This window comes from Buteo buteo, chromosome Z (assembly GCF_964188355.1).
Source record: "Buteo buteo chromosome Z, bButBut1.hap1.1, whole genome shotgun sequence".
In the NCBI taxonomy this organism is placed as follows: Eukaryota; Metazoa; Chordata; class Aves; order Accipitriformes; family Accipitridae; genus Buteo; species Buteo buteo.
The window spans coordinates 67,473,257-67,604,210 of record NC_134204.1 but is presented as its reverse complement, the minus strand read 5'-3'; the positions used below and the strand labels follow the sequence as shown (position 1 = coordinate 67,604,210).

At 39.8% G+C, this 130,954-nt stretch overlaps 1 protein-coding gene across 4 annotated transcripts; it reads left to right on the top strand.

Moving 5' to 3' along the window:
• Nucleotides 1–32,435: 32,435 nt before the first annotated feature.
• SNCAIP (synuclein alpha interacting protein) lies at nucleotides 32,436–124,652 on the top strand. 4 transcript variants are annotated; one of them, XM_075020305.1, is made up of 12 exons: nucleotides 32,436–33,032; nucleotides 69,882–69,984; nucleotides 79,305–79,377; nucleotides 91,473–92,335; nucleotides 94,005–94,184; nucleotides 97,275–97,388; nucleotides 102,710–102,835; nucleotides 106,817–106,986; nucleotides 114,038–114,130; nucleotides 116,624–117,686; nucleotides 119,472–119,542; nucleotides 124,098–124,652. In XM_075020305.1, the coding sequence occupies exons 2-12, from the start codon at nucleotides 69,928–69,930 to the stop codon at nucleotides 124,180–124,182; spliced, it is 2,895 nt and encodes a 964-aa protein (XP_074876406.1). In that variant the 5' UTR covers nucleotides 32,436–33,032; nucleotides 69,882–69,927; the 3' UTR covers nucleotides 124,183–124,652. The 4 variants fall into 4 exon arrangements, with proteins under 4 accessions (XP_074876406.1, XP_074876405.1, XP_074876404.1 ...); XM_075020304.1 differs by lacking the exon at nucleotides 32,436–33,032 and adding an exon at nucleotides 33,173–33,304; XM_075020303.1 differs by lacking the exons at nucleotides 32,436–33,032; nucleotides 69,882–69,984 and having other exon boundaries at nucleotides 79,098–79,377.
• Nucleotides 124,653–130,954: the final 6,302 nt, after the last annotated feature.

The following is a 130,954-nucleotide window of genomic DNA, read 5'->3' as shown; positions in this document are numbered from 1 at the left end:
AAGATAGTGAGAACCTGCATAGATCTGTGAATTCTCTCTGCATGGCATAGACCTGGATATATAGCACCATATAGAAATGATGTTTTCAGCACTGCCTCCTGACCACTGACAATTCGTATGCTTAAGCTCTAGTTCAGGATTTGTAAACATGAAATTTGATTCTCTACCCACAAAACCAAGTCCCACACTACCATATGGGTACAGGATGGAGCCAGAAAAGCTAAGGGATTGATCAGATGTTGACACGTATGTGCCTTAATCAAATTAGTTCCTGGAAGTTTTTGTGATGGCACACAAGCTTTCATGACCTATGTTTGTTTAACAATAGAATTTCCTAATTGAGAATTAAGTTTGGTTTTATTACCCAGTTCAGGGAGCTAGTGTATGCAGAAGGAATTCTAGAGAGGTTCTTGTCTGAGTCAGTATTTTCTTTGGGGCTCCTGTCTGCCCAGGTGGTTAGTTTTGCTTCACTGTCAGTGGGATAGGCTTTCCTGAATTCTGTATTTCTGAACTGTGTCAACCAAAGTGGGTTCAAGTGAGTTTGCTGTATCTGGAGACATGCCACACTCAGCAGGACAGTGGGATCATGCAAAAGCAGGATTCAACAAGGCTATGAGGTCCACTAGGAAACAAAACCTACAAGCCTGGAAAGCCCTCCAAGAAGTTGCCTGAGGGACTGTCTACATTCTTGCATGCTATTACTCTCTTGCTCCTCAGCCAATATCATAACTGACATACACGGACCATTATTGACTCTAGGGCACACAAGGGTTAGGAACTGATCCTAAATCTATATTTCTTAGAAAACTTCTGGTATTTGCAGTTCAAAAAAAATTGTTATGATCTGCATAGGGCTGAGAAGAGAGACTTGACTATAGAACTGGAAAATCTACCTGACAAGTGAGATTCCAGGAGCTCAGACTATTTAACTTTTCAAAAAAAGATACGAAGTGCCTCACTGATGGCCTGTACATACCCAGATTACAGAGCCTTCTTTCCAGAAGAAAAGATTTAACAATCTCCAAGGCAGGAATTTGATGCTAGACAAACTCACAAATAAGAAACTCAGAACTTTCAAACAGTGGAGCAGCTTACTGAGATTTGCAGTGGATTGTCTATGGCAGGATTTTTGCAAATGTGCTGGTTTGGGCTGCGATAGAGTTAATTTTCTTCATAGTAGCTAGTATGGGGCTATGTTTTGGATTTGTGTTGGAAACAGTGTTGGTAACCCAGGGCTGTTGTCGTTACTGCTGAGCAGTGCTCACACAGAGTCCAGGCCTTTTCTGCTTCTCCCCCCACCCCACCAGCGAGCAGGCTGGGGGGGCACAAGAAATTGGGAGGGGACATGGCCAGGACAGCTGACCCCAACTGACCACAGGGATATTCCACACCATGTGATGTCATGCTGGGGGAAGAAGGAGGAAAGGGGGGACATTTGGAGTGATGGTGTTTGTCTTCCCAAGTCACTGTTACGTGTGATGGACCCCTGCTTTCCCGGAGATAGCTGAACAGCTGCCTGCTGATGGGAAGTGGTGAATGAATTCCATGTTTTGCTTTGCTTGTGTGTGTGGATTTTGCTGTAGCTATTAAACAGTCTCCATCTCAACCCATGAGTTTTCTCACTTTTACCTTTCTGATTCTCTCCCCCATCCCACCTGAGGGGGAGTGAGCGAGCAGCTGTGTGGGGATTAGCTGCTGACTGGGTTTAAACTATGACAACAAACCAAACACGAACTTTAAAAAAAAAAAATTATGCATAGGTCTAATATGAATAAATTCAAGCCAGCCTTGTGTTATAATGTGGAACATTGGACTAGAAGGCTCTTTCAGATTATAATGAAATATAATAATTGACATACAATTTTCAGGACAAAAAGAGTTTGCAAAAGTCTAAGAAATATATTACAAGTAGCCAATGGTATCTCTGAACTAGGTAGTTAGACTTCAAAGGTAGCAATTAAAAAGTAGAAGCTGAAAGATGCATGTCTTTTAAAAGTCTTTGCATCTTCAGTAGCCCTATCTCTCCAAGAATGTAGACCCATCTAACATGCAAATAACAAGATAAAAGTGCTTCTGAAGGCAAGAGCAGTTGACCTGGGGTAGGATTTGTACCTGGATTTGGAAACTGAATCAGACTGCAAAGTCAGATTGGGATAAGAAGGTTCAGAGCAGCAGTGAGAGAGATCTCTGGACACAAAATTTTGAGATACAGTCTCAAATGGAAGATAAGCTGCCAGTCTGGTCAGAAAGAGGAGACTGATTTCAAAACAACTAAGCGCTGTGCCTTATTTGCTTTCTCTGGCACCTTAAGGGGAGAAAGATTTAGCTAGGTTAGCTCACAGGACTTGTAAATCTAAATGGTTAGGAAACTGGCTCTTTCAGGTTAGTTTCACACTAACGTTTTTGTAATACATCCAATTCAAAACAAGTTATACTTACTGTCTGTTTATACCAGGTTTGAAGGCTGGAAAGATGTAAGAAAAGGGTACCACCAGATGCAGCTTGTGATAAAAGCAGATTTCCAAGACTTCCTTCTCCAGTCTACTCCAGTCTCCTTCCAAGCTCCTTCTCCAGTCTACTCCCTCTTTGCTCAAGTGCTGGGTTTGTTGGCATCTAGGAGGCACTCAAGATATTTCAGGAGCAAGATCAGAGCACAGGCTATGGTGCCAGACCTTGGTAGTGATGCAGTCCATTAGGCAATGGGTAGTTTACTTATAAAAGAGAACCCCATGGGCCCCATGCAGCCCAGACTCAGCTGAGTATAAAAAATGCCATAAAAAAGCCACCATAGCCTTCCCTGTAGTTGTCTTCCTCTCTGCAACCCCTCCTCCACCGTTTAGCCTTATTTGATGCATTTGGACAGAGGTATCTTCTCCAAATACTTCTTGGAGAAGTTGCATTTCGCAGTATATTGCCATGAGGTTGCAAAATAGGTGCAGCATGGAAGAAGCAGGAGTCAGAAACACGGATCACACTGCACACTCCATGTCATGAAGTGGTAAGCTGGATGCACTGAAATAATATAGCAGAGCCAGACAGAGGGGTTTTAATCCCTTAATATGTAATTTTTACATTATATCACTGGGAAAATAAGATTTAAAAAGAACACACAGCTTGAAAAACACAGTCGTGGCTGTGAGAATAAAGAGGGTCAGTCTGTTCAGCTTATCGAAGGGAAGACAGAAAGGCTGTTTGATCTGTCATGCATGCCATATTTCAGCTCTGAACTGTTAAAAAACAAACCAAGTTCAAGGGTAGAAATGAGCACTTAAAATTGCAGAATTCCAGTTCTGCATACTTAACCTTGACATGCCCAGGATCCTGTGCATGTTTTACAAACTCATCTCACTTAGGTAACACAGCTGACTAGATACCAGATTCCTCACTGATGTGGCACTAAAAATACCCTGTACAATTTTCAGAATACCTGGTTTAGGAAAACTTATACTTCTGAAAAGACAAGGGAGGACACCCAAGCCAGCTTAGCTCAGCCTTTGTGAAACAGCCAATGGAAAGTGTCTGCAGGTCCTCTGGTGGTTTCCATAACTTATGGTCTGTGAAACTGACCTGAATGCCGGGGAGACTAGCCCAGCCAGTTGGTAAAAATGTGACTATGGTATGAAGTGGTCTGGACAGGCAATTTCTTTCAAGGGAGGTAAGAGGCCTTTCTACTTCACCTGTGAGTCTGTGGTCAAAGGAGATAGGTGCTTATATACCTCAAGATATCCACCTGTGTTTAAATAGAGAACTGTAAGCTGCCTAAATGATGGAGTGAGCTGTTAGCTTGTGCAAAGGTTTATCACATGTTAGGAAGGACCTGAAGATGGTCTGTGGACTTGATTATGAATAAGTAACAAGTATAATGTTAGGCAGCATAGTATTTCTAAGAGTGAAAAATGAAGGGAACTCCTATTGAGTAGAGTTCACAGCAAGGATATATATATTGTGGATGTCTTGAAGTTTCTTATTAGAACTAAGAAAATGTTTCTGGAGTTGTATCAGAGCTATAGGTTGATTTCTTCCTGACTGTGACCCTCTCAGATTTTGGTAGACTCTGCTATTCTAAGGAAAACCTGTGTGCACAAAAGAGGAGGTAGTAGCATATGTCCCGAGGCCCCTGGTCAGTTACTCCAGACCAGGAATGCTAGTGCTACCTTCCATGTCCAGGGGGCATGCTGAACGTCAGTGCATTCCAGGCAAGCCTAGGGGTTTCACAGTACTCCAAAAAGCTCAAGGAGAAGGACTCTCACCCTTAATAGCTGGCATTTCTTTATAACACTGTTCCAGCAATCCAGGCTGAGGTACAGGGAAAGATCAACTCATAGTTATCTGAAGCCAAAGTTTAACACAACACAGCACTTAGTCTGTTTTCTCTGCTTCTTGAGAGCTTCCTTAGTCCAGTTTATAGCATCCATCTGTCTGTATCATCCACCATTTGAGTCCTGCAGTTGTTTTCATGCCCAAAACCTGATTACAACACCTCTCTTCACAGATGGTTGTTTTGCTGGTGACTTGGTTGGCTCACTTAAGGGATAGACTTCCATATTTTCTTTTCAAATTTACTTTTCAGCATGTATTTTCATTCCTTTAAATAAAATTGCATAGAAAATTCTCCACAGTACAATTATACTGATACAGCTAATTAGTTTAAAACAACCATATGAAATAGCTATTTCTTGGCATCCAACAGCTCCAGTACTATACCAGTAAAATGAACCAGCCCTTGGAGAACCATTTAGAGATATTTTTTATTGACAAAATCAGCATGAAGGTGCATCAAAGCTTTGCTCCCCTCATTAGTGAAAACTACCAGGAAAACCCGGCTTAGCTGGCATTGGGAGTGGCAATCTCCAATGCAAGATGTTTGTCATGAATAAAGAGTACAGCAGGAGAAGGATGACAGTTGTTGAGAGCAGAGTTCCAGTACATACCCACTGCTTTTCCACACTGTGGTTATATAGATGTTTCTGATCAGTTCCGCTTGGGCCAATGAGGAGGTTTAGGACTTTCTGAGAGGAAAAGCTGTAGCTGCAGCTGACCAATAACATGGCTATGCTACAGTCTGCAGCATTGCATTCAAATGTCCAGCTAATTTCAATTTAGCAAGATCTGACCTTGAAAACAGCGTAATGATGATGGTCCAAATAGGCTAATATATTCTGTTTGCAGGCAGATTTTGCAGCATGTGTGAAGTTCCTTGCTGTTAAGGTCAAGTTCTGAACTGCACCTGCCTGAACTCCTTAAAATTCCCCAGATATTTCCACTCATGTTGTATATCTCGGTGTGCATCACCTTAAGTCTAGGAGCAATAGCATGCTAGGACCCTTTGGAGAATGCCAAACATATATGTAAAATATTTTTTTCAATTATATGTTTTCCCAGAAAAACTTGGTTAAACATTTGTAAATCCTCTGACCTGTGGGGGTGGGAGAAACAAAACGATTACACAAATGAAAACTGAACATTTTTAGGCTTGGAACTTTTGCTAGGTTTAGGAAGTTGTTTGTTTGTCCCTGTTCAATAGCATAATGGTGAAGGGAGCAAAATCAGTTTAGGATAAAAAATAGAGGATGGAACCATTTCTACAACTTTGGTTTTGAGTTTCAAAAATATCTTTTCCCACCTGATGTTTTCTTTCCTCCAAAGAATTTTCAGATTCAAAAATTCCCCAAATATATTGTCTCCTTAGATTTAATTTCATTTGTTTCCTAAAAGCTGTTTTTGTGGAAGAAGGAATATTATTACAGAACATATGACACTTTAATGTCAAAGTCCCATATGTAGCAGTTTTCTACTAGTCTGTACTCTCATGATTTTTCTAAATCTAAAGAGAGAAAAGGTGTTTGGAGAACACTTTGTTTGCTGCAAACTTATCACCAATTTTGGCCATCACTTACATCTACACCGAGTTTGCTGCATCATCTTGTAGATGAGCTGCATTGCATAAAACAATACTAAATTATAACTGCATTGACACAGTTGATTAGAGTTTGAAACTGATATAATCCCACAGTAGCATGCATAGCACTCTACAATATTTGTATAACCGCAGAGGTGACCAAAATATTCAGGATAGAGGAGGTGTAAATTATTCTAGAAAAAAGATTCCAGTACTTGCTGTTACTCTGTCTTCCTAGTATTAGATACTGCACTGTAGCAAGAACATCCCACTATTCAGCATGTCAAATATATTTTGTCTCTTCTTGTAAAAAGATACTTTCACATGTGCTAACAGTTGCCAAACATGCACCTTAAAAATGGATTTACTTACATTTTAACAAAAAACAGTTTGAAAAATTAATAACTTTTATGAAAAGGAGTTGATGTTTGGGGATTAGCCCAAGTATAAAATAGTGAGAAGTAGTCTGCTGGAGCCACTAACACTGATGGGTTTGGGTTTTCTTCTGTGACTCTGTCTGTACATTTAACTTTATATGATTGACTACTCTGTATCTGCAAGAGGCATTTGAAAAACAACGCACATTGGCGTCAGACCTTGTTGATCTGTCTTGTTTGCTTGTGAATCAACAAAGCCCAGCAGGTGGCAATATAAGCACTTCTCGTAATTTGAAATCATTAAACTCTTGTCGTCCAATAGCATTATTATGATGTAGTCATTTATAGCTCTAACTTGCATGGAAAATAAGCCTCAATACTGAAGGTGATTTTATTCACTAAAATAATGCAAATTCCATGTGTGAGAGTCTGGCATTCTTTCCATCTTTGGATCCTTCTTGTGTCTTTGGGATTTACCAAGTACTATTACATTCATTTCAGGTTGAACAGCGTGTCTTGCAGTTGCTGAGAGCAGATTACATCTAGAAACACACCTCAGACATTTTCTTTATTTCTGTAAGTTGACAGAGTGAGCTCTGATCAGAGATTTCTCCTGAAATGCTGTTCTAAGCGAGTTTTACACATGAGTCACATGAAGTAAATATTCTCATCTGGTTAAAGTTTCAAAAGGTTTGCTCTATCTGCGATTAATCAGCTTCCTTCAAAAGCTCAGTATGACTTCAAGGTCAAGTCTCCTAATAGTTAACTGGTTGCCAGTTACCTTTGTACATGAATGTATACTGTTTAGAGATGAGTGAAAATACTTGAGATCAGAGTAGAATGTTTTACTTCTAAACAGACTCAAACAAAGAGCTCATGGAAAAAGGCATGTGTAGGTTACAAAGGATACACTTAAAGAAGGTGTTTCTAGCTATGAACTGCTTTCATAAAGTGACCTGAATTTCTGTATATGCTTAGAGAAATATGTCAAGAAAGTGAGCCTAGTGGACATCAAGTTTTCTTCCGGGCTTCTGGGTACTGAAGTAACTGGAGAGTCCCCAAGGGTGAAATTAAGAACCAAAAGTGCTGGAGAGCCTCTGGGAACACTGCAAGGACTGCAAAGAGATCTGACAGACTCTAATAACTGTAATACTTTGCACTCCCATTGCACCTTCCATTCAGAGCTCTGCAAGTACTTTAAAACCAGCCATTAGTTAAGGATTACAGCCTTTGCCAGGCAAGGCTCATTAATGCCATTTTAAAGTTGTGGAACAGTTTGCTGGAGTGCAATGTTACAAATCAGTCCTGTTTTCCTCTGCTCACCCTGACCTCCAAGAAATTGACCCTGACTAAGCTGTTTGCTAGGAACTTGAGGTTTGCCAGAAGCCTGATCTTCTGAACTATACCAGGCAATCTAGAAATTAAAATTTTTTATTTAATATTGTAAGACCAGTTCTAGACTAAGTCAGATGCAGATAAACCAATCTGTCTAGGTAAAATCTTTGCATTTTCTGTAATGTTGAGGAAAAACAGGTCTCTGCAAATGAGGTCCCAGACAGGGATTATGGAGAATAGAACTGGTTGTTTCTGCTCACAGTGGTACAGTTGCTTGAGAAATGTGTGGAGTAACCTGTTCCATGACCGGTCTTTTATTCCTGTTATACTCACGTAATACCTACTACTCACACTTATGTCATGCATCTGGAGTGAAAGATGCCTTCACCGCAGACAAACCATGTGTGAATGAGACACTAGTTCACTCCAAGCACTCCTCTTGACTCCCAGATGCCCTTACATCTCAAGAAGGAATCCTTCAATAATTTCTCAACCCACCATGTGCCAGGGAAGCCAGGAGCTATCCTTACGCTATATGAGAACAATTCAGAGTATGCTATAAATACCTACATCTGACACGCTGCACAGCAATTTTCTTAACATTTTGCCCTCAGCTTTCTCTTTTGCTTCTAATTATGGGAAATTTTTTTCTTTCCTATTTTGCTCTTTCCTTTTCAAAAAAAAAAAAAAAGAAAGAAAGAAAGAAAAAAAGAAAACCAAACCAAAATCAAAACAACAATAAAACCCAACCAAAACCCAAACACTGCTGTCTCAGGCCCAGGCTCAGTCCTAGTCGCACATGAAGTCCAGAGGAGATCATTGTCTGCCTTCTGGCCAGGCTACGCCAGGAGAGGGCTCATGGTTTGAGAGTTAACAGGTCTTCTCAGAGGCAGCACCAGGAACTGAGCAGGTTGCTTCTGCTGGCTACAACAAGAGCTGAGGCCCTGTCAGTGAAAGAGATGAAGACCTTTGTTTTTCTAAGTCAAACTGTCTGACAACCCCTCATGTGAAGAGACCACAGTCTGACAAGCCAAAGTCTCCTGCCAGCACTGCGTCACCATGCTACTCATGGTCTGTGACTCCCTGGCCTTGAGGCCTGGCCTTCAGATGCATGGAAGAAAAGCACCAGAATTCTGGCCCACCATCACCATCTGGGTTTGATGAAAACAACTCAGAGGCGAGGCCACCCAGTAAGAGCTGGGCACGGACACCTCCCTTTCTCCAGCTATCCAACGTTACGTGGATCCTTGGCCACCAGGCAGGAGCCCCACCACATCGGTGAGGATGCAGCTTGGCTAACACGTGTTTCAACCTGGGGAAAGAAGAGGTGGGAGGTGGGTGGGAGAAGAAACACATTTGGGGGGTGCTGTGTGGAGTATGGGAACTATCAGCAGCTTCCAGCGCTTTCCCACATCACTCCTCCCTGCTGTGTACCACCCACAGCCTGCACAGAGGAGCTTGCTGGCTTAGTGGCAGCTTCCCATGGCCAGAACTGCCACTACTGCATTGCTGCTTGCCTCCCCCGAGCCCCGAGTGATGCACACAGTGACAGCGACGATTTCCATTGTACGCATGTCTCCCTGACAGCCCTTACAGGCGTCCACAGCCTGCCACAGACCTGGCACTGATCCCACACAGGAGACTGCACAGTGAGCAGTCGCAAGGGATAGGATGAATGTCTCTAAGAGAGATTCGGCTTCCTGAGTTTTGAAATATATCACAGGATCACAAAGTCCACCGTTTACTCTTCTAAGAAGGGGAAATCCAAGTCATGCTCATTGGAGTAGTGTCATAGGGCTCAAATTTCTCATGCTCAACCTACATTTGTTTAAAAACCTGGGTGTCTATTGAAAAAAAAGGCATACTAGTAATGCAGGCAAGGACATGAGCCTTTTGGGTTCTAGCACGTATTGATTTTATCTTCTCACTACATTCTTTGAGCCCTTTCTGCTTCATCTCTTCTTTCCTCCCTTCTATTTTCATTTATTATCTATCTATCTGACCATGTCTATGTGAGCTTGCTTTAAGTTTCAGCAGACATACTTTAAACGTTGCCAAATCTTGATGGGGAGAGTTTCATTGTGTACACTTTACCACAGACTTAGAATTTTTGTGGATCAGAAACGTGGTGGAATATCATATTTGCAAAAGGAAAAAAAAAAAGAAAGAGAGAGACTGAAGCCTGAACCTTGGTCTTGTTTACATCAGAGAATACAGTGAAATTATTTTTTATTTCTGTGTGTGTAACTGAGATCAGGCTTTGGCTGTAGCCATGTATTCTGTCGAAGGCAGGAGACCACAGTCACCTTTAGGATAATGGTCAATTATAACCAACAGGCTGCCTTTCCTGTGCAGGTGGTGCAATGTCATATCACGTGTTTATTCTCCCCAAGTACCTAACTTACTAGATCTGCAAACTTTCCAGTCTCTATGAGCTGTTCTGTAATGAGGAAGAAACTAATGGTCAAAATCAGTGATAAGCCACAGAGTTCAAGTCCAGTCTGGACCGTTGTAAGAGCTGGGGCTGGGAAGGAAGGTTTGGTTATAAGGTTTCAGCTCATCTAATTAATGTGGAGCAGAAATGGATTGGGGGAAGATGTCTGGCACCTGCAAATATCTGCAGGTGCTCAGCACCGATTTAGGTTTGGCCCAGTGTGAGTATTCACAAGTGTAAAAAGAAATTGGACTATTCCCCACACATGCATGCAGGATTACAGAGAGCAGCAGGAATAGCATTTACAGTATCCTCCTGACCCTGAATTCACCTCATCCTTTTTCAGTACATAAACTACTGTAAATATCAGATGTGACATACTGCAGTTTGATGCAAGCCAGTACAAAATTGCACTTGGTTCATTTAAAGAAATACATCCTCTTTTAGCAATTGGATAGAATCAAAGATGATCACATTTCCACTGCTTCCTGTATGCACCTGACATTTGCTTCTACAAGTTCTTAGTTACTACTAGAAACACAGTACATCTTGTGCACTAATGCCAAGGAGATGAAAATGTTTGCGTTGTACTGAAGCATAAAGATGGTTTGTTTTTATCCTGGCAAGGCAATTGATCTCTTAATACCTGCAGCAAACCCTAAGCTGAGCATTATTTTAGGGGGTGGTGAGAGATACATTTAAAGTTAAAAGGCAGCCTTCACAATCTCTGCCCCATTTCATTACTGAGGACAGGAATGGAGGATGTCATTCCTGTGATGTGTTAGAAGACAGGGAGGGCCAGTGCAGGTCCCCACAGACTCTGCTTGCAGGAATATAGACACAAACTTCTAAAAAATCTGAGCATGTACAGTGAGAACCCTTGAACCTGGCTTTGGAGAAGAAGAACATGCTGGATACTGGATTAGTATATAGCTAGAAGAAGCAACTGTTAGATACTGGATTAGTGGTGATTCCCAACAGTCCTCCTTCCTCTACAGTGTCTCAGGATGCCAGGAAGAGCAGCTGCAGCTGTAGGAGACAGGCGTGCGTTAACCAACTTCACTTCTGAAAGCTGTCACCAGTTTTCAGTGGGGAGAATGGCTGGCCTCTGTTTCCATGCCAGAGTCTTCTCTAGGGAGATTACATTTTTCTTACTCACCAGGTGTCCAAAGAACTAATACCCTCCTCGATCTGCTGTGTCAACCTTGTCCTGATGCTAAAGCCAGTATGTCAGTTTCAGCTGGTTTTTTTTTTCTCATCACACACATCAGCCAGGCTCTGTCTCCAACAGTCAGATGCTCTCCACGTGCTCTTGTGATGACCCAGCACTGGAACAGACCCTTGAGGTCAGGTTTCTAACTTGGAGACAAAAGAAAGGGCTATAAAATTTGAAAGTAATTCCGAAAAAGAACTAATAAACATTTTAAAATAAAATGCATCCTCTTCCTCAACAAGAGTGTTGTCTATACGTGGCTTAACCAGTAAAAAATACATTTGAGAACAAAACCTATCCTCTAATGTGGAGACGAATACTTCTAACTCCATCATTAGGGTTCCTGAAGAAAGAACATGTCCATAAATATAATGGGCAATGTTAGGGTTTTACAAGTGATAATCAGTTAAATATTTTGCAAAGGATCAACTGAGAAGGAGACCAGAAATTAAGAATACTGAATTACCAGTTAGATTTTGCCAAATGCTTGCCTTTTATCTTTGTCCGTATCACAAGCTTTGAATTCCAGTCTCTGTATCTGTGAAATGTTCTAGGAATAATAGTACTTAACAAAGTGCAGGTACTATGCAGCATTAATGTATTTAATATCTGCAGGTTATATGGAAAACTTCACATGAAACACTTTTGAATACACAAAAGTATTATTTCCTGTTCTCTAACTCATGCCTAAGAAACATTTTTTTCTTCACAGTCATAGAAATTTTTCCCTAAAGTGTATATTTTTATTATTCAATCATTACTAAACACCAGTAAATATCTAAAGGGAAAATCACCCAACTTCCAGATTTAATAAATACACCCCTATAAATAAGCTAATCCACAACAGTAGTGTATACCTCTGTGTCTTTGTGTAGGTGTGTCTATTAGGCAAAGAAGAGGAGGAACTAAAGATTACTTCAGAAATTAACAACGGAGATGAAATATGTATGGTAGGATTTTGTTTCAGCATCTCCAAGGTTGTTTATTGTATAGTTAATTTACTACATTTTCACAAAGTATGAAATGTGCTCACAATTATGGGTGCAACGCAAATGTGTCATTCTTTAAAAGTTGATATATAGTATCAGGAAACACCACAAGAATGGATTTTATCAACAACAATGACTGGGTGAACCTGGCAAGTTGCAAGGTATCAGTAGCCAAAAGATTATCGTTCCCTAGTGGATTAATTTTTACAATACCAACTCCATTTTATTTTTGCTCTGTTGGAACATGAGCTATATGCTGTTGCTGGGAAGGGGTACTGTAGTTTGACAACAAGGACAAAAGCTCCATGGCAAGCAAAAGACTATTTGCTAAGACTGAGTTTTGGTTGTTTGGAGCACTCCATAAGGGTCTGATCTCAGCTCTGTCACTAGTGTGCCATGTAACTTTACAGAAATGTAGTGCTTCAGTTTCCAAGTCAGATACTGCTACTTAGCCTTCCCAGTGATGTTATTCCACTGTCTCAGGCATGTATGTTAATGAACGGAATTGCAGAAGTTCAGTTTACAGTGCTGCTGTTGTTAGTCACGAAGCATAACAAATTAAAGTCCAACTGCTTTCTAGTGCCACTGAAATGACCTTTTCCATTCTTTAGGGCCTTGAATTTTATCTTTGTATCTGTTGTGCCTTTGTGTAAATCAGTCTTTGTAGCCAACAAAATGTAAAGCTAAAATCCTGACCCTAGAAGCCAATAAAAACATTGTCATTGATTTTGGAGCCAAAAGATTCTGGGGCATTTACCTGACATATAATTAAGTTGTACTGTATTAGCTGATTATTCTGTGAACATTAAAATAATCTGTGTTTCTAGCAAAGAAGTAGCCATCATTTTCTTCTGTGGCATGGAGTTGCAAAATAGTCTTAGCTCATTACACAAAAAGGTTATGATCTGTTAGCAATAAACGCTTAAGTGAAGCAATTCTCTAGATCTCCAAAACAATGCCCATAATTTCGGTATTTTTGAAGGCTCAAATTCTTTTTTCTGTAGGTCCAGATTTCTTGCCATATCATTTCAACCAGCCTTTTAAAAATTGCTGTAATTATCTTACCTCTAAAAGACAATTTATTTAGCTTGATGGATGGCTTGATGTAAAATTTTTTGCCTAAGTGAATACTTTGTTCCTGTAAGCCACAAATTCAAATCCTTACAGCATCAATTCACCTACTCTTTTCAAATCAAATCAGAATTTCATGCCCTTTTATTTGTTAGAAGATGATGAGTTATATTAATTCTTCTCTGGCATTTTATGCAAGAGATTTTTCAGTACTTTTGATCAATTTTCCTTTCTTCTCTTTATTGCCTAACATATTTCTTGTGCATTAGTTTTCTCTCCTTCATGGCAGAGGAAAAAAACAACTAACTGGTGATGCTGCACAGCTATAATCCCTAAAGTGCTTTGTAATAAAACACAAACAGAAGAGTCACTGCTATGTGAAATAAATGTAAAATACTGGTCTGTATTAAAATGGTTTTGTGGCACAATAAGAAGCTTCAAAAAGAACATTTTTAAAAGGCAAAACAAGAAAAGGGGTGGTAAAAGATTATCTCAGCATTCTCCCAATGCACTAGTGCCCTGTATGACTCATGCCAGCCTGTAAAATACAGTTCTGATTTCATCCTTTTTATTAGGCTTTTTTATATTCCTAATTTACCAGTGCGTATAGGAATTGTATTCATTAAAGGCTTGGAGAAGAATAAGACTTGTTTTCCTTTTATGCTTACACAGTGTTTATGCTGTCTTGGAATGTTTATCCAAAGCATACTTGTTTCCAAAGTATAATGGCACTTGGTCCTTCCTTCAGTGAAGTGGGCAAACCAAACAGCATCATTTTTCAAGGAAGCAGCATCAACAAAAATAAAAACATTCTGTGGGAAGTACCTGATTTCACTGTTCAGTCATTCTGACTAAATATTCCTTTCTTCTGATTTGAATTTATGCCCACTAACACCTCAGTTCTGCAGTGCTCTGTGTTCAGACACCAACCCACAAGCAAATGTTAGCACAGCAGAAGTCACGGCATCCCTTTTCTCTGTATGCAGTATTGTGCACCTACATTAGTCTGTCATATTTGAAACAGTCCATTTACAGTATATGAATAAGAAGTTTTGTAACTGTGAATAATGTCTGCATTTTGCAAACTTTCGACAACAATTATATGGAAAATAATTCACAATAAGAAATTACTTTTTTGTTGTCGTTGATTTGGAAACAATTTCCAAGATTGCTAGATGAGAATTTATATTATTGCCATGACCCTCATTTTAGCTATAAGGCATATGCAGTTACCTTTACTCCAGCTAGTGTCTTCTCCTTGAGTGGCGATGGCATTTTGTATGAACAGAATTGGACTTACTGTATAAGACAGTAGGACAGGACAGTAAAACCTGTCTTGCAGCTCCTTTCTGCCAAAGTACTAACACAAAATAGCTCTAAAGCTGCTGTAGGTTATGACAGAAGCCCAGCCTCTGGTAGTTCAGAATGATAGTCAAGATTTGATATCATCATAGCCTGAATAGACCTAAAATAGATGAACCAAAAAAAGACAAATATATTTTGAGTTTTCTTGCAACGCGCCCCCCCCCCCCCCCATCATACTTGGTATTTAATATTTCAGGGTGTGTTTTGTGGTTAAAAACCCACAAGCCAAACCAAAACCCACACTTGTCAGAAACAATGGATTTCCATTTTGGAGCACTTTAAAAAATAGTAAACAGGAAAAGATATGACAGGCTGGGCTGGCTGACAGCATCATTTTTTAATGGTAGCTCAATGCTGGAAAAGGGTTTGTGAACAGTCTTATTCTGAAGTCTTCCATTTCGCATAAAGCACAAAATAGTTGTTGGAAGACAAAAGTTCTTCCCCCAAGAGAATGTCAAAGGCATCCATCAACACAAACAGCACCTGCGTCCTCCTTCACAAAGGAAGTATTTCATACAACGTGAATGGTCTCTCCTAGGAGGAGACGAACTTTCTCATTTGGCTAACCCTTTCTGAGCTGAACCTGAACTCAAATCTATTTGCTGCCTCAACACTGTCAAGCTGAACTCATCAACAATTTCAGGATGAGCTATATCATATTTGAGGGAAAAGGACGGTACTACTCACTTAGTGTCACACAGTTTAAATTGTGACACTGCAGCCACTGACCAAATCTCCAGAATTTGTCCTATTAGCCAGTAACATCAGCAGCCAGTCTGCCTGTGCGTACAGGATGCTGGAAAGGCACAATGAACCTTGGAAACAGGGAGCAAACAAAGGATAGAAAAGTACTTCACTTTTTGTTTTTCCTTCTGATTTTGCATGACCTCAAACGTAGTTGAAAACCTATGATTTTTCTTTTTTATTATTATATTATTACATATCCAGTGCATGGATAAAGTGGATGTTTAAAATATCAAGGTCCATCTTTTCTTTCATTTCCTGTGTTCAGGGCTTCAGTAAGTCTCTAACATAAGAGCCAGAACAACGGCTTAGTGCTTCTTTCTCTCAAAACAAAGGAAACTAATGAAGGTCTTGAGTAAGCCCTGCCTGCCAGCCCGCAGAGCCTGTGCCTATGCCCACAGGTAGGGGGAAGCCCAGCTGGGAGGCTGCCTCACGCAGGAATAGGTGGGCAGCTGCAGACCTGGGCAACACACACACAGCACTGACACGGGGCAGGAGAGCAGCCAGGGTGTCAGGCGCAGCTGCGCTGAGGATCCTGAGCCCTCATCAAGCTGGTGGGCATAATGAGCACCTTCCACCCTTCCCTCCCCACCAGCAGCAGCAGCATCTGACAGAGCCAGAGAAGCCCAGAACAAGTCCTCCTTGTGGCCTCCAATACCCGGTTTTAGGAGGTAAGGGAGCTCAGGGCAAAGGAAAGTCTCAGTTTACCAGCAGGAAGTTGTTGCTGTTGCTGCATGCTTCCCATACCATCCACCTCCTCTTCTCCCGCTATCACCCTTTCCACCTCGATCTATGGGTCTGTCCCTGTGTTGGCTGCACAGTCAGATTTCTGGTCTGCTGGGTCAGAGGCACCAAAACACGGCAAATAACAACAATACAATCATGTAGTGAGAAACACAAAAAGGAAGTAAAAGCTACTTCAACTTGCCCTGATATAACCAGGCACTGTAGATATTCCACGTGCAAGTACCATAATGATTGGCATTAAAAGTATCTCAGGGTGTCATTTTATATAGTGTATATACTGAAATAGCCAGCCAGACCAGGGTGAATTAAGGATCTCATTTTGCCTTTTTATGTTTAAAAGAGACAATTAACTTTAATTGATGTAGTTTTTCCTTACTTTTGAACATAGCATCTACAGTAAAAAAAACCCCAAATCTTATTGTCCTTGTACAACTTCCAAAATCCAAAAGGTTCAGTTATATCCGTAGGAAGCAAAGCCCCTGCTATTGACACCATATCCTGCCTGCAGCTTCTTTGGATCTGATACATCTGTGGAGCCATTAGCAGTGCGTGCCTTTTATGAGACATTGCCTCTGATATTATTATCAGACTCTCCAGACATGGTATCATGAGAGTGCTGTCAGTGTGGTGCTGTGATACAGTATGTCACTGACTTTTTCCATAATGTAGCTGAAACTGTCACAAGAAATAGCTTAGTATGGGTGGTATGTGAGTGCACACAGCTTGTGTAATGGGGGAGTTGTTTAAAGTAGTGAAAAGCATCATTTCATAGTAATAACTAAGGGACATAGTCTGCATTTCTTTTATTGTTGCCAATGCCAGCTTCCTTTATCCAAAGAGATTAAAATATGCTTTTAAGTGCTTGCAAAGCCCTGGAATGTGTGGTTTACAACAGTATTAAGAACTGACCTATAATTACAAATAGACATGGCACTAGTAATTTATTTGGTAAGCTTCTGAAATGCTGACTGTTTCATTCCTTCTTATAGATTCAATTTAGGTTGTACAAAAGCAGGCAAAGCAGAAGGTCATGGTTTCTCCCCTGCCTCCCCTTCCCCTAGGAATTCAAACAAAGTGTGTTATTTCTGGATGCAGTCTGGATCTGAATGTTTCGTTTCCTTCAGAATGCACGGTACCAAAGCATCCCTGGCTGTCTAACCCAAGCCAATGCTGGTCCATTGTTTTTTATTTTATACTCTTATTGGCAGGGCTCATCCACTTTATAACAATGATGTCTGCAGACAAAGCAAGAGGTCAACAAGGTAACTTTAAAAAGATTCGGAATTCCTTATAGCCACTGCCTTGCTGGATAAGTCCTCTCTTGGTAGAAAGCCTTGCCACTTTGCAAAGCATCAGAAAAGTCTAGACACTGATTGCTTTCCCTGCACCATGTGAAAAGACTTTAGCAGAGACTAGCCAGGAGAGAATGGAGGCCTTTGTCTTTACAGTTCATTTGATGTACTTGCTCAGCCACCCATGTGAGACTGAAATGTACCCATCACCTACAACCAGAGGACTAGCCCTCAAAACAGGGCTTAAATAGTTAAACTGGGAATACTGCCTTACATGAATAAACTGGCAACTGATTTTGTTGCTATTGTTATAAGATTTACAAGTCAGCTCAAGTCAGTTTTTTAAAGTAATCACATTTTCAGTAGTATATCAAACATTAAGAAGTGAAATCCACTTGGGCTTCTTTTAAATCAAGGTTCATGCAAAACCCATGCAAATTTGTTGTGACAAAAGCAACTTGTAATTTTTCATCAGATTGTTGTTATACAAATGGCATTGATTCTTGTACTTAATCAAGCTGTGTAAAGAAAAGGAGTCAGGGGGGTTGGCCAACTGTGTTTTCTTGAAATAACTTGGAAAATGTTCTTTTCATTGCATATGTTGACCCACTGATTTCATCAATGACATATTCAGAAGTGGAATCCCTGAGATTAGGTATTATGGCAATGGCAGAAAATTACCTGAAAAGGCAACCCTGTGTCAAGAAAGCATAATTTGAAAATTTCAGGTTCAAAAGTTACATCAGAATTCTTAAAGTCAGTCCTAAATATTGAAAGACATGTTTTCAGGATTGCCATTTTGGAAAGAAGTAGGTACTAGCTGGATCTGTTGCTATTACGCTTTTTCACCACTTTCTTCATCATGGTCCTTAAAATTCATGAAATTACATTAGTCAAAACTCTGACTCCTTCAATTTTTTTTTCCTTTAAGCATGAGAATTTGTCTTTACCAAATATTATGACAAGAAAAATGGTAATAAAATTGCATGATCTGTTTTAATTAGTGTTTACAATAAGGTTAAAGTGTCATGATGTGGTATGCTAAAAGTAGCAGGTGGAAATGGAAGGTGCTCATAATGCTTATTATAGAAAGGAAGCTAGAAGTGTGTCTTCTTATGCAGGTGCAAACCCCACTGCCTGTGCCCCAAGCTAGATAGTGATGGGTCTGTTCCAATCTGGAAGTGATTTTAGTAGTGGTAGTCAAGTGCTCCAACTAATTCAGCAGGGCCAGCTGAGTTTTGCTGAAAGGCAAACATATTATCTCAGGCCCACTGCCATGCTAAAGCACCATATAGCTTCAGCTATCCATAGTAACCAGAGAAAGTATTGGTCTCCTTGCAACCTCTCATACAGGCATGCTCTCAGAGTCAAATTCAGAAATTTAGTCCTAATTTTACCATTCATTTGGTATTTTTAGCTTCAAGAAATTGCAACTATTCCATCACAGATTTTCCCAGGAGTAAGAAAGGACAGAAGCCAATTGAATATTGGAAAGGGTTTACAGAGAATAATTTAGGTTGGAAGTGAGTTCTGGAGGTGGACACGAGGATATTTTTAGGCTTGCAAACTCTTAAGAAAATGCTGCTTTAAGTTGGACATACAGACAGATAGGTATATATATCCCTATTTTAAGGAGAAGAAGCAGCAGCAAGAGGAGAAAGTTTCAGTGAAGCAACTATGTGCTAACCTACACAGGAATAGGAAAAGAGTTTACCCCAGCCTCTGGCCAGAGGCATGGTACTGAAAAGATGAATCAAGAGACACATGAATTGGTGAGTACTTCACTCAAAAATGACCAAACATCTTCAGAACAGGGTACCCATTTTCATGAATGCGACAAGAGAAACGTTAATTTACTTTTTTTCTCTCTGTATTTTTTTAAATCTTGTTTTCAGTGATTCTTGGCTTTCCGTCTCTCTCGTTGAGAAGCAGAAAGGTGCTTTTGATTCTGGTAACCACATCATCAGGCAGCATATAGTACACCTGCAGAAAAGGAAAAGAAAAAGCATGTTGTATTCTTTCTGGTACTTCCTTACCTCTGTTTTGTCTCACTTAAATATTCTAGCCCTCTCTGTGAATACAAAAGAATGGACTGGTCGTGTAACTCAAACACCCGACTGTGACTGTCAAATGCTTATAGCAGTCTTTTAGAGGACAATTCACAGGTAAGCTGTTGGCTTTAGTATATCCCCACAAATCATTTTACATTAGTTACTGCCTGAATAATGGGCATATTCACATAGGGTTTTAATGGTAAATTCACATCAACAAAAAAAGAGCTGAATTTGATGGTTATTTGCTATAAATAAATAATGGAGACTGTCCAGCAGTAGCAGAGGAAAGACAAACTTCATCATCTTTTCTTCTTGGATATAAGGGAGGTAGCATGACAACCTTTACAGAAGAAAAAAAAAATAGATTACTTTAACTTTGCAGTTGTAAATGGGGAAGTAACAGAAGAGATTTAAGTTAGAAAGAAAACACGTTCTCAAAGACTTCTAGAAGAAAAGAGCTTTAAGTTCTGAAATATGGAAGAGCGTTACTTGTTCCAGTTACAGGCATGAAGAAAAGCTGGGTGATATGAACAGAGAATAAACCTCCATGCCTCAATCTAGACTTATTCCACGTGCCAAAGGGTAGTACACAAATAGCAATCTGCATATTTTTATCTCCATACTGTCCAACCTTGGTCTGAGTTCTTCTATAATGCATTTCTTATTTGATATCTTTTCCTTCATTTTACTGTCTATTTTGCTTGTGGCCTGCCTACTTTGGCTGGTTATCCCTTTAGTATTATCTGCTGTCCTATGAACAGAGAGCCCTTCATCTCTAGTCTATAATAAGCTAGTTGTGACTGTGTACTTCATGGATGCTGCTTTGAATCAAATTTCATGGAGGATATAGTGAAAGATATGAGTGACTTTTGGGGTAATGTGACTGGATATTTTATACTTTCAGAAAAGGTGATCACAAAGGACAGGTCAAATTTCCATAGTTGTACTTTTCTTTTTCAAAGGCATACCAATTTGCTGTGGTTGTTACAGTTGACCAGAAAGTATGTAAATTCTGCTGTGCTTGCAACACCTTAATACACTCAGAGGTATCAGCATTTTGGGAGGGGAGCTGGGGGAGGAAGTAGTTTTGTTCAGGTTTTTTTCATTTCCCATCACCCCCAATAACAATACATGCAACGCACCCAACCATTAGGGTCTTCAAATATTTCAGCTTATCATAGAGTACAAGTACTTGAGTTTGCTCTTCTTACATACAAGCAAAATTCATTGCAGCAAAAGAAAAGATTGGTCTGATGTTCTGTCCTTTATTTACCACAAAATTTTCTTTTTAAAACAAATGAATTTACTCGCATGCTCAAACATGAGCTGATAGATCTAAGTTCTGCCCTACTTTTGAGTCTGTGCTAGTCTCCTTGAGTGAAAATCTTATATGATAAACTTTTCATGAATTGGACTTCCAGGATTATAACTGAGAAAAACACTGACTTATAAAGGTGTTCTTTCATGCGTAAGGAGAAAGGTTTATCCAGCTTGATCCTATTATAGACTCTGTTAGCACAGCTTATATTATTACCATGGCAGTGCTCCCAAATACTTCTGTAGCAAATCTGTCAGCAATTTTCCAACACTTATCTCTTTGAACAACACCCACCTATTCTTTTATCTCTTTTAAACTTCATGAAGATATGTGTTTTAAACAATTTGCTCTGGCTAAACAAGGTACATAGATATTTATCACTGTAGTTGTGTGAGATTGTAGGCTGCGTTATGTACATTGAAAATGTGCAGTAACATCAAAAGCATGTGAACAAAAAAATAGAGTGGTGATGAACTTATTCCTTGGTTTTAAGAATGACAGCTTAGTGGAATAAATAAGTGTCAATTTCCAACAACTATCTTCATTTTTGTCTTACCACATGATGTTCTCCCTAAATCTGAAAGAAGAAACAAGAGCCTAGGCTTATTCCACCCTGAAATAAAGCATTGCTTTCAAAACTGTTTGTTTAGCAGAACTGAGGGATCCGATACTTCAGGACTAATCTGCAATCTAACCCCATTCCTACAAACCTGGACGTATTTTGTTATTTTAAGCAGTGACAACAGTTTAATTTCAGAAGTATAGAATTACATCGAATAAAAGATTTCCTATTTTAGCAGTTGTTGCACTCTCTGAATCCCTCAGAAAGATTTGAACTTTATGGGTCTGCCTCACAGGATATACAAAAAGCAAACGTAGGTTAAGTGGCAAATGAGTTGACATTTGCAATATGGAAACACGGCATCTTTCAAGTAAAATCCTGGCCCCAGTGAAGCCAGTGGAAATTTTATGGTTTTCCTTTCAGGAGAGCCAGAATTACACTCTGCATGGGAGCTTGCAACACTTTGACAACCCACTATGAACCCTGTACATCTTTCAAAAAAAAAGAGAGAAGCACACTGAAAAGGATCATTTTAACTTTTTAACTTAGTTGACCCACTTCTCTTCACCATGGGTTTAGTGATGGTGTGCAATTTACTCTGAACAGCTGTGTCAAAACAGCAAAGCAAACAACTAACAACATAAAATTAATAATAGGTAGTTCTTGAGAGGCTGAATTTGTCCACACATTATTGAAGATGGAGTTATGTTACTATATGTTTCATCCACCAAAAAAAGGAAAAAAGAAAAAAAAAAGTCTTCCATTACCTTCAGGCATAAAAATATGCAGAAATGGGGAACTAAAATTCACCAAATGCAGATGAAGAAAACTCAAAGAAACTTTATATTATTTTCGTAAACTTACATTTTCCTTGAAATCTTAAAAATAATGAGGTTTCTGCAGCTAGCCATAACTCTGACCTTCAACCTTCATCCACTTACCTAATGGGATAGTTTTTCAGTGTATCATCATGTTCACAATAGATGTAAACTTTCTGTGTTCCTGACTACTTATATTGGAAATCTGGTTTGGCTCTAACTCGGAGAGAAATGGTGATGATGGACAGTGCTTGCCAATGGACATGAGTATCTGAAAATGTGGCGAATTTGCCTTGTCTGCTGTTGATGGGATAGTTGATGGAATAGTTGAAGCAGGTTAGAAATTAAATTAATTCCACTGCAGCATGTTCACCAAACATTCTCTGCATCCCTAGCACATTTACCTTAAGCCATTCTGCAGTCAGAATGAAGTAGACATTCAGCTCTAAGTGGCATGTGTACTTTGTCATTACTTGTCATAGTGCCATGATGCTGACCATGTGGGAAAATTCAGGATAGATATGGAGTGAAAGTATGGAAATGCAGGTTTCCACAACTGATATATCAAAATGCAAGGAGCTAAAGTAGGAGAAGGAGAGAGAAGATGAGCGATGAATACATCATGTCCACCCCAGGGAAATTAGATGTGGCAAGTAAATTTTCATTTCATTTCGACAACAATTACCTATGTGGTTATATACAGGATTTTGGATCAGATGAGGTTATTTTGTTTGTTTGCTTTTCCCTGATGATACTTTTGTTGAGGTTCTCTTCTTGTGCTTTATCCCTGGTTAGTGTTACATACGGAAGAATGACATGAACTGAAAAAAGAAGCAAATAGAGCAAACAAAAGGGACACGTCAAGTCAAGGATGTTAAATCTGAAATAGCAGCTGACTGAGAAAATGTTTGGCAAGGGGAAGACCAATGCCAGAGATATACATCTCGGTGCTGGGTTGGGATTACTTCATATTCAACTGCATGAAATGTTTTACTATTTCCTTAAAGTCAATAAGTCATTGAGAAGCCATCCAGCAGTCCAGGGACACGTGCTACTTCTATGCAATGCCAGAATAGATGGTTAACAAAGTGGTGACGCTGGCAACAACATTGGATTTTCGTGTAAAAAGACAAACAAAAAGAAAACATGGAAGAATTCCTCTACCTTGTAAATGTCAGTTGGGCACCTATGTGGGCACTACTCTCTGTTCTCACCAGCAAAAGAACAACACATTTTATAATTGATCCATATAGTCTGAAATTCCTTGAAGGTATTTCTCTTGCAGTTAACACCGCTCTGACGTATTTTCTTTCTGGATCTGCTGATGGTACTCACACCCTTCTTACATGCCATAATCAAGTTCTCAGCCACTCACTCTAGACCCAGTATAATCCCTCTCCTGAATGTTTCCTATTTTTCTCTATTCATTGTGACTTCCTTTTCTGCTGTCAGGATTCTCTCCACTTTCATGTTCCAACCTATGTTTGGAAAAATTTTGTGAAGTCAGAGTGTTTAACCTTGACAGGTGCTGAGACTGCAAATTCCCCTACTTTCCTTAAATGGGGTGGCTTCAAAGGGAGAAGCAGGGTTCTGGTACCTATCAATGTCAGATCACAATTACTCTTGTTTATTTTATCCTTAAAATTCACAAATCCTTCTTAGTTAATTCACAGTTATCTCCATGATCTCCAATGCTTGAACTTTCACTTACATTTTACTTTTGCTGATATCAGCCTTAAGTGAAAGAACTGACCTCAGACTCTTAGGTCTGGTTCTGAACTTGGCCTTCTCATGCTCCACCGTTACTAGGTACCCTAAAAGCAATAGCTGGCAAAAGTATCTTGGCTTTTGTGGCTTGCCAGGAGACAGCCTTTTTTAGCAGATGGAGATTTGGCTAGGATGACCAATGAGCTTGTGAGCCTTCAGGCTTTTTTATTGCAGTGTACCATATCTGGCCCAGAATAATTTCCCACAGGGTGAAGGGCATAACAGCCTATCACTGTACAAATTCTGATAGTACAGATACAGAATCTGATCCAGTACGTTTCTGGGTTAAACTCCTAATTCTTGATGCAAATTCTCTGAGGCATTCAATTTGGATTTGGCAATCACATAAAGGGGTGGTGGGGGGTAGGAGGGCTGAATAGCTTTATCCTTATGTTGGTCCAATGCCAGCTCCCAAACAGTTTAAAGCAACCAAAAGGCATTTCTAAACTACACCAGCTGCTAGCAGCTCCAGAAGAACCATCTGCCAGGTTAGCACATCCCAGTGCAGTCATGCCTTGATTGTGCTGCTTCCAGTTCTTGCACTGGGAGGACAAACTGTATGTAAGAAACCAGCTAGATGTTAACATAAGACTTCCTTGGAAATTAGGAAATTCTCTTCTGGCAGCTGACAAGTTTCAAGCCCCTTTGTAATCCTCTCATACGGCAAAGAGACTAGAAGAAGGAGAGAAGATACAATTTCACATCTTCATTTTCCAAGCTCTCAACAGGCTAAGTATTCTGGAGTTGTCCTCATTATGCAGGCACACCACAATAACAACAAATATCTAGAACAATGGAGTTGTCACTAAGCGCAGAGGCTGGTACTTCCATGGTGGCCCATGGGTGGGGAACATGCTGCCAAGAGAGATTCAAATAAATCTGTTTTCTTCTGGAGAAAAAAAATTGGAACCTGTTTCTTTGCCAGTTCAAATAACAATAATATCTCAAGGGAAAAAAAACACAAAAGAAGGAGGAGGAGAAAAGGAAACGTCTGGAGAAAAGAGAAAAATAACTTTAGTGTAATACACAATACTAAGAGGACAAATACAAAGAAAATATGAATACTACGCAAGATGTGTTATCATTGGCTACTATTATGATCCTTATTGACATATTGGAAGGAAAAAAATGAAAGATCAGAGCTGGAATCTCCACGGGTGTAAATCAGCATCATTCTTCCTTGACTGCAAAAAGCTATGACAATTTAGAACAGCTGTTATTTGGCCTGTATTGTTTTTTAAGGGTTTTTTTTCTGGTTTTATTTTTGTAAATCACAGTAATGATCATGGGACAGAGGATGGATTGACAATATGAGCTGTGAATCCCATGGGACATGTCTGCTGTTTCGAGTTTTCGAAATCTTTTGAATGCTTAATGCAATGCTATTTGAATAACTAACAAAGTTTTCTTTGGCAAAAACCCTATTTGGTATCAGAACAACTAAATGATGACTTCAAATGATAATTACAAATTTGTGTTATTGCTGGTTCATAATTGCATGTTTGAGTGTTGGGAGAGGGAGAAATTAAATTCTGTATCATTGACCATGTCAAGAGAACTGGTATTCTGAGTTCAGAGGGAGTTAGTTTAGACTTCAGTTCAGCTTTTGCTTTGAAAATATGCTTTCTTCTTTGTGGAGAACAACATGTTGTTTCTTAATTAGGTTTTGGTCTGTTTTGCCCACAGTCCTTATCTGCTTGTCAAGGATATTTACAAAGAGTACCACAATCCAATACGCCTTTATAATTGTGATTCTTTTACAAATTATTTATTGCAGACAAATAGGAGTAAGTATTACTTAGTAGCAATGGCAGAGTTGTAGAAAAAAGAACATAAATTGTTTCTTCTTTAGTTCACGGTACTTTAAATAGCTGTGTGCTAGACATCAGAGATGGCAAATAGATAAATACACACAACAGTAAAAGAAAACAACACTGAAATATAACATAGTACAGCCAAAGGAAAATGCTGTCTGAAATAAACTTGTTTGTAACTGCCTCTGTACAAGGGTAAGAAAAACAAGTTTCCCTATACAGTCATCAAGCAGTCAGGTTAAGTCAGTTTGAAGATTCACCAAACAATTCACTTTATCCATGAGGAATGTATTATACTGCATAAAAATCTTTAGTTCAAAATGTTAATTATAGTAAATGAAAGCACAATTCTCCTGGGCTTTTCTTTGTTCACATTACTATTTCAGATCTTATACACAGAAGTTCAGGCAGGGAGATGGTTTTAGTAAACTCTGGTGAACACAGATTTGGTCAATAAGAAGTCATATGACTCAATTTTTTTTCTTAATGTGAATTCTAATGTTTAGAAGAAGCATCTTGTCAGCCACTGAGGAGGTGAAAACACTCAACACCTCAACGCACAAAAATGAGACTCCCTTTTCTCTGATGCCACAGGTAAACTGGCTGTTTTCCAGGACAAAGCAGCACCTTTAGTGAACATGGCCGTAGCCTCCCGGTGACACTGATCCATGAAATGCCTGTCCTCAACTTCTATGCAACTGCCATGGTAATTTCCTATCATCTGTCTCAATATACTGAAACTCTGTTATTATTTTTACCCAAAGTAGTGCCTTTGATCTTACAGGGGTATTTTGACAGGTTGTTTAAGAAGGCATCACAATGACAGTGGTCTGTAAGTGTGTAGTGTGGCCACTGTTAGCACCCTTACTTTTATAAGGAGCAAAGCAGACCGCTGTATACTCTCATTTGTTGAGCTAATACAACAGATGAAACCTGTCTTCTAAGTGATTCACAGAGAATTAAGAGGGATAAAGCATTGGTGTTTGCTTCCAAGGAGTGATTTTCAGGCCTAGTTTCAGCTGTCACTGTGACAAGTTCCTTTCATACAGATAGATATGCAGATAGATGTGTGTGTCTGTGTGCATCTGTGTGTCTGCATGTGTTGTTTGAGATCCAACAGGACAAGAAAACAGAAAACAGCCACCTGTCTAACTGCTTAGAAACTCCTCATCTTGTCTCTGTGGCCTCCAAGTTGCTTCCACCAAGAATTATTGCAGAATTCTTCATTTCAGCAGAGAAGTACCAGGCCCCAATATAGGCATTTGGTCAACTCCCAAAGTTGAAGCTTTTCCACCCTAACTTTTTAATGAGAAATAGTCCTCCCTTCTCATTTAAAGGGAGTTACAAAGTAGCCTAGAAGTCTTACTCTGCCTTCCTTTCAGGCCTTTATTAGACAGTCAGCTGGTTTCTAGAGATTTCACCAGACTGTTTTTTTCGATATCATTATTTTAGCAATTAAAGATTGTTTGAAATGTCTTGCTTTGACCTAATTCAAAAGATGGAGCCTTCTGCCGAGAGATTGACAGTAAGCATGGATTAAAAATTTCTCAGAATAATGTTATTAATGGGGGCATCTTCAAAACAGTTGAATTAGTAGTGATATATCGGCTATAGCTGTAAAGATTTTCCATTAATTCATAGGGTTGCTGTGATTAGAATTCATTTCTAGGTCTCACAATAAGTTTATGGTGGTACACATTTTGCTTAAGGCTCAAGTGAAACATAATATTTGGTCTTAATCTAATTTAATGTGTTGTCCAGTCAGGATTTCCTCTAATGACTCATTCATACTCCTACTGAATTGAAAAGGATATGTGTAAATTGACATTGAACTTAAACTCCAAGACTTTTGACTTTTTATCTTATCTCTAAATTGGCACCTTACAACATCTTTATATTCTAATGATATGAAAAAACAACCTTTCCTTTTTACCCTGTTTTTCTTGTCTAATGAGGTCACATCAAAGAATGCAGGTCACACATACAGGATAGGACATAAGCAGAGTGTAATTCTGGACAGCCAACTACACGTGTATTCCCAGTATAAAACAGTAGCTGAGTAAACCCACAAGCAAGCTATAATGCTGTAAGCTAATGCAGGAGCCAGTGGGGTTCAGCTACTTCATGGAATCTGCTTCTATTCACACTTCTATTCACACTAACCTTCCAATGAGTGCAAGCTTACTTGGCCCTTAACAAGAGCACATGCCCTTAGCAAGTGATCAGACTTCAGCACAGGAGAGAGAAGACACTAGACCAGGGCAGTTATGAAGCAGAGGATGTAATCCACTACTTCAAAGTCCATCTTACCTTGTGGTAGCCTGTTTATGTGGCTATATCCAAAGGTGGTCGTTGTACATATAGCAGAGGAATAACAGAAAAAAAAAAAAGTATTACCAGCTGTAATTTGTTTTAAGGACCACACTTAAAAGCTTTCCAACTTGCCAACATTAATTTTCAGATTTTAAATTTGTGATATCAAATATTCATGAAGTCAAAGTTGTAGGCTTGTATTATTGTCAACATCTCAGGGAATTTCAATAAATCCTTTATAATCTATCCAAAAAAGTTTTGAAAGGAAGCTTGAAAATATACTGGAAATGCATGGGTGGTAAGAAAATCTATGAAAATGGACAGCTTCTTATTTACAGCAGGCAAAGGAAAAACTAAAGCCAGTGTCTGAATTTCTAAACTCAAATAGCTGAATGAGGAGCTGGACCAAGCATACATAATTTAACAGTGAAGCTAATTATCTGTTACAACAATGTTGTTAGGAGTGTAGTGATAAGAATTAGATCACTTTCTGAAAAACATTCTTTCTTTCAACCAGGGCTTTATGCCAGAAGCTAGGGTAGCTGATTATGGTAATTGTCCCCGACCTTTTGATCCAGTAATGCCATGTAGTAGTTTTCCAACCATACATATTATGTTCAGTTCTTCTGCACAGTTCTGCTGCATGTGTGAGCAGGACATTGGATGCCACACAGTGAAATTTTCTGTGTGATCCACCCAACAGAATAGATCAAATCAATAAGCATTTAATAAAGCCCAGGCTTGAGAACCCTCTCCCCTCATGCTAGTCGACACCTAACTGGCCTCTTAAGATTGCAGAAAATGCCTTCTTGCACTATTCCAGAAACAAACCTGTATGCACTGAAAGATGTTTTCAAACTAACTATTAAAGTTTTCATAATCCCATCTCTTATGGATGAGGATCTGACCTGCATTCTTTGCAAGGCAACCTCTTGCTTTCTGAAATTTATTGACCGCAGGTTGCCCCATTGTAGGCTAACAGATCTGGTTCAGACATTATAAACACAAAAACAGTACAAAAACACAGCAGAAAACCAATTCATTTTTAATGCAGTTCCAGGTACACAGTCTCACAGTGCCTTCAGATGTAGCAATTTCATGAATCTAATATGGTAGACTTATTCATCAGCATGCGTGTGGTATCGTTTGTCATGATCAAAGTGAAACAGTAAGTCAGTACTTCTAACAGCCTATGCAATGTTGTCATTCTCTTAGTCTGAGAGAATTATGCCTATACTTATATTTGCTATATTTTTACATGCTTTTCCGAATGAAAACGTTTTTTCCAAACAGAGTAAAATATTTGATATATTGTAGGGCAAACTGAAGGTAGGAAAAAATATGAACAAAGTTTTTTGAAAGTTAGATGCAAGGTTAAATTGATCTGTGTCCCATTTATCTCCACTAAGAATCTGAAGGTAAAGGTAGGAACAATGCACCTGGTTTGGGCTCACTCTTGAAGGGACTACACAAATTCTGTCGTGCTCTAAAAATGGTAGTTATTCTTACTGGTCCTCAAAGCTGAATGGGATTTTTTTTTTTTTTTTTAAGAGAACATCTAAGTGCCCTGATGACTGCTTTGAATCACTGTGAGTCATCATGGATCATCATATGATGAAGTTAAAGCTTGCTCTTTGTTAATTCAGGAGATACACGTATTCTGTAATTGCTAGGTTTTGCTCAATGTGATACTGTTGGTGATGTTACTTGGTGGAGATATCACACATCAACAGTCCAAGGTCACCATCTGGAAGTCCACAGGCTGCCTTTATATATGAAGTACTTAAAAAACCCTACAGTTTTACCGACTGTTTAAGTTACCTGCACAGCAGAACACTGATTCCCAACCTTGCTGCTCTGAAAAAATTGGCAACATACTGTACCTTACTGGACTCATCTCTTCCAGTCTTCTGCTGCCTCCTTTCTATTTCTGCCCACATTTTCCATTGCAGGACTGCTGCACATTTCCAGGAAAAAATGAAGAGGCATCAGAGTTGCTTCTCTACAGGAATAGAAAAGCTCCTGCAGGACATATCTCCATGGGCTTCATGCCTTAACTAAAACATGGTCATGTCTTCATGAGCGGTATTATCAAGCACCACACTTTTAAATCTGTCTCAAGGTCATCTCTTAGGGGAGTTTCAAAAGTAATGGAGGGTTTTCTCTCATATTCATTAACATTGATGGATGTGATCACTGATGGATGCTGCTGACCACCACGGGCCCTTGATGGGGGCCACAGAATTCAGTTTTGCAAGTGCTGCTAGTCCACAGAGGATCTGTCTTTTCCCATGTGCATCCAACCATACACTGTGCAGTTCTGATGCAGATACCAGCCTTGGCTTCATCAGGTAGGAATACTGAGATTCAACAAACCATTAAATGATCCTGGAGAAAGGTTCTAGAAAAACAATGTGCAAGATGTTTCCGAACCACTTTACTCCATTGGGAATAGGATTACCAATGAGGAGTTGTTTCTATTTCAGCAAAATTTTGTATCTAGTCACACAGTAAGAAGAGAGCTAGTGTTCTGTGATTTTATTTTAGACAAAAAACAATGATGGTGCCATGTAACAGGCAGTAAAAATTAATCCTGAAATTCTTACAAGAACTGAAGTTGTATATCATAATTTAGTTTTTGTACAGCCATGTAGCCTAATCAGCATTTCTTATTCAAACAATATTTCCAGCAATGAGTTCAGAAGTAGATATATAAACAGGGTTATCAGCTCTAATTGAGATACTATCATACATAACACATACAAAGACACTTGGCAGGCTTTTATCTTACAAGCTGTATTTGCATATGGATGGTATTTATAGCCTCTAAATTAAAATAAGATTTTTTTGGTTTTGGTTTTTCATCAACGCTGTTCGTCAAGCAGGCCATACTCCTATATGACATTGTGTTCTGGAGCTGACCTGCATTCCTTTCAAACCATTTAATCACACACAGCTGACCAACATTCCTGTATAAAACCACCTAATCAAATGCGTTGCAAATACCCCAAATGGTTAGTTAATCTCCATATATGTTCAAGTGTGAAATGTGCAGTGTCCAAATATGCCCTTTCATAAAAGCAAATTACATAAAAGCAAAAGACGTTTCCAAAGTAAACCTCCCTCACCCACCCCACCCCACCCCGCCCCAATCAGCACAGATGTTTTTAAGGTGGTTAAGATAGTATTGCTCCACGTAGTTGGTCTTGCATTTGAAGATTAGAATTCCCTGTAATTAGTATTCAAGCTTGTTTTCTACACATCTTAAAAATGTAATTTAAGAAGAAAGAAATATAACAGCTTTCCACTACTGGGCAAGTATGTCAAATGAACTGCAAAATATCCGGAAATGCATGACGCTGCAGCACCTAGATAGCTCAAGGAACACACCCCAGAGGACTGACTATATGTCCTTTCATCTCCAAGTCACTGGGTTCAGATGAAAAGCTTCTGAAGGTTGTTACTGTCTGATGACCATGTCTCAGGATTAAGTGGAATGAGTTATACTTTTATGTCCAGTAGCCACACTTTGATTAGCACTTTCACTGGAAATCTCTATAGGGAGGACACAATGAGCTGGAAACTGAACTGTTTTCCCTGTTTCCAGAGATACCCGTCCAGAGCAGTGCTACGTGCTGACTGATGTGGGCACACTTGCGGTACTGCTGAGTGTGCTCTATGTGTTGCGCAGGCAATAGCTTTCCAAAATGCCAAAGAAGCACAAGTTCACTTTAATTTCCTACATGCATCTTTTGGGCTTTTGCAGTCTTTGCTCACGAGATCAAATGAAATCTATAAAGTTCTGTGTTTGAAATGCAAAAGCACACAGAAGCAGGGGGAGATGGAAAGGTATATAAAGGGATACATTTAAGAGGCAGGATGGAAAATGTGCCCATGAACAGTGTGGGGGGGGGGGAAATTCCCTGTTAATGCTGTGAAAGCACGGCCCAGGACAGGCTAAATCATGAAGAAGAAAACCAGCCAAAGGTTCGCTTCTCTGCTCTTCTGTTGCCATCAGATGCCCCAGCAGCAGGGTGCTCCTCGGGCCGCAGCCCCCAGGGAGAGCCTGCGGGTTTCTGGCAGGCTTGCCAAGCGCTCAGAGCGGCGGGGTGCAAGAGCACCCTTCGCAGCTCTGCCGACCCGCAGCACTCCGAGAGAGAACACAGGTTTCTGGCCAGGGCAGGTGAGACCCGCTCAGTGGGAAGGAGGTCGAGGGTGCCACCGGCTCCGTCCGTGTGAACCAGAGGGAAGTAGCAACGCTTTCCAGGTCTTAGAGCAGACCAAGGGAAAAAAAACCCCAAAACAAAAACAAAAAAAACAAACAAAAAACCAAACCAAAAAAACAACAAAAAAAAACCCAACCAAAAAAACCCCAACCAACAACAAAAAAAGCCTCAAACACCAACCCCAAACCCACCAAGCTTTTATTTTAAGCAGATGTGAGCGGGTCGAACCGAGCACTTTCAGGTATTTTCGGTGCGGCGCAGTGCCACGCGCTTGGCGTTTGGCACGGCGGCGCGGCAATTCCCGATGCCGCGGGCACCGCTTCACACGCGCGCAAAACCCGCGCGGGGCGCTGCCAGCAAGCCGCGGGCCGGGCGGCGGCACCCACCGCCGGCCGCGGGGCTCCCGGCGGGGCAGGGCCGGCGCGGCGGGGAGCGGCGCCCCGGACACCCCGCGCCGCCAACCGCGGCCCCCGTCGCCTCCGCGGGGGCCTCTTCTTCCCCCGCCCGGAGGGTGGGGGGGGGGTGGAGGGAAGAGGGGGGCGCCGCCGGTACCGTCCGCCCGCCGCCGGTCACGTGGCAGCGCCCTCCGCGCCCCGAGACCGCGGAGCGCGGCGCGGGCGCGGCGGCATTGTGACGCAGCAGGCCTCCGCCGCGGCGGCGGGAGGAGGCGCGGGCGCGCGCGCGGGCGCGGCGGGTGAGTGCCGCCGCCGGGAGCGCGCCGCCGGGCGGCCGGGGAGCCGAGTGCGCGGCGGGGCCGCCCCCCGCCCTGCCTCCCGGCCGCGGGCCGGTGGAAGGGCAGGGGCGGAGGGCGGGGCCGCGGGAGCCGGGCCGCTGCCTGAGCCCTGCCTGCACCGGCGGGGAGTGGCGGGGGGCGGCAGCCGAGAGGCGGCACCTGGGTCCTTCCCCGTCTCCATCACCCCGCGGCTGCCGTGAAACGGCCGCGGCCGAGCGGAGCGGAGGGGTGAGGTGAGGCGAGGGTAGCGGAGCGGAGGGGAGGGGAGCGGAGCGGAGCGGAAGGGACCGGACCGGACCGGACCGGACCGGACGGGGGGCTTTGTTGCCGCCGCCGTCCCCCGGGGCGGCGGGAGGGGGGGCGCGGAGCCGGGCCCGGGGTCCCCCGCGGGGGGGCGCGGGGGGCGCGGGTAGCGCTGGAAACGCCCGGCGTGGCTGCGGGCTTTCCCCCGCCGGGCCATCCCCGGGGAGCGCGGGAGCGGGGGGTGCCCGGGCGGCGGGAGAGGCGGCTGGGGGGCGGGGGGCGGCGAGCCCCGGCCCCCGCCTGCCCGCCCCCGCCCCGGGGAAGTGCTTTCCGCATGAAATCAGGGCTGAACGCGGGGGGTTTTATTGGGGCTGAGCACATACGTGATGTCAGCTCTGCGAAGTGCCGCTGCAAAACCCCTTGTAGCGCGGTGCAACGCGCTGACACCCGAAGCCGGCGCAAATCTGCTTCTGCTCCGCTCGGAGCCGGGCGTCCCCGGCGGGCGGGCAGCCCTCAGCACCCTCCTGTCCCGGAGGGGTATGCCGAAATCTGGAAGAAAATCAAGTAGGAGCTGCATGTTTGTAACTGTGGGGAAGAAAACGCGAAGTTGCCTGGTAAAAAAACTGCGCCTTGGCTTGTACTTGGGTCAGTCCAAGATCGTGTTTTTGCAGCACCGGGAATCAAACCTTCTTCATACCCGTATCAGTGAGCGGTTTTATGCGATCAAATGCAATTTATGTGAAGAAGAGCTCGAGGATCAGGTCCTGATCATACTGGATACAAACCAGCTCCTAAACAGTCTCAGTCTTCATTGTCAGTGTTATCACCTCATGGCACTTTCAATGGTTGGCTTAAAGCCACAGCTCTGAGAGGGATAATAATCAGTCACAACTGCTTCTCAAAAAGCCCCCCTAAAACCTACCAAAACACTGATAGTGCCTGTGGTTCCATAGAAAATCTCAGAAGCGTGGCCTCGTACGCCTCAGCCATCCAACTGCAAAAGGTAACTAAAAAAGTTTTTAAAAAAATTACTCTGAAGCAAATCACTTGATAGTTGGACCCTTTGGTGATACTTAAATGGCTGAAGAAAGGGGATACAAAGGTAGCATAGGAAAATCAAAATTACTTTGTATGTTGTTCAAATAGCTCTGATCCTGCAGCCAGGAATTATGCTGAATGATGTGCATGTGTTTAAGCATTGGGCAACATGCTGTAGCAGACTTTCACAATGTCCAGCCCTTACTGAATTTAGTAGCTCTATCTACTGCGTGTACTCCCAATGAGCCATAAATAATATGATCCGTTGCCTTACTACCACCCATAAACAGGAGCTTCTTCACCCTAAAGTCCTCTGCAACTAGCTCATGGGCTACCTGGTGAGCCTCTTCTCTCTTCATACAGCTAAGCCTGCGAGTATGCCTGGTGCTGTATTGGAGCCATATTTTGGAGATTTTGTACCTAAACTGGAAACCTGGTCTTGAGGTCAGGCATAAGGCATTGTTCAAGAGGGAGTTCAAACACAGTGAGAAGGGCTTTTCATGTGAATAAAAACAATTAGAATGTGACCTGTCCAGTTGTCAAGAAGAAACTTGCCTTGCCGCTATAGTTATAGTTACAAAATTGTATGGTAACCTTTCCTTTAGGTATTCCTTCAGTTAATGCAGAGGCATAGCGCCCATGGCTGGTGTGAAAAGGCTCCCTTTGTAAGATGTGGTATGTTTCATTTCTGTGTGTTTTTGTGTGTCAAAGACTGACTTATGCAAACTGACTGTTCCACTTCACCCAGTCACTAATGGTATCTTAAACCGGCAGTTCAGTCATCTTTCAGATCTTTGTGATTTCTGGTCTGTGTCATTGACTCAGTGTGCTGCAGAAAGCAAATGTGGCTTGTAGCTTGTTGTAAAAGTGGGTAAAATAGAATTGTATCAGAGGAAGGGGCCAGTGAAGAGGAGCCTGTTAAAAAAGCTCCTTGTGTGAGAGAGTAGTCCAATGCGGGCTACTCAAAATACTTTAAGTGGCATTTTGTCATAAGGAGATGGGCAGTTTTTCCAGTAAGGAAGTCCTATAGAAGGTAGTAAATTATATTAGATAGAAACTGCTCCTTCTCTTAATGTTTTTTTTCCTCTAATGACAGTGACGTGGTAAGTATGACATGATTTCTTTGGGGCCATCGTCTGAGTTTACAAAGAACTTCATGTAAAAGGTAGACTGGTTGGACAAGGTTACTGAGTGGTACCTTTGGAGATGCAGTCCCTCCCCCGAGTACTGTGAATAAGTTATAGGTCACTTTGCATTTATTTTTTTTTTGTGATTGAAAAACCCTAATCCCAAATATCTACACATTTTGTAACCGTTTTTGGACAAGGCATCTGCAGAGCTTCAAGAAACTAAGAAGTGGCTCTTATTGCCCCTCTGCTTCCCAATTGTCTGTTCTTGCTGGGGGCTGAAACCTGTCCCCATGCGAACTTCATAGGTGCCAGAAGTCTTCTTCCTACACGTACCTGGGGTGGGATACCACCCGCGCTGGTACAGCTCTCCCTCTTGCACACTCCTCTTCCAGAATGTCCCAGGCCCCTGTTGTCTCTACACCCACAGCAGCTCCCTCCTGCTTGGACACTTGCCTGATTAGAACCAGGAAGGGGAAAGTGTGACAGATGTACTGTGGCCGCTCTAGTTTCTACCCTCTGAATTGGAGACATGCAGGTAGTGCTGCCTCCACGCTGTGATGAGGCACCAGCAAGAAAGGGGAGCATACAGCCAGAGGCAGCCCCGTGTGAGGGGACTCGACTGTCACAGACAGCAGCACAAAAGTTGCGTTGGCAGTATTGCAGGGATGCAGCTGGTACTCATAGTTGCGGCATCATTTGGTGTCCTGTATGCGTGGAGTCGTGATGCTGCACCTCAGAAGCACAAAGACCAATAGTTCAATAGTTCCAGCAGCCTTTGTGGGATGCAGCATGTTCTCTCCCCATACCTGGTTTTTAAATGTTTCAGCTGACTGGATGGGATGTGCAGCAGAGCTTTATTTCCACCCGTCTGTCTCTGATTACCTGCATGATGCTCCAGAGGCAACCCGTGAATCACAAGCATGGTTACAGGAGCAAGGAGGGGAACAGAAGGGAACAATTACCATTTTTATTTCAGTTTTATTAGAATAAACCTACATCTATTTCAGGTTACAGTTGAAGGTAAAATGCAAGGAGGAGAACATTCCCATCCTTCCTTGTGCAGCCATGTTAATTAATGCTAAGTAAAATAATGAAAAGTTCATATTTTTCAGGTGAAACTCTTTGTAAGGAACCCATTTGCCAATGCTTTACTGTATATTGCTTAGAAAATACAGTGATTTTGTACAGTTGAAATGTAATGTTCATTGTCAAGATGAAAAATATGTTAAAACAAGTTGAGAAGTATTGGATTTTGGAAGGGGAAGTAGTTGTTCTTTTCAACTGTTGTCAGAATAGGACCATAATTAAACTAAGGGAAATAATGCTTAGATAATTGGCAAGAGGACTTGGAGGAGCGTTGTGTCCATGCTCTCTCTTTTTCTGGCAGATCTGTCTGTTTCTCAAAGGAGGCAGAGAAGATAGGCTTACATGGAGCAGGTGCATAGTAAACACAAGGGAATTTCTCTTTAAATGCAAATGTGGTTGTATGATAGATTTATATGCACAGTGGAACGATTGGAAACAAGAGAAGAGAACATATGCATCAGATACCTTATTGATTTAAGGTCCCAAGAAAGTTTTTAACTCAGGGGGGGGAAAGTAATTAATTAATTAATTATTGTGGTAAAACCATCATCTGCTGCTTACCTGTCTAAGGTGGAGCTGTAATTTCATCTTCTAAGATAAAGCTCCAAGTGATTCAGAGGTCTGAAGATCTTAGAGGTATCAAAGAAAAGTACAATTCAGCTGTCATAGTTCAGCAGTTGGGGCAATCGTTCATTAGGTATATTTTCTTGTAAGTAGGTATATTTTCTTGTATGTTAAGGAACATTTACAAAAGCTTACTTTGAATATGAATGTGGTTGATTTGCACTTTATAAATAATTATTGAGTAAAGCTTGAAAATATATTTTTCTGGTTAAAACGTAACAGTAGGTTTGTAAGGTTTTCTGTAAGCATTTCCTTTTCAGTTCCGTTTCCTCCCCAGTTCTTGTTTGCAGTCAAACTGCTGGCATGTTCTTTGTTTATACCAGAGAAAAAGGCATTGTCTCACTTATCTTTTAAACTCAATACAATGTATTACTTGACCTCTCCTTGTATATAAATCCTCCCCCCTCTCCCCCCATCTGTTTCATTGTTACTGTATCAATCTGGAACTTACCATTTTAAATGAAATTCTAATCAGGAACTTGAACACTTCCCTTCAACATCCCCCCCCCCCCCCCATTTTAGCAAACTTGTTTACATCTGTGAGTAAAAATCAGGCTGTGCTGCATAACTTTCTCACATGTGCCTGACATGGGTATGCACATGATTATGATTTGAAGCTATACTGCTTTCCTTTTGTAGGATCTGGCCATACTGACTGGCATTTTTCTTAAGAAATAGGAAATACCTTTAACTATCCAGACTAACAACATATAACTGCTGGCATGTTTATAAGTGCATGTACATATCTCATGTTCTCTTTTACTAAAATAGGACTGTAAATATTCTGCATTCTGTATGCTATGCTGTTCAGTTCCGTTTGAGTCACAGTAGTAAATTTATGAAGAGCCCCAGAATTGCTTTTGAATTGCCTCAAGATTTTAAATATTGAAGTTGTCAGCATGGTGAGAGATTTATTTGAATATTTGCAAATGCCGTGTCCAAGATGTTTTTAAAAACAAAAACCAACCAAACAAAATAAAGCAGAATAAAACTGGGGAATATAGTACACACAGAAGTAGAAGAGTGCTAGCAAGGTAAATAAGCTGCATGTCACATTCCCTGACCCACACCTCTGTTGTGCTCAGTCTAAGTATACCCACTTGTCCTCTTGTACATTCAGAGAGTCTTAAGGTATGTGTCCTAATTATGTTAAATATTAGGATATTATCATTTTGCTAACTTGTAAGTTGAGCACTGGATAAAGCGCAATATTTGTGCTTGTTGCTAAGACATGGGCAAAAACTTACCTTGAGTTACAGAATGTAATCACCAGGAAATTGAGTTATACTTACATCATTAATTATTTGCTTTTCATTAACCTAAACCAGATTTTAAATTAGAGGTAAAGGAATTTAGGCAGCTAAATGTAAGCAACTTTGAATAAATACTGTAATCTTGAACTCTGCCAATGCTTTTCATTTCATATCTGCAGAATCATAGTTACCTAGGCTCCTTGACTAACATTGTTCATGTTTAAGTTAATGGGCATCCTTGTGGTAGATGTGAATGGAGTGAGGCAGTATACCCATGGAACAAGCAACAGACTAGAAAAAGGAGGATTCAGCTTTTCACAGTCCTTTTGAATATAATACATCCTATAACATCTTGATGTGATACTTGCTTAAAGCAATTTGATAGCATAATTTTTAGGAGGCTGAATTTGTTCCTATAACTCTGTATACATCTTTGTATTAGTTATTTACATACGGCATTTTAAGTTTTCCATAGTGTCATGGTTTAACCCCATCCAGCAACTAATTCCCACACAGCCACTCACTCACTACCCCATGGCAGGATGGGGGAGAGAACTTAAAGAATAAAAGTGAGAAAACTCATGGGTTGACATAAAGACAGTTTAATAGTTAAAGTATTACTTACTGTTCAGCATTATGAATCTGCTACTGGTAAATATGAGACAAATTTAGCAGTTATCTCAGCTGCTTGGTAGTGCTTTCAAAAGTATTGATAATGTCAGTCTAATGGGTAGGTTTTTCACACCATACTCAGTGACTTCAGCTGTCATTCTCCAAGACTGAACAGAGAGCAATTAAACTCTTGCCCATCTCCTTACAGTTGTTCTTGAGGGTCATAGATGAAGCATGTTAGCAAACAGCATAATGGAGATTGTATTTCTGCTCTTTACTGTGGAGGAGTTAACTGTTGTCTCTCTGCACTTCCTAGTAAAGCACTTCACGAATTGGATCTGAGATGAAATGTCTGGAGCAGCACTGCCCAATAACTGGAGGTTTAGCTGTGACTGAGTGCTGAGATGCCCGTGTCTGGACAGCGAAGTGGAGCACGCCTGTGCACATGCTTAGGGTTTCCACAGAGAGACAGGCAGCAGCATGGGATTTTTATCCCTGTGCCCAGAACTTTCTGTATATCGCTAGCTCTCTTCTTCCCATAGTAAATTAGCCTGTATGTAATTCCTGCTGCTGTGATCCAATTCCTACCAGAACTTTGTCTGAGTCAACACTAGCTTGTGTAGCTTTATAGTCTCCTCATAGGCAGCTAAGTGTGCTGAAGAACTGCATTCCTTCTCCACTTGTCTTCTGGTTGCGATTTAACGAAAGACACACAAAATCTCCCTGGAGTGAATCATTCATTATGCAGTCAGTTTAAGAACATGCATAAATCCCTTTGGTCACTTGCTGGAGAAATGGTAGTAAGCCATCCTTGAGAGGATGTAGTGTCTGTAGTAGTTTGTAGCTAGTAGAGGATGTAGTGTTGCAGCGATACTGCAAACCACTGTTTGAGGGAAGGAGGTCCTGAATTTGAAGGACTTTTATCAGCTCCTGGGTTTCTGCATCACAGTAAGTTCTGCCCCTGGTAGCAGCAGTAGTGGATGAAGGCATTGTTGATATCTTGATGTTCTTCTGAAATAAGTGGCCTTGAAACAGTAGATAACTAATGTGCCCGCTTAGGTTGGGTCTTTGGCATCTGGCCTTAGTACTTTTATGAAGAGGAATGGGTGCCATTTACACTTAGCACAGTTGCCTCCAGCTGCTTGTAGAGTGTAACAGTGTCTCTTTGTTAGACAGTAAAGCTGGGTGAGTCACTGTACCTGAAGGATCAGGTTAATCTGGCCTGACTCTGTGAATCCTCACAGGAAAGGCCAACCCGCACATGTTACAGTGTCCTCCAGGAGTACAAGGGAAGCAGGTAGTGTAGAGGCAGGAACTAGCCCAGCTAATATAATTTAGCAAAATGGGCACTCTCGCCAGCATGTGTTCCTCATCAGTTCCCATATGCTTTATGGTATGTTCCCAGGCTTTGCTTTTTGCAAATGCAGTTTTTAGATGAACATATCTACAGTAGCACTATTTCTGGATGTGTCTACACTGCAATCCAGTGGTGCGATTGCAGGACATGCAGACAGATCTGTACTAGCTTTGATCTACATGCGATGTGAAGACATGCCAGCCTAGACTTAAGAGAGGGCTGTCTAAGCCTTCTGGACAGATTGTTAAGCCATGCTGAAGTCTGCTTTCATCTGTCTTCACTGCTATTTTTAACTGTGCTATCTAGATTAGCACTGCCGTGGATACTCCTATACACGCCAACGTAAATTCACGACTGCATGCCCACTGCTTTCCTACAATGTTGTCTGTCGATGCTCTGCATCTGGGTGTGCGTCCCTTATTCTTTGTACTGAGACAGTCTAGTTTTCTTTTGCACTGAGTTTAGTTGTTATTTCACCGCTTAATTCCCCTCTGTAAGGAATTATAGAAAGGGCAATGGAGTGTAGGAGAGACTTCTGGCAATTTTCCACTCCAAAATTTCATTTTATAGTCTCTATTCCAAGTTTGATTGTTAAGCTCAGCCTTAAAGAACCTCCAGATCCAGGCCAAACACATTTTTGCAAGTGTTAAAATCCAGATGAGAGACCAAGCTGATGGAGCAATGTTAGAAAGTTGGCATTTTAAAATGTTCTTCATGAAAGCATTGAATCTAGAGCACAATTATGTGAAAAAAAATTGTGAAATTATAGGAAAAATATCAGCAATGACAGTAAGGTGGTTATCATATATAAAACACAGTACAACTTTATATTAAAAGGATTTGAATGTATTTTTAAGAGAAGTAATATGTATGGTTTTTTAACATTTCAAGGAAGAGCCCTGCACTGCTAAGAGTTTCTTGTTGTTGTGGTTTGGTTTTTGTTTTATTTTGTTTTGTTTTGTTTTTTAAATGGATGTAATAAGGGTTATTTTTGCTTTGTCAGTCAGATTAACTTTTAAGTTACTCCACAGTCTTGTCAATGAAGTATGCTTCTAATTATGGTACCATGTTGTAAGACTGAAGTTTGACAACAACAACTATAATTGCACATCAAATTTTAGTATTTTTTATGCAGGAATAGACTTTCCCCTTCCTCATTAAAAACCAACCAACCAAAGAAACAAACAAACCCGCAGAAAACAGCAAAACTGATCTGTATCTAAGGATATAGTCTGAAAAGATCTGTTGAGTATCTGACTCTTTTGCTGTGCAATTTTCAAGCTATTTAACAAAGACAAGGGAGAAAACATGGCTTGAAAATTGAAGTTAGGACATAAAAAGATGAATTCTTGCAATTTTTTTCATGCTACAAAAATATTTCACATAAAAGTGAGTACTGTCAAACAAAGAGAAATATGAAATAGACTAACAAGGCATATGTTTCTGTGACATGAGACACACTGTAGAGGAGTAAGGTGAAGCTGAGCTTTTCAGTTGGTTGCAGCTTACTTATCTGCCAAGAAAATATTTTATTTCTAGATAAATGGTTAAGCTGAAATAAATAAAATGTTCCATCATCTTTCCTTAAGCACTTCTTTAAAAAAAGTATTTCTTATGACTGTCCTTGGCACCTTTCTGAGGAAAAAGAACAGCCTTGGTACAGCGAACGGAGCAAAAGAATGCAAGCACATACCAGCTAAGCCTGGTTCTAGCACCACATGGTCTTGAATAAATTGTCTAACTCCTTTCACTTATCTGCCTATAAAATGAGAAGAAAATATATTAGGGAACTGCAGTAGCAGAATTGTCAATAGCAACATCCTTTTGTAATATGGAGTTCTAAGAGTGCCTACTATTTTTCATTATGAAAAAGATTCATCCTTTTCCTGAACAGCTCTACCAGCTTCGTAGTTTGAAGGTGCTAGAGGTTGAGTGTATCTCCTGTGGTGTACTTAGTCTTCCTCAGTCCCCTCAGAGGTCCTGCATAATGTTACGGGAGCCCTCCCACAGGACTGTGCTCTACACAGATAGTTTGTTGTGTGCTGGAAGTGGAGAACTTGATGTCTTCTTTTGGTTGAAGGTCCATGAAAAAAAAAAAGCCATCATTGGAAATTACATGAATAGCTAAAAGATTTGTGATAATTATGAAGTCAGGTGTTTTTAAATTAAAAAATGGGAAAGCCACTTAGTGCTGTCCTTGTCCTTCCTCTTTTTGTTAGGTTGCCTTGTGGGCAGGGATGTTTAGCAGATATTCTTGGCTCATTTGCTAATGGAGCTGGAAAGCACATAGATAACAGGGCAAAGAAATGATGTGGGGGACCTGGTTACACCGCACATGGAAAAGGTGGAAGTACTGAATGCCACCTTTGCCTCAGTCTTTACTAGCAAGACTGACCTTTGGTGGGGGAAGGTTGGAGCAAGGAAGATGTACACCTGGTGGAAGAGGAGCAGGACAGGGAATACTTCAGCAAACTGGACATACATAAATCCATGGGCCCTGATGGGATCCACCCATGACTGCTGAGGGAGCGGGCAGATGTCATTGTGAGGCCACTCTCAACAGTCTTTGATCAATCATGGTGACTGGGAAAAGTACCTGAAGACTGGAGGAAAGCAAATGTCATCCCCCATCTTCAAGAACAGCAAGAAGGAGGACCCAGGGAACTACAGGCCAGTCAGCCTCACCTCAGTCCCTGGGAGCATACTGCAGCAGCTAATCCTGGAAACCATTTCCAGGCACATGAAGGACAAGAAAATCAGCAGCAGTAGTCAGCGCAGGGGGGAAGTCATGCTTGACCAACTTGATAAACTTCTGTGATGAAAAGTTTAGCCTGGTAGATGAGGGGAGAGCTGTGTATGGTGTCTACCTAGGCTTCACTGAGGCCTTTGACACTCTCTCCCATAAGATCTTCACAGAGAAGCTGTTTATGTATGGGCTGGATGAGCAGGCAGTGAGGTGGATTGAAAACTGTCTGTATGGCCAGGTCCAGAGGGTCATGACCAGTGGAACAAAGTCTGTTTGGAGACCAGTGACTAGCAGTGTACCCCAGGGGTCAAATCTGGGTCCAGTCCTGTTTAACATCATCATTAATGATCTGGATGATGGGGCAGAGTGCACCCTCAGCAAGTTTGCAGGTGACACAAAACTGGGACGAGTGGCTGGTATGCCAGAGGGTCATGCTGCCAACCAGAGGGACCTCAACAGGCTGCAGAATTGGGCTAACAGTAACCTCAGGTTACTGCACTGAAGTGCAAAGCCCTGCACCTGGGAATGAACAACCCCACGCACCAATATATGCTGAGGGCCACTCAGCTGGAAAGCAGCTTGGCAGAAAAGGACCTGGGGACACCAGGTTGAACACGAGCCAGCAATGTGCCCTTTTGGCAAAGGCAGTAAACAATATCCTGGGCTGCATTGGACAGTATGTCCAGCAAGTCGAGGAAGGTGATCCTTCCCTGTACTCAACACTGGTGAGGCTATGTCTTGGAGTACTCTGTGGAGTGCTGGGCTCCGCAGTACGAGTGAGACATGGACATGCTGGAGAGAGTCCAGCAAAGGGCCACAAAAATGTGTAAGAGATTGGAGCACTTCACATGAGAAAAGACTGAGAGATCTGGGACTGTTCAGCCTGGAGAAGGAAGGCTCAGGGGGAGATCTCATCAATATGTATAAATACCTGCAGGGAGGGTGCAAGGAGGATGGAGCCAGGCTCTTTCCAGTGGTGCCCAGTGACAGGACCAGAGGCAATGGGCACAGACTGAAACACAGGAGGTTCCCTCTGAACATCAAAAAGCACTTTTGAGTGTGAGGATGACTGGCACAGGTTGCCCAGGGAGGTGGTAGAGTCTCCGTCCTTGGAGATATTCAAAAGCCACCTGGACACAGTCCTGGGCAACTGGTTCTCGCTGATGCTGCTTGAGCATGGGTTGAACCAGATGACCTCCAGAGGTCCTTTCCAACCTCAACTGTTCTATGATTCTATGAAGCCCTGTGAAAAGAAGAGACAGCATCATAATTAATATGGACAAGGCAACACTGACTAGCCTGTGTCTCTGCCTCTGTGATGGTGACCTTGTGTGGTGCTAGGCCTGAAACCCAAACCATTATATAGCAGGTAGCCATGAAAGCTGTGTGCTGTCACATTTGTATTGTCTAGATTGAGCCTTTTGGCATCTGGTATGTAGAAGAAATTAACTGCATTGAGAGCTGTCTCCCACCTCTGGCAGTGATCAATACAATCTGGAGATAAGGACAGATATGAAGGTACTCGATGTGGTGTTTCTGATCCTGACCCTTCTGCTGTGTTGTTCTGTGGCTTCCCATAAGTCCCTTTGTCTCTGTTTCCAATTTCTGCATGGGGATAATAATGCTTTCTCATCTTGTAATCGACATTGTGAATGAATTAATGAATGTTTGTGAAACACTTGGACAATACTGATGAGCATCCTTGAAAAAGCAGTAAGGATATAAATGATCTTCCATTCACTATAGGGCTTAGACAGACTAAAATAAATATGATTTAGACTAGCTAAATGCTGGATGGGGGAAAACAAGAAATAGAAATAGCCACCTGATTCCGAGTAGTTTTTGTTGTGCCCTGCATGAGGTAGATATCCTTTTGTATGATCCTTCAGTTAGATTCTGTATGAAAATCAGTACAAGCAAATGAATGACCCCATGCATAACTTATTTTAACATTGTAGTTTTTGATGTAGTGAGGTTTATTTCTTTGACATAGTTTCAAAAATGTAGTTCAATTTTTGTAAAGTGTTTTAGGAATCTCTGAAAGAAAACATTACAAAATTACAGCTTAAAATGATATTACTACTTCGATAGTTGGCATTTCTGCCATCATCTCGTCCCACACTTTTGTTAAAGCACTGATATCTGTACAACTGAGGGCTAATATTCCATCATATCTGCTGCATATATTATTTAAAACAAATGGTATTGGATAGCAGTACTCTACGTAGGATAGCACTGTATAACTGCAGAAGTGCAGTTGCAGTCTATTTCTGATTTCTAATTTCTCAAATGAAAAAATAATGACAGTTTCAGAAGCCTACATTCTGATCACAGGGGCACAGATGTCTCTCAAGAATAATTTAGGTGTTCTTCACTGAATTTTCCACTTTCCACCAAACTTTAACTGAAATAAAAAGTTCTTGTTTGACAATGCTTAAATTTAAAGTAGTTTACACTGTTTAACTCCTAAGAATTTTTGCAAACATCATAGGCTATGTCTAGGGAATAAGGTATGAAAAATTGTCACGTTTTTGTCCTTTCTTCATTTTAATTTTATCAAAATAAAGATATTTGCATAGATGATAATGATCAAGTGCCATTGCTAATTATGAGAAAAGTTGATATTTGCAGTAAAATTGTTAAATATTTTTTAATAGTATTCGTTTGCTTTAAAATTCAATACCTGTAATATATGCATACAGTCAAATCTGTGTGATTCATCAAGCAGTCTCAAATGAAAGCAGGCTGGTCTGAATGACAAGGAGAGTGAGTTCTTGTGAGTGAGGTTTTGAGTTCAGGGTTAGTTTTTTGGCCCATGGCCACAAAATGTGCTGAGTGTTGTGGCCTGCCTAAGGCTGACTCACGTACCTAATGGAAGTGTAATGCTGGTTACCCACTGGTGCCCCAGATCCTGACTGTGAGTAAAGGCCACTTTGCATCCATATAAAATTTGCAGTTTGAAATTTGGAGTATTACATTTTGTTAAGAGTTTAGCCATTGAATGTCCTAGTGAATTTCAGTGTGCAAAAGATGGGACAGCAGAGTTGATTGTCCAAAAGTTAAAGAAGAGGAAAAAAAGGGTGCAGATGGAGGACAGAACAAGAAAGTGTTTTGGCCCTTGTTGGGGAGAAAACAGACCTTCCACACGTGAGCAGGGCAGTGCATAGACTTCACACAGATGGTGGATACACTTGACATATTGTGATCCTTGCAGAGAATGTTAGGAGTCTTCCCTTGAATTTATAATTAAAGCTCACATGAAGCAAAAAATCATCATGGGACTAAATGCAGGATATATATTTTGGCAGGCAAATGTAAGTGAGGCAAGCTCTAAATTTCTAACTTCAAATACAGCATTTGAATGTTACAAAGTTAAGAGAGTACCATTTGGCATTAGTTCTTTCCCAGGATATTTCTAAAAGTAATTGAACAGACTACTATGGGACTACAAGGTGTTGAAATTCTAATGGACGATTATTGAATTTGGATTGAGGAATTTAAATGAGAAAATGAAAGATGCAGGGAAGTGTTTGAAAAATGCTCATCCTTCTCATTCTCATCCTCATGAGAAACAGAAAAATGATGTTTCTCATCCTAAAAACAATAATACAAAAAAACCCAAACCCAACATGACCTAACAGAGGTTTTCAGCATTTGAATCATATTGAGCAAAGATATCTCAGACTACTTGGTTTATTGAAACAACAGTTATAAATGAAATGTGTTCTTCAATGAAAAAAAGCACGTTAGGAAGATTTATGGGGATGGTATACTGATTAAATTAATTCCACATTTTTCTGTGATCAGTGCCACTGCAGAAGATAAGGTGTATAAGCATGTTGCATAGCATTAAGGAGACAAACCAAAGCCAGGATTTGAGCACTGTGTCACAAAACTGCAGTATCAGATACTATGATTTAAATGAGCTGATTGTACTGAGAGCAGAAACTTATGAAGGATCGCTGCCCCAGTGCTACTGCCCCCAGTGCTGCTGCTGTTGATTCAGTGGAAAAAGGAGAGACCTCAGTTTCTGATTTTAAATGAGAGTGCAATGAGTCACATCTGCTTTATTAAAGATGTTGAGACAGAATTCCCCACCTCCCCCCAAACCAACACATAGTTTGGAAAGGCTGAGCTCTGCTATGCTTGATTTCATCCTAACATAAGTGCTGGAGCCTACATTTGCAGTGGTAGTTGCCATAAGCCCTTTGCTGCTCTGTCTTACTTGGGGGCCAAGTATCTGGTTCCTCGTGGATGCCATTACTAGAGTGTATTATTTTTGGATTTTTACACAAGAACTAGGCTACCAAAAGAAGGCATATTTTTTATTTCTGTAGTTCATGAACTTGCAACAGCCCCGCAGATGTCGAATATTCATTACCTTTGCCAAAAGACTTTAGAAGTTGTGAACACTTTTATGGCACAGTACTTTTCAGATTGTACCCTGAGTAAACTGTTGCTAAAGCAAAATATCATGCATATTTGTATGTATCACTTTCTTCTCAAGTTGATTGGGAATCATATGTAACCATTCATTTCCTGAATATTATGTTTAATTCTCTTAAAAATGCGTATCTCTGAAGTCTTGCTCAAGTAAATACAAGGACAGTGTGCCCACTCACACAGGCTTTCTCATGTGGTGTTTCTTTACTTGGTTAAGTTTTGTGTTACTATGGAGTGGTTTTAGGTGACACATGGGCTTTATACTTTCAGCCAGGATGTAATGGCTGAATTTTCATTTTTCTGTGTGTTCTCCATACAGAACGAGTCATGGTGGTTGTCTTGACTAATGGCTTATAGTATGTTATGAGGCTTGATAGAGAATGTGGAAATGCAAAGCAAGACATCATTAGTATTCAAATAGTTAATTCCTTCTTATCTGACAATGTTACTGAATAGCTGGACAAGGCTTTGCTCTTTCTTTGCTTACATAAGCAGTGTACCGATTGTGTCAAATAATTTAAGAGTCCTGTCAGCTGATCTCCCAATTGTCATTTAGTGGTTGCCTCCTGAATTAAAGAAAAGGAATAAGCACTGGCTTTAATGTAGAGTGCACTGTATTTCAGTCACTAGTATTCTTTGAAATAATGAAGTGAACTGCAAATAATCTTGACATGAAATAGCACAGCATTATATGTCTCTCAGTGTTCCAAGCAACCATGACTTGATCCATATAAGTCTTTGGTTCAGTCTCAAATCTAAGTTTAATGGAGGATTTACAGAAATGTTGAACAGCGCTAGTACTTGTACATGATTGATGCAGTGTTCTATATATATTTTACAGTTCTGCATTATAAATTATTTGGTGTTTTAGTATTAAAAACAGATGACAACCTCTAGCTTTAGTATTATGTATGCATAGAAGATGGATATATACCAATATATACTCTCTGTGTTTGTGATTGTTGAATCTCTATACTATATTAAAATGTATTATTCATATCTGCCAACAATCATGAGTTAGTGGAAAATAATGGGCGCAATCATTTGAAAAATGCGCATTCACAGTTTGCTTGTAGTCATCTCAAAGTTCAGACTGCAGATGTGTAACCATTCATTTTACTGTTCTCAGTGGTGCGTGTAAACCTCCTGAGGATTCACATTTATGAACTTCCTGCATTGCCATTGGTATCTAAAGTACAACAGATAGGTAACACGAAATAAAATTTATTCCTGCCATAGAATTTACTGATATAAGAGGTAGTTGTAAAAAAAAAAATCAACACTCAACCTGATTTTGTTAGTTCAGCTGCTGTATTTTCACTTGTAAAGTCATAAATTCAATTTGCAATGGGCTTTTCCTAGTAATTGCAGATATTGTATGTGCATTTTCGTCAAGGAGTCACACTTTGAAGTAGAAGCAGCTTTCTCTCCTAAAATTTTGCAGGAAGTAGAGAAAAAAGATGAGTATCTTTTAAGCTTACTTTGTTAAGCAAGCTTTTCTGGTCAGATTTCACATCTCTAAAATGACTGAAGAACGAAATTGTTAATTCCTGATGTTTCTGCTCAGTCATAATTTTCCATGGAAAGTTATGTCATACACAATCTCCTGATCTGTATGTGAATGTATTATTTTAACCTGGGTTTGGTGTTAGTATTAAATTACCGATACTCAAAACAAATGTATTTGAAGACTTCTTTGGGTAGCTCTGCTTAAGAAAATATTTTTAAAGCACAGAGGAGGTACAATGAACTAGTTACTAGCTGTGCAATTTAAACTTGAGTCTTTGTACATTCAGTGCTCCAAAATATATTAATGGCAGATTTCCCACTGTTGTGCATTTTCTGTTGTTTTATTACTGATTGTTCCAGATTGTGCTTCTGGTCTAATTTAATCTTATTCATAACTTGATAGGATATGTATTTTTTTTTCCCTTTGGTTCAGTTGGTTTTGTTTTGTTTTAGTCCATTCATTGATATTATATCCTTCATGTTTTTTCACCATTTCAATAAGCGAAGGAAAAAGACCTTTCATAGACCTTCTTAACAGAGCTGCTTTTTGAGTAGTACAGTGTGAGTGCAGTGAGAGAGCAGTGTGATTAATCATAATTTCAATCTTATTAGAACCTCCATAAGAAAAAATTGCAGTATCAATCCATTGCTGTAACTTGGGCTCTTGAAACCATTTGGAATCCAAATTAAGAAAACCATTTTTTCCTTCTTTTTTTTTAAGTTTAAAAACATGTTAAGATTGATTGCTGTGATGGGGGAGAAAGTAAACGCCGTGTTTTAACTACAGGTATAATGTGATATAATGTTTCCTAAGTGTATTTTAGATCTCCAACTACAATGTAAAAAATGCAAGTTTCACCAGGACCAGCAGACACAAAAATTCTTTTCCCGTAAATGGAGTGATTTAAACCAAACAGGATGCTTGAAAAATTACAGCACTTACAAAATCTTTTTAAAATATTTGCAGATTACAATTTTTCTAGACATGGGCCTCCAGGATGGCAACATAATAAATAACCTGCTTTGAGGGAAATTGCTTCCATAAAATTGAGAAAGTGAAAAAATCACCAGTGCTCTATTTACATCACCATAATTCTGCAGAGTGAGGGAAGTAATTCTCTTTCTTGCTTTGAAAACTAAATTTAGTGTACATTAAGACAGAGATAGTAAATTTTTTATTTGCATGCCTCACTCACACCCTATGGAGTGCTTTAAGGTGCCCTGTCCTGGCTGAGAGGTGGTGATTTGGAGCCAGCACAGCTGATGCCAGAACTGTTAACGTCATTCATGGGTGAAAGCAGGATGATAATCAGTGCTTGCTCTTTTCTAGACTCAAAGGGAGCTTTTCAGATTTTTGAACTGGAAAGTGCACATATGTCATGAGTTCTAAGGGCTCAAGTACCTTCCCCTGAGTCCAGTTTTGGAGACTGGCTGATTTGGCAACTCTGGTTTTCAGGTGGGTAGGTGAATCTCAGTTACATTAGCAGCAAATCCTGTCTGGTTGCTCAGTGTAAATCTGAATTTTAGGTTCTGTAGGATATTAGATAGAGCGTGATATTCTGTAGAATTGCTTATTATATGCCTCTTGGTTTCCATATACAAAAAAGTACGCAACAGTGTGTTTTCTGTCCTAGCGAGACTGCCAGCTGATACTGAAAGATCTTATTCAAATGTGATTTAGATCCACTTTCCTTAGCATGGAAATAACTGCTTAAAAGGTCCTGCTACATTTTTAGAGAATTTGTGCAAGCCTTAACTAACTTGCAGGCAAATGGAAAGTTGAGTCATCTTGCAGGGAAGAATGTGGCTTCGTAAGTATTGTGGTGATGGGCTCTTTGAATCTATCAGTTAGAGGAGAGATTATTGTCTTTACCACTTAGGGTTCTACAGATGTGCCTAATCTCTTGTCGAAACTTTCCCATAAGCCGTTTAGTAGTTTCTCTGTGTGACTCTTGAGCATGTCTTATGGCTCTGCATGTGTTTCTGCAAATCCACAAAGACAGACACTGCTGCAAAACTCAGCTGCTCATCTGCACTTGTGACTGTGTTGGATCTTGATGTTTGAACAGCCAAAGTGGGTAAATTCTTCATAAATGGTCAGAACTTTAAAAACTTGGCCACGGGGGTTGGAGACTCTGTCAGAACCGGGATTTCAGGCAGATTCAGAATTCACTTGCCTCTGTTATTCTGCCTTCTTTAAACTCAATATCATTTTTAAGGCAGTAAAGTTGCAAAATTTATATTTCTGAATAACTGCCTGTTCAGTGCAGTATCTGTACTGTAGTTCACATAAGGTTTTACTATGATATCATAACTATTCACAAAAAAGAACTGATGGTGATGACATAAGAGACATTCATATTTTACGTGAGCCTGCATCGCCAGTTTGCAGATGACTGACAGCTGCAGACAATGCACTCTTTTCTTTGCCCAGCCAGGGTTCTTCTGGAATTGTAAGACATCATCTCTCATCTCCTAAGAGCATTCGTGAGACTTACAACTGACTTTTAAGTAGCAAGAACATACTTATTGGAAGATAGATTTGCTAGATAACAAGCAACCTAAGGTCATATTTGTCCGTAGCAGCTAAGTGCTGAACTGGCATAGTAGTCGAAAGTTCCTTTTCAGACTATATGGCTATGATAAAGATCAGTGAATCATCTGTATAATTGAAACGCCATATGAACATCCTGGACCACATAAGGTTCCCAACTTTGACAGTATTCCACAATGCAAATTCTGGGATTGGCAATGCTTTCTTCTGTGTAGTAGGATATATGAACCAGGAAATCCTTGTTCCTCCCTGCTCACCAGATGTAATGCCCCTTTACCTTGCAATAAGTGAAGGGAAAAGATTGGAGCTGGTTTAAAAGCAATAATCTCTTAAACAGTTGCAACTGGTGCTGGTTTGTTCTGAATGGTATTAAAGCTGTCTTCTCTTCCTGGAACTGGGACAGATCCTACCTGGAGTGTTGTTGCTTGTTTCACTGTATGTGTGGGGGAAGAAGAGGCAGTAAAAGAAATATTCCTTTGTTGGAAAAATGGAATAACAGTCTTACAACACTGCCTAGCCAAGTGCATTTATTCCCAGTAAAGTGACTACACTTGTAACTTGGTCATATGCCAAGAATCATGATGTGCTTTATAGATGCAGAAAATTATGTTAATAAAACTACAAATTATGGTGCTACTATCCACAAGCACAAGCTTTCCTAAGACAATATTGTATACTTAAAAACTAAACATTATAACATTGATGCTAAATTACTTGTGCAGATTTTAAACCAAATCTAGCCAATCAGTGTTTCTGCTTACTTGTCAGTTGCGGATAACTAAATATTTGCTTGTGAAGCTAAGCTGCTGTCTGCCAAATGTTCTCAGGGTTTTTTTTATCTCAGAAAATAGATGTATTCCCAGTTTCTAATTTTATTCTTTTACAACCTCCTAGAACTAGAAATGTTGGTTGTCATAATTTTTAGTGAAAAAACAGAGATTGTGGTATTTGGCCATACATTCTTTCAATAATCCCCGTCAACAGATTGTACTAAATGTAACAGCTGTTCCTGGTGGACCCAATAGTCATTACTAGAGAAGAGTTCAAGAGTGCAGTACAGGCTATCTCAGTGGAGGTGGGGGAGTTGGTGGGACCAGAAATGAAGATGGTAGCTCAATGGTGAGATCTCAGTCCTTCTCTTTGTATGATAAGCAGCTCAGGCATACAGTTTCTGTATCTTACATTACAGTCCCTTTCCAAGGTCATCCTAAGTGATATGGTTGCATAGTTTCACTTGTGAAGGCTAACAACTAGGAATCAGAATTGGATATTAGTTAATAGTTACCACAGATCAGAACTATCTGGTTTTGGCATGCTTTCTTATTGCCTTAAACAGAAACGTAGTTGGTGTGGAGCAAAAATGCAGCTACCGCGGATTAAAAAACTTAGTTACAAATCAGTGTACACATAAGTGTATCTCTCTTGTCCCATTCTGGTTTATCACCAGGCCCTATCTGATCATCTTTAGATATTAAACTTCCTAGTTCTCACTGTCTAGCTCACTACATGGTTTGATAGCTTTATGAATGACTTATTGTTCAGTGAAGTTTGAGTAGAATATATAAAAAGAAAATAACGTGTTTTTAACAGTTTAGATAGGCTCATCCTTGTTAATGTTTTTGGTTTTCCGTTACCTTTGAAACCTTGAGGTCATTGAACTGTTTTTTCATTCATTTGAGGCTGATTTTTGAGTCATTCAGCTTCTTCATATGCTTGAACAAGAGGTGCTAGACTGTTTCTCTCAGCTGCAAACATTTCCTGTTATCCAGCTCCGATTTTTCCTACTGTTGTCACCCATGGCCATGTATTCTGGTGCTTTTCCAGACAACAAGGCTGCTTTTTGGCTCCTTCATTTCCTTTCCATGTGTCCTTAATTAACAGTGACACCCACAGAAGTAGCTAGAGTCCTTTAGGCAGAGCACTTAAAATCTTGGGCTTTAAGGGAGTCACATGTAATGGAGCAGGGGAGTCTGAATGGTTGTCTGGAGAGTACAGTCTTGGATGGAAAGTAACAGAAGTGCAAATGAAAAGTTTTTCTGTTTGTTTTAGTAATTTATAGTGTGGAGTCAAACCCAAGAGATAGATTTAAACTTTAGCGGTAGGACATCTGTGGTCTGGTTTCCAACTGTAGTAGCAAGTCATTGTGGCCAACTGACATCCAAAAAGTTAAAAATACTATTGCAATATTTTTGCATGTGGTAAAGGAAAGCACACTGGTTTAAAAACTGATCTTACCATCTGTGATTCTTCAACATGGAGGACATTGGTTACAAATTTCTGTATGTTCATTAAAGGTCTGATTCTTTCTTTATCTCTCCTGCATTTTCTGCAGCTGTTTCTATCAATATGGAGTAAGTGTAAGTGAGAGTAAAATACTGGTAAATCAGAATAGAGGAGTTCTAAATCCACTTTTTACAAATGTAGTAAATTACATAGGGCAGAAGTGCACCCACCCCCTTTCCTTATCTGTGCTATCTTTTAAACACATAATTTAAACTTGCACAAATCATAAAGGTCAGTATTGCTCCAGTAAGTGGAAGACAATAAGGCATGCCTGTTTGTCTGTCCGGTAGACAATTCTGGAAAAAATAGCAGTTGAGAGAGGAGGTGATGCATGCTTTCAGAGACAACATACACAGTAGTCCTGGCAGAGTTCTGACTGCTAATGGTTCTGGTTTTGGTAAAAACAGATAATTACAGTAGGTGGTACTGGATCACAGAGCTCTTCAGGAAGACTAAATGCTAGGTGTCTGATTTGGAATATGAAAGAGCTATACTTAGAATAAAAAGTTCAAGATATTTCTTGCATTTTTCTGTGGTTGCATTCAGAATGTTTCCACGTCTAGTGTGATCTCATTTTATTTAACTGCATTGCCTTGTTTCATGCAAGAGGATGAAAACTCAGAAAAGACGTAGTGAAGAAAAAATAGCTGAGGAAGTCATGCTGTCCATTTTAGATTGTAAGTCATCTACATTTTTCAAGTGGAGAAGGTTTTTAAAATTTTCATCAATGTTAGTGTTCCCCATCCAGAAGTTTGTGACTTTTGTATGTCCCTAATGGCTTATAGATATTTAGCTGAATGACAATTAGTAAGGGAGCTACGTTGATCTGTTTGTGTTCTTTTTGACATATCAGTCAATAGTAATAAAAAACCTGTAAGATCAATTTCAAAACCTCTTAGCAACCACATAAAAAATAACAACTGCATTGATTTCTCTGATAATTGTCCTGGAAGAATGGTAGGAACTCAATGGTACAAACGTAATTAAATGCATTTATCAATAGACTATGTGTTGGATATACTGCATTAGAAGCCTACAGTAAGATGCTGTCAGTGGGAGGTCTAGATGTAAACTTTCATGGCCTCTTTCACAGATTGATGGAAGTGCAGAAGTCATGAAAATAGGAGAGAAAACAAATATTGCAGAATACCTGTAGCAAAAGGCAGACATTTGAAAGGAAATGCAAGAGTAATGTTCCCTTCATTAATCTAGCAAGTTCCTTAAAAGGATGTGAAACACAGTCTGTTGTACATATGTTCTAGATTTTATAGAAGAGACTTTGTGAGAAATTTTTTCAGAGCCTGCTGGGATATAGTCAGGATTATGGCAATTTCCCATATGAACATGTGTTTACCAGCTCCAGCTTCCTTTTGAAACACTGTAAAGAATTGTTTTCATGAATAGGTTTGGGTTGGTTTTTTTTTTTCTGTTTGAACAGGCAGAACAAACAAGATATCTTGGTCATAACGAGCAGCATAATGAAATGATAAGTACATCCTAATTGCAGCTTGTTTATATCATGATTACACAAACAATTATTATGATAGGTATTTCTGTTTCTACACACCCTAAAAAGTCTTTAAGCAGCACTGTCTCTTTTTTGTTCTTTTGTCTGTTAGATACTTAAATATATAAGAAGGACTCTAAAATGAAAAAACACTGAAACCATGCCAACCTGTAAAAATGTATATAAATGCAAAATTAGTCTTGATCTCTGCCTTGGGTTTAGTTTTCAGTGTTGGATATCCTACATTACTAGCATTATGATATCCAGTGTTTGAAATGTAAACTTCCTTTTATTAAGTTTCACACAAATTTATAAGCTAGCAAAATAATAGAAAATAAATGCTTAGGGAAAGAAGTCATTGTTATCATAACAGCCACCAATACTAGTCTATACATCTCTTTAGAGATCTGCTTGGAAGAATCCCATGGGTTACAGCCCTGGAAAGAAGAGGATTCTGAAAGCACCTGTTGATATACAAGGATCACCTTGAAGCTCAAGAAAAGTCCATCCCAACAAGCAGGAAATCAAGCAAAAGTGGCAGGAGTCAGTCCTACTTGGTGCATGGATGAGCCAGGAGCTCCTGACTGAACTCAGACAGGAAATGTACAAGAGGTGGAAACAGGGGCAGGTGATCCAGGAGCAGCATAGAGTTGTTGTCTGATCTTACATGGATAGGATTAGGAAGGCCAAGGCTGACCTGGAGTTGAATCTGGCAAAGGATATGAAGGGTAACAGGAAAGGCTTCTACAAGTACATAAATAGCAAAAGGAAGACTAGGTAAAACATGAAGTTGCTGCTGAATGGGGCAGGGGAATTGGTGACAGAGGACACAGAAAAGGCCAAGGTACTCAATGTCTTGTGTCAGTCTTTACTGGTATGACAGGCTGCAGTAATCCCAGGCACCTGATTGGAAGGAAGGTCTGGAGCTAGGAGGAGGAGGAGAAGGAGGAGGAGGAGAAAAACGAGGAGGAGGAGGAGAAAGAGTAGGAGGAGAAGGAGGTTATGGAGCACTTAAACTGGACACACATAAGTCCATGGGGCCTGACAGGCTGAACTCGTGAGTGGTGAGTGAATGGCTGATGTCATTGTGTGACCACTCTCGATTAGCTTTGAAAGGTCATGGTGATTGAAGACTGGAGGAGACCAAATGTCACTCCTGTTTTCAAGAAGGACAAGGAGGAAAACCTGGGGAAAAACGCACTGATCATCCTTGCTTCAATCTCCACTAAGGTGATGGAGAGAATCTTCCCGCAAAGCACTTCCAAACACATGAAGTGTAAGTAATCTGGAGTAGTCAGCATTGATTTATGAAGGGGAAACAATGCATAACCAACCTGACAGTGTTCTACAATTAGGTGACTATCGGACGACAGGAGAGCAGTGGATGTTGTTTACTAGGACTTTTGATGCTGTCTCCCATAACATCCTTACAGACAAGCTGACAAATGTTGGGTGAAATAAGTGAACAGTGAGATGGATTCAAAACTGAGTGGCTGGGCCCAGAGGATTGTGATCAGCAACACGAGGTCTAGTTGGTGGCAAGTCACTAGTGATCTACCCCAGCAGTCAGTACTGGTGCCAGTACTGGTTAAAATCTTCATTTTAACAGTTAAACAGACCTGGACAATGGGACAGAGTGCAGTCTCATTAAGTTTGCAGATGATACAAAACTGGGAGGAGTTGTGCTGCCATTCAGAGAGATGTGAACAAACTGATGGACTGGGCCAGGGGGAATCACACAAAGTTCAACATGGGGAAATGCAAAATCCTGCATCTGGGGAGGAATAAACCCATGCACCAATACATGCTGGGGGCCAGCCGGCTGGAAATAAGCTTTGCAGAGAAGGACCTGAGCGTCCTGGTGGACACCAAGCTGACCATGAGCCAGAAATATGGCCCTGTGGCAAAGACAGCCAACAGCCTTGTGGGCTGCTTTAGGGAGAGTGTTGCCAGCAAGACAGGTGGTCCTTCCTCTCTATTCAGCCCTGATGAGGCCATGCCTGGAGTACTGGGTCCAGTTCTGGGCTTCCCAGTACAAGACAGATATGGACTTACTGGAGCAAATCCAGCACAGAGACACAAAGATGATAAAGGGTCAGGAGCTTCTTTCATATGAATAGAGGCTGAGAGAGCTGGGACTGTTGAGCCTGGAGAAAAGAAGGGTCAGGAGAATCTTACCCATGTGTATGAATACCTGATGGGATGGAATGAAGAAGAGGGAGCAAGGCTCTTCTCTGTGATGGCCACTGAGAGGACAAGAGCCAATGGGCACAAAGTGAAACTGAAACACATGAAATTCCGTCTGAACACAAGAAAACAATTTTTTACTGTGAGGCTGGTCACACACTGGCACAGGTTGCCCAGAGACATTGTGGAGTCTCCATCCTTGGAGATACTCAAAACCTGACTGGACACAGTCCTGGGTTTAATCTGCTCCAGCTGACCCTGTGAGAGCAGAGGAGTTGGACTAAATGATCTTACGTGGACCCTTCAGGCCTAAGACATTCTGTGCTTTAACCTCAACAACTCTGTGCTATTTTGGGGGATAACGTTGATTTATCTATGAGTTGTTTCTGAGGATATATAAAGATGTTAAGAATGTCTTTGCTCATTTTTTCATTTTTTTCCCTTGTGAAAATGAATTTTCCTTTTCTGAAAATTGATTTTTTTGATGGAAAAATATTTTTGAAATTCAGCCTTTGCTGTTAAATTTTCTGCTCTGAAGTGCACTGTTTGCCTCGAGCATCCATTTTTTTTAAACCATTGGAACATTTCATGTGAGGAAATAAAGTATATTTCATGAGGAAGATACTAATCTTTTCTGTGAGTGGAAAAAGTGGCCCTTTCATACCTGAATGGTAAAAGCATCACACTTTAACTAGCTTGGGGTTTTTTGTGACTATTTCATATACTATGAGATGACTAGTTTTTAAACAAGTAGATAATTTAAAATGGACATTAGTATTTCTCCTGTAACAGGGATTTGAGAACTATTATTCTCTACATTAAGCAGAAACACTTTGTCATTTTAGAGTCACGGTGTCACAAAATGTTTAGTGGGAAGACTGAACAAATTAGTTTTGGTAACAAGCCATAACTGGAGATAACATCAGGTTAAGCACATATTCATAGAACAGTTTAGAGGAAGAAGCAGAATCTTGTTACCATTTAGAGACCGTTTTTAAACAAGTGAAGGGAGCAGCCATCATGCCCAAATAGGGTCAGCGGCTGGCAGGAAGTAATACTCCACAGCTTAGATAAGTGGGGTGAAAGTAGCAGTGGAAATAAGTAGAACTACAGGATATTTTAGACACTTGTCTAGTTTAATGCCCCTATGTTGTCTCTAGATCAGTACAAACAGCGACATTATAGAAATCAGTTAAGGTAATGGAACAGCATGTATTTTTGCTGTGTGTTCTAGTGACGTTTCTGTCAGGTCTTTCCCTCCATTTATACATATATGTACATTTGTCATTTACAGAGGGAAGGAGTTTGATCTGGTTTTGATCTGCATGTTGGTGAGTCTTAAAGCCCATAAAAATAGTTACCTGGTGTGAAATAACTGAAACAGTTGCCATATAAGCTAGAGTACAATGAAGTAAGCGTATTAATTTTGCATGACTGTAGGGTACTTCATGTTAAGAGCAAATAGCCTTGTAGTAGTTCAAAGGGAATAAAAACATAAATTAGTCAAATACAGCCAATGAAATATCTCTTTTTCAACAGATCAGTTGACCTCTTATTTGTTTTGATCCTGTCATTAAAGTTAAGCAGACAATGCATTAGCTTTTGTTCAGTGCTTGAATCACGTATGCTGTTTCAGTTTTAAAATAACAGCTATTAATTTCCAATTCCAAAGGTTTCTCCTTCAAGGTTAATTGAAGCAAACAAGTTTATTTTTCTAGGCCTCATTCCAGAATGCTCAAGTGCATATGTTCTGGCTGAGTGCTTGGAGTCCAGTTTTCTTTATACTTGAATCTTCAAGGAAACATAAAACTGTGGGGTGGAAAGGATGGTTTTATTAGGAGAAATCTGGGGTGGTTTGCAGTGAGCAGATGTCTGTCAAGTTCTGTTACAGTAAAAACCACTCTTCAGTTAGTCAGATCACACAGTAGCCTAAATATTGATTCCTTTTTATTAGGTTGCTCTTTTCTTTTTGAATGAAGAAGTAAAATCACTCTCTTTTAATATTAAATGTAATGGTTATTCATTACAGCACTAAATGGAGTAGTATTTAGAAAAGCAAGAAGGAAGTACTTCCTAACAGCTAAACAGACACTCCTTGCCTTAAGGTGGATGACATCTTAGTCACACAGATATTAATGGCAAAGCTTGCTTGTATTTTACTGGAGCTCAGAAGTCATCCTTGGAGTAACACTTCCCTTTTGCAGTAAGTTATGTGGAGTACTATTCAGTGTGCTAAAAAAACCCAACAAACATGAGGAAATGTGTGTTAGTAAACATACTTTTATCTTCATTCTGTGCATCCTGACATACATATTACTTACAGACTACATAGTGTCAGTCATTGTAATTATTAAAACTACTAGATGTCAAAATGCCTCAAATTGTGATGAATTTTCCATGCAATTCATGGGGTAGAAGAAAGCGTAGGTGAACCATACATTATTACCTACTTCCACATGACTTCATTGAAATCATAGAATCATAGAATAATTTGGATTAGAAGGGACCTTTAAAGGTCATCTAGTCCAGCCCCCCTGCTATAAGCAGGGACATCTTCAACTAGATTGGGTTGCTCAGAGCCCCATCCAGCCTGACCTTGAATGTTTCCAGGGATGGGGCTTCTACCACCTCTCTGGGCAACCTGTTCCAGTGTTTCACCACCCTCATTGTAAAAAATTTCTTCCTTATATCTAGTCTAAATCTACTCTCTTTTAGTTAAAACCATTACCCCTTGTCCTATTGCAACAGGCCCTACTAAAATGTCTGTCCCCAGCTTTCTTATAAGCCCCCTTTAAGTACTGAAGGGCCACAGTAAGGTCTCCCTGGAGCCTTCTCTTCTCCAGGCCGAACAACCCCAACTCTCTCAGCCGTTCCTCATAGCAGATGTGTTCTATCCCTCTGATCATTTTTGTGGCCCTCCTCTGGATTTGCTCCAGCAGGTCCATGTCTTTTTTTGTACTGGAGACCCCACAGCTGGACGCAGTACTCCAGGTGGGGTCTCACCAGAGCAGAGTAGAGGGGCAGAATTGCCCCCCTCGACCTGCTGGCCACCCTTCTTTTGATGCAGTCCAGGATACAGTTGGCTTTCTGGGCTATGAGTGCACTTTGCCAGCTCATTTCCCTTAAGACTCCATAGGTTTGCTTTATATCCAAGCAATATGGATGAATATGTGATCTTGAGGTCTAGGTAGATGAGTAGGAGTTCAATTCTGTTTGGCCAGAAACAAATACATTTGTTCTTATCTAAAACCAGTGCTGAAAGTGCATTGACTTCATTAGGAGCGGAACTGGGCTCAGTATTTGTGCCTCTTCAGGGCTGCTGGTAGATTGTTTCTGCATGTCTGGAATGCAGAGTTTTTCTGAAATTAAATTTTAAAAATAGCATCTTTTGGTCTTGGAAAATTGTTGTGCTTTGCTGCATTCCTTCTTCCTGTCCTGTCAGTGTAGCTTCTGCACTGATGGTACTTGCGTGGTGATTAAAAGCAGTGCTTTTATTTTGACTTGCTTTAGAAGTATCATACTATTACAAATTGCTGCTATGAACTTTTAAACTCAGGAAAACTTCTGAATAAATGTGATAAGGGATAAGGTAATCCTGGTCTCAGAATTCATTCCTTCTTTGAAAGAAATCACATAATTTTTCAGCCTCACTGGTAACTTTTCTTTTTTTTTTACAATAAATTATTATTTAAAATTCATCTTTACTTTTTAAAATCTCCCCCTGCTCCTATTGAGCCTTCGCTTTATATTTTTATATTTTAAATTTGACTGGACAGATAATTTCCTTTGCACGATATATTTTTCTTGGCTTACATAGAATGAAGAAAAGTAAATAAAACAAACTAGTACGAGAGGTGCTCAGTCAGTAATACACAATCCAGACACTGAGCATGACAAGTAATAGAAAAAATGTTATTTCATGTAATTAAAAAAAACACTTTGGGAGCCCTAGAAGGTAATAAAAATTGTTTGCACAATGCATTTCAGACTGCATTATAATATCACAAACCCTTATAAGCATGACACTTTTAAGTGTCAACATAGTCTAACCATGTGTCAGGTTGTTATTTTATTTGAATGCATGAAGATAAAGTGGTATCCTTGAAAAGCAAATGAACCTCTGTTTGAGCTGCAGTATCACTCTTTACATTCCCAAAGTCATGTGCTTGAATATTTGTTGATTATATCCAAGTAATTCCCCCCCTTAAAGATAATGAAAGTGTAAATATGAATGAGAAGCTTGGCTATTCTAAGAGTGCATGTATGTATAGTATTAAATTTAAAGTATTGCTTATGACTAGATGATCATTGTAGGTCCCTTCCAACTGAAATATTCTATTCTATTCTATTCTATTCTATTCTATTCTATTCTAGTGAAACTGTAAGCTTTCTATGTCTTTGATGCTTTCTCCTTGTGTTCTGCATTTATCACCTGCAAGGTGCCATCTGTATTTAGTGGATAAAGCTTTTCAGTTCTCCTGGGGATCCCCCACAAAGCTTCAAATATGACCTCTTCCAGAGTCCATTGCAGTGTATTTGCATCACGTTTATTATTTAATTGGATTACTCTTGTACCACAGAGCTCTGTTAGTAGACAAGGACACAAGCTATGTGAAAAGCCAGACAAATGTAGAGAGACTACACAATACCCATCTCAAAAGAACATGTAGTCTTTAATATGAGATAGAACAGAGCTAGGCACCGGGGAGCGTAAGAAGTAGTAAGAGGTGTGACAGCTGGAGAAGCAGTGGTGTTAGCCCAGACTAGCTTTGCTAGGACCCAGTGGCCAAGCTTTCTTGCCATTCAATAGTCCAGCTCTCATATCCCCTAATTATGGCAGTGCCTTGAACATACTATAGTGCTTTCCTTATATGCATAGTAGATAGTGTTACAAGGCCAAATTATTTTTTGGTAGAACTTCACTCTTAGTGTTGAATATGAGGATGGAGGAACTGAATTTAAAGTTCTAGATATTTCCTACTGCTGACAGATGGTGTGCTTTCCTGAACTGTAGATTTTAATCGGGTGCTGGGCTTTTCACTGCCTGCTAAATACATTTAACATAATGTAACATTACACTGTTCTATTTGTTTGAAAGCGAAAAAACTTGGGTTTATGCTCTTGGTATTTCTTAATGTTAGGGAATGAAATTCAGATGCTCACCAGATTTCAAGCATTATTTGAAACACATACTATGTGCTTAAATTAAAGATTTAAAGTCTTCCCTTTCTGTCCATGAATCTTGTTCATCTTGAGCTACTATAGCCTCTGATGCCTAGGAAAGGGCAATATGTTATTTTGTTATCTTAGACCTATAATTGTAAAATGTAACCTTATCCCCTAATTAAAAAAGCAACCAACATGGCATTCTGGCATTTAAAGCCTAAATCTTTAATATTAACTGTGCTTAAGGAAACAGCATTTTGCCAACCACTATAGAAGTATTTACATCTGATTTACTTTATATTTGATTGAAAGTTTAAGTAAATCCCCAAATATTTTGGTATAGTAGTTCTGAGATGTGGAAAATAAAATCCCATGTGGCATTTAGCAGGATTTCTTAAGAGTTACAACTGAAGTAGACATTTAATTGACAGCAGATCTTTTTATTGTTATTTGTTCTTGTTATTTATGTATCCATAAATAATCAAAATGATGCATTCTCAATTAGTTGTTTTGGTTTGGCTCAATAAAGGACATTTCCCCTGTGCTCCCTCTTGGATTTAGTCTTTCACATGCAGCACTGAGACTGTTTATGGCTGAGGTACTGGATCACATTCCTTTCAAAGCTACCGAATCTGCTACAGCCTTTTTGCAAAGGGGTCACTACAAATCTGCTGTGCTGTTTTTTATTCCATAATTTTGCACTGGGCAAACATAACAAGAAACTGAACCTGATGCTTGCTTACTTTCTGCCTGCCACACCAGTCTCTTCATTCACTCAGTTAATTGACAGACAGCAAATGCTTACCTGTGTGGACTTGTTCTTGCCTGATGTGCATTAGTAAGGATAAGGCAATGGCCATTGGCTTCACAATACAAAGTCAGTGTCAGGACTGGCTTTTAAAGCATTCCTGCCATTCCACATTGAGTCTTCTTCATCCTCAAAAGACACACCAGCTCCTAGGGATTGTTGCTGGTGTAGGTGTTTTTTAAGACTGTGGCGAGACAAATCCAAGGCTTGATCTACCTTAAAAAAGAAATTTGTGAATAATGTAAGCATTTCACCTGTAGGAATGCATGCCATCAGTCTAGAGTGGAGTTTTAGTGTATGCAGAAATTGATGGATTTGTTCCCTGTATCTAATGCTTCATTGCTTTTTAAATTATTATTATTGTACTGGGAATTGCTTTCTTTGCCCCTTTTTTTCCTCATTCACTTAATTTTGTCCATAACAGGATTTGAGTTCAGACAACTAGTTTTAGCTGAGAAGGACAACAGCAGAGGAAATATATGTTTTGGAAAAACAATAAGGGTTATTGCTGTTGATGGAAGAGGAGAAGGTTTGGGGGGGCTGCTTTATTTTACAACCTAATCACTGTTTAGTATCTGTTGCAATGCAACATATGCAGTATGTTATCATACTGATACTACTATTACCACTTTTCTGTGTGGTAATTTTTAGCCAGATGATTTCTCCTGGTGGAACTGCTTCATGAAACTATAAAAAACACTTTTTCTTCAATACATATGGGTCACGTTTATGCAGTTTACTTCTTTTAGCTGTGAATTCTGAGAGCAAACAGGATTCCTTTTATCTGTATAAAATGTATATATGTGTGTGTGTCTCTCTGCAAGCCAAATTGCCAGACAAGAAATGCCCATTTTTGGGTTAAAATTTTGTGGAATATTTAATGACTAGCTTCCAAAATACAGTTAGGAAAACTGATCAGTTAAATGTCAGACATTTCTGCTGGCAGGCTAGAGACAGTCATCTGTATTGCTTTGGTATTGATGCTGGAAATACATTATTCATCTCATGTCATCCATTGCTGGCAATTACAATTTTGGTTGCAATTATTTTTACCTTGTATTTGACCAGTTGTGCTTATGATCTGCTGGTGAATGCCATTCAGATTGTTTATACTTCTGCTGATATGCTGGATTCAGCCATTTCAAAGGTCTCAAAATAGTCACAACTCTGAGTACTATCCTTACCATATGGTTCACATTATATATGGTGTAGTTCTACTAAGTTAAATTGTATCAAAAAAGTGCATCTCTTGAATAAGACTCCAAGTATAGCCATGGGAAATCTTATTTGGTCATAGTATTTGTCCTGAGTTGCTGTCCAGTTTTACCTCATCAAGAAAAAAAAATTTAAAATATTATAGCAAACAGAATGCATGAGACTCTTGCCCTTTCTTTATATATAACTGAACACTGTCTTCAGAAAGATAAGTTTTCCATAGAGAAAATTTGTTTGTTTTGGTTACCAACTTTCTCTTCAGACTTTGTGTGTTTCATAGTCTTTATGTTTTGAGAAGACAGAAGATAACATTTTGGGGAAGTAATGTTGCAAGACTGTGGACTGGCATGATGAGTTTTGTACATCTCTAGGTGAAATGCAGTTCTTTCATCAGCCATGGATGGATGCAGCATTTTTTTGCCTCAATGGCTTCTTGCAATTTAGAATTAAGAAGTAAGTTCAGAAGGTTGAGATCTTTTTGTTCTAAAATTTTGAGATATGTGGTAACCAGGAATAGTATTTTTTTGTTAAAGCTGTGGAGGTTTTTTTACCTGAATAAATCAGTTTTAATTGCAAAATAAAAACTTTAGTTCACTTCTTGATTCTGGCCTTTTATGTGGCATGTTTAGAGTAGGTTTATTTATCTCTTCCATTGATTTTTAAAAATACTGTGTGGGGTTCTTTTTAATCCATTGAATTCCAGTGAAAAACTGAAATTCAGTGAAGTTTTGGTTTGGTTTTAAGCTATTTGTATGTGATACGGTCCATATATGTCTAACCTTTAAACTTTTATATTTTCATTCTCATTCTTACTTCATACATGTATCATTTTAAGGAATGACACTGGGTAGATTCTACAGTCCTGTAATTTGTGTAGGACAATACATGTACAGTTGGCATTTATCTTGCTTCTAAAACTGACTTAATTTGGTTTGAGCGGGTATCAATAGTCACAGTGATAAACTGACAGCTTGTCTTTACCTCTGTGGAGGGACACTGTGATGGGTTGGTGTTGGCTGGCTGTCAGATGCCCACCCAGATGCTTTCTCATTCCCCCTCCTGAACAGGACAAGGGGGCAAAATAAGATTAAAAAGTTCATGGATTGAGATCAAGACAGAGAGGTTGCTCACCAATTACCATCACAGGCAAAACAGACTCAAGAAAACTAATTTAATTTACTGCTAATTAAAAATAGAGTAGGATAGTGAGAAACAAAAAAAAACCAACAACACCTTCCCTCAGCCCCTCCCTTCCCAGGTCCAACTTCACTCTTTTGTTCCCAAATCCTCTACATCCTCCTCCCTGAGTGGCGCAGGGGGATGAGGAATGGGGGTTGTGGTCAGTCCATCACATATTGTCTCTGCTGCTCCTTCCTCCTCACGCTCTTCCCCTGCGCCAGTGTGGGTCCCTCCCACGGGCTGCAGTCCTTCATTAACTGCTCCAGCGTGGGTCCCTTCCATGGGGTGCAGTCCTTCAGGCACACACTGCTCCAGAGTGGGTCCCCCGCGGGTTCATAAGTCCTGCCAGAAAACCTGCTCCAGTGTGGGCTTCGGTCTCCATGGGTCCACAGGTCCTGCCGGAAGCCTGTTCCAGCACAGGCTTCCTATGGGGTCACAGCCTCCTCTGGGCATCCACCTGCTCTGGCATATGGTCCTCCATGGTCTGCAGGTGGATATCTCCTCTACCATGGACCTCCATGGGCTGCAGGGGAATCTCTGCTCTGGCGCCTAGGGCACCTCCTCCCTCTCCTTCTTCACTGACCTAGGTGTCTGCAGGGTTGTTGCTCTCACATATTCTCACTCCTCTCTCCAGCTGCAATTGAGCAATTTGGATAGGTTTTTTTTTCCCTTCTTAAATCTGTTATCCCAGAGGTGCTACCACTGTCACTGATGGGCTTGGCCTTGGCCAGCAGTGGGTCTGTCTTGGAGCAGGCTGGCATTGTATCTATAAGACATGGGGACAGATTCTGGCATCTTCTCACAGAAGCCAGGCCCATAACCCCCCTGCTACTGAAACCTTGCCACACAAACCCAATACAATGACGGTGCACTTTGCCACAAGTAGGCTGTCATGTCACCTAAATGCAAAACATTCAAGCATAACCCTTAAAATAATATACTGAAATTCTATATATCTGTTAAGAAAGCAAAATCTCTAACGTGGAAAAGAATCTGAAGGCTTGAATGTGTCATGTTTTTTCACAACAGCTAATTCCTTTCATTGCAAAGATTTTGTCTGATTTTAGTGGTTCCCTCTAAGAATAAACTTAACATTTGGGAATTGTGCAAAATGAAAAGCTTCTGATTAGTTTCACTTTATACCCACTTCTGTTTCCTCATATCAGGTTGGACTGAGGCCTTTATACTGTTTTTACCTTTTTGTAGCCATCTCCTTTCCCACTGCTTCACTCAAGTCTAACAGTGAGAGCCAATAATAGGTAGCTGAGGTTGTTCTTACATGCTGCCTTCCTCCCCAGTTTCTCCTCCCCAGGAGTTCCTTCCTTCTCATGTTGCAAGAGAAATATCCTAATACATTAAACAACAACAACAACAACAACAAAATGTTTGGAGAGGTTTTTTCATATCCATTTAAAGAGACAATTATGCTGAATAGTCCTTTACCTTCAGTAACTTGGTGAGAAATAAAAATGTGCTTTTCCAGCTCTTTCAGCTTAAAACTGTAGATTTGTCTTTTGGTTCTTCTTCTAATAACTTTTCAAGAACACATGTTGTGCTGGTTTCACCTGGAATAAACTTAATTTTCTTCATAGTAGCTAGTATGGGACTATGTTTTGGATTTGTGCTGGAAACAGTGTTGATAACCCAGGGATGTTTTCGTTACTGCTGAGCAGTGCTCACACAGAGTCCAGGCCTTTTCTGCTTCTAACCCCACCCCACCAGTGAGCAGGCTGGGGGTGCACAAGAAATTGGGGGGGACACAGCTGGGACAGCTGACCCCAAATGACCAAAGTGATAACCTGTACCACATGACGTCATGCTCAGCAAGTAAAGCTGGGGGAAGAAGAAAGGGAGGGATGGTCAGAGTGATGGTGTTTGTCTTCCTACGTAACCGTTACGTGTGATGGAGACCTGGTTTCCTGGAGATGGCTGAACAGGTGCCTGCCAATGGGAAGTGGTGAATGAATTCCTTGTTTTGCTTTGCTTCTGTGCACGGCTTTTGCTTTACCTGTTGAACTGCCTGTATCTCAACCCACAAGTTTTCTCTCTTTTACCCTTCCAATTCTCTCCCCCATCCCACCGCAGGGGGAGTGGGCAACCAGCTACATGGTGCTTAGTTGCTGGCTGGGGTTAAATCATGACACTCCTTTTTGGCACCCAACATGGGGCTTGAAGTGGTCAAGACCACTTGAACCACAGGTTTGACTGGAATGTGCTAGATCGAATTTATAGCTGTTATTGCTGTTTAGCTATTAATTGGCAGGGTCCTGTATTTGCCATGGGGCTTGTTTCTGTTACTGTATATTGGAGTCTCGTGGTCATTAGTGGCTGCTTTTTGCTTTCTCTGCCTGCTGTGCTGCTGTACTAGACAGGCTGGAACTCCAGTGTGAACTCGAGTCAAAGGGACTGTGATGAGTGGATGTGTCCATGTGGGAGCAGAACACTCCAAAGCATCTGTGGCCGTGGTTATGTCTGTGCCGCAGCAGGTATACCTTGGAAGGGATTGTGGCCCAGGGATAAGTCCACACTGGAGAAGGTACACCTCGAAGGATCTGTGGCTGTGGATAAGTCTGTGCTGCAGCAGGTATACCCCTGAAGAGGGTGTGTGGTGCTTAGTTGCCAGCTGGGGTTAAACCATGACAGATGTCTTAGGATCAGCTTTGTGCTTGGGTGGGGCATTATGAAGGAGATTAATGACTGAGGGGTTTTTTGCCAATAAGTATAACACCTGCAGAAAAGCATTTTCTTCAAACCCCTTGTCCTAAGACATTCTTAACTGCATATGAATGTTTCACACAGTGATTTTACTTAGACCTACACAGCTGAATTCATTATTCATAAACATATTTCTTGGCAGTTGTCATATGAATAAATTGGGCTTGTATTACTTTTTTCCTTTAAGCATTTCCTTTTGTTATGTACAAGTGCTAGAAAGATTTCATTTTCTTCCATAATAATGCTTAAGACTTATGTAGTGCTTCACATTATTTAAAAATGCATTATGCTTTTCTTTTTCAGCTTCCTTTAAAACAGCTTTCTTTCCACTTTTACTCCTGTTATGCTTGTCTGTAGTGATAATGCACACCTTTATTCTAGTCAGGATTAAGAAAGTAATGAGAGTTTTATTGTCTTTGGTCTTCTGATTGTTTAAGCACCAATTTACTCAGAATTACATATTGACTTTTCCAGCCAAATTTCTTGCTTGCAAGAGAATTTTCTCTTCTTTTTCCCTTACTGTGAGGAAGTGGTTAAGGCCCCTGATAATCAGTGCACACTGATGTAATTCTGGTTTTGCCTTGGTTACTGTTTTGGGGGAAGTGCACTTGCAGGCTGAGGAGAGATAAATCATCCATCTGTAAAGCACTGACTGTATTGTGTGTTAGTCTGCTTGTAAGTTGAGATAAGGTGTGATAGGATTTTGTTTTCTGTGCACAGCATGATTCTCAGTTCTTTTCTGCCTTCTTGAGCAGAGGAAAACTATAGTAACAGAAGTTGCTGTGTTCAGGCCACTAAAGTAATAGCATCCTTAACAGAAGTTACATCATTAACACAGCTATGATTGCAGGGTCATGAGGGTGCTCAACAGCTTAGGTCTTTACACCTTTATTGAACTTCTGGAAGGACTGAGTGACTGAATCAAGTATTTTTGACTTCCAGTTCAAGTACCACTTAGCTATTCTCCCTAAATATTGAAATGGCTTCTTCATGATATGCAGAGTAGAGATAGCAAATCATATTTAGCTTTTAGGATTAAGTTATGAAAGCCTACTATTCAAGTTAAATGTTTTCAGTAATCTAGCAACTATATTAAACCATTTCTGTGTGGTTTTGACTCTTTAGTAGACAATCCATTTCTCTTTTCTTAATTAGGTCTTTACTACTGTGCTGACTCACTCAAAATGTCCATAGAAGAATAATGGAAGCCCCTGAATACCTTGATTTGGATGAAATAGATTTTAGTGATGATATATCGGTAAGTACAAATCTTATTTTATTTGTTCAAGTTGAGACAATCTTGGATATCTCAATCCTGATATAACAAACAACACTATTTTTAGAAGCCACACTCCTTTTTACCTCATATATAGGAACGTTTAAATAGGTTGAATCTAAAATAAAATAAGGTGTTTTTGTAAGGGAAATCTCTGATAAGCTTGGAAGGAAAACTTGATTCCTCTCCTTCAGGTAGTAAAAATGACTTGCAAATCAAATTAATAAACATGTTTTATTTCTCGTTCTTTATCTACTTTCTTGTTTTGAATGAGTTATATGCACTCTAATGTTAGCGTTAGAAACCACAATAGAAGTTTACCTTTTTTTAAATTGAATGTATTTCAGTTGTAAAAAAACTCCTGCCTCTCTCACCTCTGAATTGCTCCTTTTTCATGTAAGTTGTTACTCTGCTCTTTCCACCAGTAGCCATCTCCAAATACAGCAAGATTTTATCAATAGGTGTGGTATAGCTACCTGTGACATGGTAGAGTACAGAAAGAGGCAGAAGGACTTCCAGGGCTTCATAGACAGCACTGATCCTTAGTGTCACAACTAAACCAACTGCAGCTGTAATTGAAAGGAAAAGTACTGTTCATCTACATTGTTAGTTGTTCTTATAGGAAGCACTGATACAGTATATTCTATTACTCATAATAATACTCCTACTGCTAGTGTTTCTGGTTTTTGTGTAAGAGGTTTGCTAATATGTTGAATGCCTGATTAACAATGGACTTGAATACATAAATTAAATCTGCTATAAGAAAGTTTATTAATTCAATTTGCAGGTCAAAGAAAGTGTGCCACCATCTCCTTCCATGTTTTTTCATAATTTTATAGTTTTATTTCTTTTTTTTAACAAAGGGCCTGGTTTTCCCTTTAGCGTTCAGGACTCTTGATTCATTTTAAAACATTCCAGATGCTTTATTCGCAGACAGATTCCTTTTGGAGAGGGTTGTTTTTTTTTTTTACCTACTGTAATGTTGAATTTTTATTAAAGAGGAATATGGCAAATGCCCAGGATATTACAAAAGAATGAGCCAATCTTGAGCAAATACCTTATTCTGGGCAACATTCTTTTTATTACTGTTATATACTAGATCATGTCCTGGTATCTGTTTCTATACGCAGTTTTGTAAAACTGTAAAACATAATAGATGTAACCTCTCCATGTCTCTCCCATTGTGGCTGTTGCTGCATACTGGTGGGTTAGGTTACTCACTTTTCCGCTGAACAGCTCAGGCTGCCTGTTTTAATAGGCTGTTCTTTCATTGGGTACTGAACCTTGGATAAAAAACCTGCACAAATTATAGAGGTAGCATTTTTACTCCCTGCTTTAGCAGGTAAGAGAACAAAGGATTTGTTGCCAGAATCCAGATTAACAAGAGAATTCATGGTTATTCTAGTGCTCTACTCATATCTCCCCATATACAATTTAGAGATACCTGACCTTCACATTTTATCATTAGCCTGCCATGGAAAGAGCAGCTGCACAGCATCAGCGCTAGCAATTTATATTGTTCCTGTTAGCCCTCTGGTTCTAATCCAGTGCAGAAAAGTACTGACTAAAAATAATGACAGCAAGAAGGCTGTTAAAATGATGTACTTACAAATGTACCTGAGTTAGAAAGCCACTGTGTATAGTCCGGACCCTTGTAGACCATTTCAGCCAAAATGACCAAAATGTAATAGACATAAAAAATAGACAGGAATTTGTTTTAAAAGGCAAATAGATATGCAAGTGGTTTTGGTTTCTTTTTTTTCTTTTTTTTCTTTTTTTTTTGTTTACGTTGCATTTAGACATAAGAAAATGTAACTGTGTATTTCTCCATTATCATAGACGCATAGAATCGTTTTGGTTGGAAAGGACCTTCAAAGGTCATCTAGTTCCAACCCCCCTTGGTTGCTCAAAGCCCCATTGTGGTGAGTTGACCTTGGCTGGCCACCAAGTGGGTCAAGATAAGGACGGAGAGATCACTCCACAATTACTATCACAGGCAAAAAAACTTGACTTGTGGATATTAATTTAATTTATTGCCAATCAAACAGCATAGGATAATGAGAAACAAGAAAAAAATCTAAAAACACCTGCCCACCACCCCTCCCTTCTTCCCAGGCTCAACTTCACTCCTGACTTCTCTATGTCTCTGTCCCGATAAACACAGGAGGGCAGGGGGAATGGTGGTTGCATTCAGTCCATCACATGTTGTCTCTGCTGCTCCTTACTCCTCACGCTTTTCCCCTGCTCCAGCATGGGGTCCCTCCCATGGGAGACAGTCCTCCATGAACTGCTCCAGCGTGGGTCCCCCATGGGGTCACAGGTCCTGCCAGAAAACCTGCTCCTGCATGGACTCCTCTCCACAGGCCACAGTTCCTGCCAGGAGCCTGCTCTAGCGTGGGCTCTCCACAGGCTGCAGATTCCTTCCGGGCACATCCACCTACTCCGGCATGAGGTCCTCCATGGGCTGTAGGGTGGATATCCGCTCTACCATGGTCTTCTCCACGGGCTGCAGGGGAATCTACTCCAATGCCTGGAGCACCTCCTCCCCCTCCTTCTTCACTGACCTTGGTGTCTACAAAGCTGTTTCTCTCACATTTTTTTTCACCCCTCTCTCGCAGCTGCTGTTGTGCGGTGTTTTTTACCCTTTCTTAAAGATGTTTTCTCAGAGGTGCTGCCAGCATCGCTGATGTGCTCAGATTTAACCAGCTGCAGGTCCATCTTGGAGCCAACTGGAACTGTCTCTGTCCCACATGGGGGCAGCCCCTGGTGTCTTCTCACAGAAGCCACCTCTGCAGCCCCCCACTGCTGGTTTGCCACATAAACCCAATACAGTCATCAATGATGGCCACCCACCATTTCTCTGGGCAACCAGTTCCAGTGTCTCACCACCCTCATTGTAAAAAACTTCGTCCTTATCGTCAATCTATATTGACCCTCTTTCAGTTGCCCCTTGTCCTGTCACTACAGGCCCTGGTAAACAGTTGTTCACTATTTTTCTTATAAGCCCCCTTCATATATTGAAAGGTCATGAGAAGGTCTCCCTGCAGCCTTCTCTTCTCCTGGGTGAACAAAGCCAACTCTCTCAGCATTTCTTCATAGCAGAGGTGTTCCAGCCCTCTGACCATTTTCATGACCCTGCTCTGGACCCACTCAACAGGTCTATGTCTTTCTTGTACTGGGCACCTCAGAGCTGGATGCAGTACTCCAGATGGGGTCTCCTGAGAGTGGAGACCAGGGGGAGAATCACCTCCCTCAGACTGCTGGCCACACTTCTTTTTGTGAAGCCCAGCATACGGTTGGCTTTCTGGGCTGCAAGTGCACGTTGCTAGCTTATGTCCAATTTTTCATTCACCAGTATCCCCAAGTTCTTCTCTGCAGGGCTGCTCTCAGTCCCCCAGTCTGTACTGATAATGGTGGTTGCCCTGACCTAGGTGCAGCACCTTGGCCTTGTTGAATTTCATAAGGTTTGCATGCACCCACTCCTCAGGCCTGTTAAGTAAGGTCCCCCTGGATGGCGTTCCTTCCCTCAAACAAATCAACTGCACTACCCAGCCTGGTGTCATGTGAAAACTTTCTGAGGATGCACTCTATCCCACTATGTCATTGATGAAGATATTAAATAGTATTGGTTCCAGTATGCACCCTTGAAGGATGCCAGTAGTTACTGATTTCCACTTGGAGATTGAGCTGTTGACTCTAACTCGTTGGACGTGGCCAATTCCTGATCCATCTAACCATCCATTCATCAAACCCATATCTCTCCAAATCAGAGGCAAGGATGTTGTGTAGGACTGTGCCAAAGGCCTTACAGAAGTTGAGGCAGATGACATCCACAGCTCTTGTCACTCCGTTGTAAAAGGCCACTAGATTAGTCAGGCACGATTTGCCGTTTGTGAAGCCATGTTGGCTGTCTCTGATCACCTCTCTGTCATCCATATGTTTCAACATAACTTCCAGGAGGATCTGTTCCACAGTCTTACTGGGCAGTGAGGTGAGGCTGACTGGTTGGTAGTTCCAGGGCCCTCCTTTTTACCCTTGTTAAAAATGGATGTGATATTCACATATCTCCAGTCACTGGAGATTTGACCTGACTGCCATGTCTTTTCAAATATGATTGAGAGTGGCTTAGCAACTACAACTACCAATTCCCTCAGGGCCCTGGAATGCAAATACAGTGCTTATTTTGCAAACTAAGATAGTACTATTCTAGATGCATCTGGTATAGTATATTTGAGTGTAATTTAGAGAGCAGAATAGGTTTCTGGGACTCTTTGTTTACATTAAGCAAAAATAATATTCTGTCTGCAATGATGTTAAGCAACCAAGCTGAATATTTTCATTTATTTCTTCATTATATCTACTAACAGAAAGGAAGAAAAAAAAAAATAACCTTTAAGTTGCATTAAATGATAGATACACTGTTAAAAGTATGTTTTAAACTTTCCTCTTTTTCCCATTAGTACTCTTGATTTTGCCAATAAATTTATTGCTGCTTGTAAGTTGTATGCTATTGTTATGGTTACCTGAAGGTTTCCTAATCCTTTAATTAAAATATGGGATTTCTACTGTGCTGGCAAACTGTGCAAATGAAAACTATTGTGTTTCTTGGTTTACAGAAATAATACCAAATCACTTAGTCATAACCAGAGCTCCTGGTGCTAGTTATTTGTAAACTGTTTGGGATTGAGTGTATAGATTATGGCTCTGATCATTCAAATAGCTCTATATGAATAAAAGCCTGGTTCAGTGGTGCCAGTGCAGGACTGGGCCTAATCTGAAAGTTTGTGAAATGTGAGTGCAGTAAGTGAATTAAAAATTAATTAAGCAGCTGAATTGTCAGTTATTTTGAAACAGCTTGAAAAATTTCTTCATGTCAATCCTCACCTGGCAGGGCAGATGTAAACTATCTATGGTCAGGAGCATGGCCGATCTTCTGGCCTCCCATTTAATTCGCATGGGGCACGTCCTGAGCCTGCTGTCACACTCTTCCTTGGCCATGGGAGGAGCTGGGTTACCCCTCAGGTTCACACGGGTATACGGGTGACACAGAGCCAGAATTTGCCTACCCAGTGACCAGGACTTCAGGGCTCAGCATGGAGGGTCCTACATAGCTGCACAGGCACAGGCATAAACTGCAGTGGGTTGATTTATTTCCCATCCAGCTGATGAACTCATTGATAATTTTCTTCTTTATTTTCCCTCTCTTCCTTTTCAGAATGAAACAAAATGCAGATGACCACTAAAATGTTCATAGAAAGTATCAGATTCAGACAGACATTTTGTACCTTTAACAGTATTAGTGTCTATATAGGACTCCTTCAAAGTTAAAGGGCAGAATAACATATGGAGTGTCTATTTAAGATGCTATAAACAATACATAGCGCAAATAACCTAACCAGTACTCCAAAGATGCTGATCACAGCCATTAAGTAAGAATTTTATTTGGGGAAGATATTATTTCTCAAATGCACTGTGCCAGCCTAATTTCTTTTCTCCACTTTTTTACTCTGGAGCTGCTTAAATTGACACTACTATTGAGAAAAATCTTCCTGCAACCAAATATTGTTGCTTTACTTGGTCTTGATGTAGCTTGCTACTCCCAAATAAATATCTAAGAAAAAGGGTGGAGTTGCACAGTTATAAATGATTAAGCATATGAAATATAAAGGTATTAATTTAATGAGGTTTGAATATTAATGTAGCAGTTTATTTTCCACAATAGCAAATAAACTGAAATGAGACTGTTAAATGGCTTGTAGTAGTAATAACACCTGGAAAAAAATAAGCTATAATGAAGGAAGGTGTCTGTTTTCTCTATCTAAATGAAAACAAGCAGCTCTGCATTTAAGAGCAAGACACAGTCACTGGTGTCTTGGTCCAGTGGAGGTGAATTTGTTGAGTTTTGATACTGACTCCAGTTGGAGCAGGACATGGTCCTTAGTGTTTTGGGGGGTAGTTGTGGTTCTGATGACATGGTCTTAGAGTAACACTATGTGTTCAACTTTGCCCTTTGACTCAATTTCAGGAGACATTAAAGGTATTCTGCACAACAGAATGTTAAAAAATAACTTCTGCTTTTTATTTTACATTTTTTTTTTATTATTTTGTGTATACATTTCTATGCCACTACTCATGATTCAGTATTTCTTCTTCCTGATACTTCTCAGACACAAGTGAGTCTGCAAGTGGCAGACAAGCGGCACTGCACAAAAGAGCCTTAGTAGAGATTGAAGGTTTTTTTCTCATGTGCAGGGTTTAAAATTCATTGCATTAAAATTTGAGAACCATGTGAAATTTAAAAGGTTAACATTTGCATTAACTCAAATTCTGTAGTGCAGTTTTACATAATGAACAAATGTTTAGTACGATAAGGGAGGTTCCATTTTCCCCTGAATTAATAGTGCCTGTTGAAGAAAATCGGGAATATCTTGCATTTGCATGGATTACCTGTTAATGCTTCTTGTCTCTTGTTTGCTATTGATACTGTTCTTCCACCTTACAAAGTTCTTAAGGGGTCTACTGAAATTCACTATTTCGGCATGCCTTAAATGCAGAACAGGAACCCAAACCTCAAACAGCAATCAAAAATGCCATTGTATGCATTATCCTGGGAAGAAGCCCTTAGTTTTGTTACTGAATTTCACCATCAACCACAACACACTTTGATAAAATACCAACGATCACAGTAAGCATTGACTAATGAAGCAACCTGATGTGCTTAGCTCTCACATAGGCACTTAGGCCTTTGGGCATGACTCTCAACTCAGGTTGACTTGGTTACTCTAATGGTGATATGTGAGAATTGTTTTGTGTGTAAAACAACTTAAACTTATTGAATGAAAAGTGGGAAATAATTAATTTTAAATGCCATTGAATAAGCATTAGGTCTAAAATTCTGTTCCAGGGAAGGGTTGCAATCTCAACCTCTTTTGCTGTCTCTCTGTGATACCACTAGTAACCTTGAAATTTTTGGTTGAAGAAAAGCTAACAAACATTACTCTTGATCAGAGCTGGAGCTAGAGTATGAGAGAAAGTAGTTCTAGAGGGAAGAAATGGCAATGGATTGTGCTTATGGTTGGGCAAGGTCCACTTTAAGGAGTAATTTTAATTGCTTCCTGGACCAAAAGCCAGTTCTTCACATCTTGACCACAAAATACAGATGGCAGAAATATAAATGCACAGAAGTCTTTTTGAGGACAGAGGTGAATGGGAGGAAATCTGTTAATGAAATCAAACCAATATGATTAAAATGTATAATCACATTTATAACATCTAATAGATTTTTGGTGGTGGGAGGTGGTTACTGAATACATTTTAGTGCAATGATGAAACAGAAGGAAAATCCGTTCTTCCAGGAAAGAACAGGAAAAAAGACAAAAAGAAGTATGGCTTTCTGGTTTTGAGGTTGCCTGACAAAACACGTAGCAATGGAATACAAAAGACCTCATTCTAATTGAATTACAAACTGTGTAATAGCTTAAACTGCACCAGCTGATCTTATGAAGCTACCATATTCCTTGGAGACATGTTCCTTGGATTCTCTTAAGAATCTTACTAGACCAGTTCAACTTTGCCTTCTGAGTCTTTGTGCTGAAATAGCAAGATGTGTAGCTTAACTGCTCAATCTTTATTAAACAATGACTAGAGTGAAGCACAGCACATGGTGTTTGTGCATGTGTGTGTTTAACTTGTATTAATTTGTATTTAGTAGCATCTTTCTCCCTGACTCTGTTCTTCTGGCCTTTGTCGCTTTAGGCCATCACATCCTGGAGCAGTCACAGCCTTATAGACAACTCCTTGTTTAATGGGGATTGGAGTCACTGGGTAGTTCTGTAGAGTACTGCTACACAGTTTGATTAATAAGTTCTGTGTTGATCCTGGGAATACTTATGAGAGATACTTTTTGTATTCGAGGTTTCTCAATACATCCCTGAATTAGGACAGCAAGGGAAAAAGTAAGGCATGGGAGGTTTTTGAGGCTTAATAAAGTACGATCAATTGACCAACAGTCTTAAACTTGCACCAGAGAAGTAAATGACTTCTGCAATTGGTCACGAGGTCGACTTCAGATTATTTTTAAGCAGATTGCCAGCTGTGAATCAAAAGCACATCAAACTTTGAATGACGAATTGTCAGCAAAAGACAGGACAATGTATGACCGCTTCTTTTTTGTGTGGAAAGCTCATGTGGTTTTATGTGTCGTTGTTTTGCTTCAGTGGTCAATAGCACACCAGCTAAAAATATCTGTCTTTGAAAACATATGGTGTTTATATATTCTTTAAATTTTTTCAGTTGTGCTAATCCTAAATGCTTTTTTCTGTTTTAGTTTCCAAAATACTGTTTTTAATAGTTTTTTTTATATGAGCAAAGCCATTGATCTTTCACAAACATAATGATTTTCATTTGTTTAAGTGAAGATTCCTGTAACATTTAAGCATTTGATTAAAGAAGGCTTGCTATTAAGTAACTTAAGTTCTGTATGTCAGAATGTGTAGTTTTGTAACACTGGATCATGTGTCTTACCAAGGGTATTCCACAAGTTTATAAGAAAAAGATTTCTGTTAGTAAGATACATATGTCATCCCTGGGTTTTTTTCCTTTATAATGCTGAATTCAGAGAATAACATACTGATTAATATCAGGCATATCCTGTCACATCAAAGTAATAATGCAAGTTTGCTTTAATAAAGCCTAGTTTAGAGAAATAAGCCTGTCATCTGATGTGTATATGTACATATACATACACACAGATGTATACTGTACATATACATCTGAGGATGTGTATGCATCCCTCTCTGAAAACAAATCTCTACGGTGCAAATATTCTGCATCGCTTTTACATACTGGTTTGTGAAAGCTTGAATTCTAATTTTTAAGCATGAAGTGTCTTGCAGCATAATCACCATAATAGATGCCCAGCTGGACAAAGTGAGAAACCTTGACATTTACTGTGAAGCCTACATCTATTCTCACCCTTGTTGTATCTTGCATCCCATGGAAAGGATGGATGTATAAAAAGTATTTGTGACTCAAATAATGGTGATCTGCAGGAAGGAGAAATCTGAGGTGTGGATATGCTTTGCTGTAGCTTTGAAAGTCTGTTTGATATCCCTCAAGGTGGGGCACAAAAGCAGATGCCATCTGCTTTTCTCATGCAACCTGAGAAGACCATCAGAATGCCGGAAGTACCCTTGGGTTGGTAGGTTTAGGCTGTGCCCATGACATCAGGACCTCTTGAAAGTCTTACTTTTTATCTTTTTAATTTAATTACTTCATACACATTTTTTCTTTTTTTTTTACAGTATTCTGTAACTTCTCTCAAGACCATCCCAGAATTATGTAGAAGGTGTGATTCACAAAATGAAGACAGATCAGGTATGATGCCCACTTCTGTTCACCCATCATTTTCTAGGCTGCTTTTTATCATGTAAAACTTGGCAACAATAGCTTCTTGGCAGTGTTCTGTTGTTTTGTTTTCTCTCATTTTTGTACAGCTTTCTGGAAACATGACTTTTTTTTTTTCAACAGATGTTAGTTCATTAGAAAGAAAAAAGTTCCAAAAAAGGATTTGGCTGTATACAGATAAATGTAGGGCTTCATCTCAGCAGCTCCAAACCACAGTATATGCAACAATTTACTTGAAAACCCGAGAAACCATTGGTGACAAGACGTAATAATGTAGGCGCCAATGAAAAAATGTTGGATACATTTACTACCCATATGGCCACGACCAGTTTGAGGGATGATGTTTTGCCAGAGTCTGAAACTGTATCAAGGATGCTACATGATAGAATCTACTCTAAGGCATACTGTAATAGTTAAGATTAAAGCTGAGTTTTTTAGTTTAATAGTGTAAACTAAATGAAGAATCATGGCATATAGATGAGAACCAGCTGGAGACTTTCCCCCTGCCCTCCTGACAAAAAGTGTATTCAGTGTTGTTTTTCACTCTGTAAATCAGATTAGTCCGCTTTTGTTTTTCTCTTCCTGATGGAGGAGAAATGGATTGGTGAGAGGAGCATTTTTGTTGAGCTATGAAAAGTTTATTGTGCTTTCTGATGTTTTAATTGAACTTTCATTAATGTTGTTTCATCAAATACTTTTATAACAGTAATGGGAGACCTGGAATTTGTGGGATGTTGAAAAGCTTTAAGAACTGTGCTATACTTTGGCAACTTTTATTTCTAGATTTCCTTCCAGAGAGTGGCAAATTTCTGAGGTGCGTAACTAAGTTGAAACTTTCTGAGAGCTACTTCTTCTACCAGAGTCATTAAAGGGCAGGTCCTCACAGCCGTATGCCACTGCCCTTGGCAATAAAGGGAAGAAAAGCTTTCCTTACCATACCTCCTTGCTGTGTTACTGCCCACACAGGGCACAGCAGTGACTGTGCACAAGGTATTATCTGCTGCAAGGAGAGGCAGGGAAGAAGTGGAAAGGCACAGGACCCCTGATTCACCCCCCTCAATTTGCCCTATCTCATTCTACCACAATCTTCCCCTGTCTTCCCCCATACTCTGCCACCCTCCCCTCCATATTCCCCCCATCCTCCTCACTTCCATCCTTGCCCTGCCTCACTCCCACCCCTTTTCTTTCTTCTTCCTACCTTCTTGCTCCTTCTTCCCCCTTTCCTCATCCCTTTCCTCCTCCCTTCTTCCCCTCTCCTTCCCTCTTTCTCACCCATTCTTAGCCCCATTCTCCCCACTCTCTCCCCATTCTCCCATTCTTACCCCATTTCTCACCACCATTCTTCCACCCATTCTTCCCTCATTCCTTCTCCTTCCTTCCCTCCTCCTTCCCTCTTTCTCCCCCATTTCTTCCCCCCTTCTCCTCCTCATTCTTCCCTGCCATCCTCCTTACCATTCATCCCCTCATTCTTCCCCATATTCCTAGGACCATTCTTCCCCCCATTCCTCCTCCCATTCTTCTTTCCCCATTCTCCCCACCATTTTCTCTGCCATTCTCCCCACTGTTTTCCCACCTGTTCTCCCTACCATTCCTCCCCACCATTCTTCATCCCCATTTTCCTCGGTGTTCACCCCATCATTCTTTGCCCATTTCCCCCTTTTCTTCCCCCACATTATTCCTTCCCCAGTCTTTCCCACCATTCTTCCTCACGAGTCTTTCCCCTGTTATTCCCCCCAGCCTTCCCCCCAAGTCTTTCCCAATATTCTTCCCATCATTCTTCTAGACCCTTCTTCTTCCCATTCTTCTCACTATTCTTATCCCCACAATTCTCCATCCCCAACCTCTCCTGCCCGAAGAGGCTGTGGATGCCCCATCCCTGGAAGTCTTCCAGGCCAGGCTGGACGGGGCTTTGAGCAACCTGGTCTAGTGGAAGGTGTCCCTGCCCATGGCAGGGGGGTTGGAACTAGATGATCTTTAAGATCCCTTCCAACTCAAACCATTCTATGTTTCTATGATTTACTGCTTCTCATTGTCACACCCTTCATTGCCCACCCAGTAGCCCCCTCATCTCTTCCACATCCCCTTCCCCCCCATTTTCTCTCTACTGCCATTTCTCCCCTGCCCCTACCTGTCAGTATTAGCAGCTGATCATGTGACAGCAGGGCATTATCTCCTCTTGTCATAAAAAGAGTTAAAGCCACTCATTCCTTCAGCTGCTCCAAGAGCAAGGTAAACCGGAGAAGCAGAGCAAGAATAGCCGCTAAGACATATCATACTGGGTGGTCTGTTCATGAGGACTGCTCCGTAACAGTGGCAGCATCAATATCTGTTTTCAGGAAGCAGAGTGTATTCTTTTCAAAATTCAGATAGTAATCTTAAAGTAAAATGCAGACCAATAGCAAAGAAGAACTGGTTATGAGCTCTTCCTTAACACTGTGCGATATTGCCAACTTATTGTGTAGCTCTGTTGTCTCATGGTTGCCTCTGCAGCCGGACATTTTTCAATGATGATTTTAATTACATCTGCACTCATCTATTGCTTTGAAAAGGGGTTGACAGAAGCAAGTACAGGCATTCCTGGAAGACGGTAGTAGCACTGGGGATTCTGCCAGTGAAAGTTAATTCACAGCTTTGTTTAAAACTCTTGAGTCAAAAAAGACGTTTTTAGCACTGATAATAGTACTGGCAAACTGAAAACTGTACTAAAATCTGTTTTTTCTCTCTACTTCTCACTGATGAGTTTTGGTGAATTGGTAATAGTACTAAAATCTATTTTATTTTTACTCTGCTTAATCACTGAGTAAACATACAGGGCTGAACAGGAAGGTATCACTTTACATCTCTACAGACTTCAGTATCTGAAGTATCTTGAAATGTCAACAGAGCTGCATCAGTCAACATTGTGTAAGGCCCCTTCTGTTGTTTTTTCATAGTTGCTTTTGATGCAGTCTCTTGCCTTCCTCATATCGTAGATGATTAAAAACAGTTCCCCAAATTATTTTTCTATGTGCTATTCTTGATGGAGATATATTATATCATAAATCTTTAGTATGAATGACATTCATGCTATTTTATATCTGTATTCCATTGACAATTTAAGTAGTTACACGTAGAAAAACTCGGAGGTTTTACAAAAAGCTGATGCAGCTTTCTACGTCATACTAACTCCTGCTTAGTTAGAGGTTGCATTTCACCTTTAAAAAAGGGAAGAATGTGTAATTAGAACTATCCAAGAATTATTTTTTTTTTTTAAAGAACTAAAAGTTAAGCATAAGTTAGCCATAGGATTAGATATGTCAGGAGCCTAATAATCTAAAAAATAATTCTCTGTCAGCTTTGTCTCAGAAAAATATTTAGTTCACTAAGACAGTTAAGACAAAATTATAGAGAAAATAAGACTCAACTTTATACTTATATATATATATATATATGTATGCAGACAACCATTTTCACCACCAAGATTGTTAGAACAGATTTAAACCAGACAGTTTCTGTTTGTGGAATTACATTTTTTAATTACATGGCTGATATTATGGAAGTCTTATTATTCATTGTTCACAAATAAATTTAGTAAATAGCCCTGTAAATCTCATTTTCTTTCCCTGTTTCATGTAAACGTTGAATAATATGTTAGTAACATTGGACAGTGTTTGGTTACATTGTTTTCAAATTACTTTAAGCACTTCTAATCCTAGGCAAACATACCAGTGTTTACCAGTCAGTGTGCTTTCTCAAGCATTTCACATAGACCTTCCAATAGGCTTTGGGGGTTTCTTTAACTATTTCTGCCTGCCTGTAACTTTTGCTCAAATTACTTGTTCTTTTGGACGAGGAGAGATCAGAAAGTCTGAGAAAGGATTTCCCTACATGTAGTTTTTCCCCCCTGAATATCCACTGTCACCTCCCTTTATTGGACAGCACTGGCCAGTGATCGGTACCAGTGGGAAGCTCCTGTGGTTCATTCCTCACCCTTTTGCAAGATGTGCATGAAAGTCATGCAGTCAATACAGTCGCAGTGCTGACTCCTCTGTGTCCTTCCTTGGATTTAAGGAATTCTCACTCAGGAGAATTCCAAGGGATCCTTGGAGCCAAAGTGTGTGTGTCAGTACTCCCAGATTACAAGGTAAAAGATATATGACATTGGAGAAAAGGTGTGGGGGCAAATCCTAGTTTATCCACAGTAAAGTGTGATTAAGGGTAACTGTTTTCTCTACCATTAAGCTTCCAGAGAATGATCTTTGTAGCTAGCATAATAACCGCTAATATGGACATTGTTCTTCTTCAAAGATAGAAAATTAAAGAGCGTAGTTTAAAAATGGATCTAACTCATTTTTCTGAAATGAAGTGTCAGCTAGCCTGCCTATTGATTTCCAGCATTGTCTAATGTAGAATGATGAATTGAAACAGAAATCAGTCCTTTATGCTTTTGTTATTAAGCATGAAATTGGTTGCTTTCTTTCTGGGCAGATTTTCTAAGGCCACTTGAGCAAATGGTTCAAGACATCTGTGTTCAACAAGCTTCACTGAGCCATATCGTTGTTGAAGTATATTCTGTCAGCTGTGATGTCTTTTGGTTGTCATTAAATGTATGCCTCAAACGAGGACAATATCCTACTCTAGATCTTTATTCACAGGTTGATAAAAGCAAGTTCATCTTTAATCTCCAGCAGTTATCCTTCTGTACTGCTTTATTCATTCCCAAAGCAAGTGTCATTCAGAAAATTATTCAGAAGATTAGTTTCCTATTTAAGAAAAAGAAATAAATCAGTAAATATAAGATTGCACACAGTTTCTGTCTCAAGGTCTTGGTAGTTTTTTAGCTATAAGAGAAAATAAAGTAAAAATGGATTTGGAGGCAGTGTTATATGGCATTAATTTTACAGGGTCTGTTGTACTCCAGATATTTCCCGGGCAAATATGTCTGAAACAATGCAATATTGATTGGATAATTCCTTGGTAGAATATTGAAGACATTTCTGAGAAAAAAAATAATAATTAGTATGCAGTGACACCTGTGATAGCTATATATAAGCTCTTTTCCTACCTCGTTTTCACATCCTCCCTCTTCCTGTTTTACACATGTTGCGCCAGAATGACCGCTTCTGATTTTTCAGTAGAACTTTACTTGCTACCTCCCTTTCACATTCATAGATCAGTCTGGACAAGAGTAAACCCAATTTATTAATTTTGAAATTATCTTTGCCTCTTCTATATACTCTACTTGAGAAATGACAGCTTTTGTAGTGTTCTTCCTCAAGACAAGATAAGAAAAATAATTTATTCACTGAGGCTCATATTAAAGTTTGAATTACCTGGCAAAGATGCATTGTTATTTAAAAGGATGAATTGTTATTGTTTACCCTGTTTAGCCTTTCTTTCTTCTTTAGAGTGGCTTCAAATTCCACTTAAATGGGAACAAACCTTCTCTGTTCTTATCTGTGCAAGACTGTTTTTTAATTCAGGTTCTGTTGCTATACAGCTTACATTGAAGAACCCTAAAATATACTCCTGGAAGTTATTAATATATTAAAACTGTAAAACAGTGCCACCTTCAGTTAAAATTGTTAAATATTATTTCAGTGATATTAATAAAACAGTAAATAGATATTCAGAACTAGTTTTGATTATCCATTGATATGTAAGGGACATCCCTTCCTCCATCTCTTGGAGCCCCAATATTGCTGCTAGTGTTGGAGATAAATTCATGTTAACAACCACAAGGAATTTTCTAAAAGTTTTCCTAATGTAGACAACACCTTAGTGTCTGTATACAAAGTCAGAATCACAGTGCTCTAAATGGACCTGGAATAAGTACAACTCTTAATTGATTCAAGAATCTCTGCTGAAGACATATCACAAGGAAGAAGTTCCGGCATTTTTTTCAGAGAACAGTAAACTCCAAATGTGAAACTTTGTCTGTACTTCCTGCAGGGCCCCAAATGATTATATAGTGCATGAGCAATATGTCAATACTGCATTTAAAAAAATATTTCACAGGTATGGGCAGTTGTCAATGCTATTCCCAGGCTTCCTTGTTCATGATGATGGAAAGTGAAGTAAGCTCCACAGTAAGTGAATTCTTAAAGCAAGGAGGAAGAGTTTCAGATAAAGGAAAGTCATTTGAATGCATTCATCCTTTGGTAGCAATGGATTCAACCTAACAAAGTTTCGTTTTATTTATAGAATCATAGAATCCTAGAATTATTTGGGTTGGAAGGGATGTTCAAAGATCATCTAGGTCCAACCCTACTTTCATGGGCAGTGACAACTTTCACTAGATCAGGTTGCTCAAAGCCCCATCCAGCTTGACCTTTGAACACTTCCAGGGATGGGGCATACATAACTTCTCTGGGCAACCTGTTCCACTGTCTCACCACCCTCATCGTAAGGATGCAAGACCTTGCACTTGGCCTTGTTGAACTTCATGAGGTTCACATGGGCCTAGTCCTCAAGCCTGGTCAAGTTCCCTCTGGATAGTATCCCTTCCCTCAAGCGAACGGACTGCACCACTCAACTTGGTGTCATCTGCAAATTTGCTGAGAATGCACTCAATGCCACTGTCTGTGCTATTAATAAAGATATCAAACAGTACCAGTCCCAATACAAAACCCAGAGGAACGCCACTCATTACTAATCTCCATTTGGACATTGAGCTGTTGACCGCAACTCTTTGGACGTGGCCTTCCAGCCAATTCCTTATGTGTCAAACAGTCCATCCATCAAACCCATCTCTCCAAATTAGGGGCGAGAATGTTGTGGGGGACTGTGTCAAAGGCCTTACAGAAGTCGAGGTAGATGACATCAGTAGCTTTTCCCTTGTCCACTGATGCAGTCACTCCATCATAGAAGGCATGATTTTCCCTTGGTAAAGCCTTATTGGCTGTCTCTACTCACCTCTTGGTCATCCATACGCCTTCACATAGCTGCCAGGAGGATCTGTTCTACAATCTTCCCAGGCACAGAGGTGAGGCTGACTGGTCAGTAGTTCCCAAGGCCCTCCTCTTTACCCTTTTTAGAGGGTAAAAATTGAAGCCTAAATGGTAAAGAAGCTGCTTCTTGTGTAGTCAGCAAGGGTAGAGAGTACCTCCCACTATTGTGTACTGGGAGTGTCCAAGTACATGCTCTCAAGGTGTTGAGGTAAAAGGCCCCAAACAGTGTCTTCCCTTGTCTCTTTGTCAGTCTGGCACTTTGTTTCCAGTCTTGCTACTACCTGCAGGCAGATGGCATTCTTTCAGCATGGTTACGTCTTCATCATAGCATAACTTAAGTCAGAAGGCACCTCTGAAGGCCATCCTGTCCACGTCCCTGTGCTGAGAGCAGTTCCAGTTACACCAGATTTCTCAAGGACCTATTCTCCAAATGAATTCTGCAATAAAGAACATCACAGCCAGGTTACTTTTTTGGAAGTGTTATTAGGGAAGCAACCATAATGCTCCCATTTCTTTGTCAGCAAGAAATAGCTGTGATTCAACCTCAGAGGTTCATAGACCATTGAAAGATCTATTAGGCATTATAAAGTCAGCAGGTAGTCTTAGCATAGTCAAGGACTCTCAGCTCTGGGGTTCAAGCAGCATGTTCTCCATTATTCACAGTTTTACTGTGGTTTGTGACTGCACATGCATGGAGTTCATAGAAAACAAAGGTTGAAATACAGACAATTTAGAGTTAGCACAGTCTGGATGCAGGTCAGGTCATTAGGCAGAAGCATTAACGGCACTGATGACTCCTAACTATTTGGATAAAAGGAGGTCATCCAGTTTTTCTCCTGGACAGTGATTCAACGCAGTTGACTATAAGATACTGCTCTCCATCCTGAAAAGGAACAGAGATAGCAAGCTAGAAAGGCTCAAAAATTTCATTGAGGGATGTAGCATAGTAATGGGGATCATCTGTTGCCACCTACAGAAGAACAGGAGTGAATTGTGTAGGTGTCAAGTGACCTAGTAGAGCAACATGGACAGTTGCCAACTGATCTGCAAATGATTCAGATCTTTACATCCATTTTCCTGCTTGCCTGTAACACTGCCTGTTGTATGTCCCAGCTGTTCAACAGCAGCATTCGTGACTACAGAACATTGGTCACAGCATAAACCTAAGTGAGTCCATGGTGACGGTGACAGAAACACACTGTTAGAGTTTGACCATTTTCTAAGTCAGTCAGTGCTCTTTGAATGTGAGTCATTCTGGGTTCATGAAGATCTGGCATAGCAACATCTACAAATACTACTCTGCAGTATGCTCAGTTCATTTTGCAATGGTACTGATATGTGATATACAGCCTTTTGCCACTTCCTATCTGTGTCACCAGTGCTGTAAACTTCATGAAGCCATCATCGCTTAAGGAATGTTACCCATATGCCAGGGAGACAGGCTCTTGCACGCACACCAGCAATGAATTTCAGCAGTAGTTTCCTTATAGAGCTGAACTGAAAGCTGAGTTCTTTGTTATTTTCATGATACTCAGGACAATTTAAAGGTATTCTGAAGTTTGGCATTAGATTGTAAGTATTCACAGAAGCTGCCTGTCACAAGGGTAAAGTTTCATCTGTGCATGAGGTAGTCTTGATGGTTGGACAAAACTCGTATAGTTACCCTATAATTTTACAGATGCTCATATACCAGATAAAACTCCCCCCCTCACCTCCTCATGCCCTTGGTACAGAGATGATGTTGAAAAATGCTCTCAAGTCAACACATGCTTCCAATTGGAAACATGTTATATGGATCTTTTTTAGAAAATTCAAGGTAAATTTTGATTCCTAAAATAAAATCTGATTAAGTGATTAAAGTGACAGAGAAGTTGCTTCCTAATTGTCCCCTTTTCTGATTATTGGCCCCCAGTAGCTCTAGGACAGCTATTAGTAAATAAATAAATAAATGAAACTATAGTTAAGCCTACAGGCCTCTTTATTCACATTTTGCATTTTCTTCTCCTCAAGAAGAGCGTAGAGCACAATATATAGGGAAGAACTACTTTTGCAAATTTGACCCTTGCAGATTTTCATCAGATAATATTTTCTTTAGTGCTAGGGAAATGCTTTGACACCTCAGGTCTACCAGGCAGCACGACACCTCTTTACTAATGTGAGTGAAGTCTCCCCAGTTTTTGTGTTCCTCTATCTTTTTACTTCCTCAACACAACGACGGGATCGTCCAAATCTCTCATATTAATGAATAAAATTAAAGAAATAATTTTAGGAACGTAGTTGGAAAAAAAAATTGTCATCACCTTTTTACATTTGAGATACTGGTGCATGGAAGAGATATGGCTTATCAGATTATATCAGAATTATTTGTCAGATTCTGGAATCAAGCTAGCTGCTCCACATTCTAGTCCCCTGCCTTAAACTCAGACCATTCTTTACTGTTGTTTATAAAAGAATCAAACAGTATTTATTTGACCCAGACTTTTAATAGCCCCTGCCTGAGTTCATAAGTATGGATAGATGAGCAAGAGGCTTTTCCCTTGGAGCAGCTGTTGAAGACTACTCACATAACTCCTGCAGTGCTGGTGTTTTGGAGGACATAGGCAGTACTTGCTTTTACTCCTTCAGGGAACAAGCATCCGAAAACAGAAGAGATTCAAGCCATGCCCTGGTCCACTCTGGGCTATGGTTTCAGTGTTTTGTAGGGGGAAACCATGCTGTAACTGCCTAAGCACTGACACAGCCTGTACAGCACCCAAATAGAAAACAGCACAAAGAAGCATTGTGTCTACCTGTCTGACTTGCTTTCTTCCCTACTGCTATATTCTCATCCTTTATTAAATGCAGTGTAAATTCATCATCCAAGTTAAATTAAGAATATGTTTATAAGTCAGTAAAAATATTGCTAACTGTTCTCGGTGTTCCAGTTTGTTTTCTGGAAAACAATGGTTATAAAAAGGTGTTGGGAAGAAAAACAATGAAAAAAATGAAATACCTTACTCTTCAGTAACTGTAACAAAAGAAAAGAGAAATACATGGCTTTACAATGATCCAAGACAGATTTGTAACAAAGGTCATTCCTTCTTCACAGTGTCCGATTTTACAATTTTGTCATCAGTGGTTTATGTAAATGTGTGTTATTAAGGTTAGAAAGTAGAGAAGGCCAAGCAACAAAATAAATGTAAGCTTAAATAAAGTGACGACAAACAAAATGCTGATGCCTTTTCCTCTGTCTAGACCCCTGTGTGGAAAGCAGTGTTTTTATAAAACTCAGACAGAATTCATTTCCATACTGAGTGCTTAATAGTTCCTGTCAGAGCAAAACAGCTGGCAAACATATGGTATCCATTTCCCTGTATCACTTGGAAAAAATTTCACATGTAAATAAAACCAACATAAAAGTGTAGGCCTTTGAACCTAGAATCTTATACAATACATAAATAAGTCAGCACAGTGTGTTCTTTGTATTGGCCCACTAAGTTACATGCCTTTTGATTATTATTATTTTTATTTTTTCTTCGGAAATGTATTCTTAATCACTTCCAAAAGTATTAAGGTAATTTTCAGACATCCGTAACTACTAAGCTGGACTAATCTTTCACTTCAGACATTAATGTTGCACTGAAAGTGTGTGTATCTGTTTCCTTAGGAAGGTGTTCATGGCAAATTGTGTGTTTTGACCACAAATTAGATCCCACTGATATGCAGTTAGCACATGTAATAAATCTGCTTTGTTTAAACAGTATTCTTGACTTTTAGAATGCATTAACTCTTAGTGTACATTGAAAAGGGCATAGAAACTGCCTAAAGGCTTTAGTGGTTTTAGTGCTGTCCCTCAACTGAAAATAACAAAATAAGGAAAACTGTTTGCCAGAGTTCCACTGATTATGGAGATCATAAGTATCAACAGCTGACACTGTGTGAAAGAGTGCAAGTTCAGTGAGTTTGAGTTCAAGTTCAATAGGATTAAGAGTTCAGATGTCATAAGCTCCCTTTCTTCTCTGCAAGTCAGATTCACTAGTCAAACTCCATATCCTGCAGTGCACTGAAATAATGGTCTAGAAGGTCCAGAGCTATATGCGTGTGTGTGAGTGTGTGCGTGTGTGTGTATATATATATATATGTGTGTGTGTGTGTACAGTTTATATATATATAAGGGATGGAAAGTTTGACAGAGAAGCCCAGCACAGAGAGGGAAAGTGGAAGAGGAAACATCATACCTGAATAAGTAGGGTTAATTTTCAGATCACAGAATCACAAAATCATTCAGGTTGGCAGGGACCACTTGAGATCATCAAGTCCAATGGCTCTGCTTAAGCAGGGCCAGCTAGAGCAGGTTAAACCCAGGACTGTGTCCAGTCAGGTTTTGAGTATCTCCAAGGATGGAGACTCCACAATGTCTCTGGGTAACCTGTGCCAGCGTTTGACCAGCCTCACAGTAAAAAAGTGTTTTCTTGTGTTCAGATGGAATTTCATGTGTTTCACTTTGTGCCCATTGGCTCTTGTCCTGTCAGTGGCCATCACAGAGAAGAGCCTTGCTCCCTCTTCTTCACTGCTTCCCATCATATAATTATACCCAAGGATAAGATTCATTCTGGCACTTCTCTTCTCCAGGCTGAACAGTCCCAGCTGTCAGTCACTATTCATATGAATTTCCAGTTCTTGTATGAAAAGTACATCTCCCAGAGATAACAAGCCTTAAAAATTAAATTATTACTGTTGTTAAAACAAATCCACCAAAAAGTTTTGACTAACCTTTTTGTTGTCCTCCCAGAAAATCATCCTACTCTTATGATGTATCTCTGTGCAATAAAAAAAGCAGAGTGCTAATTAGTGTAGTTGGACAAGACCACTGTAAATGCCACTAGGCTTTTATTGACGCCCATTACTTGATTAAAACTACTTTATTTGTAATTGATTACAGTGTATGTCCTGTCTGAAGAAAGTTTCTTTTCTGGATTGTCAGATTCTTGAGCTGTTTTGATAGAGGTGCCATTAAGTCTGCTTAGATATGAATGTGGCATGTTATCATGTAATTCTTGTTTCCGGTGTTTGGTCAGGTATATCTTTAAAGCATGCTATATTATGTCACACGTCTGGTAGTAATCACTTCTAAGTCACATTCCTCTATTTCTCTAGTTTCCAGCAGCAGCTGGAACTGTGGAGTCTCAACTCTTATCGGAAATGCACAGAAACCAACAGGAATTGCAGATGTGTGCAATAAATTCAGACCAGTGAAGAGGGTTTCCCCATTAAAGCACCAGCCAGAAAGCTCTGAGAACAATGAAAGTGATGACCAGAAGAATCAAAAAGGAGAATACCAGAAAGGCAGCGATTCTCAATCTGCGCCTCCAAATGATGACCAGAGTCCAGGAGAAGGAGAGAGTCTTAAAAGCAAAAACATCGAGCCAACTGTTCTGCTTGGGGAGCTGGAGCACTATGACCTGGATATGGATGAAATTTTGGATGTGCCTTATATTAAATCAAGCCAGCAACTTGTTCCTTTTACAAAGGTAGCTCCTGAGAAAAAACTTTTGGGTGTATGTTCAACAGTGAATGGTCTTAGTGGCAAGACCTGCTGTGCAGGGAGCACAGAGAACTCGCCTGCTGGAGGGACGCAGTTCTGTGTGCTGTCTCCTGTGAAAGGCTCTCAGCTGAGAAAAACGCAGCCCATTGTCCTTGATCAGCACAAGCATGTAACAGAAGAATTAGAGCTTTCCCAACCTTTAGTTAAGTGTAGCTCAGTCCATGAATCTGAAGCCCAGGGCAAGGGCTTCCTCAGCAGGACATTTGTTGATCCTCATGCTCACAAAACAGAGAAGACTATGCCAAACTGCCACCTAAGGACTTTCCACCTGCAGACGGTAGTGGCAGAAAGCAAGCAGCTAGAGGAACTGAGTATGAACTGGAGCAGTGCAGGGGGCCCAGAAGAGAGGAGCGAAGAGGTGAAAAAAATTAAGAGCATCTTAAACATTGTAAAGGAAGGCCAAATATCTTTACTCGTAAGTATCATCTTTTTTATAAACCACATAGAATAAGGGCGATCTGTGATGTGGTGTATTAAGCCAGCAAAGCTGATGAAGTGTGCATTTTGAACCACTGCCCTTTTTATCTTGTACGCTCCTTAGAAATTGAGCATATGGGCTTCCAAATGGAAAGCTTTAATCGAATACGTAGCAAAACCAAGATACTAGTTTTATGTAAATGTGGCCAAGATTACTAGTTTATGCAGTACACTGAAATCATATATAAGGCAGGTGTTTTAACTACTGAGATCACTTAAATATTGAATTTAAACCTTAACTGAGTTTTGCCTTTCACAACATTCATGGGTCGCTTTGTTCAGTTATTGCTGGTTTACCTCAGTTGTTACTTAGAAGCTGATGATGGGAACAGAGGGGCTTCTGTTGTATTCTGATTATTATTCAGGAGTGTTTATGCTGTCTTGTTGCAGCAGCATTCTCGGGCAGGAGCTTTCTCTAAAGCCTCATTGGCCTCTGACCCATATGAAGTTTTTTAGTAAATTCTAACACTGTGATCAGGCACTATCAATGATGGTTTCCAAAGTAACTCGATGCAGGTTAACACAATGATGCAGAGCATGTGATCTCTACTCAGAACGGCTGGTGGAGGCACAGTATATGTTTAAGAACTGTTTTTGTTAAGATTTTTGTTTAGCTTCTCTGTTTACCAGTCTAGCTCAGGCACAAAGGCATGCTATTAACATAGCAACAAGAACAAAGGGAGATATTCAAAGACTAGACAGAGGCAGAAGAGAATATTAGATTGCTCAGTAAGAAATAAAAGCAAATTAAATTCACCCTGAGATAGGAATTGGGGGAAAAAAAGAGGTCGTCATAGGTAGGTAGATGGAAAGAAAATGCATATTTTTTCCAAACAGGTCAAAACCTCTGAATGAAGTAGACTCATTGAACAGTACTCTGGCAAGACTGCACAATTCTAGGAACTTATCATTGCTACTCCTTAACTTTGTCTTTCTTTTTCCATTTTCCTTCTGGAGTTTCTCAATCCAATTGCTTTGTTTCAAAATTAGATTGGGGCAGAAATAATGTATTAGGTTGTGTAGTACTTCAGATAAATATTCAACAATTTTTTTTGTGGAAACAAGCTGTCAAATAAAAGTCTTCTGTAACGTGTTTTAACTACATTTTTGATGGTGCTTAACAAGCTGCCATTTTTGTGATGAGCAAAATTAATCAGGAACGTTTTTTAGGAGTCATGGAAGTTTTCTGTTCAATTACTTATCAATATAATGCCCCCCCCTCAAAAAAAAAAAAAGAGAAAAAGGAGAGAAACCAAATGCTAAATAGGCAAAAATTATGAAAATATGGGTATTTTTGCAGCTACTTCATTGATCAAAGTAGTACAAAGACTTAAAGCTACTCAAGATCTTGCACTGTTGTATGACAACTGCATGAGAAGGAGTGAAACTACGCAGTGAATCAAGCCTGTGAGCATCCCACCTCTATCCTTTTGCTAAGGTTGCCACGTTCTGTATAGTGAACTGAAAAGCTCTTGGTTTTGAGTTATAAAAGAATATGCCTATGGGGAAGCATCTTTGTATTTGGCTTGTGTCTTTGGCTGTGAGGCTTAATGTTCTGTGTATCTTTTTATCTTTAGTTGTAACCAACATAATGCTTTTTTTCACAGCCACATTTAGCAGCAGATAATCTGGATAAGATCCATGATGAATGTGACAACAATCTGTTGCATGTAGCAGCATCAAAGGGACATGCAGAATGCCTGCAGCATCTCACTTCTTTGATGGGTGAAGACTGTTTGAATGAACGAAACATTGAGCAGCTAACTCCAGCCGGATTAGCAATAAAGGTAACTTGGTCTCTCTCTCTACTGTAATGTGACATAAAGGTCATTTATTTTCTTTCTGTGATGGCAATAAGTAATACATCCAGCAGGATGTTATTTTTCAAGCATTTTGGTAAGTGAGAGCAAAAAGAACTGTTGGCTGATACCACATAAGCAAATAAAAATGGATTACTATGCAGGATACAATATCAGCTGTATAACATTGACATTTTATATGTTGTTGTCAATGCATATACATTCATTTTTAAATCAGTTAACTGACTTTAAAAAAATTTGTTATATTTTAAGGAACTTTCCTTTAACTCAGACTCAGTTGTTTCTTTAGAGAGCATAACAGTTTCTTGATTTTTTACAAATACAAGTATAATCTTGTAAGTCAAGTGTGAGAACATGTTTACAAAGCATAAAAAACCTCTGATCCACATCCGGAGGTGAAAATTCTTGGATGTCTAGAACAATCACATCAAGGTTAAAATGTACATGTTACAGAACAACCTGTTAGAAACTGCAAAAATTGCTGTCAACGCTTACAGGAAAACCTATTATGTAGGAAAATGGGAAAAATATTGGTGTTGCTGCACTGAAATAAAACAGTGGTGTACAGGAAGGCTCATAATTTAACCATATTGATTCTGGTTCTTCAGTAAGTGAGATTGAATGGTTGAATGCTATTCCTTTTAGTCACTAAGTACCTTAATAAGAATCAAGGCAAGGGGTGAAATATAATACAGGAGTTTCTGTTTCTTCTGGGGGTGTATTGGGTTTTGCTTCTTGCAAAAACTTTAGAAACTGACAAAGGAGTGGTGGATTCCAACCTGCAGGTTTCTGTCTTTGAGATGTCATTTCAGTGACCTAGGGCCCTGGTGCAGGTTTCAGGGTTGGATTTTTTTTATTTTTCTGGGACAAGCTGTATGAATATAAAATTAAACTGATACCTAATTGTACTAATGAAATGCTATTATAGAAGTCAGGTATTTAGCTTCAATACCTTGGCCCGTGTCCAAACTGAATAGTTACAGCCTGCCAATTTAAAGTCATACAATTTTAGTTGAAAATCATTTTCTTTCTTGTTTTTTCAACCTGGGTACATAATGTGTTTATAAGCCAATAAAGCCTTTTGTCTTTTTCTCCAGAAAGATTGGTTTTTTAAATAATTGGTTCCTTTAGTTTCTCTATTACTTGAGCATGCTTAGACATTCACAGAAAAGTGTGTAAATGTAATGGAGTTCCTCATGTAAGTGAGGGTACTCAGGCCCAGGTGTTTCTAAGGATGACCTACATGGCTGGACTTGTCCTGGATCGTTGCAAATTTTTGTGAGAGCCTTAAACTAATCTGGCATAACTAAACTTTGTAGCTCTTGATCCTTACTCTCAGAGTGTTTTTGCACACTGATAGAATGGACTTTATTCTTCCTGCTCTCACTTTATACCATTAACTCACATAATGTTATCCCATGTGGGGCATGCACATAAGTTCTGCAAGAATTATGACTATCAGAATAGAAGAAAACTTATATGCAGGAACATAAATTTCCATGGAAGAGAATTTCGACAATTTAGTGATGATCCGTAACATTTCCCAGTAAAGAATGAATTAATTAAAACTAGTTCTTTTGATTAAAGGCGTCTTTCTGACCTTGAGACAAGAGCTAGAGAGTGAAAATGGAGTGGTATATTATGGCCAGTCGCACTGTCATATTGATAGTTTATTTTAACTAACTGTGGAGAAATCCCTTCCACATCAGCAAAATTATCATATTTAGCAGGTACTTAATTTTATTAATTCTTTAACTAAATTTTAAAAATACAAAAATATTTTACTCAGTTGTGATATAAAGGAAAACAAAATAAAAAATTATTAGTTAGTCATGCTTACCAATATTTGAACCCAAATAGGATTAGGAGTATTTTTCTAGCGTAGTAAAAAGAATACAAGTAGTTTCATTGTTTTGCTTCATTACTGAAATTGAGAGAAATAGATTTAAGTAGGTAAAGGAAAATGGTGTGCATTTTTGTGTTTATATACATACATTACATATGGAATGAATAAGACAAATATATAATTAATTTTATTCCAATTTTTCTTTCTCCCATATAATTTTAAATGGGTTAATATTTATTACATTCTTCTCCTTGTTCTTATAAAAATAAAACTGAAACTTGAAATAGATATTTCGTTCCTTCTCCTGATGGCTTTTTCCATTTTATGCGTACAGACAGCTTTTTATGTCATGTATGTTGACCTCTGTGAGGTTTTGACTGAGCAATTGAAATACTTGTTTCAGCTATAAATGATATAATAGCTTTTATGAACAGGAAAGTTGAAAAATGAAGTAAGAGCAGGCTGGAATGTAGGTCATGCCAAACTGCATTTACGAAGGTACCATTGCTGAAAAGGGGCTGCAGCAAGAGAAGCTGCTAAAAACTCCCACCTTTACGCTGAGCCACATGCATACTCTGAAGAAAATGTTCCATCTGTTTCCACAGCATCTATATCCCACTTCATATTAACTTGCAAACTACTAGGAGTGTGCATAGCAGCTTGGGAATCTTGAGACTAGGCTCTAAAAGGTGTTCAGGGCCAGAACCATCTCCTTGTTTGTGTTTGTACAGTATCTATTACAGATAGGTCCTAATCCATGAGGATTAGGTGTTCAGATACTACATACATGAGAGTAACTTAGGAAGTGTGCATGTAATTAGTGATTAATGAATACTTGAGTTTGTAGGGAGACTGTTCACTCTGCTCCAGCAAATGATCTCATTTAGTCATTGAGCCTTGCTGTCCAAGTGATAGAAACAGAACTATGGTTTTGCTCTGAAAAATCTGAGAGTGGGGACCAGATTGTGTATGTAAGACTGTCTGACTGGCACTTTCACATTGCCACTTTCACTATAATCAGTAGCCAAACTGTAAGTAACACAGGACAGCAAGATAAACAAGGGCATTACATGAAAGCAGATAAAAGAACACATTTTCAAATGAACTGGAATTTCATAGCATTTTGATAATTCTGATAAGCTTTTCCCTGTTTAGTAGAAGTGTTTAGAATTGAAACAGCTGGAATGTAAAATTTGTTTTTATTTGTTTAGAACGGTCAGCTGGAGTGTGTCCGATGGATGGTGAGTGAAACAGAAGCTATTGCAGAATTAAGTTGCTCAAAAGACCACCCAAGCCTTATTCATTATGCAGGTTGCTATGGCCAGGTATGACTTTCATTTACTTTTCCAAATAGGTTATTTAGATGCTTATACACAATTTCAATTTAAAGCTTGTTTATAATTTTGTGGCTTTTAATTACAGGTGTTCTTAATTAGTTCAAATACAGCAAGATCTTTTCCAACTTAATCTGTGGGGTTTTTTTCGGTATTTTCCCTCTTAAGTTGTTTTTTTTTTGTTTTTTTTTTTAAGCTTTAAGTGATGGCTAGGAGAAGATCAGCTGGCATATTGGGCCAACCTATTCAATCCCAGGAACATCAGGGAAGATTAGCTGTCATGATCCCTAGAGGACTCCGAGGACACATCAGAAAATCACCAAACATTTTGGCATAGTTCATATTCTCTTTCCAGGAGAGACTAATCTCAAAAAATTTTGGCAAATTCTGACAATTTAGGAATTCAGTATATTGGCAGTGAAGTGAAGTGTGGTGAAACTTGAACATCATCTGTCTAGCTCTAGCCAGTTTTATTGAGAATTACATATAAAAATATGTTGTAAATCAATAGTGTTCCACACCTAACTTATCTATAAATCTAATGATGAGAAACCACAGAAGTACAGCATTTCAGTGCTTTGCTAATGTCTGGGGAAACGTATACTACTTAATTGCACCACATTCTCTTCCCACAAAGTCTGTTTTTCCTGAGTAGACCTTGCAATAACCCCTCTTCAAAGGACCTTCTCCAGGATCTTCTATGCAAGGAATAGTGATCGGTTATTCTACTCTAATCTCTTTGGCAGATGGGCCACTTTATCATGCAGTTTCTTCAACAGACATTAAGGATAAATGCATAAAACCCACTATTTTTGTGCTAATGCTTTTTTTTCTTTTACTTGTTAAGAGAGAACAAGCAAAATGTAACCACTAAGAAAATTATCTTTTTCTTTCCTGTAAAGTGTGGTTGTTTCGTTCAATGCCATACAATTATTGTGGCTTATTTCTGCTGTTAACTGATCCTGTCCAAGAATGAATTTACTGGAGGGGGAAGGAAAGAGAGGGGGCAGGTTTGGAAGGCTATAGAGCTGGAATTCTACCCTTTTCCCTGCTGTTTCTATCGGCACAGAGACACCCTTGTTTTCATGCTGTGCAAAGACCTCCTTTGCCTTTTCTCCCCTCACCTACTATGCAGATGTTACTGGTGCAACTTAGGACCCTGCCGGATATACTGATTGATTGTGTCCTGCTTTCCATAGCAAGTTTGGCCTGTAAACCTAGCACTGAATATAGGGAGGCTGGGAGCCAGATCAGAACTGGATTTGAGAAAGGCATGTTTGCTACTGGCAAGAAAAAGTTTGGAAGAGAAAGTGTCATATGAACTTACATTCATATCTTCAATTGATTAGCCTGATTTTGTCTTCATCTCTAGAGATATTTATACAAACTAAATCCAGTGAAGCTTTGGGTTTTTTCAGTGAGCTATGGTGTCTACTGCCAGAAACAGATCTGGCACACTTTATCTAGATTCTTTTCAGAGCAGGACAGAAGCTCTACCAGTTAAGAAACACCAGCTACAATCAGCCACCCATGAAATTTAAAAAGGTGATATATAAATTGCTGCCAAATTTTTTTAGTTAGCTGAATGCCAAAGAAAGTTCACATGTAATGTCAATTATCTTTTTTTTATAATGCACAAACATCTTGCAAACATGAGGGAATGCTGAGTCTGAAGGGATGCCAGACTATCTTACCCAACTGTGTTAAGAAGAAAAAAACTGAGAAATTCAAATGCGTAGTTGGCACTATCATTGAAGCTTTAATTTATTTTACCATTACGTACACAAGAGATAATCCATGTAAACACTGGTCGTGGCAGAATTACAAGAGTAATATTTTTACAAGGAAGACCTGTTATTGAATCATTTTCTAAAAGAGCCAGTCAGTCTATTGTTTCCCCAGGCATTAGACATGCGCACCATATTTTTCTTCAATAAGTATCATTTAGAATGGGCAGCAAAAGGGAGTTCATAGCAATACTCCTATGTGAAAGGTGATCAAACAACAGTCATGGCGTGACTCCAAAGACATCTCCACAATATTATATTTTTCCAGTGAGAGAGGAACCACAGAAGTTCATCTGATGGAAGACGAGAAGTCAACCTGTAGCCTGGTCAGCATACCTCCTAGCAAGGGCTTCTTTAAGCATGCAAGAAGCAACCATGGTTGTTGACAGGCCTCTCCATGCCAAGCATAAGTCATGGGTACATGGCAGATCGTGTACCAGCTGTGTCTGGCACAGTCACCATGTGACAGGAGGGGATGCTGGTGCAGTCCTAGGTGCACATATTAGGCCCTGACTAAGCTTCAAAGGGCTGTAATTTCTTTTCAACACAGATGCTGTGGTAGCATGGACTGCACAGTTAAGAGGCAGAGAGTGGGGAATGCCAAGGGTTTGTTGCCTCTGAGGTCCAGAGAGTCTAGAGGGACTTTGGGGAACCAGAGCTACAGCATGACTGAAGACCTAGAAGGGGTTCTGTGCACTACTTGTCAGTGGTGTAGTGCTGGAGAGTGCAGTGGGGAGGAGTGTGTGACATTCAGATATGCAAACGCCTAACACCACACCTTTTTTGCACCTCCGAATGTTTGTATTCCTGTCTAATGTCATTTTTGCAAGAGTAATGTGTTGTTTTCACTCGCTCCTACTCCTCTGCTGTGAAGGGATACTGAGAAAGGCAGCTTATTTATTTAATGCTGGGTGATGGGGCTAGGTTTAGCTGTAGAATCGGTACTCTTCACCATGCTAATCCTTCCATTTGTAGTCAATTTAATTATTTAAATGGTCTTTGTTAGTTGTTCTTTCTGCTTCAAAAGTCAGTTGATGGAGCCAAAGTCTGCAGCCTGTCCCAAAACAGAAATTACATATTGTGACATTTTCCCAGAATCTTTTCTCAGGGAGGTTTGAATTATTATAGGTCTAGAATATGCCAGAGGGATGTTAACCACTGCTACAACATAAGACCATTGTAGGTCTTAAAATTATCAGATATACTGAATAATTTGTCAGTATTTATCAGTGCCTGTTACATAACAAATATGTGATCATTTTCCATTATCTTAATATCATGAATTTTCTTATTATCCTTCATTTTGTCTGAATAAATTGAGTTGATGACTATAAACCTACTCTTAAGAGTACTTTTCTTCCAAATACCTAATGTGAGTGTTACTAAAGTGATACATGATATATTTTGATATATGATGTTTTCATTTTCCCTAGATGTAAGTGAAGAAAATAGGTTTTTTCTTTTTTTCTTTTTTTTTTTTTTGTGAAGGATACATTTGTTAAAAAACAGTCATTTGAGAGAAACACAAACTATCTGAGTAGGCCTCTGACTCTGTGCCTGTGATCAGCTGATGCACAGACAGTCCTAAGTACCGATGATTGCATTTAGCCATCCAGGCACTTGATTTCCATGATGATAAGATAAATGACTAGAAAGCATCATTTGCTCCATGCTGATTGTGATCATAAAATTACAGAACATGCTTAACATTCTGGTGCCTATTATGTTCCAAAGAAATATGTAATTTCAAAGCTATAGTTGTCTTCAAATTCTGCAGAGGAGCTTTGCTAAAATATTTTTCTTTTAATTATTAAAACATAAGGGCAATTCATAGGACTAGTGTAATCCTTCTTCACTGCTGGCCAACACCACAGGCATCTCAAGAAATTGCTCAAAAGTATTTTAAAAGGGATATGTGATCTGAAGTCATCTCTTCATGCTGGCTGTCAGCTGTATTGGGCATTCAGCCAAGGAGAAGTAAAAATACCTATCCCTTCACCCTGTAATAAAAACAAAACTGCTGTTAAAGTGGAAATATGAAGAAGGTAAGTTCCAGACAGACTAGTCCTCTGAAGTAGTGAGCAGAGATCCAGGTGCTTGAATGGGCAGAATTGTTTAGAGGAGACCTTAAAGAGTCTCAGGATCCATCTCCTTTTCCTTGACATTAAAATTTCTGTGGTACTTTTATACATAAAATGAGGTTTATAGCCAACGTTCCTAGCTAGAATTTCCTTTCCTCATTCTTATTCATTCTTTTTCCTACATGATTACTGCTCAGAGTCCTAGACATGCTTTCAGTACTGTTTTATTTAGGTACACTTCACTCTTACAGACCCATGTATCTGTGGGTGATTATGTACTTACATACCACTGAAGCTACCAAAGTGCTGCAAGGTTAAGTCTGTGCATTGGTGCTTGCCTCACCGACACTAGAATCTACAAAGCCCTTTTGAACTAGAGGTCCTAGCCGGTATAATGCATGACATACCAATGGAAGATAATAGAAAATACATGTTTAAATAAAAAAGTTTTAAGATAGAAAGTAATTTATTCTTTTCAGCTATTCAGGTGCAAATACTGGGAGTACAGCTGTACTGTATGGCATAGGCAGCTATGCTTTAATGGACCTCACTTTTTTATGTAATCTGTACATTTATTCTAGATTTTCAATATGTATCACATTCAGCAGGGCACAATGAAATTTAATCTGAAGAGGCACGGAAGGTTCCTAGAGAGAAGAAGGTTTTTCCAAATAAACCTGCTGGGGAAAATAAGAAATTAATTAAGTTTAGTGCACATATATAAACTTCACTGTTAGAAATGAATACCCATATAAATGTGTATTACACCTCCATACACACACAAAGAGTGAAGTTAAAAAGAATTAAGTTGGCACCTCAGTTTTGGCTTCCAGGCTTTCACTTGCAAGTTTTGTAGTCCAAGACTCCCCAACCTTCCCAACATGCAGGCACATATAAATGGTCCATTAGTCAATACACTGAGATCTCAGGATAGAGAGATTTCCTTGTTTTAGTTGTGTTGCTTCTCCTCTTGCACAACATCCCAGAGCTGAGGCATGATGATAGATTGGAAGAATCTAATTGCTCGGCTCTGTGATCTGCACATACTCGTGTTTTAATTTTCCAAAGAGGCTTGTGAAGTTTCACCAAATTTCACAAGCTGTTTTTCAGATTGACACACAGGCTGTTCTGCCTCAGGTCTCCAACATACATGCATGCATGCTTTTTAATGTACAATTTCTCAGAATGTGTTACAGTACTCATATTTTTCCTATTGTCTTTTTATAAAAGAAATAAAGTGTTTTGTCTTACTTCCCTGGGGAAAAAAAAAACCAAATCAGAGGCAGACCCATGATACACTAAGTCCTACAAAGTTTCGAGAGACTGAAAACAAGGAATTATTAGACAATGTTAGTAGCAGATGACAGAACCAGTATTCCTCTAGTATATTTAGCTTTTCATTATTTCATTATCTTTTGTGACATCTCTTTCCCTCTCCCCCTAGGAGAAAATCCTTCTGTGGCTTCTTCAGTTTATGCAAGAACAAGGGATTTCACTGGATGAAGTTGACCAGGATGGAAATACTGCTGTTCACATAGCTGCTCAACATGGCTATCTAGGATGCATACAGGTAGAGTGATATATAAGATATATCAGAAACACCTTTACATCAAACTTGAATGACAACAACCATTAAAATGATTATAGATCTTACAAGTGGGAATAATTATTAATACATTAAAATATACTAGAAGGAAGAACTTTAAACCTGTAGGACTCAGACTGAAATACCAAAAAGCTCTGGTTTTTTGGATTCCATTCTGTTATGGTATTGTTAGCCTAAAGTAACTGTTGTACTGCAAGAAGAAAGCAGGATTATGTTGTTTCTACATAAGCAGGTAATGCATGTGTTTTTATGTTACAAAAGGGCAGCCAGTGTAGATATGACTACTCTACTGTTCTGATACTTTCCTTCTGTTTCTTTTTTCCAATGAATAGTTGTAGTTCTCCAGCTTAGGGGGAGTCTAACAGATAAGTTTGTTCTCTGTTGAAGGATTTCTACCTTGAGTAAACCATCCTTTCCAGACTTGTAATCTTTGAATGTATCTATGCTAAACAAGGCAGCGTGATGGTGATTTCTAACTAATTCTCAATGAATCAGCTTCGCCACTGAAAGCAATATAGTTCTGTTGTAGATTACTGCTGAAAAGGGTAATTTGTCCTGCTGAGAAGGCTTACACAGCTACAGTACTTTGGGAGCCAGATCTGAATAAACCAGTTTGGATGCCTCTGTACAGTACCAGTGTTCAATGCAGACATACCAAAAAACTGTAAGGTTGAACTGGATGGCTAGGTGAAGCGTCTCGACTTTGCGTTGAATTGCAGATGTACCCTCTGTCCATCAAAGTTACTAGAACCCTTAGTCATAGGAGTACATTTCAGTATTTGGTGTTGTCAACCCTTTGAGTGAAAGCTCTTTGGAGAAGAAATAATAATAAAATTATTACAGGAGATTGCAGAAAGGTATCTGAGAAACAGATTAGTCACTGGAGAAGAACAGATAAAGAATAAATAACCACATGGCAGAAAGGCAGGAAATAGAAATCAAAGTGATCTAGTCAAGTAGGGGAGGAAAACATGTCTAAGAAGGAGTAGTAATTATCAGAGTCTAAGGACTCAGATGCATATCAGTAAACATGTTAATCCTATTATCACACATGAACTGATCCACAGCATCTCTTAGGCCAGTGCAAATACAGAAGGTTTGTATTAGTTGAACCCTAAAAGAAATACAGCTAGCCAATTCTCATTAGCTAACCTCTTCAGAGAGCTAAATATATTTGTGCACACTGTTATGTTTAATCTACAGAAGCATAGCTTATCATTATTATTATTATTATTATTATTACTACTACTATTACTATTATTATTATAGCAGACTATTTATATATCTGGACACAGAGAAGATGTAACTCCATAAAACCCAGTTTGAGAGTCTCACACAGTAAAGAAAGAAAAACAGGTGACAGTTGAGCTGAATGAATAATCTTGAAAAGAACACAGTGAAATAGATTTGGACAACATGACCATCTCTGCATTTTGTCACTGATGGGACATGTCTGTCTTTTAAAGATGTCAGGAATGGACCTTGTACAAATTCTTATGAGAATAAAATAAACAAATCATCACATTTGAGCTAAATCAAGTGTTTTTATTATTGTATTGTAGATAATTGCTATGATCAGTTGGAAAAAAGTGGGAAGAAATGTTTATGATTTACTAGTTTATGATTTACTACCATCTTTGTGGTAGGGTGTGTGCTTAGGGTTGATAACTCAACAATGCCTCATCAAGGTGTACAATGCATTTGAAGGAGAAATGAGAGTAGATGATTTTGAACAGAGTGGTGACACGTGCAGGCTGTTTTCATGGATAAAACTAAACCAAGAAGAGAATAGCCCTGCTTTCCCCATGAAGAACAAACATTAATAAATGGCTTAGAATTCTCAAGATTATTTTAATGTAGATAAATATACAAATCAACAAGTGTTTTGTGTTGAAGTGAAGCCATGAGAAATAAATCAAGAAAATATCTAACAACAACAAAAATACACAATGTTAGTAATGTCACTTCATTAACACTTCACAGTCTTTAAGTGTAGTTGATGTTTTGTTATGCTGTGAAACAAAATAAGCCCTCTGCCCAGTGAACTTATAGTCTAATTTAAAACAATGTACAGTGAATGATCTGGTAAAAAAAAAGAAGCAATAAAGGAGTCAGAGAGAATATAAGGAGCAGTACAAAAGATGGAGCGTCACAGGCTGTCAGTGATTCCTTGGCCCTCTCATTCACTGTGTTTATGAGCAGGTGACACTCCTATCATGTTCCAAACTGAAAGATTGCTTTCTTGTAGGGTCATAACTCTCTCTTCTTTATTTTCTTTATTGGCAAATTAAACCAAATTTATTGACATGAGATGCAGGGCAAGACTGTTCACAAGTTTTCTTTCTGTATAGATTTAGCAGACCAGACAGACCACCACTCCTCTCTCCTGTCAGCAGGTGTAGAGGTGTCTCTGCCTGCTGGTTTGAGTCAACAAAGCCACTCCAATCCTTCGTGGCTTACCAGCTCTGCCTGGATAAGTCAACCAAGAGCTCAGCCACACAATTCCTCTTCTGCATGTGTATGTGTAATGTTAATGATGCTATGGTTTTTGAATGCATCATGATTTTTTTCATAGTTTTTTCCAAAGTGCTAAAAGCCATGTGTGTCTGAACATTGCTGAGGACATTTAGGTCCTATTCTAGGCTCTTCGGTAAAGTGAATACTGCATAACACTGATTATCACAAACAGATCAGAAAGAGTGAAGGTTTGGTCTCAATTCTTGCTTCAGTTATTGGATGTCTTGAGGTCAGCCTGGCAGAACTTCTTTTGCCCTTACAATGCTCTGGATTCAAGTCCCAGAGGTAACTCAGATGTCATGCTTACAACCTGGACAATTCTCCAGCCACAAGCTAGGGTTCATAAGCCATTATTTTTCTTAAAGACTAAAAGCTGACATATATATGAGTATCTCTTTAAAAGAAAGTAGAAGGTGATCAAGCAATTGCAAAGCAATGAGACTTCTTTCAGCATTAAAAAAAGAAACAAAAAAAAAAACCCAAAACCCAAGCAGATTGAAAAAGTCATTGTACAGATTACTTTCTGCAAAAAGAAATTTGTGCCTGTCTGACCTAAAGGAGTTTTTGGAAAGTATCTGCCACACCTCTCATATCCAAACATCACTTGGCTAAGGAATCAGGACATTGAGACTGCTGCGTTGAGTGTTTTAAATTCAGGGATTCTGCTGTGGTAGGAAATTGAGAGCTAAGCCACAAAAGGACTCAGCAAATTTTGTAGCAAAGACATTCCTAAAATGAGATTCTAAGGGTGTGTTGCAATGCCTTGCAGTGTGGAGATCCCATGAACAGCAAATACCAGACCTCATCAGTCATTACAGCTCATCACCACCCTCTATAAACTGGCTAGCAATGTGTTCATGCTGCCCTGGACCCTGATTTTATCTAGCACAGATGTCCTTTGAATTGCACTTGCCTATGTCTTCTTTTCTAGGTCTACCATGTGCAAAGTTAGCACAATGTTTAGTAATGCATAGACAGGTGCATCTGAAAAAGTTTATCACTGTGGCTCAGGAGAGAATCAATAGGTGCCTAAATATAAGTCCTCTGTTTTCATTTGACGATTCCAGTCATTGTATGAATGCTACAAGTTGTGCTATGCTGTACAAACAAATGAACAGACAAAAAATTGAGTAGAACGGCAAGGGAAGAGGAAGGAAGAATATAGTCTTTTTATAGTTCTTCTGGACCACAGCTCAGTCTTCTGTGTTATCCTTGCACCTGAGTGATAGATTTTAGTGGTAGGTGTTTTGAGTTCAAGCTGCATACAGACTTGTCAGTGACTGATTTTTAAAAATGATTGGCTTAGACCAACATTTTCAAGCATTTTATTCAGGAGAGCTTTGTATCCAGCTGTTTTTGTGGTTGACCAGAAGTCACAACAGAGACCTACACTTACAGGTGTCAATGTTTCCTTTTGTGTTTTTACAGACGTTGGTTGAATATGGAGCAAATGTCACCATGCAAAACCACATGGGAGAGAAACCCTCACAAAGTGCTGAGCGACATGGGCACACCATGTGTTCCCGCTACTTAGTAGTTGTGGAGACATGTATGTCATTGGCCTCGCAGGTTGTCAAGCTAACAAAGCAGCTGAAGGAGTAAGTGTTTCACTGTTAGCAGAGAGATCATTCTTAAAGTAGTACCCTATTTTGTCTTCAGTTTATTAGCAGTGTCTGTTTTCTGCTTCTTATGTATGATATTTTCAAGTCATATTTCTACCTCATTTCTCCACTCTTTCCTGCTCTTAAGCATTTGCCCCTTCCCCTTTAGCAGCTCAGTTTTTCAGCTGTTCTCTTTTTGGCAGTTTACTGTGAACATAGATGAAGGAGTGGGAGTGGAAAAGGGTATGTATGAAGCAATCCTGTCCCTTTTCCCTTTGCATACCTTAGCATCATTGCTGATCATAATTTCTGTTCACATAGCATGCTTTTATATACAGTGAGTGGCTCTTCCCTGTTACAGTGCTGGGTGTTGATGTTGGGAAGAATAACGGAAACATAGTTGGAGGGGGTTTTTTGGACTTGGAAGGTCACCAAAGCCCACAATGGCTACTCAGGAAATATGTTCTTTTTTTCTTCATAGGAGCTGGTATTAATATTTTAGTATGGTTTTTAATAAACATTCTGTAAAGAGTTTGTTATTTTGAAACATGAATTTATGCAATTGCTTGTTTTTATTATAGGTGTAGTTACTGTGACTTAGCATGTCAATGGGCTCATAAGATAAGACTCTTAGAAACCATCAGCACTGACCTAATGTTGTTGCATCTTACATAAATGATCAAGAGCTTGTCAGCTACCACAAGCCTTGAAAATTACTTCTGACAAACCCATGTTTAGAGGAGACCATATCATTTTATGCAAGCAGTATGTGGGTAATTGTACTGGGAATAAATTAAAAGACTGTTAGCAGGGGAGCTGCAGGGGTGGCCTTTATAAGAACAGGTGAGTGGCTGCTCTTTGCTGGACACAACTGGTTCCAGCGATCTCCGCAACAGACCCGCTGCAGGATACAGCTAAGCCCATCAACCAAGTTGTTGACACCTCTGTGAAAACATATTTGAGAAAGGGCAAAAAATGCCAGAGAGGAGAAGGGAAGAGAGGAGTGACAAAGAGAGGGAGCAGCAAGGTCAGAGGAGCAGGAGGTGCACCATGGTGGAGCAGGCATATCCCCAAAGAGACTGTGGCCCATGGAGTACCCATGCTAGAGCAGGTATACGCCTTGAAAGGACTGCAGCCCTTGGATAAGCCCACACCAGAACCAGTGCTTCCCTGAATGGACTGCAATCTGTAAAGGACCCACAGTAGAGCACAGGAAAAAGTGAGAAGGAAGGAGCAGCAGAAACTGCTACACACAAACCCTGACCTGTGCTGCTCATTGCCTCACTGAAAAGACTGAGTGTAACTGGCAGCAATGACAAGAGGGGAGGAGAGGTGTCTGGAATGAAGCCTGAGAAAGGGGGAGAAGAGGGGCTTGGAGTGCAGATGAACCTGGGAGTGAAGTTGAGCCTGGAAAAGGGGAGGATAGGTGTTTTAAATGTCTGTCCTTTTTTGTTTCCCAATACCTGAATCAATAATGAAATATTTATTCTAATTGGCAATGAATTAAGTTAAATTCCCCAAGCTGAGTCTCTTTTGCCCATGACAGTAATTGGTAAGTGATCTCCCTGTCTTTATCTTGACCAACGAGCTTTTTTTGCCTCTCTTCTTCCTATTTTCTGCCCCCATCCCACTGAGGAATAGGGGCAGTGAGAGACCGGCTGCATGGGTGCTTTTTGCCAGGTGAAGCCAACACATTACAGTGATACAATTTTTAGTTTTAAACTGCATGTCTTCCAAATAAGGGTAAAAATTATCTGTATTGTTAATTCACCCTTTTGGTATAATCAGGTATCTCTTTTGCACTGTTTTCACAGCAAAAGGAGTGTGTAGTAGCAGTCTTCTCTGTCATTACAGAATACCTTCCTGCATTTGAAGTATGCTTATTTTTATGTTTGTACCTCTAAGTTTTATATTATAAAGGCATATTCTCTTTATGATATCTTTTCTTTTACCTTTATACTCTCATAAATACAGAGAACTAAGGGTTATTATAATTCTCACTGTTTTCATTTTTACAGTCTAACACTGTTCACTGGATATTTCAAAGTACCAGGTGTTTTGTAGCTGGTTCATTTGCTGAGAAATACTAAAATATACAAATCAGCTGATATAAAGGAAAAAAACCCAGAACATAGGGTATTTCCTGAGTAGCCTGCATTAGCAGCTGACTCATCTCAATGTACAATGAAATGTATTTTCCCCATAACTCAGCAGAAAAAACCCGCACACACCAGGAAGTAGAAAAGGCAACCACAGATTCTCAGTGTTTCAGTTCTCTTCAGTGCTCACCCAGTACTTGATATAAGTGTTAACCTCTCATATGGAAAAGAAAGACTTGTAATGTCAGTCAGCAGGCTGTTCACCTCCATAGAAATATTCTAGTTCTGACTTTCCTGACAAAAGCATTAACACCGTTCCAAGTCTCCCGCCCTGTCATCTTACAGACTGCATGCACAGGAAGTCATTTAAATCATTCTTATCTGGCTCCTGATGGGTTCCTTTGCTTGTCTCAGCTGGAATTAAATCTGCTTCCCTTCAGCAGCCTATTTTTTCAGGCTTCAGATTTAGCTCCAGTAAGTGCAGCAGCAGCCTTTTCTTCCTCTTCTACAGAGATGTCAGTCTCCTGTGCAACCCTGTTGCAGTTTACTGAGGCAGTGAAATATTCTATTTTCTTCTTGAAAGAGCACCTTCTGCATGGCTATTTGGGCTGCAAGCCTCAGGCTGTGAGTGGCTCTGATAGAAGTAATGGACCATGTTCAGAAGCCCATGCTCAGGAGCCAGAGGGGATGATGCAAGAAGACTCTTGCCCAGTTTTGCAGCCCCATCCTGCATAAAAATCCAAGGATGATATGAAGTACATGCCTGGGGCAGTTTCTCAAGGGGCCTTACCTCTGGCATAGCAGGAGAATTCATTGTCTACAGCACCTCTGAAGATCCAGAAAGCATCAGATGGCAACAGATGGAAGTCCGGTTTATAGTCTGAGTCACTTCAAACTGCTGTTACGTAGGAATAGCTCCAACGTGGGCAGTTGAGCTGGCTTTCCTGTATTTTCTCCACTTGCTTCCACTGGTGTTAATGGATGTTGTTCTAAAGACAGAATAGTTATGATTGTATCATGATGGATTACTTGAATGGTGAATATCAACACAGAAAGCCCTTATGTGCTTCTCAGCCTTCCCTCAGCTGCTGTAAACATGAGCTGATAATGCAATCTTCCTTTATTCTGTGTGCCTTATTAGCCAGGGATAAGAGCCTCTCTCTGATAACACAGTATGTCCCCAACCACAGGGAGACTGGAATGGTTGATATTGTGCAAGAAGAACAGAAGCGCAGAAACTGTCTTAGACCAGCACCTAGCAAGACGTATCTTCAAAGGTCCTAAACCAAAGAAGGAACTACCATCTTTCATTCTCTTTTTATAATCTCTTCCAGTCATCAAGGCAACATAGAGCTGTTCTAGAGAGAAGTTATCCCAATCCATCACGCTTTTTGGAGCCATTCCTGAAAAGAAGGCACAAAACCAAAACAATAAAATCACATTTTGCCAGAGTCTTCACATCTTTCAGTACTTTGATCCAAAGCCGCTCAGATGACAAATACAGAGGAATATAGCAAAACCTTTTGAGTTGGGTCTAAGTCTCCATTCAGAGAGAAAAGCCTTTATGTTTGAAAGAAGGAAATAAGTCGTAACTAGAAATGTTCCATTGAATCTTTGCAAGAGGATTAACTGAGACTTTTCCCCAAAGGAGGGAAGGAACCAAGCAATTCTTTCCATAGGTTAAAAAGGAAAGTGGCCCACAAAAACTGCTGTTACTGGCTTCAAAATAAAAGCTTTGGTTTTCATCTCTTGCTAAGTATAGAAGTTTGGTCAATCCAATAAGACTTTCTGAACTAAACAAAATGCTTAGGACAGTCACAAAAGTTTCTCAGAGTCTATACAAAATATTGGCTTTCATTTTACTTCCTGAGGTCTCCATAGGTCTTACATTTGTAATTATTCTCTCACTGATTATATCTGCCTGAAAAAAACTTAGTTGCTAGTGTAGAAAATTCCTACCTGCATAAATACATGGTTTCTAGCACCGATGACATTAGCAGTAATGACTTTTATTGTTTGGGCTTTCTGGGCCTCAAGACACCAAGTCAGAACTAATGACATAAGATTAATGCTTCCCTAGACTTCTTTACAATGCTGCTTGATGACAGACCATTCTACCTGCATTCCCAAAGGTTTGCACTGTCCTACATTTATGGACCTGGATGTGCAAAGCAAATAATGAATGAGACACTTGCTGATCCTTTTAATACACTATCAAGCCAAAATCTCTGGCAAGGCAAAGATCAAAGCAAACCATGAGTCAAAAGATGAAGATGATAAAGTGGTTTAATAGCCTCTGTTGCCACCACTTTTCTGTATTCTGTAAACAAAATCCATGATTTTCCTGAAACTTCATAGGAATAGCTGTAAAAATAGCTGAATAAAAAATTATTGTAGTGGTATGGTAAGGTTGCTGATTGCAGGGGCTTTTTGGTGTGTGTTCTTAAGTGTTATATAGAAGTGTAGTAAGAAACCCAATATAAACTTTACAGTGTTCACCAATTTTTTAGTTAGTTAAGCTGGTTTATTTTCTGCTTTGTAGAGTGGCCATTCTTGTTTTATTTGAAACAAAACAGAGAAGACAACATACTGTGAAAAGTACTTCAGTAGAGCCCAGTGCCTCAGCCTGTTCCCTGTTCAGTTACTCAGCTCCCTGATTTCATTAGCAGGTAGCTGGGGTCTACAATTGTCTAAGTAGACACAGAAGGGTCCTTACATATTACTTACTGGGAACATTGTCTAAGCTAAGACCCTCAGAATTTGAGCATTAAATATAAAGTAAGTAGATCCTCTTACCGCTGAAGCTACAGTGATCTTGTCTTCTAAATCAGTCTGGTTTCAATACTTAGCAATATTGCTATTCTAAGAACTTGTGACCCTTTGTTTTCAATGTTAGCTTAGTACATATGTGTATGTTATATATCTTCAGGGGTAGTGCTGGCAAGATGTGTGTGTTTCTGTGAGCTATTTACTAACTGATTAAACTGTTAAAATGGAGGAAACTTTAATTCTTTTAGCATAATAAAATGTTTAAGTGGAATGAGAACATTAACTCAACAGAAGAGGTGTCAGAGATTTCCATTAAAGCTAAAAGCATAAGAAGCTGTTAGCTACATTATTTAGATATTTAGAAATAGAAGTTGAAGGAAGCATAAAAGGCAAATAAAACAGATAAATTGCATCACAATCTAATCTCAAATGAAAATTTCCCTGGCTCTTCAAATACAGTATCTGGGGAGTTGCAATATAAGCCAATGTTGACAGATGGTAGGAGTAATTTTAAAATAGTCTAAGGAAGAGTGTAGGCAAGATGAAGGAAGATGGAAAATTAAAGGAAGAAAGGATCTACGTAAAGTATGGTTGTATTGTAAAATGTGATGGCAAGGCAATATGTCAAGATCCCACCTTTATTTCTGTGGTACTTTTCAGAAGCATTCTGATACGTTAAAAGTAAAATGTTTGTTTTCTGCCAACTCTGCAAGTACACCCCCTAGTCTAAAAAGTCATCTGGATTCTTTCTGGCTTTGACATTGCCAGTTATAAAGAGTGCATTTGGAACTCAGCTAACTCTTCTGCTGATGGCATGCAAGCTAGGAAAGAGTCCAGCTCACTGGTGGAGAACTGTATTAGTTCTGCAGATCCAACAAGAATAAAAGTACTAAAAACATATTACTTCTATGGCAACAGAAGCAGAGCCTGGGGGAAGCAGATAAAAAGTCATTTTCACATGGTCATTTGATCAGAACCAGGGAATAAAACCAAATGTACCAGTTGTGTACTGGGTGAAAGATATCATATGTACAGTAACAAAATGCTGTAAGTCTCTTGTTTTCTAATAGTTTCCCAATAATTCTGTCTGTGCAGTGTTTAGAGGCACTGGAACAGGTCACTAAACAGGATTGAATGTTATCTGTGGTGGTCGACAAGCTAAAGGGGTGTTTTGATGTTAGAATGGAATGTCTAAATTGGATGGGAACAGGGAGAGGAAGAAGAACTTTTTGTGGCAAACTGATCTATTCCTTCATTTTCATAGAACTACTTGAAAGTTTGCAGGTTATCTTTTTCAACTGAGTCCTTCTTATGGAAAGAAGCATGTGGCAGGGCATCAGAGATTGTGACTATAGTTATATGGTAAATGGACTTTGTAGTATGGATGTCACTTTGATATTACTAATATAATTTTTACAATTTTTTACACATGGGTCTCTAAAGTTATTTACAAAGCAGCATAGATCACAAAACCACACTGAAAGTGATAGACTGCAGTAGGTACAGCACTACTGAGTATAAGGTGGGTGCAGACCACAGGTAGAACCTTTAGTAAGGCTGGGCAGCAAGCAGATGTGTTTTTTCCTACTCCCCTGAATACAGAGAGATTATGCTTAGCTCCATCCTGTAGCTGAAGAAGATTAACCCAACCCTTCTCAGTGGGCAAAGGCTCCTCTCTAAGTTCATTTGCAGATAGAAAAGGAGAGAGCCATTGTCTGAGCTATCATTTAGCTGAGTAAAAGCCATCCACTGAATGTAGGAAGTGACTTCTTAATCTGTCCCTTTCCTCTTCCTTTGCACAAACAAGTAAGAACTAAGTGGTTTGCTCTGCCATATCTTGTTTCTGGACTGTTATTTTTTGTGAGTTACTCAGTTCCAATTAACTGCTGCTTATGATCCCACTCTTGTCCTTATATGAAATAAAATAAATAATCTCTGACAAGTAAGCATCTCTCAGTTGGTCTTGTATAGTGATCACAAAATGTTCACAGGGATTCAGAGACAAACTCCCTCTTTATGTTATTATTTATAACTCCTCCTTTTATTTACTATGTAAAGTATAGGTGAAGAGGACTTCTTTGAATACAAAGTTGAATGGCTAGTATCAGTTATCCTGTAACTTACTAATGCTGACAGTTCTACAATTCAAGGTAAACAGTCTTTCTTACATTTTCTTGCAGGCAGACAGTGGAACGTGTGACATTACAGAACCAGCTCCAGCAGCTTTTAGAAGCCCAGCGGTCAGAGGGCAAGTCACTGCCCACATCCCCAGGGTAAGGTGACTGGAATTGTGTTGCAGCCTGGATTTGCGCACTTTCATGGTACATCAGTTATCCGGAGAAGCTGTAACCTGTCTAAATAACAGATGTGTTCTGTAAAGTAAATGTGTTTTTTTACCTCATGGGCTTGAAGCTGACCTTCTAGAATTTGACAGTGTATAATGTTGTATAAATATTGGAAATTTTGAGTATGAAATTAATAGTCCCTGTTTCCCAACAGAGCGAAAATCAGATTTACAGTGGGATACAATATATTTTGTATTATATGAATAGCAGAGGATCCTAGAAACCCCTAGGAAAGTTGTAAAGTTTGACCTTGTGGTGGTCCACTGTACATTACTGCCAGCACTAATTCATAATTCAGTTACCAACAAAACCTGCTTTCAGATTAATAAGACTCCTTACGCTCATTAAATCTTTTGCCTGCAGTAGCTTGTATAAAAAGTCAAAACTCCAGAAATTTTATGTATTGTTTACATATCCAGCCAGAAGTTCCAGAAATAGACACAAACTGAGTAACATTAAAGAGGAGGAAAGTAAAGGCAGAGGACTGGATCTGGAGTCTGCTAATGTATCTCTTTGACTTCTGCCACAGACTTCCAGTGTGATGCATGGAAGTGAAGCAAGCACACGACTTCCCTCTGATAGCAATCTGAAGAAGACTTTGAAAGGAATTAAGTAACTCATGTGCAAATAGGACTCAATTTATCATTACCTTCTAATGCAGTTTCCTCTCTGGAACACATATACAGCGCTTCTTCTTGTTCCAGAGTTGTTAGGGAGCTACATATGTGTTAAAGTATAAAGCCAGCATAAAAGCTTCTGCAGGTATTGATGGTCAGAGCTTTGGGTCTTCAAGTATGAACTCATAGGATCAGTGACTGCTCTTTTTCCATTCTTACAGAATCTCAAGCACTTTTCTGGAGAAGTGATCCATGTCCCTGAATTTCATGCGTCAGTATTTCAGACAAACACAAATAGTTACAGAAGTAGATAACAAAGACATTGGGATTGGAGAAGCTTTGTGTAAAGGAACTTCAGCTAGGAAAGGGCTGTAAACTCCAAAATCCTGCTGAAGTAGAAAAACACACTGGAAAGAGTTGTTCTGTCCTTTTTTTTTTTTAGAATCATGGTCTTTGTCTTCCCTGTCTGCCAGCTCAACAGGGACAATGGGAGCAAACACTGTCTTCCAGCTCATTTGGTTTCTGTGATTTTTGCTGACTGGTCTTTCCAAGTGGTCTCGCATCTGAGTACTGGTGAGCACCAGGACTGTTTTACTTTCAGTATCAGATAAGATCAGGTGAGAGCAGATCTCTCATCATTCATTATTGCTTTAAAAGGGCAGGTTTCAACAGCTTTTTAATTAAATGAGGAAGTCTGAAAATTTATTTCATAGTTGGCTACTACTTTTTCTTCCAGCTAGAACTCACTTGTGGATATTATCATCATCCAAGGAGCCAGTAGCAGATTTAAGAGAACCTATCCCTTTTACTAGGAATGTCTATTGTAGATACATACATATTCTTCAGTGTATGTTTTGGTTTCCCACAGGAGAAAAAGCGCAAAATGAATTGAAGATGGGGTGGCTAGTATAGGCATGTGAATTTTGTACACTGTTAGAACTATGGACTCATCAGAGTAGAAGTTGCTTGCAAAAAAAGAAATTAAATTCATTAATACACTGCCTCACACAGACCTTAATTTTGTCACCTTACCCTTGCTGAGAGGGAAAGTGGTTTAAAATAAGAATGGAGTATTATGAGCTCTGGTATACGCCACGGGGAAAGAAATGGTGTCTGTAATTTACGTTCTTTGCAAATCAGACTTACTTGAGATTGCTGTTTCCTCGATACATAACATTTGGAGTTCAAAATTTAATTTATTATTCTAATAGTATTGAAATAAATTCATGTCACCTTTCTCATGCTTTTCAGCATTTCATATCTGAAAAGTTTTGAGTGCAAATGGCCCTGACTTTTCATGAGGTCTTATATGGCTATTATTAATACCAGATGAAGTTTAGATTTATGAAATCATTGCTATGCAGAGAGATGGTACTTTTGCAGTATTTAGAATAAGCTACTTTTGTATTATGGTGTGACTTGGATAGTAGGCATTTGGCCTTGCAGGTTTTTTCACCTTTTAAAACATGTCAACTCCCACAAATAGGAAATAGTAGTTTCTCTGAAGTTTTCCTCAGAAAGTCATCTTTGGCACTGAAATAACAATTCTAAGTTTTGATTTTAAGGAGTTTTCTTTGTAAGAGAAAGTGAAAAGACTCAAATCCTAATTAGGAGTGGAAGCAGGGTTACATCCTTCTCTGTGTAGTCTTCACTGTGGCATCATAGTAATGAATTCCATGTGAGTAGTGATGAAGAGGATAAGTAACAATAAGCTGAGACAGACACGTACACTGGAAATGGCAGTTTCACATTTTCTATGTGCACTAATTTGGCTGTGGTATTTCCTCCTCTTTTTTTCTTTAAGCTTGCCATCATCTCCTGCTTCTGGCAAACCCCAATGGAAACCATCTGAAGCAGATGAATTGTCTCCACCAAAAAGTAAATTGAACACCCAAGATGGGATTCAGATTCTTGGCAGCTTGGGAACTTCTAGTCGCTCTCGAGCCAAGATAAAAGATGAGGACTCTGATAAAATCTTGCGCCAGTTGTTGGGGAAGGAAATCTCTGAAAATGTCTGTATGCAGGAAAAGCTGACTTTGGAATTTCAGGATGCTCATGCATCCTCCAAGAACGTGAAGAAGATTTTGCCAGAGAAAAGGGAGCTGAAGTTAGCCAGACTGAGGCAACTGATGCAGAGGTCACTCAGCGAGTCTGACACAGACTCAGCTAATTCTGAGGACCACAGGAACACCACTGTGAAAAGAACTGACAAACCAAGGCCTCAGCCCATAGTGGAGAGTGTTGAGAGCACAGAGAGTTTGCACCTGATGATCAAGAAACACACTTCTGCAGCAGGACGCCGCTTCCCTTTTGGTATCAGGGTTTCTAAGTCTGTGGAGGGCCACAGTCCTTCCCCTACTTCAGAGAGCAGCGATCTGGATAATGAAGCCCCGTATCAGCCTGGTGCTCTACCTCAGAGCCAGTTTTGTGGAGACAACTCTCCGTCCAGCATGGACAGTGCCGCTGCTCAAAAGGTTGCCACCAGCCCTAAGAGTGCTCTCAAGTCTCCGTCTTCAAAGCGCAGAACCTCCCAAAATTTGAAACTTCGAGTAACCTTCGAGGAGCCTGTGGTGCAGGTGGAGCTAGCAGAGTCAGAACTAAGCGAGGAAAAGGATAAAGACCGGGGCAAAGGACTCGTGCGGTCTCCACCTGGCTCTGGGGAGCCAGCGGGGGACCAGCTGAAAAGGCCTTTTGGAACCTTTCGGTCCATAATGGAGACACTGAGTGGCAACCAAAATAACAACAACAACTGTCAAACAGCAAACCTGATCAAAACCTCATCGACACTGCCCTTTACTTCATTAGGAAGGAAGACAGCAGACAGCAAGGGAAATCCAGCAGCTCTCACAAAAGGAAGAAACAAGCCAGTGAGTGCACTGAAAGAAGGAAGGGCCTTTTTTTTCTCCTGTCCCTTTAAGTAATGAATAAGTTTGACAGCTTCTTCTTCCTGCCTTTCTGTAGCAAAAGGACGTACACAAATATTTTACTGTATTTGATCTGTAGAAAGCCCATCCACTGTTTTAATTCCTGTTTTAATTTTGGAAGGCTTTTCCAAGGAGTGGCAGGTATTGCTTGTGTGCAGAGTCTGTACTCTTAGTGCACGTGGTTTGCATATTCTGTGTTGAAAGCTTTCCACAGAGACGTGATTTACCTGGAAATGATGTTTGATATTGCTCTGAGTGACAAGTCATACAATGAGAATATTATGCTTCAGTCCGTGGGATTTCTGGGGAGTAAATAACTGAAGGACTAGCCCTGTCCTGTTATATAGCCAAGACTGGTGAGGCCAACAGGATAAAAATAAGTGGTAGTATATAAAGAGGAAAAATAACAGAAATGGTCCTTCCTGCTTCTGTGGGAGCTACAGCCATCCCCTAGGTGTTGAAGCTGTCAGTACTCAGCTTTTTTTTCCCACCCTCTCCTCATAGCACAGAGTCTTCTCATGGCAGAGCATATGGTTGGTCTGTAGCAAAATGTACTGGATCCAGATCATCCCCTCTCTGCAGTCAACAGAGTTCCCTTTCTGGGATCCCAACAGAAAGAGGGGTGTCTCCAGTTAGGAGGCTGGCTCTCTTGTTCCAAAGAAAAGAGAAAGTACTTTGAACAAATGTATCTTTCAAGAGAAAGGAAGAGGTATGGAATGAAAGAGGCAGAGGTCGAAAATACTCTGAGTGCAGTGTGTCTGTGGAGCAGAGAGGAGAAGTGCAAACATCTGGAGATACGATAAAGAGTTGAGTGAGAGGGAATGGTAGATGATTTAATCCTCTGTGAAAGACGGGGTGGGAGGGAAGGGGTGGATGGAAAGACATGAGGCGAAAGAATAACTTCAAGATGAAAAAAAAGAAAGTAAAGTAGGCCAAGAGGAGGAGAAGGAATAGTGAATTATATACTGTAAAAAGTATGACAAGGTAATGGGAGAAAAACACAGGAAAATCTTAGGCATAGAGGAGGCAAAATGAGTATGGAAAAGAAACAGTGGAAACAGAGAACTGGGAAACAGTGAGCAGTCCATATTAGTGGGTACTGCTAGAACAGTAGCACTATAGCAGAATGTGAAGTGAAATGAAATGAAAAAAATCAAAGGAGACCTAATAGGCTAAATTGAAGTGGGACTGCATTTATTAAAAAGTTTACTCAGAATCACAGTAAGAACTACTAATTTGAGCCTTTAAAACATGCACCACCTAGCTGAACAGCCAATTTAACATAGAAGTATTTTCATAATACAATGGCAATTTTTTTCAAAACACTGATTCAGATTTTGTAGTGACAGAGGAAAAGGCAGTCTGTCTTCAAAGATGTTCTGGTAGATTGCAAGGTCATGAGCAGTTTTCATAGTTCCCTAAGAAATTTGAAGAGTTGGATAAGGTAATTCTAACAGTATTGATGCATGTTGTCTGTGAAAAGGCTGTGTTTGTATGTAATTGTTGCCAACATCAATATTGTGGAAAGGGTATATTTTCATACCAAGCCAAAGGACCACAGCACACATCTCAAAGAGGTAACAGATTCAGCCTCATTTACTAACTCAAAAAAAAATCTGTTAAAATGTTATTGTGGCTATTTTACTGCATGTTTTGATAGACTTCCATGTTATGCATATGGTAAGCTCAGTGCATGTTTTTAACTGATATGATGTTGTACTTCCTTAGGGTCCTTACTGCAGCTACACCAGTCTTTCCTTTAGCACGTTGAATGAAGAACTTCTGTGTAACAATGCTTGGTATGTGCTTATGCATGGTGATATTTAGCATCTCTGTTGCTTTGTTTTCTGAAATTGCATGTGTTTGCTAACATTATTCATAACTGAAATACTGGAATTGATTGATGCACAAGAAGGGAAATAGATGAACAGATGAACATCTAAATTCCTAGAAAAGCAGAAATTTATGATGGATTTCTGCTGATGTCACCATTGAACTGGCTACAGGATTTCAGTTCCAAGCAAGTATAGAAAGTATTCATACTCATAAATCCACCATGGAGTATAGCACACTTTGGCTGAGTATTCAGCCTCTGTTGAATGAAAGTCAAGTACCAGATGAGAATGGAAATTAAATTTCCTCTCATGAGGAGAGCAAAAAGACCACAGTTCATCTCAAAATGGCGAGTACAGAGAACATGAGGCAGAATGCTGTACTTTAAGTCTAGTGCTCTCCTATTCTCACACATTTTTCTTGCTCTCCCTCAGACTTTGAAGTTAAATCTGTTTTTTAAATGTCTGATAATTTTGACTGTGTTCAAACTCCTTAATTTAGATATGTTCCATCAGGACTATTCAGGTAGATAGAGACCAGTCCCTCAAGGTCCATAAAGACATTTTGGAAAAAGTAACATTTGACAAAATGTGTGTTTATTTTTTAAGCAAGCGCTTTGTAAAAATTACCTGTCATTTTTATTCAACTCTTAACACTTACAAATTCTTGTGATGATAATTTTTTTCTGTTAAACTGAGATGTAAATCCTTTCATTAGGCCTGAAAATTATTGCTATTGACACCAAAATTATACATTTGAAGATACTTCTGGGAAAATTATAAATTAGTCAGTCTGCAGTTCAGGAGCCCGAATTACTTTCAAGTTACTCTTTTCTAAATGTCTAATGATTTGTTGTTGTTGTTCGCTTGTTTTTCTAATGCCAGGATCTTCCATAATAGAAATGGGAGTCTTGATCTGAAATCATTGGCACAGTGTATGTGAAACCAGAAACAGAACTGTAAGGTTTCCAAGAGGTTTCATTCTCTCCTGAAAACAAAGAGGGAAATTCCAGTGCAGAAAACTGACTGCACAGCAGCAGTTTGAGGGACCATCAGTGGGCAGCCTCCAGTCAAAACACCCAGCTGCCTGTCCAGACCGTGGAGTAATACAAAACCGTTAATCTCATTTTTACATTAGAGCTGTCTCCTGGATGTAGCCAGTTGTTGTAATTTGGTATTGCCTTTTGTAAATGCTCATGTGTGAGAAACCCCTGGCAGCATGGCATTTCCGCAGAAGCAGTGAGAGAGGGGGAAGGTCTGGCTGCTGCTGCAGAGCTGCAGAGTCACCTGCTGGGTCGGTGAAGGTTGGGCTTGAACTCCTGGCTGTCCCTCCAGGCACTGCTGATCCCGGCACCTTGTCCTGAAGTTGCGCACCTGGAAAACCAGAGCAGGAAGCAAGGAGCAGAGTGCACTAGGGGCACAGCTTGAGGAGGCTGTTACTGTACCCACAGATGAGGACAGAAGTGGGCAAATTGTGTGCCAGAGTCTGTGGCGTGAGATTTCCAAAAATCACATAAGAGTGGAAGATGTATTGTGCTTTTCAGAAACCAGAACGCAGACCTGAAAGCTCTCAGAGCTTCTAAGCCAGCTTTTGTGATGCCTTTTAGGGTGTGTTGTGATTTTTTAATGGCAAAATGGGTGCCTGTCGTTAGTCCACTGCATGCTGCCCTGTAGCCTGTGAAATTTAAATAATAGAAGAACATCACCATCACATTGCACTACAAACCCCTGGACACTGTCTGAATTTTCCCTGGATGGTCTGGGCTGACTATGTATTACCATTTCAGAGCTATTCTGAAAAAGAATCTTTCTGGAAAACAGCGCAGTCTTTGGTGTTTTAAACCTTTGTAGATTGTTATATTGGGGGGCTATATTTCTGGACACAGTCCCAAAACCCATTTTAACTCTTGACCCTTATGTAGGGGATTTTATTAGCATCTTCTGAAGTCGTTATACAAAATCTACCTTCAATCAGATGACACTCCTGTCCACCAGTTTCCAGCTTCTTTTTCTTCAGCTTCTGTTTATTTTGTTTGTCTTATTTTTTCATTCAAAATACCCAAGTACATTAAGGCTTTGTAGTTTACTTTTTCAAATTGGTCACAGCTCAAGAGCAGCACATTGTATTAAATTTTCTAGCGTCCTTTTAAAGTTTGATACACCCTATTTTTCTTCAGGGCCTAGAGTAAATTTCAGATGTGTGGGATGGGTTGGGATATTTTTTCCCCTGTTGGAAGGATTGGCTAGTTTCTTGCATAGTATGACTGAAAGCAAATGCTTGTAGTTTTTTCCATCTTACATGTATGCCAGTGAATGGTTCTTTCCCACACTTTAAATCATCTGAGATCTGCAGTACATTAAAGTAAGCACTAACTCACCATATCAATACAAAACCTTGTATTAGCTGCAGCTATCAACAGCAAAAATTGCTTCATATGTCAGGGGCAATCAGCAGAATCTACCATCAGGTTTCTGTCAGATAGTAAACTGGGCATGCTTCTAAAATAGCAAGTGGATCTAACCTAACAGATATCCCACTAGCCACACCTAGTGCTGGGTAAATGACAACTTCAAATATATACTCTAGAAAAAGGATGCTTGTCTGTATGTCTAATAAAATAGTTACAATTCAAACTAGAACAGTATAAAATCAATACGAAAGTCATTTAGGCCTAGTCCCAAACAATTTACAGTTGTTTTGTTGTGAACTGTTATGATCATGCATCAGTGCTTTTTGCATGAGGGGATTTTAGCATTCCGAGAAGATATTAGAAATTTGGTTAGTAATTAGTAATATTGGTAATACATTTCCTTCAGGTCAGCAGGCACAGTTGTAAAAGGCATGTCTGTTCAGCGTTGTCACCTAGAGACATCTGCATTAGCTAAAAACGATCCTCTTTGAGGTCACAGTACAACTGTAGAGCTGCAAAATGGTGTCTTTGGAGTGCCTAGTGAGCCTCTACGCAGGGGACTCACCCACAAGGTCTTTCAGCACTGCAAGTCTACGCTAACACGGTAGTTAGTTGATGCAAGTCTTAGCCTTAGAAAGCATCCTTTAATAAAGCTCCATGGTTAATGCCAAACGTGCTGTTGATAACAGCAATGCATGTTACGTGCCAAAAACTAGTAACGGCAAAAAATTAAGTGCTCCTCTTTTACCTCCTCAAACTCAGTCCTACAAATTCTACCTCCTCTAGCTCATTCTATGTCTTTTGCTCTTGCTTTGGCTATGTGGCAACAGTCATTTAGATGAATGAAGGGTGTTTTAAAATAAAGTGATCCCTCCTGTCCTCTTATTAGGACCCACAACCATGGTCCCTGAGAAGGTCAGCTTCTGTTAAATCCTGAAGTAACTGCAAGGTTATCTAGGCATCCTAAGTATCAGTCTCTTGGTGATATTTGGTCCTTTGCGGTGGTTGTAGACTGGAATAAAGCTATTCTGGTTTATAAGAATGAGGCTCACAAATATGTGAATTTAAGGCAAACTTTTTATACACATACTCTTGCCCTTTGCTGTGAGTTTTTAACCTCCCGCTAGTATCTGTCCTTTGCAGCAACAAACCAGCTAGTCATGATTGTATTGTAGGAGTTTTACTGTTCAGCAGTAATAACTAAAAATGAGCCTTTTAACATGTTTGAAAGTTGCTGTGGTCTGGATGCTTAATCAAAAATCCTTAGCTGGAAGAGGGGGTGAACATACTGGCGATTCAGAACAAGGACATATGAAAGGAAGTGAAGAATCTGAGTGTTATAAATATTTAGTGTATAATTGTTCTACTTTAATTAGCAGTTTGAGTCTCATACATGAGTGATAGCTTTTAAATGATTTTTTTAAAATTTAAATTTACCTAGTGTGGAAATGAAGACACACTATAGAGAAATTATCCTTATCTGTGTATCTAATAAAATCTTAATGATTTGAATTGAGATTTTACCTAAATTACCATGTTAAAAGAGATATAGACTCCGTGTCAGAAAGAGAATTACTGCTTGCCATTTTTCCTGTGGCCTTTGCCACCATCTTCTACTTAAGTGGACACATAAAGTCCAATGAATCACCTTCTGAAAGTGTTTATTTCACTCTGATGATTATTAATGGGGACTAGATGATTCTCTTACAGGTAGATTCAGAAACAAACAGGATATGTCTAATGTTTGTTTTAGTGGATCTTTTTATCACTATGGTACTTCTCCCTAAAGTACAAGGAATTTTTGGACAGTCTGTCCATTATTACCAGAACATTATGACAGTGTACTAATTAATGCCATGACTTAAAAAGCTCTTTATTGTCCCATTGGTTTCCAGTTTTGATTTCAGAATAGGGACTACAAGAAAGTCAGTAAGAATCCACAGTATTAAAAAGTATTGTGTGTAGTACATGTCTAGAGAAATAAGCCCAGAGAGAAAGATTATTTCAAATTCAATACTTGCAAATGGAATAAAACATGGTAAACAAACGCAAGGCAAATCCCTCTATATTCTTCATGTTACCATGAGTAACTTTCTTCTTTTTCTCTCCAGGCATGATGACATCAATAGGAAAAGCCGGAAATCCAACAGTCAAAAGAGTACTGAAGAGCCAGAGCTGCAGGAATTCTTCCTCTAAACCACATCTTATGATGTCTCACTTTGTTTGAAATACCTGAAATATATCCTTTTGAAACACTAATATGAGACATACCCCTCACCAGCAAAACAGCAGCTGTTAGGATGCCTTAATTTGTAGCAGTTAGACCATATACAAAACTTTTTTATGATATGTATGTATATGTAACTTGTTTGTAAGCTGTGCTGTGTAAAGGCATGGGTGAGCAAAAGTAACAATTTGAAAATCATTATGACACAGGCAACCTCCAAAATGTTTGTTGGGCCACAGAACACATTTTGTACTTTGTGTCTTGCATGGATATATCTTTATTTCCCTTTGTCAGTGGCATATACTGTCAAAGTTTCAGCCAGGACTCTGCCTGCTCAGCTCCTCAGTGAGACCAAGGCAAAAGCATTGATTTTTTTTGAGTATGTGTCTGTGTTATTTCTATTTTTTGTAAAAAGGAAATAAAGACAGTGTTAATAGGACACACTGAGTGCAGATACTTCTTATACTTTGGTGTTTCAATTTTTGAGCTTTAAGTGTTTTATTGGTCTTTTTGGTACTCCTTTGATAATGAAACAGTACCAGGATTTCAGGTCAGTCAATCAGTTGAGTCAAGAATTGCTTTAATGTTTAGTGGTCCTTTTTCAGCTTTAAAATGTATAGAAATAAAAAGAAAGCATAAATGCAATTTTAATTTACCATTTATGCTTACTTGCCAAACACTGGCAATGTGCTCGGCTCTTTTCAAATTACCAAGTAATCTGCTAAAACCTAATCCATATTGTCTCAAAGCTGTCATGATCCTTTTATTGAGTGTTCTTTGAACCTTTCAGAGAAAATGCAATCTATTACTGAATTCACTTCATTTCTGGTAAACTAAGTACATTCTGCAAATGTGTTCATACAGCACGACATCCAGAAGCAGACTACTAGGCAATCTTTACTTGACACATTTATCTATATCAAATATGTATGTATACATTTGCTTTATTTTTATTATATTGATCTGTTGCATTTGAAGACTGCTACGGTTTGATGAGAAAGATCCAAATACATGAGGATTTATTTTACTGACTGTTCCAATAGAACATAGGGAAGTCATAGGAAGTTTGCCAAAGAAATTTTTTGTCACAAAGAGAACCATAGAATCATGGAGTGGTTTGGGTTGGAAGGGACCTTTAAAGATCATCTAGTTCCAACCTCCCTACAGTGGGCAGGGACATAAAAAATTATGAGATTATACAAATTAATTTTCTGCAGTTGCAGAACTAGTAAGTAAATAATGTGGACACTCAAGAAGATTTTGATTAAGTACAAGGGAGTTGCTTTCTGTGCAGTTTCTCTTGCCTGTTTTTTGCTGTGTTCGTCTTGACCATTGGGCTTCCTTTCTGGTCAGTGAGAAGAGAGAGGGACTTCCTGAATGTGATTCAGCCTACTTACTGTAGATACCTCATTTACAGGAGTACCAGTCCCTTCCTACTTATTACAGGGGAAGTTGAGGTAGTAGAGCTCTTGGAAGAGTTACTTAGTATTTGAATGCCTTTAATTAAGTGAGATAAATATTTCTTCGGGTCACTCTTCAGAGTGATGTCACATTTGGCCATACAGCTGCCATGGACCAAGATGACTGCATGCCCCAGGCACCCTGCTTATAGGCTTTGGATAATCACACGGTACTACGGGGTAACATGGAGCCAACTGAGAGATCAGGGGAAAAAACCAAACCAAAACAAAACAAAACAAAACAAAAAAACCAACCAAACCCCACAAATAGAAATAATAAAAGCGTGCACTTACAGAAATGAAATTCTGAGTTTTTTTCCACAGTTCTTATCTGTCACTTGGCAACACTTTGATTTTTGAGCTAAAGCAATAAACCTAGCACTTGAGCTGACCTGAGCTGTGTTGTTTAAAGAAACAACCAAACCTCCAAAAATATCCATCAGCCAGGAACAGCAATACCTCTAACTGGGCCTCCTGTCATCTCTGTGCATATGAAAAATCTGAATGTAAAGTGAGGAGAGACACATGTGCTGCAATTGCCAGAGCACTGAAAGAGAACATAAGAAGAAGAGATCCTGTGTCTGGTAGATGGGCTTAAAACAAATCGGCAATTTGCATTTTTGAGAGTGTGAAGAGTGTTGACTATGGTCATATGAGTGGCAGAAGCAGCAATCCTGCTGAGGAATCTTGACTGACTGGAGATATGTAAAGTCTGCCATAGCTATCTGCCATAGCTATCTGTAGTATCTAGCTGAAGCAGGGGGATGAAACTGAACTTCTGTGAAATGATTTGAAACAGACCAAGGTGTAAGTATTGTCAAATCCTGGAAGAAAGAAGTTGCCTGTTCTGGAGACTGAGGATTTAAAAGTAACCTGCTCTCTGCAGGGGAGCAATTTCTACAGGGTATATTCTCATACAGCACATGGTGAGTCAAATTATGCAAGTATCTTAGGGCAATAGGGATTACTAAATGAGATAGGATTGGGATGCCAGAAGATGTTCAGGGTCTGTGGTTAAAGATATCTGCTAGGTAATTGATGTTGTGTCGAAGACTCCCATCCCAGATAATTGGATAATTGATTACAGCTAGGGAGGGCTGGGTGTTTTGAGTGAGAGCTACATGTGCTGTTCATATGGCTATCCATGGTTTCTGAGCACACTGGGACAGACAACAGTTTCAGGGCTAGCTAGTGCAAGAGAGGCCAACTTGATGTAAGCATGAAAAGTACTGTCTGGAGGGTTTTCTCTCTGGAGAAGGTGAACTCATATTGTATAAACTGCTGATTTTATTGTTCCCAATTTGTAGTTTCTTTCCTACCTAGGGCCCCAAAGCCTACACGTGGTACAATCTGATGTCATGCCTATTAGAGAAATGCTGATTCTGTGATCTTCAGCTGGCTGAAGCATGTTCTCTGCATATTTGTATCCTTAGTAGCTATAAAATCCAGGTGCCATAACTCCTTCTGTTTGGTTTATAATCCTCCAGGCAGATCCCTCCTGGCACAAGTCTAAGTCAGGCTTCTGTCAGCAAAGCATAAGCATTTCTCGGAGGCAGAAGAGCTGATCAGGGACTTTCCAGCAAACATCTTCAGAAAATATCAGTTAGCCAAAGCTTTTAATAGGAGCACAAACCCCTTTTGATTACAACCCTTGGCAGAAAAGGTCCTCCCCTGTCCACACAGAAATTTCATATCAAAAGAAGGCAGTGAGCCAATACGTATCCTAGTAAAACTATATCTGTGGACAGCACTGGTACAAAGAATGGTTTTTCGTGTTCTTTCACTCCCAAAGATGTCAGAATAAGACCCCTCTGTGTTTGTCCTGCAGTTCTGTATCAAAGGTGATAAATAGGGTGTTGGAGAGCAGTAGTGATTTCCCAATTTCATGTAATCTCTGGCTCTCCTTTTTTGAAGACTGAAAATCATTTGCTAGGAGCCTTGTTTTTTCATGGTTGGCTGATTCATTTGGTTGTTTCAGGTATTTGAGATGGGCAGCGTATGGATACGTGCAGTACCAAAAATGCAAGTACTGTACTTCATCAGCAGGATGGTGTGCTATGCTTTGCCCTGCATTAGTAAAGCAGCATTTTAGTAATATTTTATTTATTTGGCTTTCAGTCTCCATATTAGAGGGCAAATACATTGGTTTACTAGGTCACTAATGAATAAAATAACTATAGTCATCATAGTTGCTGGATGAAGGAGATGAAGGAGACAAGTTAGACAATTTAGATTTAATATTCATTTCACTGCACCTGTCATTCAGAAACCTTTTCATAACATCAAGCTGACATAAGATCAATGGCATAACAAAATACGATTGACAGCATAACAGTAAAAAAAATACTCCAACACCCACTTATTTACAACAAAATGGTAACTTGTTTCAGAAACGTTCTCTGAGAGCTGATTTGTTGCATGTTTCATCACCTACCATTACAGCAATGTCAGAATATGGCCATGCAATGCAGTCAAAAGTAAAGCAAAAATGTCAGGACATCACAGGGTAGGTATGAATTAATGGATTAGTGAATGGATCTCATGGTCAGACAACTTCTGTCTGCAAGTAGACCAAGATTCAGCTCCTAGTACCCTTGAAATATTTCTTAGCCTTTTATAAACCTACTTGATGAAAATTTGACAGAAAGGTCTGTGAAAAATTTAGTCCCTGCGTTTGTAGCATCAAACTGCAAGGCTTAATTGCATGTCATGAAATGGTTTGTCAATGACATAATAGGAATAATTTCTCTAAATTATATTGTATTTCCTATTGTAAGTTCAGAAATGTCTTTCTAACTGTACATCAACTGTACCCAAGTATAGCCTGTTAGATAATTAGCTCTCATATAACCTTGGTTCTCTGTTTATAAATGCATGTTGAGGTTGCAGGTAAGTACACAGTCGTGCATGAGAGGTATAGCACATGCCCTGTAACCAGAATGTCTGTCAAACACAGAACTGTGTTGAGTATAAATTACCCAAGTGAAAAAGCGCAAGCACTGGATAACCTGTAGTTCATCCTCTGCCTCAACACAACATCACTGCCATATCACCTTGCATACACCAGACATACTGCCCACTATTTGTACCCATCTTTTCATCATTATATTGACCAGTTAATACGTAACTTTGACCCAAGCATGAGAGACTGCAGCCAGGAGAAATCAGGTAGTTTCTTAATATGCTGCACAACCTCTTCCAAATAAAGAAGGGGTGCTACATATACAACGTCCACCATCTATCCTCCTTGCACACATTTAATAATGCATAACCAGTTCTCCAGATACTCCAGATTTTGTAACATGGAGTGCTTTTTCTAACATATATGGACAGCTATAAATAGCTCAAGCCATCTGTTTCCTGAAGAAAACGTTACTCTTTGACATCTGGACAGCTACTTCCTTTCCCACTCTAACTGCTAGGTGTTTTGCCAGTATGCTTCCTGGCAAGCAGTGCACAGCAGGAAGGAAAATAATTATTCTGGGTATTTTTGGGAAACTGATAAGAAATCCTGAGGCTGCTATAACACAGAGCTAGCTTTTAAGTATCTCTTTTGTCAGTCAGCAGTACTGCTCCAAAAAGACAAAATAAATTCATGTGGCTCTGGATGGGAAGAGGCCTGAAAGGAGTTTACGCTCCTTCCTATATAGACTTGAACATAAACTTACATGTTGATGGTGTGCAGATATCTTTAGAACCTCGAAAAACTGCAGAATAGGGACCAACCCCCCCCCCCCCCAACTCAGGGGTTTTGCAATGCAAAAAGCTGTAGCCCAGTCATATGCATATATGTTTGCATATGCATGCACGTAAATATCTGTATGGACATGCAGTAGAAGAAGACAATCCGTACATTTTTCTTCTCACCTGTGGATATGGACAGCAAACCTAGATGTATATTAAACAATGAAACATGAAAGTGCACAAGTGCAAAGCCATAAGGAAACACTGAAAAAAAGTTACTTATGGGGGGGGGGGGGAGGCAAGTAACAAAGACAAGACAACTGGCTTCCAGTACACAACTAAAAAGGAGGATGGGAATAAATGCCCCACTCTGTTGCTCTGCACATTGTCTACTAGGGGTAGAATAAGAAGCAGTGAATATAGAACTGTAGCAAAGGGGGTGAAGGTTATGTGTTAGCAAAACTTCCTGCAAGTAATGATGGCACTGGAATCAATAGCCTGGGAGAAAATACGACAGAGTCATAATTGGAGGATTTTCAGAACAGGTGGGAGAAAGAACTGCCAGAAATTATATGCCAGCAACAACCATCAGAAATGCCATGGGGCAGGTGGTTGAACTGGGATGACCTCCGGAGATCCCTTTCAGGCTGCTCTCTTTTAATGGGTCTGTGATTCAATTGTGGCAGAATCAGCTTAAGAGAGAAAACTGTAGAGGTCTTTACAACTCATGGCTTTTATAGCACTGCCAAGACAACCAACAATTCTGTCAGAGGCCTGTGATATGGCATTTATTATCTGAGAACATTGATCAAATAATATCCACATACAGGTTTGCTAAAGAATCAAATAGGTGACATAACTTTAGACTTCCTTAAAAATGTCTGCCCAAATTGTGGTGGCTTCTAAAGTAAGTTTCTGGTCCATTAAGAAACCAGATTAAATCTTTTTGCTCAGTGCAAGGCCAGTTTTCATGAGGCGCCAGGCTTCTGAGCTATAAGAAAGGGTTCTTTTACAGGATCGTCAGATTTCACTGTATATGAGGTAGTGGCACAGGAAAGAGCAGAGATCATTCAGTGAGGCTAAATGATCAGTCCGGGTTTAGTGAAAAGGAAGAGCCTCCAGCAGCAACTAAAGGTGCCCCTTTTGGTGAGGAGAAACTGCCACTGCCCAAGCAAGGTAGTAGAGCAAGTGTGGGATGAGAAAGTGGCAATCCTGGGAGTGATCCTGGTCCTGTACTTGGCCTTCAGTTCCCTTCCCTGTTGCTCAAACATGGATTCAGTCTTTCCCTGGCTGGAGATATGCATAAAAAAGCATCCTAGAGATACCGACAAGATAAATGTGGCTTGTCCCAGCAGCACAGGAAAAAGTTACTTCTCCCGTTCCAGTGATAAAGGGCTGAGTTCTTGGCATGAAGAGGGTGCACTGGTGAAGGGCTCTTGAGAGCCAGACTTGCTGCTGCTGCTGCCAGGTTCTGGGAGGAAAAGAGGACAGGAGAGTTGTATCTTCAGCAATAGCTACTGCCGAAAGTATTCCCACCTCTCACTTAGCAATAGCCACTGCCATTTCCACTGCCCTGACACCTGCAAAGTGGCAGCAG

Excerpts from the sequence above, each read along its gene's own strand:
- SNCAIP (XM_075020303.1), top strand. The coding sequence starts at position 79,221 with ATGACATCAGGACCTCTTGAAAGTCTTACTTTTTATCTTTTTAATTTA. Across the intron at positions 94,185-97,274 it reads CAGCCGGATTAGCAATAAAG|AACGGTCAGCTGGAGTGTGT; the intron begins GTAACTTGGTCT and ends TTATTTGTTTAG. Across the intron at positions 106,987-114,037 it reads CTAACAAAGCAGCTGAAGGA|GCAGACAGTGGAACGTGTGA; the intron begins GTAAGTGTTTCA and ends ATTTTCTTGCAG.